Source organism: Pyrus communis, chromosome 13, assembly GCF_041283825.1.
Source record: "Pyrus communis isolate YQ-2024b chromosome 13, ASM4128382v1, whole genome shotgun sequence".
Classification (NCBI taxonomy): domain Eukaryota; kingdom Viridiplantae; phylum Streptophyta; class Magnoliopsida; order Rosales; family Rosaceae; genus Pyrus; species Pyrus communis.
In genome coordinates, this window is record NC_142577.1 from 15,071,538 (window position 1) to 15,215,716 (window position 144,179).

A 144,179-nucleotide genomic window follows, 5' to 3' on the forward strand; every position below is an offset into this window, starting at 1 on the left:
TGATGCCTTATCTCAAACGAATTACCTTCCTCATCTTCTGGATAAACAATGCAACTTGGTAGGTCATTAGCATGGGCTGCTAAAGACTCGTTCAATTTTCTCCCCTTGCTCCCAAACTCCTCTATTTTCTTTCTCTGTTTCTCAACTTTCTAGTTCTTTTCTCCTTCCCACCTTTCGAATTGACTGTGTCGACATTATAGCAGCCACCACATGTCATCACTCCTCACCATCTTCTCCTGACTCTCAAACGAAGATGCCTTGTTGCTGATTGGAGAAGACGGTGGGTGCAAGGCTCTAGATCGGATAAGACAGTGGGTTCAACGATTTATATGATTGTTTTTCTTTAAAAAAAAGGTTTTGGGATTTAGTAAGAGATACTGGAGGTTTTGGGATTTGAAAGCCATTTATATGATTTGGTTAATTTGTATGCATGTCAACCTTTCTTAGGCAAGGAGAAGCTGGAAATCCCAAAACATTTTTCAAAGCAAAACAATCATAATGTTATTGCTTTGTGAACCATGTGTCGTTCAAATCTTATTTCGATTTATCCTAATGCTACTGCTTCTGATTTGAGTATCAGGGTTGTCAAAGGAAGAAGATGAACGACGCGTTGACAAAATAAAAATGTAAAATTGGACCCATGGACCCAGCCCGAATCGGCCAATTTCAAAACGGGCCAGTTGAGGTCCGATTCCAAATTTAGAAATGGCATTGCTCAGCTCAGGCCACCCCATTACATTTTTAAATGGGTCCAGTCTAGTTCTTTCAAATTGAGGCTCGACCCGGCCCGTGCCCACCCCTTTACATATTCATGCTAAAGTTCGTGGCCTCACTGATAGGATTTTTACCACTTGCAAAAGTAGGGATAAAAAAAAAACACTTAAAAATACTTGCAAGATAACAAGGTAGTTGAAGTTAAGTTGCCCATGCAAGGTCGTTTCCCCATGGATAAAATGAATAATTTGTATTTAAACTAATTCTTAATTAACTATTTAAAACAAGATTTTAGAAAAAGATTGATTTTATGACCTCAAAAAATAAAACGAATTTAATAAAAACAATTAAATAAATTGGCAAAGTAAAGAAAAAAAAAACGGTTTAGAAAATCAATTTAAGAACTAAGGTTCCGCCGTCACCTTAACAATCCTATGTAATTTTAACAATTACATATTAAGTACACATGCAACTTTGAATGTTAGGTTTTCCTAATGCATATTCTTGCTGTGATATTCAAGTAAGAACGTATATCTAACATGCAACAAGTCTGTGATATTTAGATCAAATGTAAACATGCAAGACTCATTAAGTTTTGTGAAAACCCAACCATGCAACCCTTAAGAGTGTGATATTCACTTTAGGTGAAATTACAATTATTAACCATAAGAAGCAATACTCAATCCTCCGGTGATATTCCGACCGAATTGCATCCGATTACTTATCTAAACATTCTAATGGTAGCTAAGCATTAAGACATAGAGACAGTTTAAACACGGTGATTAATAATTTAAAGTATGCATACATAATACCATAAGCAATTGCATAAATACTACATATTCATGCTAAGGCTCGTGGTCTTGCCTAAAAGAAAATTGGTTACAAATGACCATAAAATAAAAGGAATTTTATTGAAATTAGAAAAAAAAAATAGAAAACACCTTGAAAATAAACTTGAATTGTCAAAAGCTCTCTAAATCGAGTTTCTCCAAAATAGTGCATCAAAACCCTAATAGCTTAGTAGCCTTATTTATACTACTGGAAAATAAAATTCTTCCTAGAAAATGTCTTCTAAAAACTAGGAAATATAATAGAATAAGATAACTAGGAATTACATTCCTATTCTAACTTTGGGAAATTTGCCCAACCATAAAGAATCCTATGTTTCTGGATATTCAAGGCTCCAAAACAAGCCCAAATGACTTGGATTAAAGATTGAGATGTTTTGAACATAATTGCAGAAGGCTTTGAACCCAAAAGACATCATCTTGGATGCTAAAAGGCCTAAATAAGCCCAAAACGTCACTTTGACAGCACTGCACGTTGCTCCTTTATTTCTTCGCCATAAATTAATTGCTCAGTAGAAAAATCTAATATTTTGATAGGAACAAGTTGCTAGACTTGGGAATTCTACAAGATCCATTCGTTCTTTTTTCTCTGACAGATGGTCAGAACTTCATCTAGGTTCGAATCCTACTGAGAGGCCTACTAGAGAACTTCATCTGGGTTCGAATCCTACTGAGAGGCCCACTAGAGATCAAAAATTGTTGAAGAAAGAATAAGATGTTTCTTTTGTCCCTTACAGGCGATTGCGTAAAGCCCGCAGTAGCAATAGAACTAGAGAAAGTATATAGAAAACACAGTTCTTTTTTATTATATTAGCATTTTCATTAGTATTAGTTAGTGATCTCGGCTCAGTGAGTCATAAACCAAAAATAAAAAAGGATAGGTGTAGAGACTCAATGAAAGCTATTCTAACAAATGAAGTTAGCTGCATTGTGTTAATAAAGGAATCCTTTCATCGAAACTTCAGAAATGATGAAGGATATGATGAAGGATAAACCTATATACATACATATAGTATTGAATACTATCTCAAAATGATTAATGACGACCCAAATCTGTATTTTTTTATATCACAAACATCCTCCAATTGGAATCACTTCAAAATTAATCCGCTTGGTCATTTTTTGCTCAAAAGGAAGTTGAATGTCCTACATTGAAAATATAATTCAAAGTATCAAAATTCTACTAAAATAACTAATAAATTATAACTAAGAATAGGGTAAAATATGCAGTATAATATCGACTCATCACTCACCATAGCAAAAGAAGGTTATGCATATTCATAATTAAAAACAAAGAAAATGTCATTAAGAAGAAAAAGAAGGACAACACCTCATAACAAAATATCAGTCTTTAGAAACCTAGCCGAGTTGTCTGTTCAAAATCTGTGGTGTGTAGAGAATCCCTAATGGCTGGCCAAAGCTATTTATATTACCACAAATCCTTCCTAGAAAAGATCTTCTAAAAACTACGAAACAGATTAAATTAAGATAGACTAGGAAACAATCTCCTATACTAATGTGTAGAATCTGCCACGTTCAAACCAACTCCAAAACTAACTCAAGAGGTCTTGTTTTTAAAACTTAAGTCGTTCTGAACATCTTTGTAGAAAGGCCTATTGTCAAAACATGTCATGTTGGACACCAAATAGTCCAACTAAGTTTGAAACATCACTTTGGCAACTTTGCGCGTTGGTCCTTTATTTATTCACCATAAATCAACGGCCTGTCATTAAAATATGAAACTTTGATATGAAAAAATTGAAAAACTTTCGAACGCTCTTCAATTGGAATCACTCCAAAATTAATTTGTTTGATCACTTTTTGCTTAGGAGAAAGTCACATGTACTACATTAGAAATATAAATCATAATATCAAGATCCTACAAAAATAAATACCAAAATATATTAAGAATAGGGTACAATACATAATATAAAATCAACTCATCATTAGCCTTAATTTCTGTTTGAGTATAAATTAAGTTTATTTTTTCGAAAAAAATAAGTCCTTTAATTCATTTACAATTGAAAAATTCATCTTACTATTAGATTCAAAGTTATTTTATTCAACTTTTTGTCAAATTAAGTAAAGTGACTTGCACGTGATACACTCTAGAGGGTGATACCATCCCTGTTGGAGAATTGAATCCCACATTAGGCATATGAGAAAAAAGATATACAATTAATATATGAGAGATTCCACCCTTCAATTCTTCTAGACCTTTTGTGATAAAAGCACAACACCTATTAATAAGTGGTTAAGTTAGAATGAAACCGATGATGTAGTTTGGACCATGATGGGCATGAAATTTTTTTATGGTATCAGAGCAAGTTATTCTCTTGACATGCCTTGGCCTGAGTCACAAGGCTCAAATCTACTTCCTTAAGTTGGGGTTTCAATAATGTGTACTAGCTCCAACTTAAGATATTGAATGATTGGGCCTTCAAAAAGATTTACGTTGGATTCAATGAGTAAATATTGATTGGGCACTCGAAAAGATTGGCTTTGGTTCTAATGATTAAATACTCATTGGGCATTCGAAAAGATTGGTGTTGACTCTAATGATTGAATACTGACTCGGTTTTCGAAAAGATTCTTAGCTCTAGTGTATTGACTTGACTTGTTCCCCATGTGAAAAATGGTTTCTTGTGGGACCGCATGTGAGGAGGCTTATTGGTGAATAGAATTCCACATTGAACATATGACAACAAAATATACAATTAATATATGGAAGGTTCTACCCCTAATAATGCTAAAGTTTTTTGTGATAAAACACAATACTATTATTAGGGATTAAATTGAAATAATACTAGTGATATTATGATGGATTATGCTAGGCCCTCACATAGTCCTATAATGTTGCATATAAGTTGTGACTCTAAATGGTAATCTACTCTCCAAAAATAACTGCATGCACTATCTTTTCAGAAAAATTAAGCTCTTAAACTCATAAAAAACTGTCCATCGTTTGTCGCTTGTATTAACTTAACTACATATATTTAATATAACCAGCATCTTGACAGTCAAATGATGATTACATTAAATATATATATTTATATAAATTTAGTCTAACTATCAAATGATAGTTACATTAAATACATGTAAGTAGTCAATTTGTCGATAATATGTCCCTTAGACACACAAAGATGTATGGTTTAGGACGTGTGGTATTATGGCACATTATTGAAGTCCTGTAACACAAAGATCACTTCAAGACTTCAAGTAGTCAAATAGAATGAAATAAAAAAAACAAAGCTCATAATTTACTTTGTATTTTTACAGATAAAAAAGAGAAAGAAAAAAAAAGAAGCAAAGTTGCTGTGCCGCTTCAGACAACGGTCACTAAAGGTGCATAGTGGGTTTGGACCCACACGCTCTAGAAACCAGGACTAACATAAAGAGTAGAAAGTTGGGCAATCAAATGGCTCAACCAACCTTGAGTCCTGACATCCCTTGTCTTTTCCAAACATCTTCAATCTTTTTTTCCATCTAAATTCAAAGGCCACCCATCTCGCTCTTCAATCTGTCTTCCATTTTTCATGACACTTTCATCTCAATACTCAACTCACCACATTCACACACATACAAAACATTTCTTAACTACCTATTTTGCATATATGTACAGAGGAAGATTCGAATTCAGATAAAGAGGAGCACTTGCTTGAACTAACTTGGCTAAGTTTAAATATGCTATAGTTAAAACACTTAAAAGCATTGGTTTAAAGAAAAATGTCCTTCAACTAGAGTGTTATTACACTAATTTAATTTATTAAGCGTCGAACATTATCAATTTTTAGAGGGTCTAAACTAATTAAGTATTATAGGTTACGATAACCTTCTTGTTTTACCTTGTCGACCAAAGATTCTCTCATGTCACGAATTCATTATGTGATATTAATTTATTGTAGTAGTACACTTTTAAATACGTAGCAAGCAGTTAATGAACAATAACACTACTGAAACTAATTCTTGGTTGCATGTAGGCTTGGCAAACGGGTCGTGTCTGTTGTGTTCGTGTCGTTTTCGTATAACACATGTTATCTTAACGGGTCGTGTCGTGTCACACTTGTTATCTGAACGGGTCCTTAACAGGTCGGGTCACTTTACCAAACGGGTAAAGTAAAGTGATCCGTCCTGTTAAGGACCCGTTAAGAAAAATGTATTTTTTTGCTTAAACTTGCACATACCACACATTGCCACATAAATATTACTTCAAAACATTAAAACACATTTATCGTTTAAGTACTGCATCTACACTTGAAAATAAGAGCCTAGTAAACAAACATTCATACAATTACAAAATATTAAATGTGCAAGGATATGCAAAATGAAAGAGTTTTTGTTTTCAAGGTTGTGAAGCTTTTCTCAAAAGTTTAAACCTTGCCAATGAAACTCAAAGCTTGAATGTAATTCCTTTTACAAAATCCTCAATTTTCATCGATCATCATGACATAAGATTTTGTGGTATCCACTTGTGTAAATATTTTAAATTGAAGATTGAATTCATTCATTGTATTCATATGGGGTCAAGGAGTGTATAAAAAATCAACAAAATCAAAGTTAAAATAACCGTTAAATCATGATTTTTCGTTGATAACCGTTGAAAAGTTTTGTCCCGTTACTTGATCTCTAAATGTTTGTTTTTGCGATTTCTGGAGTATGCGATCTTGAAGTATATACAAACAAGTTTGATGGTTGGATCATTGAAATTATTTTTATAGAATGCGTATCCCAACAAAACGATAAATTCACTAACACCTAGAGTTTATTTATACTTTCATCAAGTATAACATAAGATTTTGTGATATCTACTAGGGTAAATATTTTAAATTGAAGATCGAATTCATTCATTGTATTCAAATAAGGTTAAGGAGTGTAGCTGTAAAAAAATCATCCAAATTGGAGTTAAAATAACTGTTAAATCGTGATTTTTCGTTGATAACCATCGAAACGTTTTGTTCCATTACTTGATCTCTAAATGTTTGTTTTTTGCAATTTTTGGCGTATGCTATCTCGAAGTATATACAAACATATTTGATGGTTGGATCGTTGAAACTAGTTTCGTAGAATGTGTATTCCATCAAAACAATAGATTCACTAACACTTAAGAGTTTATTCATACCCACTAGTGTAAATATTTTAAATTGAAGATCGAATTCATTCATTGTATTCAAATAAGGTTAAGGAGTGTAATTGTAAAAAATTATCCAAATCGGAGTTAAAATAACCGTTAAATCGTGATTTTTCGTTGATAACCGTCGAAACGTTTTGTCCTGTTACTTGATATTTGAATGTTTTTTGGCACATACGATCTTGAAGTATATTCAAACAAGTTTGACGGTTGGATCGTTGAAACTAGTTTCGTAGAATGCGTATCCCATCAAAATAATAGATTCACTAACACTTAAGAGTTTATTCATACTTTCATTAAGTATAACATAAGATTTTGTGGTATCCCCTAGTGTAAATATTTTAAATTGAAGATCGAGTTCATTCATTGTATTCATATAGGGTCAAGGAGTGTAGCTATAAAAAATCATCAAAATCGGAGTTAAAATAACCGTTAAATCATGATTTTTCGTTGATAACCGTCGAAAAGTTTTGTCCCGTTACTTGATATCTAAATGTTTATTTTTTGCAATTTTTGGCATATATGATCTCGAAGTATATTCAAACAAGTTTGACGGTTGGATCGTTGAAACTAGTTTCGTAGAATGCATATCCCATCAAAATAATAGATTCACTAATACTTAAGAGTTTATTCATACTTTCATTAAGGATAACATAAGATTTTGTGGTATCCACTAGTGTAAATATTTTAAATTGAAGATCGAGTTCATTCATTATATTCATATAGGGTTAAGGAGTGTAGCTGTAAAAACTCATCAAGATCGGAGTTAAAATAACCGTTAAATCGTGATTTTTCGTTGATAGCTGTCGAAATGTTTTGTCCAGTTACTTGATCTCTGAATGTTTGTTTTTTGCGATTTTTTGTTGATGCGATCTCAATGCATATACAAACAAGTTTGACGGTTGAATCGTTCAAATTAGTTTCGTAGAATTTGTATCCCATCAAGTTCAATGATGTCTATATATATATATATATATATATTTATTTATTAAGTAGATTTAAATTTATTTATTTTGTATGTATAACACTTAAGAAATTGAATGGTATGCATATTTAAGCCGATCCAGTAGTCACCAATTTTTAATATTTAATTTAATATATATATATATATATATATATATATAGTTATTGTGGTTTTTAGGGGTATAAAATTGTTAAATTAATATATATAATTATTATAATATTTTTTTAGGGTTATAAAATTATAAAAGTAATATTTTGCTTATCGTGTATCGTGTTACCTACGTGTATATCCGAACTAACCCGTTATCTTAACAGGTGCTTATCAGGTTACCCGATAACGACTCGATTCGTTATCGTGTTAATCCGAACACCTGTTAATTTCGTGTCGTATTGTGTCGAGTTATAGAGATGTGTCAAGAATTGTCAGGCCTAGTTGCATGAGATTAGAGAATCTCTCATCATTGACACGTTTTTGAGGGTTGGGAGGATTGTTTATCAATATTTCGAATTGGGTTTTCATTTTCCTAGTTAAATATTGTTGCTTGAAAGGTGTAGGAGATGAGGTTGCAAATGATGTAGCTGTATAGGGTTCATCCCTGCTGTTAACTAATTTTGAATGCATGCTTCGTATCAATTGTCAAAAAGTGAGCGGACAAAAAGGCACAACAAAATTAAAAAATATATATATACCAAATGTGTCCTGAAATGCCAAAATTATATTATATGTTGAATTCTTTGCCGATTCATTCGTTCAAGGGTGTTTTTCTATAATGTTTGGAGAAGGCATCTTGACATCACATAAAAGGACATTGACAAAGGGTTTACGGCATTAGCAAATTAATATGATACAGCTGTCTGCTTCTAGGGACCCATTTTGAATTTCGATAAACCCTACTTTGGAAAAATCTTGGGTCTAATTGGTTGTACATTCTTTGTCTACTTCTCTCATTATATGATATATTAGATGACGGAGATAGAAAGCGCTTGTACAACCATGTACATGATAGAATCTCTTTATATGCAAACTTAGACAGTCGCATATCTAAATTGACTAAAGCAGTATACTTCCTTTCCCCGTAATCTAGGTTACAAAGTTGCAGTGTGCATAGTTGGCAACCTACTTAATTCTTAGTCTTCTTTCCTAGAAGTGATAAGTGAGCTTGACACTTCATTTGCATAATACTTATTAATCTTCATTCTTGTTCAAACTATATAAGTGAGCTCAAATAAAAAATAGTCAATTTGCTAAAGCAGTGTGTTACCCCTCCTACTCCTAGTTTAGATTTAACTTTAGAATATCGCTCGAATAAAAATAGAAAAATATCCAAATTACTTATGTGAATAGTACTTATTAGTCCTTTTTTTTTTTTTCTTCTCTATATAGGAGTTGTAAGTCAGCTTGACACTCCATTCTTGATGAGTTAACACTCAAAACCTCACACTGCACTCCAAATATATGGTAAAGTTCAGTTTCGTGCTCTCTACAAGTTAACTGCTTATGTTTTCACAGTTTTGTGCTCTCTACAAGTTAGCTGTTTATGTTTTCACAGTTTTGTGCTCTCCACAAGTTAACTGTTTATGTTTTCACATTATCCTTTGCTATCCGTTGTTTACCATGAAGGAATTGCTCCTATTTATTGCTTGGTTTTTTTCTCATTTCCACTTTTCAGTCCATTCTTGGGTACATAATTTGATTTCCTGATAAGGATATCACCTGAAAAGGTATCACATTATTTGATTTCAGTTCAATGTTTCAGTCATTGTTTGCGGATATTATTATCAATATGGGAGTTCTGTTTTCAGTTTGCTGGATATTTTGAATTATTTTGCGCTCATCTGTTATAAATGTTTAATTGGGAGTGGTTTGAGTTTTTCGGCTTCAGTTTCATCTGATTGTCGTGTGCATGAAACGGACTAAATTAGACGTGATACAATGTATATCCGATGATTTTAGTTTGATCTGTTGATCTTTGATTTACTGCAAATACAATTTGATGGATGAACTTTTCCCAAACCAAAAACAGTCTGCATTTATCTAAAACCTGCATTTTCGTTCTATTGTTGCACATTGATCGGTTTCTTATCGTTTTATTTTCAGCTACATTACCCTCTGTAAGCTGCATCTCTAGTCCAAGAACAATGTGAAAGGCAATTGAATATGAAGTGATATTTTTGTGCCCTTAACTGCAGAATGAATGTATCTGCTGAAGGAGTTGAAGCTGTGGCAGAGGTTGTTCCTTGGGAAGAAGTATCCGAGTCATTCGAGCAAAAGAGGATTGATTATTTAGCAGCAAAGAAAAAATCACTGCGAGCCCGTTATATATATGGCGTAATCTTCTTATTTACAAATCTTTGTGCTTGGTTTATTCGTGACTATGGGCAAAGGGTTCTGCCTCAGCTCCATTGTATGTAACAGTTCTCCCTTCTCATAATATTTGGTTTTACTTCTAACTTAAATTTGGTCCCCACCATTATAAAACGGTACGCAGATCAAAAGCTCATAGTCCTATGTTAATTTCGATTACTCACTTTATGAATTCTGAGCTATATTCATTGCGATCTTTATCTAATACAATATCCCAAAAACATGTTCTTTCTCACATAACCAACATTTAAAAACTGAAATTTCTAATCCTGCCATACATTAATGGAGGTGGTTTACACATAATTGGGAATAGAAAAGGTATATGTGGTGATGTTTTCTGTGTGTTTGCTTCTTAAATTTCTATTGCAGATTTTAAATCTTGTGGAATTCGCGGAAGTGATTGTTTCCGTACGCTGGGAGTTCTTCGCGTGAGTTTAGGAAGCTGTGTATCTTTCTTCTAGGCCTATGAGTGCTTTTCTGTTACAGAAGAACCTTATTACATATGTTGATTGTTGAGCCATAAGATTCTGATGGCAGGATTGATATCTGTTATCATATAATGGATAAGGAAATAGCTTATACCAATAAATTGTTACTGTGTATTTCATCTTTGTTTTCGGCTACGAATTTTCCTATCTATAATTCTCTGCCCTTAAAGATCAAGCATCCTTAACATCGAATTCAGATATTTTTCTTTCTAATGTTCCTCACTGCATCTAAAACAAGAAAACTAAGTGAAGCTCGCAATGTATGGCATTCTGGATGGTGGGGATTCAAGTTTTGCATATTGTTTGTGTCAATGGTGGTTCCACTCTTCATCCCTCCACACTTCATTCAATTATACGGTACATTTATTTGAGGCTCAATCAGAAACACTTCATGGCATATATTTTTTTTTCGCCTTTCTTGATCTTCGGTGTTTTATGCAACAGCTGAGAAACAACATGACTTACTTGACCCATCTGGTTTTAGAATATAGGAGAAGAATCTGTTTCAGTGGTTATTTTTTGCAATCACGCCAGATTTATGCAAGTAGATACTATGCTTAAGAAAGAAAAGTTAATAACATAATCTGTGCCGAATAACAGAATATACTTTATATGGGTTCTGTTACCAACAAATACTAATACTTTCCTTCAAATGAAACACCTATGACCTATCTCATCCTCCATTCTTGATACATCTTAAAAAATAATTTCTAAAAATTAACAAACTTTTCCTATTTTCTTACAGGTGAATTTGCTCGTGTCGGTGCAGGGTAACATTTCTGATTTTGATTCTACACATGCTTGAACTCCTTGCTGTTAAGCCATATTTAAAACTTTTCAAATCTATATTGGAGACGGAGAGTGGTTTTAGAAATCTGTAGTGCCGTGTAACTAAATGTGTAGAAAACCAAAAATCTAAAACTAATGAATAAATCTTATGCAGTGTTGCAATAGAAATAGTTCCTGTTAGATCTTAGAAAGACATTGTTTCAACCCCTTGTTAAGATGAAGGTGCAGCATGGATTGCAGAAAATTTTATGGCTAACATATGGTTTGTACTCTTCATGACAGGATATTTCTCGTTCTTCAACTTATAAGTGTGATCCAGTTTATTACATGGTGGAATAAGTACTGGATGCCTGATGAGCAAAAGAAGCACAGGTATGGCTTCTTATTAACAAGGACTCGATGATGCTTCCATTCCGTGTGATATACAAATTCATTATTGGTACTGTACTTCTCAGATGAACTTGGTCACAGTGTATTTCTAGCTCCCTTAGTCCAAGCTCACGTCCCTGCACAATTTTCTGTTACATACCCTTCAATATCCATGACATCTTTTACTGCAGCACAAAGTATCCACATATTGATGTATGTTAGTTAAATTGCCAATATTCTGGTTTATCGAGGGAAGGAAAGGATAGTTATATTCGGAATCACACAGTATTCTATTATCTAAGCATAACTTACGGAATTATGACTATTACTTTATCTTTTTATTTCTTCTGTTGGTCATAAGTTCACTTGATAGATCTTCTCTTATACTCTACAGCTGCTCCCTTGGGTTATTCATGTCTACACTGTTTTACATTGCTTCTATGGGTGGAATCGCATTCATGTACTCATCATACGGGATGAAATTATCGTGTCCTCTCAACATCTTTTTCATCACATGGACTGTGATTCTACTTGTCGTGATGATGGTGATATCACTACATTCGAAGGTATACATTTCTCTTCGCAACGCTTCTATCTGATGTATATCTTCATTTAAGTATTTTTCTTTTGTTCAAAGATCGCATCCTTACTCGAGTTAAGAAGAGATTCTCTGTGTTTGCTTAAAAATAGGTAAACAGAGGTCTTTTATCTTCCGGAATTATGGCTTCATATCTTGTTTTCCTATGTTGGTCTGCCATCAGAAGGTTAGGACTTCAATCCATGTTTCAAGTATTCAGATTCAGCTAAACTTTCTATGAGATGTTTTCTCACCGTTCTTAACTCCTCGTGCTTATTGTGTATCGGTTGTATTCTCCGGAAGTAAATTTATGCCATGAATTATTTAACTTTCGTCTAAATCAAGATATTTCATGTTTCATTCAACTTAAAAAATTAGTTATTGTGCTGATCTTAATACATGGATTTTCAGTGAACCTGCAAATGAGGAATGCAACAATAAAAAACAAGGGAATGAAGGTCACGATTGGACTACTGTACTAGTAAGAGTTGATTAGTTCTTTTTTTTTTTTCTTTTTGTTTTTTGGTTGCCTCTTTCAACTGGTTCCGAGTTCTCACTTTGTAGATCATTAAATCGGGCTTGGATATTCTAGTATTCCACCGATGAGTTTAACAATCACACACACCAAATTTACTCAGTATCAATCTCAACAGCAGTAATATGGTTGTGTTACGCTGTCCTTCGAGCAGGGCTTCCTGATCGCGATATGTTCTATTGTCATGGCGACTTTTTCAACTGGCATAGATTCACAGTCATTTCAGGTGAATACTTTCTCTTTGTGTGTTGCAAGCATAAATTATACTAACCTTATTGGTTGCTCAGACAATGGCAGAGAAAGTATTAAAGAGAGCAAAGTTTGAAATATTCAACATTGTTTCTTACTGCTAAAACTTAAAAGTTACCAAGATGTTCAATCCTGTTATTTAGCAGAAAACTAAAACCTACTTCTCGTGCTATCCAGTTTTACAAAGGTCAAGTTCGAGAGGACGACGACATCCCTTACAAGTACGGATTTTTCCACCTAACATTTTCCTTGGGGTGCATGTATTTTGCGATGTTGTTCATCAGTTGGAACCTCAGTAACTCTGCTAAGAAGTAAGGAATCATCTATCATTCACAGATGACTTTATTTGGGAGATCTCCATTTCGTATGATATCGATATGTTTAACTAACACTCTGGAAAAAAACATTCAGGTGGAGCATCGATGTCGGATGGACTAGTACATGGGTAAAAATCGTCAACGAATGGTTTGCAGCTTCAGTATTCTGTAAGTAACTCCGTATGTATGATTTCTTAGTTGGATTGCTTCTGTACACGTAAATCGGTTTATTTTTGTGCATACCATCATCTTTCTGGGTTTTTAAATTAAATTTTAATGCAGTATGGACGTTGATTTCGCCGGCGGTGAGGCAGTCGAAAGTCATGGATCGTGAAGAGGCTGTGCAGGAGATTGATAACTCAGACGTGCCATGATTGATTGATTATGTAATCTTCATTTGTTACATGGCCATTATTCTTTCTGTATCTGTTATTCTTCAAACAAGTCACCAAAGACACAGGGACGAATAAGCCATTAATATTCCTTTTTTTTTTTTGGAGAAAATTTCGAAGTCAATCCCACTTCAGTATTGCTATAACGACAGTCAATTCCAATAAAAAGAGATTTGTATTTCTTGAAGCAACTGTTGTATAACCCAAGTCCTTAGTATTTGAGTTGATTTTCACACTCTTTTTAACTTAGGACACCCCCCTATTTATCTATAACCATTTGACTGAATAAACTAAGGAAGGCCTGAGGCTGAGCCTAAAAAACGTCAAACAACTAAAAGATAATAGCCCTATCAAGAGCCCGACCTTGATGTCATCCTCGATAATTTTTTTATCACATTAGTAGCTAACATTTCAATCACGGAGTGTTTCGTCGTGTTACTCATATTATCACTACAATCAATATAAACATCATCAATAATATTGTTACAAAAATCGATCCTTTGGTGCCTTAAAAGGATAAGTTTTTTTTTGTACGAACAACATGCACAAAGAAATTTATGGTGCCTTAAAAGGGTATTGTCAAATGCCTATAAAATTAAAACAACATAACCAAGTCATTTATTTTATTTTATATAAAAGTCAAATTTTCTTTCATTATTCTATGATAATTTGTTTGGTTGTACCCAATGCACTGTGGACACATCGCCCACTGCTATTCTATCAACCACTAATTGCATAATTTGCATATGATTTTTAGCTTAGAGCAACTCTAGCGTTGCAAAAGCCCCTTAGGGCAAGTCACTATTGAATAGCCTTCAATGAATAGTAACTGCTTTTAATGAACTATAACTGTCTTTTGCATCTCCATCCCTACACTAAATAGCCATGACAATATGCAATAAAATATTAGTATTTTTTATTTTATAAAATATTACAAAATAATTTTATTTGTAATTTCGGATAAGATTTGTAATCGTTCTCGTTGCGTCACGTGTCATTATCCGAGAAGATAATTTTTTATGATAGATTTCAATAAGATATTTATCCAATGCCGTCGTGCCACGTGTCGTTATCTTTTCAAAATTATTGAGGATAGATTTTCGATAAGATTTTTAACCAATCACGTCGCGTCACATGTCACAATCTGTTTACAATCTTTGAGGATAGATTTCAATCAGATTTTTAACGAATGACGGTATACCACGTGACATTATTTGCAATCTAATCCTTTCTTTTTCCTCCATATAACTCACCATCCATCCTAAGAAATCACACACCAAAATCAAAATTTCTATCATTATTCATTCTTTTTACAATGTCTTTCTCAAGGATGTTGTGGGAAATCAATGAGCAAGAGAAATAATTGTTTAAGCAAGGGGAAGAAATGTTCAATCTCCAGGTGCGTGAAAATGTGATGGAAAAGGAAGAGGATGAGAAGCGTAGAAGGAAAGATGACGAAGTAAGAAGCCAAAGAGCCTTACAATCCCGTCGAGTCATCCAAGCTGTGGCTCAGATCTCCAGGACCAACTGTTTCGCAAACCTTGATAAAAGCAGGCAACGACGAGGTATAAATCTCTTGGACGATTATTTTTTCCGTAACAGTGCATTCCCTGATACGTACTTTATACGTCATTTTAGAATGGAACAACGTTTGTTCAACAAAATCATGATTGCTGTTTACAACCATGATTCTTACTTTGTGCAAAAGAATGATGCTTTTGGTGTTAGGGGTCTCATTCCTGAGCAAAAAATTACTGCTGCCTTGCGGATGCTTGCATATGGAGCACTTGTAGACCAAGTGGATGAGATAACGAGGATAGGGAAAGCAACCATTCTTGAGTCCCTGATGAGGTTTTGCTCCGCAATCGAATCTATCTACATCGTAAAGTACCTCTGGAGACCTACTGAGATGGACTTGCAAAGGCTTCTGAATAAGGCCAAGATGCGAGGTTTCCCTGGGATGATTGGAAGCATCGACTGCATTGCACTGGACCTGGAAAAACTATCCAAGTGCATGACAATGAGCTTATTGGGACAGAAAATGAGCAAAAAGTATCATTTTGGAGGCGGTGGCATCATTTGATACATGGATTTGGCACGCTTTTTTTGGTGTTCCGGGGGCTTAATATAACCTCAATGTCCTTACCCAATACCCAGTGTTCAACGATGTTCTGCAAGGAAAAACACCAAGAGTCACGTACTGGGTTATCGGACGTAAGTACCACGGGCCATACTACCTAGCAAACGACATTTACGCAAGATGGTCACCGTTTGTCAAAACAGTGCCATGTCTGGGAAGTGCAAAGGAAAAACACTTTGCAAGCTATCAAGAAGGGTGTAGGAAGGATGTGGAGCGTTATTTTGGTATCCTCCAAGCTCGTTAGGCGATTGTCAAGGGTGCTACCAGAATGTTTGATTTAGAGTCGCTTCGATCCATCATGATAACGTGCATCATTCTTCACAACATGATTGTGGAAGATGAGTACGATTATGATGCCGTTGATGAATATGAGCCAGACACGATGAACAATTCTAGAACATAAATATATTGTGCTCATGATGCCACCGAAAAACCAGTGCAACACAAGCCATTACAAATGGATGGACGTTACAATGAAAGGCTCATTCAACGATATACTGCACTTTAAGACCCATATATACACAATGCCTGGCAAATTGACTTGATAGAGCACCAATGGGAATTAAAACAAGCTGAAGAAACTTAAGTTCATTTAGTGTGTTTGTTTTTATTTGGTGTGTTTATTTAATTTTATTTGGTGTGTTTTTTAAGTTCATTTAGTGAGTTTTTTTTTAATTTTTTATTTGGTGTGTTTGTAATTTTATTTGGTATGTTTATGTAATTTTATTTGGTGTGTTTATGTCCTTTGAATAAAGATTCTCTTAGTTTAAATAAATTACCAAATTAAATAAATATACTTTTAGTTTAAATAAATTACCAAATTAAATAAATATACTCTTAGTTTAAATAAAGTACAAAATTCAATAAATTGGAACCAGCATAAAGTACTCTATTCAATAAATAAGAAATTACAACCCAAAGTGATTGGAAAATTATGGGCTCCGATTAAAAACAAATTCCCTAGTCTCTCTTGAATGGAAAATCATCACCTAACCAATTTGTGGGGTTAGGATCATCTCCTCTTGTGATGCTAGGACCATCTCCTCTTGCTCTCGCTTCCCTTGCACGCCTCATTCGCACCACGTTTGCTTTCTCTGAATTCCAAAAATATTTAGAATTCGGTGACTTCCCCTCTACAGGCTCTTTCAGAATGTCACGATCTTGTTGAGCCATTCTTTCTTCTTTAAGCTCTTCCCTTTCTTGCCTAAGTAGCTCTCTTTCTCTCTCATTAGCTTAAAATAATCTCTTAGCAACTGTAGCTTTTGCCTCCTCTCTAGCCTTATCAACCTTAAATTTAACCATTTCCCGTGCCAAAGTCAATTCACCTTGGCGAGCAAGTTCTTCCATATATTTTCCATAATCATTATTGGAAGTACTCCCTTTTCTCTTTGAAGCCTTCTTACCTAGAGGCCTAATGACTATAGGGGAGAGAGATCAAGAGGGATGACTGAGGAGAGTCTGGCAGAGTCTTTGAGAAAGTGACAGGGTCAGATTTTAGTGTGAGATTTGAGAGTGTGTGTGAGATTAGAGTGGCACAACATTGGGTTACTCCTGTTTATTGGATACGGTTCGGGCTGGGGGCCCGTGTTTTCAAAATACTGGGTTCACCCCGACCCGTTGTTTACTTGGACTCGACCCGCCCCATTTTGTATATAAAACAATATGGACCCGCCCCGTACTCGCTTCGAACCACTATTACCTGCCTCTACCCCGGGCCCTGGGCCCGTTTGCCCACCCCTAGTTTAAACGTGCATCATTTTGTTTTAGGACTTCTTGACAGCAATTATTTAAGAGTAACTCCACCAGGACAATTGGCTCGATGGACCGACGACTTCACCAACCCAATAGTCAGAGCTGCAAGCTCCAGCCCAGAAGGCGATTGGGCAGGTGGGGGGGCCGAGTAAGAGGGCCAACTCTAATTGGTGGCCTGAGAGCCCGAGGGCCAAGTGATGCAATGTTGACGTCAGGGTGGCGTCAGCCACTGTTTTATTATTTTTGCGTCAGGCGCGTGCACAGCACACGCACGTGGGGGTGCGCCCTGACAACATTCCAGAAGCCTGGGCCCGCGGTGAAAATGGTAGAATGTTACCATTGGTGGCCATATGGCTTTTTCTCGTCCGTTGGATTTCAACGGTTACTTGTTCTAGATCGTTGGATTTCCAACAGTAATTTTTTTTTTTAAAACCTTCCTAAATATTAGCCATTGGATTTGAGATCAATGGTCTACGTTATTCACCCTTATAAATTAAAAAAAAAAAAGAATTAACATTAAAAAAATCTGAAAAGGTACCATTATGCTATGTGGCACATTCTGGAGGGTTGGATTTTGATTTTTTTTTTTAAATCCAACGGCAGAAATTAATTAAGGTAATAAAAAATGTTAAAAATTAATTAAAAAATCTGAAAAAAAATTAAAAAATTAAAAAAAAAATTTGATTTTACTTTTCTATAAATACCTTCTCATTATCTTCTACCTTACATCACAATTTCATATTTTCTCAAATATTTTCAACCACTTCCCAATCTTTCTCTCAAAGTTTCAATCCAAATTTCATATTTTCTCAAAGTTTCAACCACAATTTCATATTTTCTCAAACACTTTCAACCATATTCCAATCTTTCTCTCAAAGTTTCAATCCATTTGGCTTCCAACAAAATGACTAATGATGCAGGTACGAACTGGACGCTTATTGAAGATGTTATATTGTGTTCTAACTGGGTTGAAATTACTCATGATCTGATTACGGGTAATGAGATGTAGTTGCGAGAGATGTGGAGTCCTATTAATACCAATTATCTTGAGAAAATTGGTGGGAAAAGAACCAAAGAATTGATGTCCAGTCGTTAGAGAATATTCAGCCAATCGTGGCGGGGTAGCCATTCCCAATACTAATGGAGCCAGTCCAACCGTCAACGGCGTTAATGGGATTCCAATTGGCACCCGCTTAGCTGGTACAACATTCTCTGGAAAACAAAGTGATCTGGCTCCTCATACTCCATTAAGTCCAGACGGTTTGAGCCTGGGATTTGGAACCATCACTGTCATCGATGATATTCTGACGACATCACCTGAGCTGGGCTCGCAAACGATCGGAAAGGCCCAGGGCGTCTACGTGGCCAGCTCGGCTGACGGGTCGACATAGATGATGGCGTTCACAGCCATGATTGAAGGAGGTGAGTATGGGGACACCTTGAACTTCTATGGGATATTCAAAATTGGGAGCCCCATGTCACATTTGTTTGTGACTAGAGGGACTGGGAAGTTCAAGAGTGCAAGTGGGTTTGCTGAAGTTAGGTTCCTCATACCTCCTGGCCAACATGTCACTGATGCGGCTGAGACTTTGCTCAGGATCATCGTTCATCTGAGTTACTGAGAATTTGATGGTGTGGAGATTTTAACTACAAAGTTTGATTTTATTTTATTTGATTTTACTGTTGGTTAATGCTCAAGTTTTTCAAAATTGAATTTGTATTTCAATTTTAGTTGTGTTATTCATATATACAAGTACAAAATTCCTGTCTTTCATTTGGTCAGTTTCTTCTAATTATCGAAAACTATTGCAGCTGTGTTTCTGTGTTTTGGATCTTTAAGTCCAAGCTCATCTGTGGAAAAAGAACTATGACAAAGGCCGTGTTATATAAGTGTATACAGAAATGAACAAACTAAAAATTACTGGAAAGTCGAGGTTTTTTCGATATTGGATTTACACCAAACTGTGCCTTCTTACAAATCAAGCTTGAACGAATTGCTCCATTTTCTTGCAATCCAAGAAACTCCTATAAAGAAAATAGAAAGACAATTGAAACGAATCCAAGTGCACGAACCAAACGGGACAATTGAGAAAATGAAGAGAACCCTGATAGGATCGATGGGAAGAGAGCCTTGGAAGCAAAAGCAGGCACTGAGATTTCAAAGAGAAGAGAGGTTGTTGAACTTAGGTAGGGGCCAAATGTACGAGGAGCAAGATTTAAGGAGCCCCCAACAGCCAGAGGTATTAAGAAACATATAGCACTTGAAAGTTTTTGCCTGAGAATGACAAACATCTTTCATCGCTTTTAACTCACAGAAAGGCGAAAGCTGACTTAACACGTTGGCTGACAATCCAATCCAAAGTGAGTAAAACCCATATATCTAGCAAAATTCGAAGCAAGCAGTGCTATTCCTAGTGTTGTGTTCTGTACAAGGATAAGAATATATGTGCCTTGGTGGAGAGTGAATGCTTTTTACTGAGCATATATGAGACTTGTTTCGTTCCTATAACATCAAGTTCATTTTACAAACCTATTTGAAAGATGACCATGGAAAACAAAATTAGGCTTGGACCTTGGACTTTGTTCGGGTGTGATAAGATGGGCCTCAGACTTTAATTAAATATTAAATTCAATAATTAATTTATTAAAATAATTTTGGATTTAGTTTAACCTTTTTTATTTTCAACATACTCATCCTTTTGGATGAAGTCTGAAAGTGTCTAAAAATGTATGAGGACGAAGCCATGCACTCCTTTTATTGAACAGTCGCCTCCCAAATTCATACATGTTGCAAACAGGTATATTTTTACTATATATACATACATTTGCATATCAATCAAACACACATAAATCATTCTTCCTACGAATTATACCAAATTCTATCTGTCTGAGAGAACCAAAATGACATTCGCTAGAAGTCAAGTTTTCTGGTGCTGAGATCTCGACTTAGATCGTTGAATCCTGGTGAAACTTATGTCAATCAAACTACAAGCACAAAGTAGGGACGAAATTTTGTTTCAAAGATATTACAGTACACAAACCTCGATCATTACTATATCTATTTAATATTAGTTCATTTATTTATACTTTGTCAATATACTTAGTTGCCATTTATTTGTTTATAAGCATATTCAATTTTATTTCTACATACTTATACATATATTTGTCATTAATTGTTGATATTGTCCAACACTACATTGGCTTAGTCTTAGCATTGGAATTAACTGGCGCTGGACGTAGTTGTCCAACTTGATTGTGTTTTGTTTGGAAAGCATGATTAATGCACGTGCTTATAAAGAACTGGACTATTCCTCATATTCTTAATGGTTTTACGGTTCAAACTACACTTCCTGTCATTCCGTGTGTGCTTAGAATATTACATTGTTGTGTCTGGGTTTAGGCCAAGTGGCGAAGGACGGTGGGTACTAGGTTAGGAATAGGATAGGTCAATTGCTTGCTTACTCTAATGTAACCGGAAAAAAAAAAATCACTGAATATTTTTATTTGTTTTCAAGATACATCTATGACGTCATATTCATTCGATATCTAAATCATTGGGTTAGCCCAAATAGCGAAAGATGGTGAGTAATATATTAGAATTAAAGATAGGTCAAATAATTGATTCCTTGAATGTAACAAAGAAAAAAAAAAACTCAATATTTCTTTTCTGCAAGCCAAAAAACCCCAAAATTTCAGCACACAAGTTTTGCCAAATATAGCCAAAAAGGTTGTTGTGAGCCAGGGTTAGAAACAATAGATTTTCTTTGAAACCAAAACGAGAAAAATATCCATTGTTACAGCTTACAAGTCTAAAAAGCAGTTCTAACGGACGAGAAAATTCATGGCACAAAAGATTGGAGATTACTGTCATCTGCAATGATGATCAGTTCATTTGAGTACAGATAAATGTTATGAGGAACCAATGATACAACAAACCCACTTCTCTTTGTGGTCGGTGACCACAACTAATTCACCTTTAAGAAAAATTCAAATTATTCGTACAAATAAAATAATCCAACAGCTTCACCTCCCGAGTTTGGAGCAGTCTTAACCACTTCATGGTGACATCCTCCTCTATATCAAGACCAACACTTGCTGCCAACCATCGTACTCCTGCACGAAAACTTCAGCATTCGATTCTAAATACAGCAGATACCAAAGTTTCAGAATGTTCAAGCAGACATTTTCGTCTATTTTCACTGTACTGCTGATTGCAAATATGCAGATAGCAATACTAGTTGTGGCTGCAGTTGAACCTGCAGCTGTGGGCAGCGAACCAGTTCTGGAAATATACATGCATGACATCCTTGGAGGGAGTAGCCCTACGGCTAGGCCAATCACTGGCTTGCTAGGCAATATATACAGCAGTGAAGTGCCCTTTGCAAAGCCGATAGGGTTCCTTCCTCCAGATGGTGCTGTGGCTATTCCTAATGCCAACGGTGCCATTCCAACTGTGAATGGAGCCAATGGTCTCCCACTAGGAACCGGCTTATCTGGTACATCCTTCACTGGAAATCCTAATGGTGAAAAGAATGGCAATACAGCTACCCAACTGGCGCCAGACGGGTTGGGACTAGGCTTTGGGACAGTCACTGTTATTGATGACATACTGACCTCTAGTCCCGAATTGGGTTCACAGACAATTGGGAAAGCTCAAGGAGTCTATGTGGCAAGCTCTGCGGATGGATCAAGTCAGCTGATGGCATTTACGGCTATGATGGAAGGAGGGGAGTACAATGATAACCTCAACTTTTTCGGAGTGTACAAGATTGGGAGTAGCAAGTCACAACTGTCAGTGACTGGCGGAACGGGCAAGTTCAAGAATGCCAATGGAATTGCAGAGTTGAAACCACTGATTCCTCCAGGTCAACGAGCAACAGATGGTGCAGAAACATTGCTAAGGATTACCGTTCACTTGAAGTACTGAGGATGTCTGGTCTGTTGTGCGGATTTGAATGTGATATATAGTGTCTGTGATTGTATTAGCTACAGTTGTATGTGGAGTATCTCTAAATTGTAATCTTGTCTTTAACTGTTGTTCTCAAGTATGGCAATGCAGCAATGCTAATGAAAGGAATCTATTTCAAGTGATCATCCTACCGCTGAAGACAAGGAACAAACTCAAACAGAGAAGGTCGTCGACACTTTGTAGATCATTAAGTCGGGCTTGCATATTCTAGTTCTACCGATGAGTTTAACAATGACAGGAACCAAATTTACTCAGTATCAATCTCAACAGCAGTAATATGTTGTGTTACGCTGTCCTTCATGCAGGGCTTCCTGATTGTGATATGTTCTATCATCATGGTGACTTTTTCAACTGGAATAGATTCAGAATCATGTCGGGTTAATACTTTCTCTCCGTGTGTTGCAAGCATAAAGTATACTAACCTTGTGTGGTTGCGAAGAAAATGGCAGAGAAAGTATTAAAGAGAGCAAATTTTGAAATATTCAACATTGTTTCTTACTGGCTGCTAAAACTTAAAAGTGACCAAGATTTTCAATCCTGTTATTTAGCAGAAAACTAAACCGACTTCTCATGCTGTCTAGTTTTGCAAAGATCAAGTTTGAGGGGATGACGACATCCCTTACAAGTATGGCTTTTTCCACCTAACATTTTCCTTGGGGTGCATGTATTTTGCAATGTTGTTCAGCAGATGGAACCTCAATTACTCAGCTAAGAAGTAAGGAATCATCTATCATTCACAGATGATTTTATTTGGGAAATCTCCTTTTTGTATGATTTCGATATGTTTAATTAACACTCTGGAAAAACATTCAGGTGGAGCATCGATGTCGGATGGACTAGTACAAGAGTAAAAATCATCAAAGAATGGTTTGCAGCTTCAGTATTCTGTAAGTAACTCCGCATATATGATTTCCTAGTTAGATTGCTTCTGTACACGTAAATCGGTTTATTTTTGCGCATACCATTATCTTTCTTGGTTTTTCTTTTAAATTTTATGCAGTATGGACGCTGATTTCGCCGGCGGTGAGGCAGTCGACAGTGATGGATCGTGAAGAGGCTGTGCAGGAGATTGATAACTCAGATGTGCCATGATTGATTGATTATGTAATCTCCATTTGTTACATGGCCATTGTTCTTTCTGTATCAATTATTCTTCAAACAAGTCACCAAATATACAGAGACGAATAAGCCATTAGTTTCCTTTATTTTTCGGGAAAACCCCAGAGTCAATAACACTCCAGCAATTCTCTAACGGCTGTCAATTCCAATAGAAAAAAATTGTACTCCTTGAAACTGCTGTTGTATAACGGAAGTCCTTTATGAATTAGTATTTATTTGCATCAATAGCCATTATAAATAGATTCAACCAAAAAATAGGCTCAGGTACATGATACTATCATTACCACTTGAGCAATTAGATATCCAACTCGCAACGACCCAATTGCAAAACCAGAGCTCTACCAACTGAGCTCTTTATAAATAGAGCAGTGATAGGTTGGAGACGGTTGTCCTGAATGCGGATGGCACCCGGTATGAGTATATGGAGCTGAGGAAGGATTAATGTCTGCCCAGAAGAAAGTGGAAATTCATTATTCATCTTTGTTGTATTTAGACTATAATGTGTTTGGCATATTGTGAAAAGCAAGTTACAAAATTATACATTTCTTATAAGATTATACAATTAATCAGTTATGCCAAATTTGTACTAACAAAAAACAATTGCATGTCACGTATTTGCAATTTTTCTATGGGCATGCCATCCATTTATTCAAGGATATACTGTTCATATGGTGTCGATAAATATTTTTGTTATTTACTGGTACAAAGGACGGCCGAGTCTAAAAGAACAGCAAACAAATAAAAGATAATAGCCCTATCAAGAGCCCGACTCTTCATGTCATTCTCGATAAGTTTTTTATGACATTAGCATAGCTAACATTTCATTATCAAAAAGTTTCATCATGTTACCCAATATTATCAACACAATCAATATCAACATTAATATTATTGTTCCAAAATCCATCCTTTGGGAGGTTTTTTTTTGCACGAGCAACATGCACATAGATTTTTTATGGTGCCTTAAAAGGGTACGTCAAATGGCCATAAAATTAATATAACATATCCAAGTCAAAAGAAATTTGTTATAAGAAGTCAAATTTTATTTCAATAGTCTATGACAATTGGTTTGGTTGTACCCAATGCACAGTGGACACATCTCCCACTGCTATCCTATCAACCACTAATTGCATAATTTGCGTATACTTTTTAGCTTAAATTAAAGACCTAATTTCTGTCTAAAAGTCCTACAACAAGATGCACATTTAAACGACTCCATCTCACTAATCCCATTTCTCCATTCTATATAAAAGCAGAAGCCATTTCCCAGACTCAACACTCACAAAAGCGCTTTCCCTTCTCCTTCAAAATCCTCCAAACCCCATCAAAATACAAGAAAAAAAACACTTCCAACTCTTCAACATGTTCAACCAGTCACTTCTTTCGATTTTGGTCACATTGCTAATTGCCTCAGTGGTCAAGGCAGCGGTTGACCCAGTCCAAGCTAGTGGCCATGAGCCAATCCTTGAGATGTACATGCATGACATCTTGGGAGGTAGCAGCCCCACAGCTAGGCCCATCACCGGTCTACTTGGCAACATCTACGGCGGCCAAGTGCCCTTTGCCAAGCCCATAGGCTTCCTACCGCCACAAGGCGGGGTAGCCATTCCCAATGCTAATGGAGCCATTCCAACCGTCAACGGCGTTAATGGGATTCCACTTGACACCGGTTTAGCTGGTACAACATTCTCTGGAAAACAAAGTGGTCAAGTTCCTCAGACTCCATTGAGTGCAGACGGTTTGAGCCTGGGATTTGGAACCATCACTGTCATCGATGATATTTTGACGACATCACCTGAGCTGGGCTCGCAGACGATTGGAAAGGCCCAGGGCGTCTATGTGGCCAGCTCAGCTGACGGGTCGACGCAGATGATGGCGTTCACAGCCATGATTGAAGGAGGTGAGTATGGGGACACCTTGAACTTTTATGGGATATTCAAAATTGGGATCTCCGTGTCACACTTGTCTGTGACTGGAGGGACTGGCAAGTTCAGGAGTGCAAGTGGGTTTGCTGAGGTCAGGTCCCTCATACCTCCTGGCCAACACGTCATTGATGGGGCTGAGACTTTGCTCAGGATCATCGTCCATCTGAGTTACTGAGAATTCGATGTTGTGGAGATTTACTTCAAAGTTTGATTTGATCTGATTTTACCGCTGGTTAATGCTGAAGTTTTTCAAATTTGAATTTGAATTTGTATTTCAATTCTAGTTTTGTTATTCATATATACAAGCACAAATTAGTCAGTTTCTTCGAATTATCGAAAACTATTGCAGTTGTGTTTTGGATCTTTAAGTCCAAGCTCATCAGTGGAACAAGAACAATGACAAAGGCCGTGTAAGTATAAATGTATTAAAAGCATCAGGTGTGGACTAGGCGTACGAGGGATAGCCCAGCCTAAGCGTGAAGCGAAGCCTCACGGGACCTAAATTTTTTAATATAACACTGAACGTACACATATATTATATTAAAAAAGAAGAAGATTATTAATCAATAATCACTCTGAGCAAGAGGTATGAGGCAGTTAAAACCCTACCCAAATTTTGGGTTTGAGAGTAAAAAAAAAAAAAAAAAAAAAAAAACCCTGAGGTGCGCCTAGGCGGCTTCAGCGGCGCCTTCCGCCCACTCCCTCAAAACAGAGATGGCAACCTTCACGCCCAGCCTCAGAGGACGCCGAGGCGAGCCTTTTAAAACATTGGTAAGTATACAAAAGTGAACAAACGAAAGATTACCAGAAAGTCGAGGTTTTTTCGATAATTGGATTTACAGTAAACCGTGCCTTCTTACAAATCGAGGTTGAACGAATTGCTCCATTTTCTAGCAATCCAAGAAACTCCTATGAAGGGGAAATAAATATGCAGTGCTATTCCTTTGTTTGAGGAAACAGATGGAATATGGAATATTTTATTTAGAATTGTTCTGCAACAGCACATACTGAAATAGTAGGTTAGAAGCGGCAAGAAAATTATACGCAAAAAGAGAGAAGAACGAACAAGGGAAACATGGTTGATTTCAATTTTCTTTCAGGATGTGGTCATCTGTTAGCCATAGGTATTGAATTTTAGGTTGAAAGCCCCCAGTACCTGCCCAAGTCCTATGACAATTGTCGGACAATAGCCACCAAGTGACCGAGACCTTAGCGGACATACCATATGTACGTAACACATAATTGCTACCGTGTACAGTTGAAATGCTTCTTCATAGCAGCCTAATGGCTAATGTGGCCTTCATCAAACCATCGTCTTGGACACTCTTTGTTGGTCCAACCATATGCTCTTCGCAGAATGCAAGTTATGCAACTAAACTTGCAGGTATGCAAGACAATGGTTTGATGAATGTGACGAGAATCATTGGTTAACTCAGAGACGTATGTTTTGGATTTTTATTATATAGTGTGGATTTGGAAGACACGTACAACCGTGTTTCAACGAGCCCAGCTGAGGGGACCAGAATACACTCGTAATGACTGATCCTCCATCTTCAATAACCGGAAGGAAGAGATACTAAAACCCCATGGAGACACTCACTCAGACAGTGCAAACTAACGAGAAATGCTCCAACAAAAACGCCCCTCACCTTATTTTTCAACTTTCTGTGGCTGCTGAAGTGCTTTCACTTCTATTGTATCTATAGTAGTCTATCAGTTGTACTGGGAATTTGTCAAGGGAACGGGGAGGCTTTTCGAATCAAAGTTCTGTGCCCCTTCAGAAAGAAAAAAAACCCGCCACCATGCCTTTCAAGGATTAAATGAATGAAAAAATGAATCTAAACGAATAAATGATTAAAATTACAAGACCGCATTCAACATGAACAATCATAAGTACCTACGGAAGAAAATAGAAAGACAATTGAAGCAAATCCAAGGGAACCAAAAGGGACAATTGAGAAAATGAAGAGAGCCTTGGAAGCGAAAGCAGGCACTGAGATTTCAAAGAGGAGAGATTGTTGAACTTAGGTGGGGACCAAATGTACGAGGAACCAGATTTAAGGAGCCCCCAACAGCCAGAGGCAGAGGCATTAAGAAACACATAGCACAGGAAAGTTTTTGCCAGAAAATGACAGACAACTTTCATCGCTTTTAACTCACCGAAAGGCGAAAGCTCACTTAACACGTTGTTTGACATTCCTATCCAAAGTGAGTAAAACCCATATCTAGCAAAATTTGAAACAAGCAGTGCAGTTCCAAGTGTTGTGTTGTGTTCTGTGTAAGGATAAGAATATTTGTGCCTTGGTGGAGAGTGATTGCTTTTTATCGAGCATGGATAAAACTTGTTTCCTTCCTTCATTGGCTTAGGCTTAGCATTGGAATTAGCTGGAGCTCGACGTAGTTGTCCAACTTGATTTGTGTTTTGTTTGGTAAAACTTGATTAACACATGCGCTTATAAAGAATTGGACTACTCGTATTCTTAATGGGTTTTATGGTTCAAACTACACTCCCTGTCATTCCGTGAGTGCTTAGAATATTACATTGTTGTTTCAGGGTTTAGCCCAAGTGGTGAAGAATGGTGGGTAATAGTTTAGGATTGGGATAGGTCAATTGTTCGTTTACTCTAATGTAACCGAAAAACAGAGGAGTCATTGAATATTTTTATTTGTTTTCAAGATACATCCATAACGTCATATTCGTTCGATATCAAAGTCATTGGATTAGCCCAAGTAGTGAAAGATGGTGGGTAATATTTTAGAATTAAAATAGGCCAAATAATTGATTTTCCCGAATGTAACAGAGAAAAAAATAACTCTATATTTATTTTTTTTTTCAAGCAAAAAAAAATCCAAAATTTCAGCACACAGGTTTTGCCAAATATAGTCAAAAACGTTGTTGTGAGCTAGATTTCGAAACGAGATTTTCTTTGAAACCAAACCGAAAACGAGAGATTATTCATTGTTAGAGCTTACTAGTACAAAAAGCAATTCAAACGAACGAGAAAAATCATGGCACAAAAGATTGGAGATTATGGTCATCGGCAAAGATGATCAATTCATATAATTGGACTACTCCTCGTATTTTTGATAGGTTTTATGGTTCAAATTACACTCCAGGTCATTCCATGAGTGCTTAGAATGTTACATTGTTGTGTTGGGGTTAAGTGGAAGTAGTGAAGGACGGTGGGGAAAAAGGTTAGGATTAGGATAGGTCAATTATTTGGTTTACCTAATATAACCGAAAAACAAAAAATCACTGGATATTTTTATTTGTTTTCAACATACTTCCATGAAGTCATATTCATTCGATATCAAAGTCATTGGATTCACGGCATTAGCCTAAGTAGCGAAAGATGGTGGATAAAATATTAGAATTAAGATAGGTAAAATAATTGATTTCCTCCAATATTTCTTTTACTTTCAAGCCAAAAAACTCAAAATTTCAACACAGGTTTTGCCAAATATAATTAGAAACGTTGTTGTGAGCCAAATTCCAAAACAAGAGATTTTCCTTGAAGCCGAAAATGAGAAAAATATCCACTGTTACAGCTTAAAAGTACAAAAAGCAGTTCATTTAAGATGATCAGTTCATTTAAGTACAGAGAAATGTTATGAGGAACCAATGAAACAACAAACCCACTTCTCTTTGTGATCTGTGACCACAACTAATTCACCTGTAACCGAAATTCATATTATTCGTACCAATAAGATAATCCAACAACTTCACCTCCTGCGTTTGGAGCAGACTCAACCACTCCATGTGACAACCTCCTCTATATCAAGACCAACACATGTTGCCAACCATCGTACTTCCGCACGAAAACTTCAGCGTTCGATCCTTAATCCAGCAGATACCAAAGTTTCCGGATGTTCAAGCAGACATTTTCGTCCCTTTTCACCGTACTGCTGATTGCAAACATGCAGACAGCAATACCACTTGTGGCTGCAGTTGAACCTGCAGCTGTTGGCAGCGAACCAGTTCTGGAAATATACATGCATGACATTCTTGGAGGGAGCAGCCCTACAGCTAGGCCAATCACTGGCTTGCTAGGCAATATATACAGCAGTGAAGTGCCCTTTGCAAAGCCGATAGGGTTCCTTCCTCCAGATGGTGCTGTGGCTATTCCTAATGCCAACGGTGCCATTCCTACCGTGAATGGCGCCAATGGTCTCCCACTAGGAACCGGCTTATCTGGTACATCCTTCGCCGGAAATCCTAATGGTGAAAAGAATGGCAATACAGCTACCCAACTGGCACCAGACGGGTTGGGACTAGGCTTTGGGACAGTCACCGTTATTGATGACATACTGACCTCTAGCCCCGAATTGGGTTCACAGACAATTGGGAAAGCTCAAGGAGTCTATGTGGCAAGCTCTGCCGATGGATCAAGTCAGCTGATGGCATTTACGGCTATGATGGAAGGAGGGGAGTACAATGATAACCTCAACTTATTCGGAGTGTACAAGATTGGGAGTAGCAAGTCGCAACTGTCAGTGACTGGAGGGACGGGCAAATTCAAGAATGCCAATGGAATTGCAGAGTTGAAACCACTGATTCCTCCAGGTCAACGAGCAACAGATGGTGCAGAAACATTGCTGAGGATTACCGTTCACTTGAAGTACTGAGGATGTCTGGTCCGTTGTGTGGATTTGAATGTGATATATAGTGTCTGTGATTGTATTAGCTACAGGTGTATGTTGAGTATCTCTAAATTGTAATCTTGTGTTTAACTGTTGTTGTAAAGTATGGCAATGAGGCAATGCCTAATGAAAGGGACCTATTTCCAGTGATCTTCCTACCACTGAAGGCAAGGAACAAAATCAAACAAAGAAGGACCCCAAAACTCTAATCTGTGATTCTGAAACAGGACACACATCATCATGAAAAAACTGAAGCACAAAAAACAAACTGCAGTCTACGGGAAAATATGATGCCACAATAGCCGGCAACTCCAACAGAAAGGAAGAATAAGGAAACCTGCTAAAATCTACAGAAACAGATGCCCAAAATGCTGACCAGAACATAACAAAATCCCAATGATCTTCTGCATTAACCCCTTTGTAATCCTCAAAATTCTCTTACTATGCTCCATCCAAATTACCAAAAAGATTGCTCACTCCAGACAACTCTTACTACATTCCCAAAGCCTCGAGCTGAATGCTCAACAACTCAAAACATCCCTTTGGAATCACCCAGCATGCATTGATTTCCTTAAATAGCTCCCAACACTAATGTAAGGATCAAGGACGGTGGAGATTCACTTGATCCTCAGATTCGTCTTACATATCATGCAAGATGTGTTACCATTGATCATGTTCACTAATAAAATGCATATTAAGTCTAACATATCAATTTAGACCTGTAATTTCTTTCCCTGATCATTAACTTGATTTACTTTTCCTATTCGGGTATTGTTCATGTCTTCACATGCATGAGTTGATTAATTCCTAGGTTAAAGGACAAGCTGCAGTCACAACTTACTCTAAACTAATATTTGGGCATGGAAACATAGTTACTGTCCTCAATGGTGAATCCAGAGAGATGATGACACAAGCATGAAGATACTCTATGATATAAACATCCGAAAAAAGTTACACTCTCCAGTTGATCTTACAAAACAAGAAAACTACTAGCCGGTTCTGTACATCCTACTGGACTGGACTGGACCAGGTTTGCTAGAGTAAACATAAAAAGAATAAATTCTCTGCTCACATATGAGATAGAATACAGAAAAAGTGAAGAAATTTTAGTGCTGATGGTCAGTAACTAACTAGTGAATAAACAAACTATGGCCCTTCAAGAAGGCCTCACTACCACAAACAGGCTTAGTCGTCTAATCCTCAAAGAGAATATCCCTGTAGAACCAAATCCTCTATGAAACCAATATAACGGGAGTTGGGAAAGGCATAGCAGCTTACAACTTGTATGGATCACCAATATTTTCTTTTTCTGTCTTTGAAGTTTGAAATTTCAAGCTGTTTCTTTATATCACAAGGAAAGGTTTAAAATACAACGAAAAAAGTTCAAAAGCAAAACAAAGCTCGGTTTCAAATACTTTACAAGGAAATGCTTCCAATTATTATAGTATTTTCCAGTAAATGATTCAGGAACTTTACCTTCAAAAACAAAGTATCATTTGTTATTCATCATTCATGTAATTGCTTAATATGTGTGAACTCTAAACAAAAATAGGTCTAATGGTAATCAACATACCACACATACAGCTCTATATCTTTCATGACAAGCTGCCGATTTTAACATGAGAAAGCACGCATACTTCATCGAGCCTGTAGAGTGAATCTATCAAGTGCATCCGCAACGAAGCTGGACCATTTGCCAGTTTCATTCCCACCTCGCTCGCAATCCCAAATATCGATAATGCACAAGCTGTAGCTTCCAAAACATGCGATTGATCAACAGCAACAAAGGCAGCAATCAGGGCAGTGACTGAACATCCAGTTGCCGTGATCCTTGTCAACATGGCAACCCCATTACGAGCACCAACAACTCTCTTCCCATCTGTAACAATGTCGACAGCTCCAGAAACCGCAACTAAGGCACCACTGGATTGAGCCAGTGATTTTGCTGATTCGATTGCATCTGTTGATTCATGGGAACTGTCCGCCCCCTAAAAACAACAAATTTGAAATATGGTATTCACAAAGGTTTAATATGCAATACAAAATGTCAAGATTATTTTAGTATGCAAAGGGAACACAACAACCTTATCCTTGGCAGCCCATAAAAGCCAAAATTTTGGCTTGACTTCAAATTAAATACCTAATTTTTCGCTAACATGAGCGTAGCCAAGTTCACTACAGTATTATGGACCCAAGTTCGAATATTTTTTGACGTAATTTAAATTAGATTAGAACGTTGGTCTAAACAAAAAAAAAAATCCTAATTCCCAAGCAAAAGTCAAAATAAGCTTTTAACTCCTTGTTTTTTTTTCTTTTTTTTTTTAACAAACAAATTAGCTATCAATAATATGATTCAAATTCGTTTTTTACAAGAATCAAAGCTAAAACCTCTCACTTACAAATGAAGAAGAATATTATTAAACCGCGTACTATTAAGTAGCTCAACTCATTGTTCTCAAACAGCAAAATTTGGTACCGAAAATGAATGTCTGAAATTAAAAATTAATCGAACATTTTGTGATCAAGCAGAGAACAATTACCTTGGTAGGTCCCACAGAAGCATTGGCGAGGGCGATAATCTCGGACGCATTTCCCCTAATAACAGTAGGCTTAAGCTCCACAAGCTCCAAACAAGCCTTCATCCGGAAACCTGAGGCGCCGGCGGCAACTGGGTCGAGAACCCAAGGCTTGCCGGAGTTGTGCGCCAGTTCAGCGGCGACCTTCATGGCCGGTAACCAGTCGGCGGAAAGCGTGCCCACGTTGACGCAGAGCGCGTGGACCTGAGGCGTGAAGTCGGGGAGTTCTTCTATGGAGTGGAGCATGGCGGGTGATGCACCCGCGGACAAGAGAGTGTTGGCCATCAGATCCATTGACACGAAGTTGGTGATGCACTGGATGAGCGGTGATTTGGCTCGAACTGAAGATAGTAGGGCCCACGCTTTCTGGGCCCACACGATTGCCTCTGGTTCTTCTTCTTCTCCCTTGAAGTTGGACTTGCTCTCCATGATTTCTCTTTTGCTTGGCCGCAAGCTGTTCCGGATGTTTGGGGGGTTTTTACCAGGAGAAAGTAATGAACTCTAATTTTTCTAATTGCATATTTGGCCCTCATGTTTGGTGTGATTTTAAAATATGCCAATAGTTTCAAAATGTTTCAAATTGCACCTTATTTTTTTTAAATCTTATCAAATAAGAAAATACCAAGTACCAAAACTAATAAAATTATGCGAGTTTCTGGTCAAATAGAACCGAACCACACTAATTACGGTTTGATTCAGTTTATTAGTCCAACTGTTCAAGATTACACTTTTAGTGTTAACCACTTAGGTCTCATTTGGCACGTTGTATTAAACACCGGATAAGATTAATAGTACGATAGTAGTTGTTTGGTGCTCTCTCGTACTAAATAAGCACCCGCTTAATTATACCATCTATCAAATTTAGTATTGCTGACACCGGACAATTAATACAACCCAAAAGCTTGATATTAGTAGTCTGGGATGCTAACCAAAAACACGGTCGCTTCCCTTCTTCGGTTTCACGGATCTGCTCCTTGGCGAATTTGCTCCATCTTCACGAGTTCTCCACCTCGACCGCCACTCCTCTACAATCGGTCGCTGAGCAATTTCCCATTTCGTCCGTCGCTTCCTATTCTGTCACGTTTCAATCGTCGATGTCGAAGCACGACGACATAGATGAAGAGGTAGTTGAGATCAAGAAGCCCGATTGATCATCAACATCAATAGACTTAGCAGCTCAATCATCTTTTGCCGCTGACGGCGTAAGATCCAGCTCCAACGACTCTAGTTAACTTGGACCATGCCACAAATTGATTTCTTTTCTTCATCAATTTGGATCTTCAATTTAATTAGTAGTTGTTTTAGTTGGTGAATCGATGTGGATTTTGGGTGATTGAAGAAATGAGGAAGTGGATTCGTATGGGAGGGTGGAATTTGAAGCGTGGGCAAGATGGAGAAGAAGGGAAGATAGGTTGGGAAAGAGACCTGGATTTTTCACCTTCCTTTTCTTTAATTTTTTTTTTAATTTTGTCTTAACAATAGTTTAGTTACTTCTTCTTTTTCTTTCTTTTGATTTTCTCCTCTTTTTTTTCATTTTAACAACAATTATTATGTGATTGTTGCAGTCCTATTAGATTAGGAATGCGATTGTGCAAATCCTATCATATCTGGAATATCCTTGTAGGATTCTACCATATCTCTTAGACTAGATATTATCCTATTAGAGTTGTAATCCTATTAAGGTAAGGATTTAACCTATCCTCCTACTATAAATAAAGGCACAATAGGGTGAGATAACATACACCTCACAATTACACATCTCTCTTCTCTCTCTATGCCACACCCCTCTCTCTTTCTGGCCTCCATAATTGTTCAGTAAATTATGCCTACAACACGTTATCAGTATGTTATTGACGCTGCGCTAAAGAGAGTTTATTCTTCAATCAAGGGAGTATTACGTTTTAATAATTCTTTTATGGTTAATTTATTATTTCATTGAATTGATCTACATCCTATTGATTCAATTTAATTTTTTTTGTTTTTGTCGAACGTGATACAACACATTGGAGATGCAAATTCGGCTTTTAGAGTAGGATCTTCTATATATTCAAAGGCTCAGTTGTTTTCTGCCAATTAGGTTCTTTTAAAATAAATTAAGATATTTGAAACGACCATGAAGCAAGAAAACATTCTCCATGATGCATAAACCCCCTATATTTATATTTTCCTTTCGATATATATTTTTTATATGTTCATATACTTGTCAATATATATATACGTTCATGCATTACGTAATTATGAATTTACTATGTGGAATTTGTGAGTCAAATAATTGAAAGAAATTAGAAGCAATTAGGGTTTTTCAAACCTTAGGAATTTCGAAAAGAAAAAAAAAGGGAAATTTAAATTTGGGAAATTTGCGGCTGAGCCGCGACCTGGAGCTGTACTGCCACGTCAACCTGACACCAAGCCGAGCCTACAGCTTGAGGCTTAGGTGCTGGAATGACGTTTTATTGACGTCCCCGTGAAGTAGCAGCCCTTTAGGCTTTGCTGCGTTCATAAACAAAGCCCTCGGCTTGGGTTTTGAAATTTAATGGCTCGCAGCCCTCTAACACACATACTAGCATGTGATGGGTTTGTCCAACGCCTTCAGCCCACCAACCAACAAGCATAGCTTGCTAGGTTTATCTCGCGCACCAACCCATCAGCCAATCACTAAATGGGCTTCCTTCTACAATTGGCCCACGTTCCAACTGCAAGGCTTCAACTTGCTTTGCACGCTGGGTTTCTGCTTCCTGGCCCAACCTTGAAACCAGCACTGCTGGGTTTCCTCCACACCTGGGCCCGTCTCTTCCCTTCAGCCCAAACCTGCATCAAGCCTGCAGTTTGCCCTGCAGTGGACTGGGCTGTCTTGCAATCGTGTTGTGACTACCTGTCCCAAATGTTACGATTTTATTAGTTTTAGAAGAGTGAATTGACGAATATGCCCTAGAGGTGAGATGGTTAACTTTGTTGACCGTCATTTTATGATGTGTACACGCTGCTATTTTAGTGTATTCTCGAAATACTCGATAGTACAAACGGGTAGGCGCAATTAGAATAGAAATCGGAGTTACGGTTAAAATTTTATGGAACTACAAATTCGAAAGTTATTTTTGAAGAAATTACTATTTTAATTATCTTATACTATTTTATATTTCTAAATTATTATTTTATTATTTTAGGATTGGATTTTTTATTACATTATATTAATTTATATTTAGCCGTGGGACCCATAATCACACCAAGTTTCATCTCCCCTCTCTTCCACGTGGCACTCTCATTACTCTCTCTGGAATCCTCCCGCACTCATCTTTCTCAGCTCTCTCTCAATTCGCTCCTTGTTAACTTTCTTGTTTCCCATTTCCTTTGCAAACAACAACGAGGCACCACCTTGCCTCACCAACTCCAGCATTCGTTCCCACATTTCCCATGAGCCAGTGCCACCATCGCCTCTTTCTTCCTTGTCTCGATCCCAAAATAAAAGCCTAGAACCTTGACAATGACAGAGGTTACTAACCTGTGTTCCTCTGACGAACCTACAACAGATTCTCGACGATTCCAACTAAAGTAAGCTTTGAAATGGATGGCAACCATCTTAGATCATTGTTTTTTACATGATCCTTGTTTTATTTGAGAGAAATATCGAAGTTTTGGAGCATATCAGTTTGGGAGAAACTCTCCCCAGTTTTTCGGTGACCCGAAGCCTTGCAGGCGCTTTCCCAGCGACTTTCCAACCACGGCTATGAGCTAAAATGGTATAAATCGAATCTCCTTCCTCCTAGCTTTATTTTGGCACTTAAATGGTGAAGTTTGGTTGAGAATAGAGCTCGGCTGGAGCTCTGGAAAACAAGCCCAATTCCGATAGGTGCAACCCGAGGGTCCAATAGGCTTGACCTGTTTAAAAAAAAAGAAAAAAAAGAAAGAAAGAAAGAAAGAATGGGGCTTCAGCCCAAACTCGGTCCAAACCATAAACCCAACCCTTTGGGCCTTTGTCCCAGGGCAACCCACTTCTGAATGGGCTTAGAATATTCTGAGAATATTCTTGGAATATTCTTTAGGTTGACTTTTCTGAAATTTTTTTAGGAACCTTCCTAGGCTAATTTTGACGCCTCGAGCCCGTTTTTGATATCCATTTAGTGGAATTCTAAATTTTTAATGTAGTTGACCACCGAGGTGATTACTATCGGAGACTCCGGCTATCCTAGTTCGAACGGCTACGACTTCGCAAGTAATGTGAGTGGGTATTTTCTTTATATATATACCAAATGGGGCGGAACTAATGGTAGGAGGCATAGCCTTCCATATAATTCAGAGTGCGGAAGTAAAGCATATAAAAACAAAGAAACATATCAATATATTGAATTAAAAAGAACAGCAGGAGGCATAGCCTTCCATATAATTCAGAGTGCGGAAGTAAAGCATATAAAGAAAATAATGAATTAAATGTAATGATGCAAATATATTTTTGAAAATAAGTTTTATTGAAAACTTACTGCAATGCAGATTACATACAGGTATTGCCTAATGGCAGATGAAACAAGTAAACAAGGTGGAGCTCGCAGGCATACTAAATAATATATGTATTACAAGTGTTTGGAAAATATTCTCTGTCATTTGTGGATAAGCAGAGAGATGATACTGAGCTGTTGAGTTAAAAAACTCGTTTTTTTTCTCTTCTGAAGATGAATTCCTCTTTTATAGAGGGAGGAGAACGAATGAGGAATGCAGTCTTGATCTGGGAATCCCGCTGGCATGAGGAGAAAGCTGGCAAAGCTGGCTGATTGAAGAATCCTTACTGTGGAGTCACGTTGTTTTCTTCCAAAAGTTGAGTGAATAGTAAAGATGCTTTGATTCTTTTACAAAAGTTAAATGAATAGTGAAGATGCTTTGATTCTTTTACAAAAGCTGGATGAACAGTGACCTTTTTGTTTTTCACTATTGGAGAATAATGCCTTGTCTTTTACGGAAGAGATGAAAGCAGCTACTGCTGATGATGTTGTTGGGCTAACACAATCATATGGGCAAAAAAGCAGTTTCAAAAATCAAACGGATCTTGTGCGTCTTGAAGGTCTACTTGATCAGCCCAATTGGCGGGAGGTTGAGATCCTGCATCAGAAGCGTCAGAGTCCGAATCGGAACCTTTCTTTTTCTGGAGCATTGCTGCTTCGGCCATCAGCAGTTGGGCCATATCCAGAAGCTGGGTAGTCTTTGCAGATTTTTCTTTCTTCGAGCTCGAGGATTTGGCTGACTTGGACTTTCCTTTGAGGGAGGAGGATGGACTAATGTCTGATAGAGATTGAACTGGTTCTTGAGCTTTCGGGAGTTCAGGGAATTGCTGAGTGTCTGGCAAGGCCTGTGAAGAAGATGCAGCAATTGCTGGGGACGAATTCTGGGGAAATTCTGCATGAACTAGATCAATAATCTTTTGGTAGTTGAATTTGTCCCACCATTTTACCCACCGGGTCCTGAAAATTCCTCCGTTGTCTAACTGGAAATTCCATTTTAAGATCCATGGAACTTTGTACTTGGCCATGAATAAAGAGAATAAGGAAACCCTGCTGTCAAAACGGCTGCGGTCAAAACCAGTCTTGAAACTATTGTTTAGTGCTTGACGAAGATCATCAGGGACAAGAGAAATATTTGGGCCATGGGTAGCCCACCAGTCTGGAAACCATGCTGGGAATCTTAATCTGAAACTTTTATCAAAGGTCACGAACCATGAATGACTAAAATATTCCGTCTGATGAAGAAAAATATTAGTCCACGCTTGAATGTAATCATAATAATTATAATTGTTGTTCGGTATGAGAACATGCTGGGTGTGAAGGGGTTTGGTATGATAAAAGGGGAGACCCCAATCTTGTTCAATGAGAAATTTTCCAATATGAAGTGAATGGTATAAAATTTTATTTTGGTTAGTGGTGCTGTAGATTGGCTTAATAGCGATGCTTTTGGTCTCAGAGAGAATGGCCTGGTAGTATTTGAGGCTTTTGTATGGTGCTGCTGGGAGATAGTGAGAATTTGGGGGCAAAAGCAGTTTAGCAATGCGTTCTGGAGGTTGATTTTTATCAATGTCAAGAGGTATGCAAAAAAGTTTTTCAGTAGTGGAGTTTTGGATATATGGCGAGGTTTTAGCATAGCTAGGTGTTTTGGGTTGTGAAGGTGTTGGAGAGCGTACTGAAGAGTAAGGATCAAAAGGAGTAGCTAAAGCTGTTTGGTAATTTGGTCGGATATTTCCTAGTGTGGATCCTAATGGAGTGAATCTGTTTGTAATGGCGAGGGCCGATGAAGAGTCGGGAATAGACTCTTGTTTTACTGGTGCTGGGGTTTGGGTGAGAGTGGCTGGAAGCCTTTTTTGATTAGGATTGGAACCCATTCTTCCCCTGCAAAAATTCTCTGGTCAGAAAATCTGGTATGCAATTCTGGCTGCCTTTAATGTATTCAATTTCAAAATCAAAAATACTTAATATGGCTTGCCAGCGTGCAAAAATTTGTTTTGATGCAATATTTTGAACATCCTTTTGTAAAACATGTTTTGCAGATTTGCAATCAACACGAACTAAAAATTTTTGATTTAATAAATCATCTTGGAATTTGCTAATGTATAATACAATTGATAAAATCTCTTTTTTAATAGTACTATAGTTACTTTGAGCCGGATTCCAAATTCCTGAATGGAAACGAACAATTTGTTCAGGAGATTCGGAAGAAGTTTTTTGTTTGAGGATACCTCCATAACCGATATCAGAAGCATCGGTCTCGACTATTTTGAGAGAGCCGGGAGTTGGAATGCCAATGCAAGGTAAAGTCTTGACATGATTCTTTATCTGTTTGACAATGGAAGTATGATTTTGAGTCCATGATGGAGGATTCTCCTTGAGACGATCAAACAAAGGTTTACATTGTTGACGAAGATGAGGATAAAATTCTGAAACATAATTTAGAGAACCAAGGAATCTCTGAAGCTGGGTTTTATCAATAATTTGATCTGGAAATTTATCAGCAAACTGGATGACTCGATCAATTGGCTGAATGGTAGACCTGTAAATATGGTATCCTAAAAATCTAACTTTGGTTTGAAATAACTTAATCTTAGATGCCGAGACTACTAACCCATTAGACTTAATGATCCTAGCAAATGCATGCAAATGCTTCCAATGCTCATCTATTGATTTTGAGAAAATTAATACATCATCAATATAAACAATCGAAAAATGGCTGTATTGATTAAAAATCTCATTCATGATATTTTGAAATTCACTTGGTGCGTTTTTCAAGCCGAAAGGCATTACATTCCATTCATAGTGTCCGAAAGGAGTCACAAAAGCAGTTTTGTACTTATCAGATTCATGAATTTGAATTTGCCAAAAGCTTGATTTCATGTCAAATTTGGAAAAAACAGTTGCTTGAGAAAGTCTTTTTATCGAATCTCTTTTGTTGGGGATTGGATATCGGATCCATTCTAAAACATCATTCAAAGGTTTGTAGTTAATAACTAATCGTGGAACGCCGCGTTCTAATTCTGCATTTTTCTGGACATAAAAAGTAGGGCAAGACCATGGAGATTTGCTTTTACGGATAATTCCTTTTTCTAAAAGTTGATTAATTTTGGTTTTACAAAACTCTAAAACTTCTTGGTTCATTTGAATCGGTCGTGCCTTGGTGGGGATTTTTGATTCAACAAAATCTTTAATATAAGGGAGTTTGACAATATGCTGTTTTCTATGCCAAAAAGCATTTGGAAGATCTGAACAAATTTCTTTGGTAAGTTTATCAGAAAAGTGGCGAATAGAATCTAATAAAGATTTGTTTGTTAACTGTTCTTCAATTCTTTTGTGAAGAATTTCTTCCTGTAAAAAAGCAATTTGTTGGGATTTTGCAGTAATCTGGTTGAGAGTTTTTGAAACACTATCTTTTTGTAGTTGTTTTAACTTTTTAAGATCTGTTTCTATGCAAAATTCAAAAGTAATTTTTTGGCCAAAAACCTTTGTTGAAATACAGTTGTGATGAACTTTAAAAGGATAAATTAATGCAATGAAAGGGAGTCCCAAAATAACTGGATCAGAAATATTTTTAATTAAAACGAATGGAGTTTTAAAACAAACATTTTGTTGACAAACATGGGCTTTGGGGATCTCATATTTTAAATTCATTGGGGATTGATTAGCAGCGCTAAGTACCTCAGTTGATTTGTGATAATACTTTGTAGGTATTAACCCTTCTTGAATGCAATTTAAATCTGCGCCTGAATCGATTAAAGCGATGGTTTCTAAGGAAAAATCGTCAATCATTATTTTGATTTTAGAATACCATTTTCTAATTCTAATTTTGTCTAAGAGACTTAAAACAAGGTCCTTTGAAGAAGAAGATTTTTTGAGTGAGCGTCGGAATCGGAGTTTGAGGAAGAATTACCTTGTTCTTCTACAAGCGCTTGTGTACGTGTTCTACTGAGTTGTGAACGAAATTCGGTATTTTCTGATTTTAAAAACTTAATTTCTGATTTAATTTGATTAATTTCTTTTTGTAAATCCTTGATGGTTAAATCCTTTTTTGGTTTATTAAACCGTTCCAAAGTGGTGCTGAGAGAAATTTTTTGAGAAGAAGTTTGACTAGTGCCAGATTCATGAGAAGAAATCAAATTTTTGAGTTTTTTCAAATAAAAAGATTTTAAATCAGGGTCAGCGACTTTACAAATTAATTCCATTAAAAACTCTTCTTGTTCTTCTTGCTTATTAAGCACTGAAATTTTATTACAACAAGTATCCGTGCACCTAAACTTAATGTTTGGCGAGGAGACGTCGCTAGAACTGCTAGAGTCAGAGACGGAAAAATCGGGATTTTTATCAGATTGACTAGAGTCGGTATTTCTAATTTCTAAAGCCTGAATAAGTTGAACCTTCTCCTCTTCAGAGATTTTTAGTTGGTTAATAACCTTTTTAGCTCTACATTCATTTGCATAATGACCAAATTTGCCACATTTGTAGCATTTTCCCTTTTTATTTTGAAAATCCTTTTTAGGCTTTCGAAAAGGTTTTTTGTTTGGAGATGGTTTTTCATAAAATTTATTTGTTTGAAAAGGTTTGTTGGAAGATTTTTTGTTTTTATAAAATCTGGATTGATATTTAGAAAATCTGCTGGTTTGTTGGGCTCTTTTCTTTTTATTCGAAGGAGCAATCGGAGGTAAACCATATTGTTCACAAAATGTTCCAAGTTCGTATTTAGCAATAGATTTATCCTTATTAACTTGTTTTGAAATCTTCATGTCAATACACATTTTCAATCCTTCCTTTTGTATAACATTAACTATGTTACCATAAGTAAGGGTATGATAAGGTATGACACCTTCTTCGTTTACTAAAACATTTCGGATTTTGTGAGCAAAAAGATTTGGTAAACCATTGATACATTTTTCTTTCCAAAAGGGTTGATTACTATCTTCTCTAAGCATAACTCTGGATATGAAAACATCTTTATACCATCTGAAATCACTTAAGGTTGGACACCTTAAATTACTCAGTTGGTCGTGAATACGAGTAGTGACGTTGCTGGGTGTTCCTATAAAGTGTTCTATAATCGTATAAAGTAAAGTATTTACTCCGTCGGGTATTCCTTGTCCTATCGTTTCATCAAAGATGGGAAGTCCTTCCTCATCTTTTTTGACCGCAAAACGTATTTCATCTCTGGACTGAGAAGTTAAGTGCTTCTCCCACCAAGAATGAAGCATTTTAGTGAAACCAGTGACGAGAAGATCAACGATTTGTGTTTGTGTAAAATTGTGATTTGAAATGTAGCTATTAGCAACCATGGACATATGTTGAAGTTTGTTCAAAAGTTCTTGTTCTGACAATCCATCTATATTCCATTCATAGAGTTTGTCAGCAGAGACTGAAAATTGATTTTGGATATTTCTTTCTTCAAACTGAAGATCAGGGGAAGTTGGCCTGGGATACCAGTTTTTTGTAAGAGAAGTAGGGTTGACAGGATGAGTATGAATGCGTTTTAAATCAAAAGTTGGCTGAAGATCAATGTTTTGAAAAACATTTTCAATATTTTGAATAGCAAAACTAGTTTCCGTGTCCTGAGAAGAATCTGGATCAGATGTGTTGTCTTCTTCAATGGAAACATCATTGTTTTGCAAAACATTAACAACTTTCTCTTTTTTGAGCTCAGTGAGCATATGATCAATTTTTTGTAAAGTAGTCATAGATTTTAAAGCAGTGGAACGTGAAGCAGTATCAGTAAAATTTACTAAAGGTTTTTCTTTTTGAGAAGATTTTGGTTGAGACAATTTGTCAATTTTTGTTTCAATTTTATCTAACTGTTTTTCAATAGTGTGAAGACTTTGGTTTGTAAAATTATTCTGCTCGATGACAGGTTTAAAACCAGAATCCTCTTTTGGAATTTTGAAAGGGGTTGCGGGAATGTTGGTATTACCAGTAGAAATTAAAATAGTTTCTTTGGGAGGATGACTAGAGGAAACCAAAGTTTTGTCTTCCTTAACCCAATTTTCTTTGGTAACAACCGTAACTTTATTTTTGGTTTCATAATGTTTTTCAATAAAATCAAAGAAAGATATTTCAAATTGGTATTGTTCCACAAAAGCTTTCCATTCGGCATATATGGCTAGCTTTTCTTCATCACAATACTTTTTTCTAAAAATATTTCTTCTGGGAATATTTTCCTCAGAAGCGATGTCAGCTTTAAGCTTCCTCCATCGGATTTTATGTGGTTTATTTAAAACAAGTAATTGGTGATTCACCGATGTTGTTTCAAAATCAGAAGCAGTTGGAGAAGTGGGTTCTTCTTGGTTTGGAGGATGATAAACAGGATGTGCAACTTGTGAAGAAGTGTCGACAGACTTTAATTTGAGCAAATCATTGATTAAATCTTGTTGTGCAGTTTCCTGCTCTTTTAACTTTTTGTTCACTAAAGATTTGATTAAATCTTGATCTCGACCCAGTCTATCGGTTGACGTGGATCCAGAAAAAGACTGTCTGCTTTGAGTAAAAGATTTATGTGAATGTACTGATTCACAAGATTTTCTTGCTGGTCTATCAAAATTGATTTTACAGTGCCGTCAAAATATTGTTCAATGTTGTCAAGATTAACAAGACTGTTTTGGACGGAAACCGGCTTACTTTCATTAATTAAACACCAATCTGAAGGGAGACTGATGTCTGACCACCTAATGGTTCTTGGTACTCTTATGTTTGCGCCTTCTTGGGTTGTTTGGATCAAAAGAGTGTGGTCGCGAGGACTTTTGTTCAAAGCTTGAAAATTCTTGTTTGTGCCAGTGACTTTGTAATAAATTCTAAAAATAAGTGCCAAAGGTTGTGTTCCTTCCAGGACTTGGTACCCGGAGGTTTTGATATTAAGAGTAAGAGCTTTTAAAACATGTGGATCTGAAAGACTTATTGTGAGATCGGGAAAACAATCAAAATGGATAGGTCCGTTGTAAAGACTAGATTCGATCATTCCGAGTATACTATCGTTGAAATTAGTAAATCTAGCGTCGCGTAAACATAAAAGGATAGAAGTGTTAAGACCTTTTCGAGTTAATGGTTTAACTGCGATTTGAACTAAACCAATATGAAGATAATTATGACCATTTTTGCGATGCGCTTTGATTTGTTCCGGAGAAAATAATTGACAAGTCTCATGTTCTTTGCTAAGAGCATAAGCCTTCTCAACTGTTTTGACGTGATGTTCTGATTTAAAAGAGGTCAAAGACCATTTTTTCTTGTAAATATTTTGGGTTGAAATCTTTGGAATGTTCCACTCAGAAAAATCAATACTTTCGTCTGTTTGAAAATCCAATTTTTGTTCTTCATTGACAATGTCAGGTATAGTTCCTAAGTTGGATCTAGAGCTAGTGCTGGCTATTGAATTAGATCTAAATAATCTACTCATGATGCACACAAAAACAAATATGCTATATGCAAGACTTAAAAGATTCACCTTCCTCGTATGTCTAGACTCTTCCCCCGCTCATGCGCTCCGCTCATGCCTCTCCTGGGACTTATTGTTTGGACCACGTCTTTATATATATATATATATATTGGTTAGTTCCATATATACATTTATTAAGAAGTTCTCTACGTGATTGCCATGATTAAATTAATGTTTATAAGGAATGCTTTATTGTTGGGAAATGATGAAATAATCCTACGAGATGCACATGTAAGCTTACTATAAGGGGATGCCTTAATCATAATTATGGTCATGAATAGTATGTTATTGATTTGAATTGTGGAATTGTGGTGGGATGATTATATTTAAGTTATTGCTCATCATTACTGCACCGATGTTAGTACTCGCCCGGGCCAGGGCCAAGCTTCACTTGTATGTTCACATCGTATCGCACGCTCACCTTGGATCCATTGTAGGTGTCAGTCCTATTGTACAGGTTGCAATAGGCAAGGGATTACAATGTTTTCAGAAAGGTTTTTATATAACTTTATTTTAGGCCCATCACCTTTGTTTTTCGCCCCTCCAGGTTTAGTAGTTGAGCTTTCGTAACGATGAGGATTCTTGGCAAATCTCGGTATAGGTAGCTACCTTTGAGGGTATAATCCTTATCCTATCTTACTTACTTTACTTATACTCTGACATCACGAGTGATATGGGTTCATTCTTGCTCACCAGCGCATTCTTATACTTAGGCACTTTTAGGTTTAAATTTATTCACATTTTCCACATCACTACACCTTATGGCTTCATCACCTTCCATGTGTCAGTCAGCACAGCTCGATTCAGAGTCCTAGTGGACATTCTGGGTCAGGGTGTGTCACATGTCTTTAAGCCCAAAGGCCTGCAACTTTTATTTTTTGCAGGTCCGTGTAATGCAACCAGCCTACATGTGCTAGGCAGCATCTTTTTTTCGATCTGATGCCATATTTTGACATCCCCCGCTTCTTAATCATACCTATTTAATTTTTGGGATATTTGGTTAACACTAATCAAGCTATAATTTTATTGTCGCTTAGCCCAAAGCTAAATTCAAGGTAATACGACCTGAATGTCATTCTTTTGCTCCTACGATCAAACCTGGATGGTTATGTTGTATTGAATTAATTAAAGTGACCAGTAGTGCATTAATCTGACAAGACATCCAAAATTATTAGCCTGAAGCCCTTTTTTGGACATTAACGATTCTTCTTTTCTTTGAATCGCTGACTCCCTTTCGTAGTCCCGAAGCACTCACACTTGAGTTCCTGAAGCTACCTAAATCTACTACACTTAGTTGTATATTTTATTTTGTGTTCTTACAGGTACCTCCTTTTTATGAACCATAAGTTCATAACTAAACTCGAACCTGTAGTTTCAAATTTAGTGCCTTTGAAACCCGAAGTTTTCATAAAACAATACACCCATGAAAATCCGACATTTTTCATGTAAACCATGTCTTAGAACTAGAATGTTCTCACTTTGATGCTTATGGATATCTTATTTCCATAGCACCAATCACAATCTTGTTCCCTCCATTTAGTGGATTATCGAACCGTAACAAGTTCGATTTCATTGATTTGGATGTTTCTTGACCGAAACCACTTTATGTGTGTATAAGACGTGAATGTCAACTTGACTATAAAGAAGCTAAGTAAGCATTGAAGCCAACAATGGCATGGAAGAGCTAAATAAGCATCTGCCATGATCTTCACTCGAAGACTTGTGCCTGAAGCATTACAAACGGAAATAACTCCCGAACAAGGATTCTATGGCTCTTTGGCTTACTCTACGAACCGTTTAATCATGAAAGACATTGCCTGAAGCACACCATAATTACATCCATGAATGAGTATAATTCTGAAGTTTATAAATCCGATTGAATTTTGACTAGAGAATATTTTTCTAGTCCTTCCATGTTTCTAACTTGCTCCTGAAGTAGTAGTGTAAAGAACGGACGTTTACCAAAATTCTCATATTTGATTACTATCATAAATGTGAGAAAACGGTATAGACTCAACTTCGACTGGAGTCTACTGAATGGTTGTGCCCTGCTTCAGCAGGGATGCACCGAAGGTCATGCTCTGATTCGGTAGAGGTGCACCAAACGGTATTGCTCTGCTTTAGCAGAGGCCTACCAAACAAACCCCTTCAGCTTTGGCAGGAGCTTATCGAACCCAAGTTTGGGTCTATCTTTCTCACAATCCAATTTTGAGGTTCTTTGTACAACATATGGTAGAATCAGGGCCTGGCAAGGTGTGGCATCACGTACGAAGCTTGATCCTTGGCACCTAAGACCTAAAACTTCAAGAATAAGGGATAATATTCCCGAACCTCAACCCTGTAGAATCTACTTCCCGTCTCTATGGAATAGATCGTTGGTTATGCACCTATTCGTGCCCCTACCAATGTTGTTGAGGAGTACCATTCTCGTAATTGGTATGTGAAACTAATTTTGCTCCATCGAACATTGTTGGAAGAGCAGAATTTTGACATGGATGGCCATGTTGGCCAAATCCCCTTAGTAACTTTGGTTTGCTTTGTGAACATTTTTTGTGTGTTCTTGGGCTCAAGTTTGGTGTTTGTTTTAGTTATGGATAATCTTATCAATAATGTCCTCAAATATAAGTTAATTGAATCATGTTTCTTGTATACATGTGACCGAATTCAATTAAACACGTGATTAGGTACAAATGTGGGAAAGTTAGTTGTTTGGATGAATGCGATACTATGCACACTAACTTTATACCTAAATCACCTCTCTAGCAACGACTTCAGGTCTATCCAACCTGATTAAGAGCATTAGCACACTCCTCGTTGTATGAATGGTACTAAATTACCCTTTAAAAGACCTTATATTCTCCCTGTTCCAGAAGAACATCGTTGAGTCTTAAGGATATTCGAGATGACAATAATCATGAATGAAACAACTAAAGAAAACAAAGTTAAATATCATTGCACCACCTCCAAATATGAGCCTGAAGCTTTATTTTAGGGCCAATAAGCTATTTCCCAACTGGGAACACGCCACATGTGGCCGGTCTGGAGCCTGGTGATTGAGCAGTTTACTTGCCTTGGCACGACCTTTTGGGACACTTAGGTCGAACAATGATGCGATGCCGCATCTCCTTACTCGAATTAAGGATCATGTGCTTATAAGCACACTTTGCCAAGCCTGCTTGTTAGGGAAATTTATTTTTTAAATCATCCCTAGTAAAGATATGAAACGACCCTTTTTTCACAGTGGATCCAGGGGAATCTATATGGACTAATCCTACCAAAATGTGGACCATATAAATACCTATGGTTTTGGTTAATGAATCGACAAACTGGTCATATGTTTGTCCGCACACATTGCTGCTAAACCTCCTGGCCGATTTTAAGGGTTCACCACTCTACTTATCCCATAAAGTCTGGAAGACTGGATAATGCCGGAGAGTTTATATTGAAGGTTTTCAATAAGTATTGCACGTCTTTTGGGTTTATAATTGAACATCGAATTCCCATGTTCACTCCAAAACAATCTTGCAAAGTGATCATAAGGCGCAATTTAAATGATCGGCCAGACCTTGATGAACGCACCAAGCTTTCAGTTTCTACCTAGGCCTATGCAATCTTGTATGCAGCTATGTTGGTTCACCTTGAGACCTATTGCCACCCAACTTATTCGACGTTACAATTGGTTCTTGGGTACGAACTTGATGTTACGTACTTACGCATTTGGGTGTGCATTCCATGTGCCAAGTTGCGTCGCCATAACGTACCAATATGGGTCATCAAAAAAGGATGTGAATCTTTGTCGATTATGATTTTTCTTCGTACTAGTTCTCTTAAAGCCCTTGCATTTGTGGATTATCACTTCAATGAGACAATCTTCTCGCCGTTAGGGGGAGATAAGAATATCAACGTTCCTGTAGAACACAGCAAATTTGCGTGAACGTTACCCACCATGTCTCATCTCAATCCCCGTACTGCACAAGTGTGATAAGCAAGTACGATGAATTCTAGCTTTCAAAATGTTGCTCTAGATGCATTTCTCTGATTTAGCTAAAGCGACAAGATCATATACCAGCTGTAAACATGCCTGCAAGGATAGAGGTACTTAACGAACGTCGAGTCAACATCCCTAAAGGATGTGCCGCCCATAGTGGATGGTTTGGCTGCCCTTGTTAGACGATCTGGTACACCGACAGATAACTAATCAATCTATCTCGGTCTGAAGCATGACAAATCACTCGGTTTATAGAATTCACTTCCCTAAAAGAGAAAGGTTACGGCACACAATGAATCCATACTCGATCGCTGTCTCAAATCATTTTCATCTCATGAGATTAATCCGATTACTCCCAAGACTTAAAGTTCTTAGTCCAATATACTAGTTTGGATGAGATAATGGAATTGGAATGAGATTATCATTGATGATGTTTTCACTTATATGGTAGCTACTGACATAAATGAAAAGTGACAATATCGAACCGTGTTTCGTTGATTAGTGACAACGTAGAACTGATTAGACAACCAAAATTACAATCCAGGTTTTAATTCCTTACCAAAGTGTGTTTGGACCTATCATTCCTACACTGTCCAAGGTAACCCTGTTGTGTTACAAGTGGGAAAGGAAACGTAATGAGATTAATGAAATAGTACGACATGATGCACGTCTTACGGCTCAAGGTTTCTCTCAAACACCCTGTGATTGATTGCAACGATATGAAATATGGTTAGTGTTTCTCCATGGGGATATTGATACGGAGATTTACATGTAACTTCCCGAAGAATTACATGGACTGGTTCAAATAGTTCCAAAATCATGAAACATCCTCCCAACTCGTTTTGAGGCGTTCACTTATAGATTGAAGCAATCCAGCGAATGTGGTATAGTCAGTCAGGGATATGAATGAATGCCCTTGCATGTTAAATTATGAAGTCTTATTCTAAATTGCTAGAGTTATAGTTTATGTTCATGACATGAACACTAAGACTCTAAAAGTGCTTAAGAAAACTGGCTCACACCTAACAACAGAATTTGAGATGTAGGATCTTAGGAAAACTTGTTTATGCCTTGACCTAAAGTTGAAGCATTGTTCTGATAGTACTTTGGTCTACCAGTCAAACTACACCCCAAAGGTGTTACCTTTGAGTATACCTATGATTTTCTAACGCTATATGCAAATGAGACCCTTAAAGAGGTTATGGAATCTGAAGTTCCATATGTAAGTTCAACTTTGCATTTTGTTGTATTTAGCTCATTGCATTAGATAGGACATCTCATTCATTGTTGATCTATTGGTAAAGATGCAATATCGCGCCTACACACATCCACTGAATTAGTATTAAAGATGTTTTTCTGCTACCCTGAAAAAGTACTACGAATTTGGGCTAATCCCAACGCATCCTGAACAGATATGATCCCTCTTGATCCTCTGAATGATGTTTGCCTTGTTTGTTAGGCTGACACTGGTTACTTATCAAACCCACATAAGGCACATGTATCAACCTGATCAAGACATGATACATCAACGAAGTCAACACCAAGAAATATTGTGTCTACATCACATCAACAAAGCATCAGGAGATCGAAGTCATGCAAGCCGATCCTAGACAACCTTGCTGACCTCTACACGATGTCACTGTTGAAGTCAACCTTCTAGAAGCTTGTCCAAGGAATTGGTATGCTTAACTATTCATATGCAATGCTTGTAGTTCTCATTTAGAAGTTTTGTCAAACTCAAGGGGAGTATCTAGAAGTATACTTACTTGACCTTAAAGTACTCTTTTTCCCTACACTTAGGAGCATTTTCCCCATTGGGTTTTTGCTACCTGACTAGGTTTTGACGAGGCACCCATCCTGAGTTGGTCATACCCTTGTGAGCTTTTTTACTTACGTCCAGAAGACGCATAATTTTGACTTAAAGCAACTTCTCACTTTTCTCCTTAGTTTATGGGTTTTTATTGCACCTTGGGTTTTACCATAACAAGGTTTTGTGAGTTTTACATTTTTTGCATTCTTCCATTGGTTTGAGACTCACATTCGTTCATTGTGCCGACGACTTCATCAACTGTACTTACTTCATCGCTGAAGACATGATGCACCATTTGTTTAAGTATTTGCACACTCAAGAGGGAATGTTGCAGTCCTATTAGATTAGGAATGTGATTGTGTAAATCCTATTATAGCTGGGATATCCATGTGGGATTCTACCATATCTCTTAGACTAGATATTATCCTATTAGAGTTGTAATCTTATTAGGGTAAGGATTTAACCTATCCTACTACTATAAATAAAGGCACAATGGGGTGAGATAACATACACCTCACAATTGCACATCTCTCTCTATTATGCCGCACCCACTCTCTCTTTCTAGCCTTAATAATTGTTCAGTAAATTATGCCCACAACAGTGATTTAAAAAAAAAAATTATTATAGTCCGACATATTATTTGATGGACAAATTAATCTAACACAACACCAAACGCCCAACTAATTTAGTCAATACTATCCTACTTAAAATATATTAATAAAAAGGTAACAATAGAGAGACTAGAATCTTAAACCCAATTTGTAAATCAAATGATGTGTTATCAATAGGAACTAAGCACGTTAATTAATGCTAAAGTAATAATCCAATCATCAGCAACCACATCATTTGGTTTAAAACATTTAGTCTCTCTAGCATCATCCTTAATAAAAATGAGGTTTATTAGGAGAGGGAGCTAGGCGAAGGCAATTCGATAAAGAGCGGACTGGACAGGGGGATGTGTGTGGGCATTAGGGTAACTAGACGGGAAGGTGTAAGGGGCAATAAGTATTAGATGATCGATTGAAGGAGAACAATTTGTAATAATATGGGCTTATCGTCATGGTGATGTTTCGTGCCAATAACACAAGAATATGTAAAAAACAACTAACACATATCCTTATATATACTCTTGCCATGCAAGTCTTTCTCCAAGACAAAAATATGAGGAGACCCTTTTGGTGAAAAAAAAGGGATTTGCACTCTTTTCAGCTTCTCACGCACAACTCTTTATTTTGTAGTCATTAAATTGAGTAAATATAACAAAAACAGCAAACATAACAAAATAACAAAAAAGTGAAGCAATCTTCATGAATAAATATATTAAAATGAGTAAGTCGTGTGTAGCGCGCCGTGATTAAGAAAAGGTGTTTCGCATGTGCAGAAACGCATGTAGGAAGACTAATTCCTAGTAATAGCTCACAAAATTAGATTTATATTGAATTTACCATTTGGCTTCAAACAATTTGAAAATCTTAGGGAGGTAGGTTAGAAAACTAAAACCTCTTAACCAATATAAAAATCACTTTAAACTTTAAAAGTGTTAAATTTAGTTAGCCCAAAATTAAAATTGCGAGCAAACAGTGTTTAAAATATCCATGAAATTCGATATTTCCATCGAAATATTCAAAAAATCAAGGATCGATATGGAAAGCAGAGGTGAAATGCAAACTTCACCCTATATCGACGAGATATCGAAAAACTAATATATATCGACGATATTTACCGATTAACTACAGAAGTTTTGCCACAACTCATTGTAATTTTCAAACTTTTTATTTCTTTTGAGAAATTTTTCTCTAATTTTCGACTAAATCCGAATGAGTTGATTGTAAAACGTGAGTCAATGTTTAGGGAGAAAAAGGAATGTAAATAGGGTAAATACTAGGAATCCTTTATTAGGTAGGATATTGTCTATACCCTTTAAGGATTGTATATGTATATATTTCAAAGAAGTAGTACAAGAAAGTTAACCCCGTAAAATTCTATTTGGCACCAGAGCCTTGTTGCTGTAACCCTAGAAACTATAAACCCTATTTGTTCTTCCGCTGCTGTGCTTGTCTGACGTGGTCCTGCGCTACCTTGGGCAAAAACTAGTTGGACTGTGACTGTTGGAAGTATTGCAGCACCTTTTTTTTTTTTTTGTTGCTGTGCCTATTGAAATTGCAGCAGTTTTTGTCTTGTTACTGCTGCCGTAAGTTGTGCTCATCAACATCATGGGAGTAGTAAGTTTCTTTCCTGTTTGTAAGTTGAGATGGCGAATCAAGGAGACGACTCTACTTTAAAGTTGGAAGGTGGTTCCCGCAAACTAACCAACAATACGGTATTGAGTCCCGTAATCATTCAGAATGATGCATCTGTTGTACCGAACACTGTGCAGTTGAATGGATCAAATTACCCTCTTTGGTCCAAGGTATTGGAGATGCATATTGCTGGATGTGGTAGAAAGGGCTTCGTGATAGGGAGTACCAAAGAACCTGCTGAGGATAGTGCTGAGTATGAGCCGTGGGAGACAGGGAATGCAATAGTAAAAGCGTGGTTGATCAATTCCATGGAACCTGCTATCATGGTATTTTTTATTCACATGTGTACTGCTAAAGAAGTTTAGGAGGAGGTGGCTCGGACCTATTATGATGGTTCAGATATCTCTTAAATTTATGAATTGAAGGCTAAGTCGTTCAGGCTTCGTCAAGAGGGCCGACTTGTTGGTGTGTATTACGCTAACCTCAAGTCCGTTTGGCAAAAGCTAGATCAATGGAGACCAATTAAGATGGAATGTGCTGCCGATCTCAAGACACTTCGAGAAGAAATTCAAATTGATCATGTGTATGCCTTTTTGGCGAGTTTGGATGACATTTTTAATAAAGTACGTAGTGATATTCTCCGTACTCAACCATTACCATATGTCGAGGAAGTGTTTTTTGTTGTTAGGCGTGAAGCACAACAACATGCCACTATGATGAGTGAGAGTAACAACCAAGGGGGGCTGCAGTCCATGGTCATGGTCTCTCGGCCACCAGCAACTTCACGTCTCAACAATTCTTCTAGTTAATCTTTCAATTCTTGTCCCTTTACTCGAGAAAACAAAGATGATTTGAAGTGTACTTTCTGCGGTCAAACTTGCCATACTGAAGATACATGTTTTACCAAGTACGGGGTACCTGATTGGTTTCCAAAATTTAAGGAAAAATTGCGTGCCAAGGAACATGGAGCAGCCGGGTCTAGTGGAGGCCGTGCCTCCCTTATCGTAGCTACACCAACAACCCAGGAGGCCGGGGCTAGCTCAAGTGATCGTAGTCAAACTTTGTTGACTCGTACTACTCCTGGTGATTCGTCCTCTAATACAGGTACTATGGGGCGTGTTTTCTTAGCCTCTGAAAGTGAGCAACATACAGGTTGGATTCTTGATTCTAGTGCAACCGATCATATGACATATGATAAAAATATGTTTCAATATACAATGTATCACAGGAAAAGCATAGCAACTGCCAATGAGACTCTTGTACCCATGTGTGGCGCGGGCAGTGTGCAACTCTGCTCATCTCTCCCATTACATCGTTGCTTATTTGTTCCGTCTTTGTCCCATCATTTATTATCAATACCACAAGTTACTGAACAATTGGATTGTGTTGTTCTAATGTATCCGTCCTTTTGTCTACTTCTGGATATTCAGACCAAGAAGATAATTGGGCGTGGCACTAAGAGAGAGGACTTGTACTATGTGGATGATGTCGTTCCTGGCAGGGCTAATGCAGTTCGAGCATCATATGATAGTAATTTGCAAAAAGTATGGTTATTGCATCGTCGGTTAGGGCATGCATCTTTTGGCTATTTACGTCATATATTGCCTAGTCTATTTAGTAGAATAAATGAATCAGACTTACATTTTGAAGTATGTATTCTTGCTAAAAGCCATCATGCTTCGTTTCCTCCTAGTTTGAATAAAAGGTCCTTGCTGTTTGAACTTGTGCACTCTGATGTTTGGAGGCATTCTCTAGTTATTGTCCCTTCTGGTATTAAATGGTTTGTTACGTTTGTTGATGATTATACTCGTATAACTTGGCTATATGTGTTGAAAAATAAAAGTGATGTTGGTATGGTTTTTCGCTCTTTCTCTCAGATGATTCAGACACAATATTCATCTGTGATTAAAGTACTTCGTTCTGACAATGGTGGTGAGTACATTAATTTTGAGTTGTCAGAGTTTCTTAGTGATCGAGGCATCCTCCATGAAACGACTTGTCCTAATACCCTGCAACAAAATGGGGTTGCTGAATGAAAAAACCGCCACATCCTAGAAACAGCTCGTGCTTTTCTGATTGGAGCCTCTATTCCTAAGGTTTTTTGGCCTGAAGCAGTCACTTATGCTGTATATATGATTAAATGTATGCCATCTCGGTATCTGGATTTTCAAACACCTCTTTAAGTCCACACTCAACATGCTCCTGTGGTGTCGACTCATACTCTCATTCCTCAAGTATTTGGGTGTGTGGCTTATGTGCATATTCAGAAACTTCATCGCATAAAGTTGAATCCGTGTGCCCTCCGGTGTGTGTTTGTGGGTTTCTCATCTCACCAAAAAGGCTATAAATGTTATCACCCTGAGACTCGGCGTATGTATGTAACCATGGATGTGACCTTTTCTAAATTAGAGTTTTTTTATCATTCTGTGCATTTATCTTCAGATCACCAGGGGAGAACCTTATTGGTGATCTGGAGTGGTTGGATCTAGAGGGAGACACCATTTCAAATAATACTAGCACCGAACCTGCCACTGAATCGGTTTCTACCGAGAATACTAATGTTGAAGTTCATGCTAAGCATCAGGAGGTTCCTGCCGAGGAACTTAATACCCAAGAAACTGTTGAATTGGCTTCTGAATAGCCAAGACAGAGCTCTGCCGAGCCCAATACACAATTGCAGCAGTCACATGCAAAATCTACTCATGTGCCCCTTTCTCTCTAGCTCCAAAATGCCGCCCAATGCATCTTCTTTGAATATACCTGAGGTAAGTACCATGGATGATTATGTAATTAATCCAAGTGATAATGTAAATGCATATAGGTTGCCACCAAGACAAAATCGAGGTATGCCACCTGATAGGTTTTCTTCGGAAGGGAAGGTAAAGTATCTAATAGCCAACTATGTCTTATGTAGTGGTTTTGCACCGAAACGCCAAACCTTGGTGAACAATATGGAGTCAGTTCAAGTACCAACTCGAGTGGAGGAAGCTCTAAATGGTCCAAAGTGGGCAAAAGCAATGGAAGAGGAAATGTTGGCGTTGCAAAAAAATAATACCTGGGAGGTGTCGTGTTTACCCAAAAGAAAAAAGACAGTTGGATGCTGGTGGGTGTTTACAATTAAATACAAAGCCGATGGATCGATAGACAGGTACAAAGCAAGGTTGGTAGCTAAAGGATACACTCAAACATATGGTGTAGATTACCAAGAAACTTTCTCTCCAGTTGCCAAGATAAATACGATACGTGTTCTGATTTCTTTAGCTGTAAATATGGACTGGCCATTAAAACAGTTTGATGTGAAAAATGCTTTTCTCCATGGAAATTTGGAGGAATAAGTATATATGGATTTTCCTTCTGGGTATAGTGCTTATGGGAATACCAGAGTATGTCAGTTGCATAAGTCACTTTATGGACTTAAGCAATCACCTCGTGCGTGGTTTGACAGGTTTACCCAAGTTATGAAAAAGAATAGGTATCGTCAGAGTCATTTTAATCACACATTGTTTGTTAAACGAAGACAAGGTAAAGTGACAGCCCTAATCATCTATGTAGATGACATGATTATCACTGGAGATGATCATGATGAGATTTTGAAGTTACAAAATAATCTGGCAGTCAAGTTCAAAATGAAAAACCTAGGAGACTTAAAGTATTTTCAAAGTATTTTCTTGGGGTTGAAGTTGCTCACTCTTCAAAAGGTATTTTATTGTCTCAACGTAAGTATGTTCTGGATTTATTAAAAGAAACTGGTATGCTGGGTGTAAGCCGGTAGACACTCATATTGTTGAAAAGTATCATTTGTGTTTGGATCCAAATCAGAAGTCAGTTGATAAAAGGAGATATCAAAGACTTGTAGGAAGACTAATTTATTTGGCTCATACACGTCTAGATATTGCCTATGGTGTAAGTGTGGTAAGTCAGTTTATGCATTCACTGAGTGTGGATCATATGACTGCTGTTATGCATATCCTAGAATATTTGAAGTCTGTGCCAGGAAAAAGAGTTATGTATGGGAAGCACAGGCATTTGACGATTGAGGGGTTCACATATGCTGATTGGGCAGGAAATGTCAGTGATAAAAGATTTACTTCTGGGTATTTTACTTTATCACGGTCTTCAGCTGAGGCTGGGTATAGGGGCATGACCCACGACATTTGTGAAATTCTTTGGCTTCGAAAGCTTCTTTGGGGTCTTGGGTTCAAGCCAAAGGAGACCATGAAACTATATTGTGATAACAAGTCAGCAAGAGATATAGCTGATAATTCGGTGCAGCATGATAGGAGAAAACATGTGTAGGTTGATCGACATTTCATTAAAGAGAAGCTCGAGAAGAAGATTGTGTCTATACCGTTTGTGAAATCGGAGGAGCAACTTGCAGATGTTCTTACTCATGCGGTGTGTAGCCGAAAGTTTGTTGACTCACTTGTCAAGTTGGGCATGTGTGACATCTATGCACCAACATGAGGGGGAGTGTAAAACGTGAGTCAATGTTTAGGGAGAAAAAGGAATGTAAATAGGGTAAATACTAGGAATCCTTTATTAGGTAGGATATTGTCTATACCTTTTATTATTTGTTTCCTGTAAAATTTTATTTTGATATACCCACCCCTTATAAATTTTTATAATTTTCATCAAAGACAAACAATATCAATATATCTATAACTTTGCGTATCGATATTTTCACATGTATGCATATTTCAAATTAAAAAAAAAGAGGAAAAAAATAGGGAGTCTTAGTAAAAAGGGTCTAACACTATTCATTCTTAATCAGAAGGACATTTTGTGTATGAAAGGTCTTTAACAGGTCAAGTTCTTTTTTTTATTTACTCTTCTGCCATTATTTCTTTATTATAGCAGGGTCCACAATGATGTTGACATTTTTGTCTAATCAAAATACATATTTTGCATGATATTATTCAACTTATGCTAATTTGCTGCCAGTTCTTCATGCTTCCATCATGTTGTCGATGTTATGCAGCTCTTCTTCTGTCAAATTGTTCTAGTACTGTTCATCGACTTCTGCTAGCTCTGCATCTCTTTCTCTATCTTCTTTTATCTTGTAATACATATCTTCTGTTTCTCCTTTGAATTTTTGAGGCTTCCAGTATGGCTGATGACGGGCTTTTGACTTGCTGTAAATATACATTTCTTCTTCTTCTACTACTAATATCATAGCATACCTAAAATCTTCAAACTCGTCTAAGGCTAACATTTGAATCCCTCGAAATCTTAAAATATTTTTGTATGAAGGAGCCCACCTGTGTGGGGAGATAGGGGATAGTTTAAATGATTCTTCATTAATCATGGCTATATGCCTAGCTTTCTCCTTATGCATATGTACATACCAATATGGAAAACTACTAATAAAAACTTATGCAAATTTCTTTCCACTTTTCTAGATAATCTTCTGCTAGTTTTATAAACTTTTCAGGAAATAATTCTAATTGGGAAATATAGTTGATGAATATTTTATCAAGATAGCCAAACTCTAATAGTAAGGCTGGGGTAACTTCTACTACATTATGCTTTTTCTTATGCTCATAACTAAAATATCATGGTCTAAAATCTCTCATGTTAATTCTAGCCACAACTATGCTAACTTCTGGTTTACACATACAACTCTCTGTACTATCACTAAGACATTATGGATACATTTTTGTAATAATATCCATCCTTGGTTTTGGATCAAAGATGGACTGATACAAAGCACATTTTAATTGTAATTGTAACTCTTTCATGGACTGTGATGCACTGCTCAAGATCTTATTTTGCATATTGGTGGCATTATTCTTAATTTTGCTTCTGAAATTTTTTCTAATAGGATGACATCTATAATTAAGTCTAAAGCTATATTCCTAAGAAAGCTTTCATATCTTTCTTGTTTTTCTTTGTCACTCAGATGTTGATGTTGCTCATTATTTTGATGCTGCTCCATTTTAATGTCTTATTCTAAGAGCTCAATCTTAATCTCTTCTATGGCTCATTAGCCTCTTGTTCTATGGGTTCAATAACTTTTTTTTCTTTATTCTTATGTTGATCAATTTTCAAACCTATTTTCTATTGGAAGTATACCCACAGAGTTACTCATTTGATGTAATAGCTTTTGGAATACTTATTGTGTTAAACTATTATATGTTTAATGAAGGGCAAATCTTATTGTTAATCACTATTTATTGTATTATGTGTTTAAACAATAAGGGAATCCAAGGAATGTATTTAATTTAAGAGAGAAGTGATCTAAGTAAGTTAGATTAACGAGATCTTTCTCTTATGTTCATTCCTAAAACATTCCTAACCATAGGATTGCCAATTGGGCATTGACAATCTGCTAAGGTTAGTATGTGTTATGTTAACTCAAGTATAAGTATGACTAGTCTCAAATCATTTAATGTTGGACACTGAGAGAAACATATAGGTGCTCAAAAGGTAATCAAGTACACTAAACTACGATCAAAAGAAAGTTTGAACATACATGTCATGTAAGAACTCGTAAGTTGCAATATGCAAAGTAGTCATTTGACCTGAGGCATCATAGATGTCTAATGGTTGGGTCCTTGATCTTTGATCATGTCAAAGGCATTCCATCGAGAGTGTCCACTATATTATTGGGGTCAAGTTATCTAGTCATGTAGGCATATGAATGCACAACAAGGGATCTCTAACCTTCCATGGTAGAAGGAGAATACTCTGAGATATGATTCGGGAGTCTTTGGCCAAAGCATACGAATATGACTTAGGAAGTTTGTTCCAAATCATATTCAATTGAATTATATAGAGAAGTATCACATTGGACAGTAGACATGAAACAAACTATTACTCAAACAATGTGATTAAGAGTATTGTATTAGAGAATGATCGTATTGCATTGTAATTGTAACTGGTTAGGTTCTCCAACCACCTATACTTAGCTTGGGTAGCCATGACATACTGCTAGGTGTCACTCATGGTTTGTGGAAGCCCTGAAGATTAGCAAACACTAATCTTCATCAAAGGGAGAATTGAAATGTAGTTTCAATTCACAATCGATAGTTAAGAGTAACAATTGCTCATTGCCTCGCTAATTGGAACCTAATGGATCGTACACCGAGTAAGGATGAAAATGAAAAAATATAAATGAGATGGATAAGCAATTAAATAGTCTAATTGAGAATGGTCAAAATTAATTAATTAGTTAATTAATTCTACGAAAGGTTCGTATGGGCTTTTAAGTTAGTTTTGAGTTTCGGGGCCCAAAAGGGCTAGGCCCATTGAGTTTAGGTTGTGTGACAACTAAAACTAAATTTCCAAGCCATGACATACTGCTAGGTGTCACTCATGGTTTGTGGAAGCCCTGAAGATTAGCAAACACTAATCTTCATCAAAGGGAGAATTGAAATGTAGTTTCAATTCACAATCGATAGTTAAGAGTAACAATTGCTCATTGCCTCGCTAATTGGAACCTAATGGATCGTACACCGAGTAAGGATGAAAATGAAAAAATATAAATGAGATGGATAAGCAATTAAATAGTCTAATTGAGAATGGTCAAAATTAATTAATTAGTTAATTAATTCTACGAAAGGTTCGTATGGGCTTTTAAGTTAGTTTTGAGTTTTGGGGCCCAAAAGGGCTAGGCCCATTGAGTTTAGGTTGTGTGACAACTAAAACTAAATGGAAATTAACTCAAAAACAAAGTCAAAACTGGCCAAGGGTGAGTGGTAGCAAACTTGGGTTAATTACAAGTTTGCCACTCACATGTGAGGTGGTATAAAGGCAATTTTGTAGCCATTCTCTCACTAGGGTTTTCTTGAGTCAAAGAAAAAAAACTTTTTCTCTCTTTTTCTCTACAGAGGCCGGCCACTTAGGGAAGGGATAGCTAGCAATCTTTCTTCCTCTAAGTCATCCATTTTCATCTTCACAGCTCATCCTTGGTGTGAAGACTTAGAGACACCAAACCTTTTGTGTTCTTGGAGATCCTTTCCTCACATCCTCAAGGAGCAAAGGAGTATTAAAAGGAAGAAAATCACAAGGAAGATCTAAGGAGCTATGAGGTGACTTGAAGGCCCTCCACTTGGGTGAATCCCTTGTGTAAACAAGGATGAGCTTCAAGGGTAATGAATCTCAAAATCCTTCCTTCTCTTTAATGTTGTTAAAGAGTCTTGTGGTTTACCATTTACTAGGCTTTGAAAGTCATGGGTTTTAGAATTGTTTTTTAATGCATGCCTACTTTAAAGTGTTATTAGTTTGCTTATGTGTTCAAATGTTCTCACATGTTCTTAGCTAGGACCAAAAATTTCCTTCATTTTCAACTCTTTTTTCAAGGTGTCACTTGCCTTTTCCTGCATTCTAATATATTGGAGTTCTTGGTTCATTTTGGTAAACTCACTAAGTAATGACTCATGGTCTCTAGAAATGACTTGAAGGTTATGCTCAAGGGAATAAATATGACGCTAGCTTTGATGGAAATTAAAATTAAAATGTTAAAAGTAGGTACTGGTGGTGATACTAGTCTGCTTATACTATTTTGGAGTCCATTGAATGATGGAGGTCCATGGTGCATCATTATGTTATTGAAATGTGCTTTTCTACCTTGTGGTCTTATGCCATTTGAGGATGATGGTCTACGATATTCCATTCATGTTCAACGAATTAATCTTGATAAGATATCAGCTAATGTATTGTCACTACCTTTTATAAGTTCAAAAATTGGTTTAAAAGCATTTCCTATAATTGAATCAATAAAATTAACTCATCTTCGGGCTGCTTATTTATTAGCATGTATCTTGTTATAATGACAAACTATATTTTGACAATCTGTTCTAATCGTAAATACTACATTATGAAAAAATAAAGAGAATGCTTCAAGTGAGTTAATTATTCCTAAAATTTCTAAATCTGTTAATGGTAATCTTGATTATACATCACTAAATTTTCTTGATGAATATCTACAAACTTGTTCCTCAGACTTTGGTGAATCATTATACTTTTTCTGTTATAGTATACATGCCCATCCTAATGATGAAGCGTCTGTTTCAACTATTTTATAACTATCATCTAATGGTAATGTTAATGGCTTAAGTTGAGTAATTTCTTCTTTTATATTTTTGAACTAATTTAATAACTTCACTATTAAAATATTTTTTATCCTTTTTTATTAGTTTTACTATGTAATACTACTAATTTTATTCCTAAATCAGGGATAAAATTTCTTATATAATTTAACAATCCTAAAAATGCTTGTAACTATTTTTTATCTTCTAACTTATATGAAAATTCTAAGACTTTTTTAGCTATATGACCTAGTAATTGTATTGTACCTAACTTGATATACATTCCTAAAAACTCTATATCTTGCTTTTCTAATTCTATTTTATTTTTGCTAATCACAATTCCATTATTAATAAATTCTTGTAAAACTATCTCTAATTGCTTCCTATGTTCATTTCTATTTTTACTATGTACTAAAATATCATCTATATAAACATTACAAAAATTATCATATTTCTTAAAAATTTGATCTGTCTTTCTTTGAAAGATTGATGGAGCATTTTTAAATCCAAATGACATAACAAGCCACTCAAAATGTCATTCTGGACAAGTAAAAGATGGCCACTCAATTGATTCTTCTACTAATCGTATTTGCCAAAATCCTGATTTACAATTAAATTTACTAAAATATTTACTCTCTTGAATTTTATTTATAAACTCATCCTTATTTGGCAACTTATAACTATCTTCATATGTATTATCATTTAATCTCTTGTAATTATAAACTATTATAGCCTTACCTCTCTTTAGCTCTGAATATTTTCTCACAACAAATGTTATTGATCTATGTCTAGACTTGGAGGGTCAAATTATTTTAAATTTAACAACTCTTTTATTTGCAGCTCAAATTCTTGTTTATCTAATAAACTACAAGACATATCAGTTGTCTTAATGGTTAAATCTGGATTAATTATATCTAATTTTGCTAATATTTTATTTTTACTCCAATGTAACTGTGGATCTTCTCCTATAATTCTAGTTTGTTCTGCTAATTGTAATAATTCTTCTAAACTCTTTAGTCTATCTAATTGTAATATTTTTTTAGGGGTTCCTTCTTCTAAAATCGGATATTCATGTTCAAATAATTCTTCATCAAACTCTTCTATATTATTATGATCATCATTTTCTTTTGAATTTTCTAAATAATGACTATCTTGACCACTAGACTCTTTTATACTTATACTTTTGTATACTTCTACAGTATTACTTTGATCAGTTATTGTAATGCCTCTTTTGAAAAATGTTATATTGGGATTCATAAATAAAAAACCTAGCACACTTTTCAAAAAAATTAAACCTAAAATGAATGGGTATGATCCTACTAGTGAAACAAATGTTAATGGTAAATTAAATTGTTGTTTTTCTACTTTAATAGACTCATTATTAATACAGTGTTAAATAAACTGGTCTCTCATCAAACTGTGTTATTCTCACTGGTTTTGCTAATTTTTGTCTATATTGTTCTGGTACTAACTCTTCTCTTATGACACTCTTTGTGCTTCCTGTATCTATCATAGTTGTTGTTTGTATTTTGTGTTCTTTTGCTATTTTTATTTCACAATTTATGGTAATTAAAGAACTATTTTTTTGTTTTTCTATACTATAAACAATATTTCCTAATATTTCAGTACTTTCTTGTGATTCTGCTGAATTAATTTCTAATAGGGAAGTGTTATTGGCACTCCAAAAATCTCATTCTATGCTCCTCACAAGTGCATTTTTCTTTCCTAATATAGAAAGTTTGGAGTGTAGAATGAGATTTTTAGAGTGCTAATAACAATTCCCTTTCTAATAACCTATTACTATAACATTTTTCACACAATATTGAATATGTATTATAATATTTATTTGCGACTAACTTGCTACACTTATGACATTTTTCTGGCCAACCTAAATTTATATATTTATACTCTTCTTCATGTTGTTCTTCTATGAATGCACACATATATTCTTCTAAATCACTATTTGAACAACTTGAATCTTCCGAGTTTGAATCTATCATATTTATACTTTCTATACTATAAATACTCTCATTATCACTTAAATTATCTAAACTATATATTGACTGCATATCCTCATCATCTTCTAATTTAAATAACTCCATCAAATGTACTTTATCTCTCGGTTGTTTTCCTAATTTTGGACATTTAGTTCTAATATGCCCAACTTTTTCACATAAATAACATTTACAACTACTCTTATCTTTTGGTGCTTTATATTTTATAATCCAAGGTCTGCCACTTTGTTTCCTAAATTGTTTTGGAATATATTTTCTCTTCTTATATGTTCTTGAATGTCTTATACTAAAATTGTTATGTTGTATGTATGGTTTATATGACTTATATTTCTTTTTGTATATCTTCTTATGCTTATTTTTTTATGACAATCATACTGTTATGGTAAATCTATATTTTTATAGCTCATTAAAATTGTTTCCTAATTTGTCTCTTAACTTTTATTTGATTACACTTTTGTCTAAGTATATCATATACATGTTGAATTCTAGATCCTAGTGCAATATCATTTTTCTTTGGGTGCTTTTGTCATTCATTCCAAATATTTTCAACTATTGGTCCTTTTATTTTTGTCATAAAGGTGTCTAATAAATTAATATCACTAATTCTACATGTTCTTCCTAAATATTTAAAAAATCTGTAGTATACTCAGCTATATACTATAAATCACAAATTTGTAATTGTTCTAAATTTGTAATTGCTCTTATTTGTTCTTGTTCTGTCACATCCCGGCCTAGGCCCTCACCACATCCCAGGCTCAACTTCATCGTAGCACAATATTGTCCGCTTTGGGCCCTTATCACACCCTCACGGTTTTGTTTCTAAGAACTCACACAAGAACTTCCCAGTGGATCACCCATCCTAGGAATGCTCTCACCCGAACTTGCTTAATTTTGAAGTTCTGATGAACTTCGAAGCTAGTGAGCTCACAAAAGGCCTCGTTCTAGGTAGAGATGGGAATATCCATATAAGGCTTACATGATCCACTCTCTTGGACGATGTGAGATGTTACAATCCACCCCCTTAGGGGCCCGACGTCCCTGTAGGCATACTTCCGACCAAGGATACCAAATTGTCACATCCCAACCTGGGCCCCCATCACATCTCGGGCTCGACTCCACCATTGCACAATATTGTCCGCTTTGGACCCCTACCACACCCTCATGGTTTTGTTTATGGGAACTCATACGAGAACTTCCTAGTGGATCACCCATCCTGGGAATGCTCTCACCCGAACTCGCTTAATTTCAAAGTTCCGACGAACTCCGAAGCCAGTGAGCTCCCAAAAGGCCTCGTTTTAGGTAGAGATGAGAATATACATATAAGGCTGACAGGATCCACTCCCTTGGACGATGTGGGATATTACATGTTCGCTTCTGTCATCTAACCTATTATGATCTAAAAATTCTTGTTTAATCAAAGTAACAAAACCATCAATATTAAAATGCGTTTTAGCTACCTGATGTTGTTCTGGATTTTGAACTTTCCATGAATGGAAATAATAAAAAACCAAACCATCTAAAGTATGCTCAAAATAATCTAACATATTTTGTGAATTACTAAAATCTAACATTAATGTTGTATGTACGCAACATTTTTCTCATCTCTCAATTGTTCTCTCTTGTGGATCTACACTATCTAAGTTTAATATATTACCTGCTATATTAATTTGTTCTAATCCTCTTAAATATGGAATTCTATTTTTTTTTAGGTGGTTTCATTATACTTTCTTCTATGTAATCTACTCTTGTTTGTTCATTATATTGCTCATTTGTTGGTCTAAAAAATTGTTGATTAGTTCTGCCTATGTATCCTGGATTTTCTACTCCTGATGTACTACTTTCTTCTGCTGGATTACATTCTACTTTCCAATTCTAATAAATTATTATATTCTTTTGATCCTAAAATATGTTCTACTCCTATTTCTAAAATTAATTTTTTCATCTCTTCATATGAAATTATATGTAGTCCTAAATCGTATGTCTTATATTTTTCTAAGTATTGTTCTTCATCTAAATGATCAATATCTTCTATAAGCTTATCTACAATATGATCAAAAAAAAATTTCAACTAAATTAATATCTAAATTATCAAAAGTCATATGAATACTCTCATTTTCGATCTCACTCTCATCCTCTTCTATATTTTCTAGTTGCTTGTAATTACTAAACCTAATTGTTGCTTTACCTGTACTAGTTTCATATATTTGTATTCTATCTAGTTATCTATCTTTTGTTACTTGTAAATTAGGTAATATCCACTGAGTTCCTTCTAAAAAGTTATTATCTATGGTTTTTGCTTCTATCATATTTATATGCTTACTACCAAATATTTAAACTAAATTTTGAAATTCTAAATTAAACTTATGATTATATTTATCAGACACTTTTCCAATATGCATTAAATTAATACACAAATTTTTATACTCTCCTTTAATATTATAATTTTTTGTTCTTATGCTCACTTTAATATATTTACTAAATTCGTTTATTGTCATAACATAATTTGGAATACATCCTATGACTGCTAAGTTTGATCTTAAGTCTACTTTAGTTGTTGCTATTGCTACTTGTTGGTGATTATTCCATCTATTATCATATATGTATACTAAAGCTTTTGTGCCTACTTGTGCTCTGATTAATCCTGTTATTCCAATTAATATTGTTCATATGTAATATGACTGAAATGTGATTTTTTTAAATGGATAACTGCTTCTTTACTAAGTAAATTAAGTGTAACTTCTTTATCAATACAACTAACTTCATGTTGACTGATGCTACTTACAATTCTACTTCTATTTTCAAATAATTGGTACAAATTATATTTATTTTTCTATGTTTTCTCAAATCCTCTTCTAATAAATTCTTGTGCTTCCTCATTATTTGGGTAGATATCTTCGGCTTTAACTATTTCTTTTCCTTTTCTCTTAAAAAGTTCCATTTTCTGTTATCAAAATGATTTATTTTAGGTTTTCTAACATGATTATTGGTACTTAAAGCTAAATTTTCTAATTTTTCTAACAAAGATGGTGGAAGTGATGAAGATGTGTTATGTAAAACTTGGTTTATTTCTACTATTTGTTCTTCAACTTGATCTAATTTTTAGCCAAACTTAAAACTAATTGAATAATTAAATTATTTTGCCTAATGAGAATATTAATACTAGCTACTTGTGTTGAAAAATCTGTTAAATGTACTGGTTCTTTATTTAACTTACTAATTTCTTTCAAAGCTTGGATATATTTTCTACTGGTTCTAGAATCGGTCATTAACCTAATAATCTATCTATTTTGTTATGCAACTTATCTACTTGTTCACTCAACTCTTTTTGCATTAATTGAATTTTTTGAACTTCCAATTTTAACTGCTCAACTATTTCTAATGATTTGAGTTCTACTTGCTTAGGCTTACTATCTATGAGGTCAATAAGCTCTTTTATCTCTCTTTTGCTAGGAAACCTTTGAATATTTTTATTATTATCTTCTAACTGAGATGTAATATAATCTAAATTTCGTCTAATTGTTTTTATGAAATTTTTCTAAAAATGCTCTAACAACTAGTTCAACAAATGATTATGCTTACTATTTTCTAATTTTATACTTTTTGCTTGACTAATAATAAGATCTACAATATTATTGGCTTGTGGATTTTCTTTACTATGCAAAATATGATTATGCTTTCTCAATGGAAAATAACAAACTAAACTATTCTGGTCTAAGGTTATTTTTCTTTTTTTGAGGTTCACTAATTTCTAAATTAAGGTAATCTATCATAAGCTACAATCTACCTTTCTCTAAAGTTACCGCTAACTAGTTTCTTAGAAACTCTCTTTCTTCTCTCAGGGTCTCTAAAACTTGATATGTTGCTCTTTTTGCTTCTAAAACTCTATGCTGCACTTCTGTGTTATTATATTTACAAATAAATGAAGGATGTTCAAGATAACCAAGATAAAACTTTTGCTTCTTCAAAGTCCTACTAGTTCTTTTGGATATATATGCTAGTTATAGTCAGGTGTCTAGGACAATAGATACCTAGTGGTTGTGGTTGACAAGGTCTACAAAGATAATAATATTTGTTATTCATGCAAAATAAAAGAGTGTGATATCAGTTGTGTTAATGATTTCCATCCTCAAGGTACTTTACTATTATATTTATACTATTAAAATACTAAACTTGGCTCTGATACCAAATTCGATAAGCAAGCCCAATTAAATAGTCGGATGACCATTATAACAACTAAACATAAAACCTTGCACAAGGAACTCGAAATGTTTCAACATGATGACCACTCACAATGCAGGTATAAAGTCATAACAGCTGAAATCAGAGGTATGAAGAACTTAGATGTGCACTGATTAATGTCTAGTTATTTATATGGCAAACATTCAACTATAACAAAGTGCTCGAACAAAGTAGGATTGTCAGTTTAGTAGGTTAATAATATAACTACAATAATGTTTCTCTGTTTTGGACTAAAAGTTTAATTAAAGAAACACACTAAAGAAAGAAAGAAAACTTACTTAAAACTTAGAGATTGCTTGAATCTGTGCACTTGAACTTTTATTGATATATAGAATGTTTACAAAGATAAGTGTTTACAAAGAAGTGTTTACAAAAATTCTAGGAAGGTTTTGGATGCTTGAGTGTATAAGGATTGAAGTATGGTGTGCGTATGGTGTGAGTACGGTGTCTTTACAATGAATGGAACTCCTCTTATATAAAGTGGGTGAGGATACTACGGAAAAAAATAAAAATAAAAAATAAAAAATAAAAAAATTCTTTAAAAATGAATAATGTGGACATTTTTTTGGTATTTGTCATTTTGCTTCTACTGTTGATGAAATTGTCAACATTGTTTTTTAAATGTGATCTGACTTATTTGTCTTCTTTTGCATATGAACTTGCTTATCTTTTTTTGCTTTATCTTGATAAATGCGTAAACTCTGCTAAATGTTGGAAGTTGGAACACCTTTGCCTTTTTCCTGTCTGAAGGCTTTCAAAGACAACCTTAGCATTTTGAAAATTATTTGTCCTTGTGATTAAATGAAAGTTTTCTAAAGTGTTTTGGCTAGTTTTTCCAAAAAAAAAAAAAAAATAGCAAAGAAGGGGATGAGAAAGTAAAATCAGAAGGAAAAGGAAAACAGAGTAGGTGGGCGGTGAGAATCAAATCAAGTGAACTTGAGAACCACGTAACACCCAAGGATCGTCCTCAATGTCATCAGATCCTCCTCCATCCACCACACTGTCACAGTACCTAGCAATGCAAAACTCCACCCCATCGCCACCAACACAAACACCGTCTCCATTTCTCTCCTCCACACCCACCACCGCCTCCTCCGCTGCTATACCCATCCTCTCAATCAAAGACCCCAAAGCCCTCCTCTCAATCATCATCGTCTTTTCCATTTTCGCCCTCCTCATCCTCCTCTTCTCCTCCTCATCCTCCTCCTCCTCCTCCTCCTCCTCGTCATTCTCCTCCTCCGCTGCCTCCCGCCATTATCGACCCGACCCATTTCTCTTCCCCAACCAGCAAGCCCACCGCATCATCTACCACGACAACAACTCCTCAGATCCCACGCCTCCCTCCATCGCCTACCTCGTGTCCGGGTCAAAAGGGGACTTGGGTCGGATCCTGAGACTTCTCCACGCCGCCTACCACCCCAGAAACCAGTATCTCCTCCACCTCGACCGCTCTGCCTCCGATTCCGAGAGGGAAAAGTTGGCTCTCAGAGTCCAATCACTGCCCATTTTCAGAGCTGCCCAGAATGTCCATGTCATTGGTAAGGCCGATTTTGTGTACCCAACTGGCTCTTCTGCTATCTCCTTTACGCTCCATGGCGCCTCGATACTGCTGCGTCTGTCGCCCAATTGGGATTGGTTTATCAGCCTCAGTGTTCGTGATTACCCACTAATCACACAAGATGGTTCGGATGCTTTCAATTCCTGGCATTTAATTGGATTTCAATTCACAGTTCTGGTGTTTTGTTCGTAAATTTTGATTTTTTTGTATGGTTTTCTATATTGGTTTTTCTGGCTTCTGCAGATCTTCTTCACATTATGTCATTCCTGCCGAAAGATCTAAACTTTGTGAACCATTCAAGTTATATCGGCTGGAGAGAGTGCGAACATTTTCCTTGGTTTATTGATTTCGAGTTTTATGTTATTGTTACTCGAGTTTTGTGGTGGATGTTGTGAATGAGTGTGAGGTTTGTATTTATTTGGTGCTACAGGTCTAGGAGATTGAGACCGATAATTGTTGACCCGGGGCTTTATCTTTCGGAGAAAACTGACATGTTCTATGCTACACAGAAAAGGGTGTTGCCTAATGCTTACCGGTTGTTCACAGGTACATTTCTTTTATTCTTTTTGTTGACTAATTTTTGCCTAATTTCAGTCCTGCATTTCACTTATTAGAGCGGAAAGTGTAATGTGGAAAGAGCGATTGCCTGTAAGTTAGTTTGAGCTACAATTGCATACAATGTGTTGTTTAGGAACTGAATGAATATCAATAATCTATCTAGGTTAGCCTTGCAAAAGTTAACTGAGATTTATCCATCTACTGTACTCCCATCAGTTAGTGTTATAATTTTAAAGTGGTGGGAGCTTGTAGAATTGTATAATTAGGCTATATCAGCAGTCCCACTACTGGATTCTCAGGTATCCTTATGGTAGTTAAACATGGCTGGTCATGTCAATTAACGTTGGTTGACTTAAGTAATTAATAGTTTTAGCACAATGTCGTTTTTTGGAGGATGGGGCTCTTCAAGCATTTATTAGATTAAAGCAAACATTCCCTTGAGCCTAAATGGTTTGTCGGTTCCGCTTGCATTGCTTGAGATGGGAACAAATCCTAAAGGAAACATCCTTCCAGTTTGCTTACCCACTGTCATCTGTGTAAAGAATGTTGAGGAGATATGTTGTAGACCCATGTTTTGGTGGTTTAGGATAAAACTAATGTTGGCAATGAAAGAACCAATTCTTGAACAGCAATCTAGTGGTTTTTCCTTTGGTGGTGGAGAACCTTGAGATGAACAGAGAGGACCTAGTTTAAGCCCTGCAATTTCCACTCCTACAAAGTGAGTTTGAGTTCCCAACTTAAGTAAACAACTTGGTGCTTTATCTTTGAGTTCAGAACTAAAATTTGATTACTGGTTACGGACAAACATAGAGTTGGTTTCAAATCAATAGCGTCAACTGCCAAAATATATTAGGAAGAACTCGGTTTCCCCCTTGTTATCAACAAACATAGAGCTAGCGATTATCTTTTTTCATCCTCATCAAATGCTATACACTATTCCTTTCCAATTAGACACCAGGTCTCTCTCTTTCACATACACATACGAACACAAACATCTCTACATTTATTTTCGCATTAAAAAAAATCATGAGTAACTGTATCTTTCACACCCCTATTAGCTTAGTTGGTTAGAGCAGCCCTTCCGGGTTTGGACACGTCCTCACTCGTTCTTTTTTCAAGATCTTTAAGCCTCTTCCTCACTAAAGTTTTGCATCTTGTCCCGCAGCTCATAGGCTAACCTTGTACCCTCCTTACCATTATCCTTTTTGTAGTGACGAATCTTGTATGTGTTCCTAAGAAAAGGAAGTTGTCCATTTTTCGGGGTCTCAAAGGGGTGTGGAAACACTTAAGAACTCTTGAATGGAAATGCAAAAGAGATGTAACTCCAGTTTCTTCGGAAATGGCAAGATCTTTGGCACGAGCAGGAGTTGACCCGTATCATTCTAGTATGCAACATAGAAGGAGCTACTTAAAAAATCTTGATGGTGTAAATATGCAAGATCCTTAAAGTTAACTGTTGAGTTGTCACAAAGAGACAGTGTATAGAGGTTAATATCATGTTTATACCTGGGTTGAACTTGTGGATAGATTCAAGAGTAATTGCCTATATGGCAATGACCTATACGGCAATGACTACTGTTTTCCATTTATTAACTTGTAACTTGTAAAGGCTTTTGGAGGACTGAGACCATGGAAAAAGTGATACGTGCCAGTTATTGCTCCCACGATGCCCGTAAGCTATCCTGAAAACACTATTACTTTGGAGATTTAAACTGTTATGATAATTCACTCGTAATTGTTTTCTTACCGCTGTTATGTAAAAGCTACCTTTCTCTCTTTTCTGTATGCGCTAGGGATCGTTTGGAAACCAAGAAGTAGCACTTTATTCTAGTACAAATGAAAAATTTGTCAAACTAACTGCTATGATCATTTTTTTTCTGCAGGTTCTTCTTTTACGATTCTAAGTCGTAATTTCATTGAATTTTGTGTTGTTGGTATTGAAAACCTGCCAAGGACTTTGTTGATGTACTTCTCAAACACACCTTCTGCTCTTTCGAATTACTTCCCCACCATTCTTTGCAACTCCCAGCAGTTCAATAAGACTATCATAAACCACAACTTAGTATATGCTAATTCCGACACACCCCCTAGAGAGAAGCCCCAGCCAATCAGTTCCACTGGTTATGATGCTATGATTCAGCATGGAGCGGCCTTTGCCACTGGACTTCAGTTAGACGATCCAATCCTTGACCGAGTGGATAGAGAAATTTTAAAACGCAGACGAGGAAAAATTGTTCCCGGAGGCTGGTGTTTAGGTGGGTTTGCAAATGACACATGTTCAGTGTGGGGGGATGCTGATATTTTGAGGCCTAGTCCACGAGCAAGAATACTTGAGAGACTTTTAGTCAGATTGCTCTCAAATGGCACATTCCGGTCTCATCAATGCATATACGAGTGACTTGGATCCTCAATCCCACGGGACACAGAGAAACAGATAATGCAAGCTACCCACCCCTTCAACATTTGGAAATTTTGGAAGAGTACTGCTACGGGCTGATTTTTTTAGCGACACTAGGCTCGTTTATACTGTGTTGTAAAATGCATTACAAGTCATTGTGCTAAGAGTTGACCAAGTTGTCCTGTTGTACAAGTGATGTTTTGCCTCCACCCTCTACAAGGAAAGTAGTTTGTGTTTCTTTTTATCTCTCTGGATTACATTCTTTGTTGGAAGTCAATTGCTTCTGAAAAAGAACTTGGAAGTGCTTCTTGAAGAAGCATATGTTGGGCACTTTCTCCAGAAACCACTAAAAAGTGTTCTTAGTACCCTTACCTCGCTGTCACTAAACATAAGCACACTTAACTCACCGTAAAACACTACTACGAAACATTAACAGCATCTGTAACATAGCTAGCACTGGGACAACAGCTGCGATTAAAAAGTGATTAAGACCGTTAATTTTGTTGTTCAATTTCTAACAAAGGCGTTCACTGGAATTGGAGGACCGTTATATTACATAGTACAAAGCATCCAGAGAAGCCACTGAGCAGATGAAAGAACATCTGCCACTGCCCCCTGTCCCCTGCCAAACTTCTAAACATTTCACTACAAACCTTTCAGATTCGAGTAAAGTTCCCCTACAAGGCTACCAGCAATGCATGTACTCCACTAGCACATCCTCAGCTCTTGTATAAGTCTTCCGATTACTACTCCTCGGCCGCCACATGTGCAGCGATGTTTTCTCAATGCACTGATATCTCTCTCTCTCTCTCTCTCTCTCTCCTAAGCTAGCAAGAATTTTCAGAAAACTCCGAAAAATGTGGCTACTGCAAAAACTAGAAACAACCCACCTCCCACGTAGCCAACCTGATTGAAAATACGGTTAGTTTGCACTATTGTGACACGGCATCAAACCGCAAGTTTGCAAATTTATTAATATCATGGGAAAGTTGTGATTCTTACCAGTTTTTCGGAAATGTAATTGGCGAGAAATGCACCTCCTAGAACAGCGATAGATGTCGCAAGTACGTGTCCAGCAGTGGCTCCACTTGCCACACCCCATGGAGACTGTATTCAAGAAGTGTTAGAGGAAACTATCATCAAGATCCAGTAGAACATGGAAGAAAGATTTATGCTTTTATGAAACTAAACAAGGTTGAACCTGTGCAGCACCGAGAGCAATTGTGGCGAGCATTGAGCGATCTCCCCATTCCTAGAAGCAAAAACAATATAGTCAGGTTTGAAATCTGTTGTTATGAAACAGCTGGAAATAATTACAGTTTCCTTTTAGTATAAAAACTGGGACTGCCACAATTGTTCGTTCAGCAGACATAAGTTTCCTTTTAGTACAAGGGAACTTCTGCCATTTTATTGCATATGAAGGCGCTGTCATTCGCATTGATATGCGGTTAAAGGTTAAAGATCACAAAAATGTTGGAGAACAAAGATTTCCATGTCTGACATGTCTGGCAAACTTGATAGCTAGGTAGACATTTGATATGCACGTTAACATGTTGCTGCAGATAAGGGAAATATGCTTACGGCAACAAATACAAGGGTGAATGATTTCCAGACAATTTCAAGTGGATTAGTGAGCCGCTTTGACACCTGAGAAAGTACAAAACAATAAGAATGAATAAGAACAGAATAGTCTAAAATGGACTTGGGAAAAATATACGACCGCACAAAGCCTGAGGCATGTAAACTTGTGAATAACTAGACTACCTTCTCTTTCACAAGCTCCTCAGCTTCGGTGTATTCATTAAGCTCAGGGCTGCTTTTATCACCACTTTTAACATCACTGGATGGCAGGTCCCATGCATCTTTTATTGATTTGAGACCAAAGAATAGCAGAAGAGTTACAGCAGCATATTCTCCAATTGGCAAGGCTGTTGGCATGACCACGAAATAATAAAACGATGAGGAGACTGAATGTAAAATAGAGTTTAGATTTGTATAATATTAAAACATCAAGTACAAGTATAGTTTAACTTGTTGACACACTGGAAATACCCAACAACGGAAGGAGTTTGGAATGGAAATGCATGACTAATCATCCATCTCTTACCATCCAAGCACATACAAATTCATAATAATTCATTCATCAAAAGAGGAGAAAGCTTTATCTAAAAATTCAAGTTCTGTACAGAAAATCTATAGGCACCTTTGATGATTTAACACTGGCTTTAATGCAGCAGCGGCATGTATGGGTAATTTGGAACTTTGTTTCTCTGAAGTGGTGGGTTTCAGGTAGAATTATGGGTGAGAACTAGGATTTATTGACATCAAAGTCGATGCAGATGATGTCCATTTGGTCTTTTTACAAAATTACACCCTTTTTTTTCATGAAATTTAGCACTCTGACATCATTTTCTGTTCAAACTTCATTTATATTGAGTTTGTGATTTTACCCAAGAGAGAGCCTTAAGTATATGTGTAGGGTATTACATCTCCTATGAGCACCTGAACACATGTAATCCTCCTGTTTACGTATACCAAGTACCAACAAATACTAGAAGGAACCCCAATACCACTAGGAGAGTCCCCAAAAGGTCGGTGTGGTTGAACTCAAGATCATTTCTGAGTAGGTCAAAATTGAGTCACGAGAATAATGTTTCTTTGTTTAAGAACTTTTTAGGCTATCTGGTAGACATTATCAACTAAGACAAGCGAGTAGAGAACAAGACACGTTGCACGCAATGCAACATAGACAACAAACCAGCTAGCATTGTATTTGAAAACAATGATAAAGTTGGTAAACGCCATTAACGATGTTGATTAGGGACCTTAGGATGGGGGAGGGAAGTCATTTAGACTAAACCTTTATCTTTATAAAAATGTTGACTGGGAAGCTGATTAGCAGTGAATATCTAACTGATCTGCTGATAGCAGTACATTAACATCCTTTCACTGGATACGTATCAAAGATAAATGTCCTACATAACTAACATTCGGAAACTTACTTGTCAAGAAAATATGTTCTGGATGAAAAATGCCAAGAATTACAACTTACTTGTCTGGAATTGAGCAGGGACCGAGTTAAATATTCGCCCAATAATGACAGACAGGACTGTCATAAGTGTAAGAGCACCGGTTGAACCCAACAGAACCTGTTCAATTTAAGCAAGAAACCGAGTATTCTTCAATTAAAACTGAAGAGCAAACTAGCATTTGCAATCTAACCAACATCATTTAACTAAGTTGTTCCCATAATGATACCTCGATTGTTTTGTATTAAGGGCAGTGAAGATCATAAACAGAGATCCAATTCAACAATGGAACTCGAAACTCATGTTCAAGTTATCAACAGGTGATTACAGATCACAAAATGAACAAAAGGATATTGTGATAAGTTTTCAAGAATTTTTCATCTCCTAACAGAGTAGCATTCTAGAGTGAATAGGGAGGGTAACATAATGCTTGAACCAATTTAGATATCAACTTAATAGGTTGTTGAAATTAATTTGATCTTGCTAGTTTTATCAAATTACAAGTTGTCTCTTTCTCTAATATACGTATTGGAGTTAATATACTTGAATTACTTCAGAATATTCCTAGATTTATTTTATCGCAACTGTGTTTAAGCTCGATAGATGGTGAAAATACCATTAGCTCGACTAGAGCAAACTAATGAGCGAAACATTGTTTCTGGTTTCATTCGAAAATAAGGGCAGCACCAGGTTGAAAACAACTTAGATGTACATAGATGATTTTGAAGCACAATGTCCTTCTCCGTAACATATTAGGGGAAGAAAAGCAGAAAATAAAAGATCTTTTGTTGCGAGGAGAAACACGGCATTTTGTTTCCATAGCAGAAATCAAGGGTTTGTCCATATTTTAGAATATATTCATATGTCACTAGGCATACAAACTCATTCAACAAATACTACATGTACGTATGCGCATCTGTAAAGATTGGCAGAATAACCGAAGAAAGAGCGCAATCAATCTTAATGGATACGTGGTGAAACTTCAGATGAGTTAGAAAGAATCATACCAGTGCTTTGTCATATTGCATGGCCAGGAGTGCAGCAATAAAGAATGTCTGGTCAATGGACAGAAAGTATAACTTTAGGTCCACTTTCAATTCTTGTAGCACACACAATGGGAAAAAATTACAGAGAGTTCGTGTATTGGAAACTAGAATTATGACATAGGTTTTAGGTTCAATAGTTTGACTTGTTGGACCTGTCATGATGGTATATCCAATCTCAGCCAACACAATAATCAAAATAGACTTCCTTAAAATAACAAAATAGAAACTATTGAACCTAAAGAGGATAAGGGATTTAATATAACAAAATGGAAACTATTGAACCTAAAGAGGATAAGGGATTTGATATATCAAAATAGGTTCTGGTTAAATTTAAAGAGACTTCCTCAAAATAACAAAATAGAGAAGCCGAGGCGAAAAATTAGTTACCTTGTCACCAATTTCAGAAACAAATATTAGAGAAAATGCAGCTGTAAAGCCTGATTTTGCGATTGCCGCTAAAAGTATTGAAGGTCCTCCTTTCACAAATGCAATCAGAGCAAAAACTAAAGCACACCCAAGCAGCACAAGACCCACGGAGAGAGGATAAGGGATTTGAACTGGAGGCTTCTCACTGCCAAATCATGAAATATAAAGTATGGCTCAGGTGATGTTAGCAGTTTAACATCCAATGATTCGAAGGAATCTAATCCATGGACTATATCTCACATTTCAGATGAACCATTACTGGGTGCATCACTGGGAAAGATTTTCTTGTTCTTGTTTTCCTCACTGTCTTCATAGCCTCCAGATCCGATACTAACATTAGATGCTTGGACTTGTACTTTTCTGCTGGCGGACCTCGATATCTGTCTACACCTCACTATAAATAAATCAGCCAGTGTATTACTCAGAACAAGCTATAAGCACACAAAAGAATGGACTTCATGGATCACATAAGAAAGGTAAACAGTGTAGCCTCCAGAGTTGGTGCAAAAATCACCACCTCAGAAACCAGACAGAGTGAAGCAAAAGAACAATGTAGTACTTCAACCATTTCGAACCAGTCACATAATTTGTTACTAAGTATGCTGTATGCACCCGGATCCACTTTAGTAATGAAAAAGCAGCAACTTGCAAATAACCTTTGGGAGAGTTGCATATTTCATTTCATCTTAACAGAAGCAATTCATGTTCTACCACCACTAACTGACGAAACTGGCACCCTGAACCGACTTCAACGCACACTCTAATTCTACGCAAAACTGTGAGAATTACCATGATTCTCTCAACCCGGATTGCAAACCTTTCACAAGGGTCAATCTACAAGTACAAGGCCAACCCAGATAGGCAATGAATCTTGTAATTGACTTTAAATTATCAGAAGCATGATAACCCAACTTCCAACCAACAAAACTAGCAATTAACCAAATTGTATACAAAAACAAATATAATCCCAAAGCCAATTAAGCAATATGCAACAAGTTCATCTTTGAATTACAGTTAGAGAGTAATGGTTAAAACTTGAAAATTGAAGTAGCGATTTTAAGGGAGCAAAAAATAAAAAATAAAAAAACGATAAGAACTTACATGAGGGTTTTGTGGAAGGGACGGGACAGCTTGGAAGAGTTGTCAGCTTCTTGCTTGGATTGAATGCCAATGGCGTATGAAGAATCCCCAATCCCTGCATTCTTTCTTTCTTTCTTTCCTTCTGGGAGTGTTTTTTTCTACAGTTTTTCCATCTTCTTTTTTCTGTTCAAGGCTGCAAGTGCTCAGATCAAACCAAAAGAATGAGCAATATTTCCTGAGTTGGGTTTTGGGATTTGGCAAAGTACAAGGTAGGATTGATTGAGCTGAGAAAGCAAGTTCTCGACCAATTTCAGTTCTGAGGGTGGGGCTTTTATAGCCTGCCACGTGTGTCTTATGGAGAGATAAAATGGAAGCTTTCTAACGTGAACTCCACAAGACCATAGATTGGCTATAGTTGGTATTCGTAGGAGAAATTTTTCAGTGTAACCGTCATGCACATATCATTATGTAAATGGTAGAATATATGTGTTAAAAAGTTAATAACATAAAAAATAAAATTTCCCACCATTTACATACAAACACGTGGTGTACCACCTGTATTTCCGTCACAACTAAAAATTTCTCCAGCCCCAGGCCTTACTAGACCGAGCAAAATTTACTTAGAGTTAAAATTATGGGTAGTGTTATACTTAGGTTTTAAAAAACATTAGGCGCTAGTCGGTTGACGGGTTGGCGCCTAGCGCCTAGGCAGCTAGGTGGGGGTCTAGGCGGCTTAGGCAGATTTAGGTAAATTTTTTGTATATCTTGTAAATAAGTGCATATTGGCACTTACAAAAAAAATTATACTTGTATGACAAAATGCAAAAAGAGTATCCAACAAGTCCAAAATTTAAAAACACATTAAGCATATATGCCATATAACCATAGTGAGGAGTATTGTAGGATAACACATGTACAACAAGTTCACAATTTAAAACAACATAAAATGGAAAATAGGAGGAAAATAAGGAATTGAAGAATTCGAGAAATGGGTAGAGAGGCGAAGTGACGACGGCTTGGTTTTGTATTTGTTTGTGAAATTAGAGTAAGAGAGAGTTGTAGGGCACGGGCTATAACTTAGACTTTAAACAAATTGAAAAAAAAAAAAAAAAAAAAAAAAACCCACCTAGCCGCCTAGAGCCATCCCGATTTTTCCAGCCATTATGCACAAAATCGCCTCGGTTCCAACCTGCCGAGCCCCTAAGCCGTTTTTTAGAACATTGGTTATACTTATCATTTATTTGTACAATTATTTATATTATCTTTTTAATAGAAATAAGGTCCATCAAATTATTTGATCTCATCTTTTTAGAGAGAATAACATTACAAATAAGTAGTAAGAGTAGCATTTTTGTAAAATTATTTACTCTTAGGTTCTAGGGTTTTGAGTCCAAAACCTACTTCTAACTCCCGATAGGTGGGTATAGACCTGACAAATAGGTCGTGTTTGTTATGTTCATGTCGTTTTCGTATTATACACGTTATTTTAATAGGTCGTGTTGTGTCAAACCCGTTAAGATAACATGTTCTAAACAGATGACTCAATAACAACTCGATTCGTTAATGGGTAGTGTCGCTTTGTGCCGGGAAGGGTCATACAAGAAATTGTCACGCCTAAAGTCTAGATCTAATAACGATGTCTTATTGGGTTTTTAACGGATAACCCGATAACAACCAACACATTAATAGGTTCTTAATGGGTTACTCGATAACAACTCAACTCGTTAAGAGGTTGACACAAACTCATTATTTTTGTATTATTTCGTGTCAAGTTAACGAGTCGTATAAGAAATTGTCAGGCTTCGGTGGTTAGCAAATTACAATTTTTATTATTATCAAGTTTAATTAGCGAAACAAACCTTACATTTATTTCCATTTTTCATTGACAGTCATGCTTGACGAGGCTTCCTAAATATTTGGAAATCAAATCAAAATTTTCTGCTCGTAACTGGATTTTGGCTCCTTATGTGCAGTTTTCAGTGTTTTTGTTTGCCCTGTTGTTGGGTTTGTTTTTCTTGTTTTCATCATGGTTTATTGTTCGGTATGATTTCTTTGTACTACACATTCGTTCTCTCAATCTTTTTTCCTGCAATTACTCATTGATTGAAGGTCGGTGAACAATATCAATTAATGAAACATTCATATTGACAATCTTACCCCCCCCCCCAAAACAAAACAATTTTTTTTTTTTTGTGCTAAAAGCACTTATAGCACTATAACTTACCAAACACTTACCTGCTTTTTTCACAGTTATTTATTTTCACAGCTATTTATTCTCACAGCATAATAAAAGTAATTTTGAAAAAAAAAAGAAAACATTGTAATCCCAAATTAGCCCTTACGCAATTTTGAAAATAAAAATGTATGTATATTTGACTTGTACTAGTAATTAGGGAATCAAATATAAAAGCATTTTGGTTTATGTAAATAAAATTCGTATATCCTGTAAGGTAAAGGCAATATCAAATTAAAAAAAAAAAAAACCAAGAGATTATGATGACGATGAAGTACTAAAAAAATTTAAATAAAAAAGGACTCTCTCACTTGGCTTAATAAGAAGACTTGTTTTAATTATTTTGTTTTAAATGGCTTGGTTCAAATCGACGTTTTGGCCAAGTCTTTTAGAAAAACAGAATAGTCTTTTTCTTCTTCATTAATCATTTGTAGAATTTGCACTAGCCAGTCCACCGATGCACTCTTCTCCTCCACCATACACCCAAACTTGAGTGGTCCTCGAAGGTTTTCACAGCCCACTTATTCGGGTTTCCAGGTGGATGCATCCACCACTGGTTAGGAGAGCTAGTCGGATCCATGTAATGGGACTCACTTAGGAAGATGGTTAGGGTTAGCTGTGTTTCTTTTGATAAATTGACCAAAGCTAGGAGAATTTTGGGATTAGTGTGTTTGGTTATGCTATAGACTAGAAAAAAACACGATAGTGTTAGGTTTTTGTCAAATTTTGATTCATGAAATGAGTGTTTTGGTGAATTTCCTTTTTCTTTACTATTGTTTTTTATAGTTTTGATCTTTTGAGAGAAGCTTGTAATAATGCATTTTGTTTTTCCTTAGATAAAATTTAGCCCTATGGATAGTGGTGGATAGTTAGAAGGTGATTCTCAGGTCTCATATTGTTATGGAAAATTTCTTTTGGTTTGCGATTCATGAAATTGGTTTTTGTTGTCAATTTTTGGAAGGTTTGTCAAATACCGGTGAAGTGTGGTTTTCTCTTCACAGTTTTATGTAATATCATGTGTCTACTTAAATGCTTTGTGTTGTTAAGAGGGAAGTGATTCTTACTACTATTTTCTTGTCATGCACTCCTCTATTTCGTTAGCCTTGGAATTAAGTAAATCAAAGCAAAATCAATGGATAGAAACAAGCCGTGGTGCAAGGGCATTTGTTAGTTGGCGTGATTCATCTATTTTAAAAGAGGTTGAACCTCAATAGTGAGAAAATTATTAAAATATTTAGTATTCAAGTAGGTACTTTATGTGTCAAAAAATAATTAGAGATACATAAAAAAATATATTGTTTCATCTACTTGTATTAGAACATGTGAAGTACCGCTTGATGTTGGCATCTCTGATCGACCGAACCTATTTGCATTTGTGTTTGTTTGGTTTATTTTTTGTTGTAATTTTGGGCCATGTCTTGGGTCATTTGGTTTGTTGTTGTTGGGCTGGTTTAGACGCGTTAGTTTGGGCTTTACCAAAAACAAGACTTGTTAGTTTGGGATATAGACTTTAGATGTAACGCCAATTCTCCTGTACGTTCCAACCTTCACGGACCAACGGTGCGGATCATGACACAAATTTGGTATAAAGTATTGTTTATTAAACTTTAAACTCAAATGCTAACCATACATTAGTGGGTATGTATAGTTTTAAAAATCCAAACGACGATGCATCTATCGTCGAAACACATAGAATACAATGAGTAGCGTTTGCATTGTTTTTCACACTTTTAAATTAATCATTAATAATTTTTAATATGCTTTTGGTATTTTGTAGGAAAATAAAATTATATGTGAACTTATCCTGGATTTCCAGGTGCCCAAATCTGATGTAAAAAGGGAGGGCGGAAAGGAAAATTTTGAAAAGGAAATTTTCCTCCAAAATTTTGGCTGTGGCTGAGCAGGAAGACACAGCTTTTCATAAACCCACATAAATCCTATAGACATCTAATGCGACCAAATTTTAGTAATAGAAACCTTAATAACCACTGTTAGTCTTAAACTACATCCTAATCCATGAAGCAGTCAACTCTTAGGTGGAAGAATTAAAAGATGAAAATAGAATCCCTTAATAACTTACGAAGTTAGTAAGAATAACAAGCGTAAATCCTTGGAGAATAAAATTCTGGTGTTCACCAGTTTGATACAAATTCCAAAGGATAATTTGATTAATTGATTGAAAGATGAAAGATGCTCACAAATGAGAAGCCAAATGGCTTAAATAAACAGATTATAACCCCCTGAGACATCTCAAAAGACATAATTAAGACAAAAACTAAGACAAATAAAAAAGCACTTGAAACCCCTAAAGACAAACAATAAAGAGCTGAATTTATTAGTAGACTGCTGTTTTGACGGATTTCTACAAAAGATGGCTCAAATGGCTCAAGCCACTTTTGTGTGAGATTGAACACCTCTTCTACAAACGCATCAGAAATGAAAGTAGCGTTTATCCAAACAACCTGAAAAGTTCAAAACATCTACTTTCAAGATATGGTCATAGCAAATAATCTATTAACATGTAAATTATCAATTTTCCAATCACTTTTCTTTATTGCTCGCTGTTTCCTTCTTTTAATTTTATTGCATGTGAAATAATCGAATTTTTGAACTATATCAGCCCTTCAAGTAGCCCAACTTTCTCGTAAATTTCATTTGAACAGGTACCGGAAGCTGTCAGATATACAGAGGAAAAAACAAGAGAGAAAGATCGGCGCTAAAGCCCGTGGATAAATGGTAGGCTAATGGTGAGTAAGGCTAGGCAAATTTCGGAACTAGGGTGTTTGGTCATGCTCAATTAATAATTGGGTTATTACACAAATGGTCCCTAAGATTTGCATGATCAATAGAAATGGTCCATAAGATTGAAAATCAATAGAAATGGTCCCTGTGATTGTCCACTATCCATGATTTTGGTCATTCCGTTAAAAACAATTTTAGGTAATTTTCAAAGCTTTGTAACTCAATCGTTTCTTAACCAAATTCGACCCATAATATATCAAAATAAAGATAGGGAAGTGTAGAATAAAATTATACCTATTTGGAAGCCCAATGGTTGTTGGAAATGGCCGAAAAATAGCCTGAAATGTGACTGGTCTAAGGGAAAACTGGGAAACTCTCCGGAAACTGGGTAAACTTTAAACGTTCAGAACTTCTTCAATACTCAACCAAATCAAGTGATTCAAAACGAAAATAATACTTCTTGACGAGACGAAGAGAATGGTACCTTTTTCAAAAGCTAACTCGCCGTTGTTTGGTCGAACAACGGCTCGAAAGCGGCTACCCATTTTCGAGTTAGTCATTTTTGAGAAAATTTTCGGCCAAACTACGGCAAGTTAGCAGTAAAGAAAAATACCATTCTCTTCGTCTGGTCGAGAAGTATGATTTTTGTTTTTGAATCACTCGATTTCGTTGAGTATTGAAGAAGTTATGAACATTTAAAGTTTACCCAGTTTCCGGCGAGTTTTCCAGTTTTCCCGCGGACCAGTCACTTTTCAAGCTATTTTCCGGCCATCTTCGAAAATCATTGGCTTCCAAATGGTACAATCTTGTTCTATACTTTCTTATCTTCATTTTGATATATTATGGGTCGAATTTGGTTAATAATCGATTGAGTTACGAACCTTTGAAAATTGCCTAAAGAGTTTTTAATGGAATGACCAAATCATGGATGGTGGACAATCTCAGAGACCATTTCTATTGATTTTCAATCTCATGGACCATTTCTATTTATCATGCAAATCTCATGGACCATTTTGTATAATAACCCTTAATAATTATAGACTAGAAAACGTGTTAGTTTTCGGTTTGCTTGATTATGTATATATGTGACTGAATTTAGGAGCAGAGGAGTTGGAAACATGAACCAAATCAAACGGCAAAATGGTCACCCGAGACTTAATCACATTTCACAAACTACTGTTCGTGCTGAAGATTTATGTATGTGATCACTTTGCTAAATGGTATTGTTCTTGTGTCGACGAGGCTGACTTTTGTAAAATGTTCAGAAAAACCTACAGATTTCCTGAATTAACAATTTACTGCCTAGACTTTGCTTAATGTGCGACTAATACCCGAATCTAAAATTTTAAATGCATGTACGAAGTTGATGCAATTGAATAAACTGCCTAGCTAGGTGCATATGTATGCAATTTGAGCTGCTGCTGTTGAGTGCTGAGTGCTGATTACTATACAAAGCTAGTTCCCACCATGAAAAGCCATTTTAGTGTCTCAAATTTGAGACTTGTAGCCATGTTATCTGGTTAACATTGTATTAGAGGGAATCTAATTGGACTTTTAGAAGGAAATTGTAAATTGTGATTGTTGCAAGGCATATTCAATGGTAGGCTTTGCAATAGGTGGCTATATTTATTTTCAACTTTGTGAGGTGACTAGTGTTTCTCTCCATATTAACCTAGATGAATGAAAAGTTGGGCCCTCCTCCTTCGGAGCTACAAGAACTTACCTACGGCTGCACTTGGAATGTCAAAGTGCCAGTATTCACAACCAACCACGTATTGTTATATGAAAAAAATTAAAATACATAAAAGTATGTGATTTAAAATAATATTACCGTAGCATTCCTTCATCAGTGTTGAATAGTAAAAAACATAAGAAGCAACCTGTGGGAATATTGTCATGTCAAATTTGCGTTGTATTGTGTTTCCCTAGCTTCCTTGTGGCTCTAGCAATCCTATGGACACCACAAAAAATGTTTTGACGACTACTTTGGCATGCTAACTTGCACAAATTTAATTTTTTTTTAATCAATACGAAGCAGACATTGGCTAAAGCATAGTAGTGCGCACTCTCTCTCTCTCTCTCTCTCTCTCTCTCTCTCTCAATAAATCCCTCCACATAATTTTATATAAAAACAAAATTAAAAAAATAAAAATAAAAGAACAATGTTTGGCTACTTTTGAATGAATAGAGATTTCTACTCAAAATACTTGATGTCATCGAAATCGATCATATTTTAGATCACTTTGTAAGACTACTTTTGCAAAAAAAATATCAATTAAAACAAAAAGAATTTAATCAATCAGCTATAATAAATATATATACACGGTTTGTAATAATATTTTGCTGACTTCACCATGATTGGATATATTATCGATTTATTTTTCTACGCATAAAATCGTGCATTCTATCCGATCGGAGATTCGGAGGGTCCAGCCCCACCGCCCAATTAATCTCAAATTACAGTCACTGACAATGACTGTTTAATTTGTTCATATGCAAATTTGTCTAAGCATACATTACACGCAACACGCAGGGACAAGTTGCTAGGACATTTCTAAAGTATTACTCCCTCCAATATTTATTAAAGCCCAATATTTGTTGCTTTTTTAACTAAAAAAAGACCAGTAGTATTCACTAGTTAATGATAACGGAAGTGCATAACTTTGCTGGCTTTAAAACAGTTTCTTATTAGGAAGAAAGCTAAAACGACCTCTGTACGTATCAGTATGATCTTTAAGGTAAAAAGGCAATGCAAAGACATTAACACAAGTACGCATACTTTCAAATAACACTTAAAAAAAATGTCTTTGTTAGAAAGTTCTCTCAAATATGTTGCATCTAGCTAGTCATTTTTAATTTCTTTTGTCTAGTTTTTGCAGTACATTTCTAACTAATTTGACCTAAGTTCCATGAAAAACTTTTTGTAGTCCCTCATCCAACTATAAATGAATCAGACCGCTGAATCCAAACCAACAACCCCAGCGAAAAAGAAATGATACCCCATCAGTAGCTGCTTTGCTCAAAATCTCATTTAGGAACTGAAGACAATCTGTATTGGGAATATCTGTATGAGTAGGTAGCCCCTTTTGTTATGGAGATTAGGACTTAACCTAGGTCAATCTTGATACACGTCTCGAAACTAATGCTCGCATGTAAAGCTTTAACCTAGGTCAAGAATTTACATCAACCCTTACGGTATGTTTTCGAAGGTTAATTTCAAACTGCAATAATGCATATGACTACTCCTTTTTTCTAAAGTGACGATGAAACAAACTACTTCTCCACAACTTGCATCGGACTCCTCACGTTTTTCTAATCACAAACCCCAGCTGATAGAGATGCTTCCACATTTTTTCCAGATATATCACAGTTTTCACGGAGAAAAAAAGATTTGAAAATGATGGCATCCTCCCTAAAGATATCCAGAGCTGCCAGATCTTGACGATGACATGCGAAGAGATTCTCTCTGTGACATAAATTATACGTAGGATTTGTACAAAAAAACCACTCTCCATAAATTTTAGGTGCAATTACAATCTCACATTTTAATTAACTAAGGTAGAGTTTTTAATTTTTTCTTAAATCTATTATTATTAAAGAAGAAGAGGATAATCCAAAACTATTACACTAAATTAAAAGAAAAGAGAAATTATCACAAAGAATTTGAAATTAACAAATACTCCGCTTATGAGATTTGAACTGAAGATTGAATACCATTAAACCAAATCTTAATCATAAACAAAAATATTAGAACTTAGAACCGTGAGCCCTTAAACTAGCTCCTAGCTACCATTCCAAAAGCGCCCTTAAGCTAGCAAGTTAAAATAAGCAAGCACTACATGATTTAACTAGTTACTGGTGCCAGAAACATCATACATGACATAATCTTAGCTGCTGTAAATTATTTTCTTAATCATGCCCTATATAATACAACTTTTCGCCCATCAATTCTTTTCCCCAACCTTGATAAAAGATTAAAATATAAAATAAAAATCTCCACGAGGGTGACGAAAGGCAATGCAGTACGTTATTTGCACGCATCAGGCAATGCATTTGGCCGACACAAATTCAAAGGAAAATAACAAAGAAATTACAAAAATGATTAAAGGGTTTTAGACGGTGGAGTCAAGCCTCCTAACTTAAGGGTCAATGCTAATTAAACAACTAATTAAAATATATAAAAAAAAGAAGGTTTTCTTTTCTTGCTAATCAAATTTAGAGATGGCACTGACACCAACAAAAGCACTGCTTCCAATCAAATCAAAAACCCGATCACGTTGGCTTATGTTCAAATTAAATGGTTCTTTTTTCCTAATCATGTTGATCGCAGCATGTTCAGTGGTGGGCAAGTTTTTCAATTGGGGAATTGAAGAATATTTTCAAAAGGAAGATATCATTGATATATATAGGAGTCATCACTGACATATTAAATTACGATATAGCTAAGGCATGTGGCCATTTGAAAAGAAAAACTGATAAAAAGGGACCGAGACTAAATAAAAAAAGTTTCTGGGACCTGAACGTTTGGGAAAATTATTGATTTCTTACATCTATATTTCATTTAAAATTTATTAATTTCTTGCATGGATCATAAAATACGTGCAGTACCATGAAAAATCGAGGTTCATGTGTTCATTTCAACATGCTAGGGTTCTCCTCAATAAATCGCATTCATATTTAAAGTGACTTGGTTTATACGAATTTATTTGTATTTTATTTCTAGAAACTGAATGTTTACAAAAGAAAAAAATCGTTTGACTTTAAGCTATAATGTTAGCTAGCCCCCCGTTGAAAATTTCTGTACGAAGGTATTTGAAGTGAGGACTAACATGTGGATATATTTTGAACATATGTATTACGTTGATTATCATTGAACGAAAAAGAACATTAATACGAGCATCCTAGAGTATGCAAATCCTTATTAACTTATGTTGGTGTCATAAATTTTCTGCGTTTGCGATTAATTCTGTGTCAGTTTTAGGGGGCCTTTGAGGGACCTTGAATAGGCTTTCATGCTCTCTTAAACGAGTTTGTGATGTTTAGGCGTGCCATTGTTGGCTGTACCAACAAACTGATTAATTGATTGGTTTGTTTCAAGCTGCTTGCTTGTGCCACAACTGATTCAACTTCATTATCAAATGGATTGTGCCATACAAGAGTTAAATCTATGTTATGTTCATTTTTATGTCTTGGTGACAAGAACTTTATATTTCTTTGTTTTGCTACCCAGGGAGAACCAAAAACTGATCGAACTGTGCTCGAATTGGTTCACAATTCTCGTAAAGACAGTAAACAAGACAAATTGACTTGAAAGATAAAGTATTTAAAGCGATGAAACATAAGGGCAGGTTAAATGTATAAACAACAGAGCAATAACTTGCAGGAAAAGTAAATAACTTGAGGACAAGCAATCAATACAAGCAATTGGGCAATTTAAACATATTCAGACAAGACTGCTCGCCTCTCGGACAAGTTCTTGTAAGTACAAAGTGTGTTTTGAGAAGAGATTCTAATATAGGAAATCGATACTACAAAGGAAGTAGTAGAGCTATAAATGTAAAGAATGTTTGAACTACATTGAATTTATAAAATGTAGGCTTTGCAGAGCTTTAAAGTCTTTTTATATGTTGAGTTGAGTGTTTTTTCTTCTTCCTTTTATAGAACCACCTCTTTCTTTCAAAGTAAGCCTTTCTCTTTTAGTTTGTTCCCTCTGATCCAAGTGGCTGAAGTGATTGCTATTAGAGTATGAGTTTTCACCTGGATACTTGAGATTTTATCCCCTTAAAACTATGAACTTGCCACTAGAAAGTGTTTTTCCTCTAAATTTGGACGGAATACTCCTTCTATGTGAAAGAGGCTTTTTATCGCCTACAATTGCTACGTAATAAAGTACTTTTAAAGTTTGAGCCATGCTCTGTCCATTTGCGCATAAATCAAATACCGATTAAGCTTTCAGACAAATTTCAGCATGATAGGCCTTGGACAAACCAACAGTCTATTTTTAGTCCAAACATATCAAAATTTAACCTAGAAACTTTTATTTTAAGAAAATTATTGATCTAAATACAAGAATGACTACAAGAATTTACTGCAAATGTTATCAAATATTTGTTTACAATAGATAGAACATGTCAAGGAGCTAAAATATCTTGCTTAATGACATATATCAAAATCTTTGAATCACCTTCAGTGGCAATGAGATTTCCTCTATTGAAAAACAATAAGGAAGCGATAAGTATGGTTTAAACAGGTGCATGTAAATAAAACAATACTTGAGAAAAAGAATGAAGTAATACAAAATCCAGAATGTTACTTGGTGAAGTGACATTTTGAACATAGACCTTTGAAAATATTTGGAAAAAAACCTAAAATAACAAAGGAGCTTTTATAGACTCAGTCATTGGGATGAAATATGGAGAAAAAAAAACCACGTATTTACCCTAGAGGATAGTATTCAAATAAGCAAATTATAGCCCAATGCTTTTCCCTGGAAATTACGAGAATTGCCATTATTTGCGTGATAGTTATAAATTATGTTTTTTTTTATTTTTTATTTTAACCAAACGATATTACCTACATTATAGAGAGGGGTGAGCTTAGTCGTTCAAATTTGTCTTTGGTGAGAATTGAACCTAAGACCTCTTACTTACAAGTAAAGAGGAATACCACTAGATCGTAGTATTAAGTAGCTACACTTGTTTGTTTTTGAATTGAAATAAGCAAGGCACAACCTAATCACTTGAATTCCTTTGACTCTATGTCAGGTAGACTTTTTCTTTAAAAACGCTTTTATTGGTTTTGAAAGCATTTCCAAACAAACTTGAAATCAAGTAATGAATTCTAAAAATGGTAACTGAAGAGGAAATTTGTCTAACCCTTCAAAATAAATGGTAAGTGAAATAATCAACTTAAATAGCATTAATTACATGAAATTATTAATGAGTTGCAACGTGGGAGGGTAGAATGGGCATGCCAAAAAATTTAAAAATGGTGCCCTAGCTCAAATTTGGAAATTTGATGACGTGAAGATATTAACTACATTAAGGAGTGGGAGAGTGAGTTAAGCTTCACAATAGGCTAGTAGTAATGTGATTCAAATTCGTCTTTGATGAGAATCGAACATAAGACCTTATACTTGTATTCATCTTCACTTGTGTTAGGTTCAATTCTTGTCAAAGACGAATTTGATCCACATTAGTGCTAACCGATTATGAAGTTTAGCCCACTTTCCCACCCTCTTAATGTAGATAATATGGTTTGTTAAAAAAAATAATTGAGTTTTACTTAACAAACCCTTGGATTGATAACCACTTTTCTAAAATAACAACAAAAATAATTAAACTTGTTAGGATTACAAATTTACGAAGATAATATTTTAAAACAAATACAAACACACACACACACACACACACACATATATATATGTATGATACACACACACACACACACACACACACTGAGAATATTAGAGATATGAGTAAGGACAACAATGAACCAATTATAGACGATGATTTAATCTAAGACCGTACACGTATAATTGAAAAATAACATCACTAAACTGTAATGTTATTGTAATAAAATGTTTTTGAATAAGTCAATTTTGTTCTAACGAAATAGATGGGGTTTCGTAGTTGAGTGGAGATGAGCCAACCCACAACAATTGTCCAAGTCAGAGAGATAATATGGGCAACGCATAGCAAGAACCTTACCCCTTTGCCTTGTGCGGGACCTCGAATTCACCTTTCAACATGTCTATGATTAGTCGTCAGACTTATATATAACCCACAACTATGGACTCTGGCAGCTCATGATATGGACGTAAAGCTATTGCCTACCTCCTACCCTAGTGGTTGGGCAACCTATTTCTAGTTTCATTTTCTATGGTCCATATCTCCTCTACCGTTTCGTCAAGATAAAAGTCCGTATCCCTGAGATTTCTGGACTGTTACTATGATATACTCGTAATTTGCCTATGCATATTTTGGATTATGGTGCTGATTAAGCAAAAAAAAAGAGAAAATGATTTTCGAATATTCATGTTCTGCTTATATATACATCGCTTGATTAGTTTTGTTCTTGGATTATGTTTGTTTTATTCAAATTGTATGTCTGAAATAAACGGCAACATGCAAATGGTGAAAATGAGTATGCGAACACCAATTTCTTAAGTGAAAGTAACACGACTCAACTCGTCTATCCCTTTGTCGTATCTTCTATGTACATAAGGAACAAGATTCATAGTTTCCTATCATGAATTACGATGCTAAGTTTTCGTTTCATACGTAGAATGCTACACTGTATTCAATGTAAAATGAACGACTCAAATTTAAAGAAACATAATATCCTCCTCATCTTTATATTAGATGCCTCATTTTAGACTTTTGTAGACTAGACATTTATGTTTTTTGAGTTTTTGATTAAGCTTTTGAAACATTTGATTAAGATTCTCATACTTGAATTATTTCAGATTAATTGAAATTAATTTACATTTAAATATTTGCTATATATTTTAAATAATTTCAACTATATTTAAATCTAAAAAATTTAAACTTTTGTAATCTAAATGTACACCCACGCCAAATGGAAACGTACCAACGTCAAAAGAAAATATACCAACCCCGAATTAAAACGTACCCAATTAAAACTATATTAAAATGAATATTCACCTTTTTGGAATGTTTAAAAATATGTTTGATTCATACACAATGCTCTAGATGGTCTTGTTTTTTGTTAGATAAGTCTATGGAACAACTTTTAGTTGATCATAGATAAATCCTTATTATTGTAGATAATGCTAAATAATAACAATAAATCATATAATTTTGAATTAACAAAAATGCTATTGTCCGTTAATTAATGACTCTTTCTATAAAAAATAATATGACACACCCCGACCGAGATCAGGGCGTGCTGGCCGTCACGTGGAAGTGACGTAGCCATGTGCACAGTGCGGAAGCTAATAAAGTAATAATATAAAAGTATGAATAAATAAAAACTAGCATACAAACGGTAAAAGTAATGAGTGCTAGCGTAAGTGAGACGCTAAGTTCAGAACAATAAGTCTACAGTAGTCCAAATTAAAATGATACGACAACAGTGCACCCGAAGGTGACCCTACATTGGTTAGTGTCTGTCAGAAATGCCTGGAAGCCCTCCGGGGAAACCACCGAACCTGCTAAGCAACTAGAACCTGGAGGGGCGCAAAACAAAAGCGTGAGTGGGCAAAAACAAAACTCTTTGAAAACCATTTAGTAAAATACATTCTAACCCCTTGCCGTAAAACCTGTATACTTCCCAGAAAGTAACATATGTACGTATACAATAAATATGCCAATCATGCTCAAGGATATGCCATACCAAATCTCGTGGTGAAATGCAAGTGCTCAGGTATAAACCGTATCAATAACATATCACTGCCAGCCGGAGTCACCTAAAGAGACCTGTGCGGCTGAATCTAGAGCTCAAATCTCAATCTCAATAACTAAACCTGCCCACGAGTTGGAACCACCTATAGTGGTCTGTACGACAGGCCTGGGTGTAATGCATATAAACGCTCTAGTGCTACGATCACGTGAAGGCTGTGCGAAAAATCGCGGGTCACCTACGAGTCGGAACCACCTATAGTGGTCTGTACGACAAGACTGTGCACCTAACTTGGATCCAAGCTGAGCGTGTGGTGCGGGAGGTGAACGACACGTGAAGGACTGTGCCCTACTCAGGGCGGGAGCACTAACACTGGGGGTGCAGGTTATGAGCTCTCTAAGCACCTCTAACCACTATTTATTGCGAATATTAAATAACGCTTATCTGGCACTTACTTGTGCCTCCACAGCACCAATATATATATAAATGTATAAATGAATATATATAATAACCATATATGCAACTAACCATGCATAATAACCAATAATAATAAAGGAATGGCATAAACTAATAAACATATACATAAATTTCTGGGAATTATAAGTATATAGGTATATACGGAAAACAAAAGCCCACTCACTGGTATGTGGAAGGGTCGTAGCCCCCCTGCCTCGAGTGACCACGCTCGTCCTCGGGATACGTTTCACCTATATGCGAAAATACTATAAAAACGTTAATTTTAAAGCACATAACCTTCCTTCTCGTAATAACTTCTCATACATTGCTCAAAATGGACAAATGAATATACCAACGTGCTCTACACAACCTCAGGAACACACCAGAATTTTTAGAAAAATTTTTCACCACCGCACGTGCCCCCACGCGCCGGCCAAGGCACGGCTACACGCGCCGGCCACGCGCAGGCACGTGCGGTGCACACGGACGGCGTCAACTGACGCCGTTAGGAATATTCCGTCAGTTTTGACAGATTCCGTTAACGGCGTCAGGAATATTCCGTCAGAATTGACGGAATATTCCGTCACCTTCTCCGGCGACGTCGCCGGCGCCAGAAACTGGAAAAACCTGCAAAACATGTTTTCTCACTCATTTTTCAACCGTTTTCCACGATTCTTGCACCAAATTGAAGCTTAGGACCAGTAGAACACGACCAAACAATTTTTAAGAGTTAAAACCCACGAAATCTCACCTGTCACCAACCTCCAAAACCGGCCAAGTTCGAACAGGGCGATCCCGACGTCCAAATTCGTTCAACGAAGCACTCCGAGGCTCCTTGGGACCTCACTAAGACACCTACAAGCTTCAAAATCCCAAAAATGTGCTAGATTAATTTTGCATGAATAGTACTCAAAACTGCCATCGTCGAATCGACGTGAAAACGGCGATACACTTACCTGAAAACGGTACCACTGGACTTCTCTCAGCCTCACGAGCACGAGGGTGGTCTTGGTTCCCTCGATCTGCAAGTGGTTGAATGTGTTTGTGTGTGTCCGTACACTTTCAGAAGGAAGAGGAAGGAAATGGGGCTCGGGAGAGAGAGAGAGTGACAGAAGGTGGTGCAGGTATGGGGGTGTGTGTGTGGCCCAAAGACATGCCAGCACAACACCAAAAACAACCAATAAATGTAAAAGAACGAACTAGCGGCAAAATAGTAATTTCACACGAGAGTTTTCGAGATTTTGGGACGGGATGTCACATAATAATTAATTAAAGTAATTCAAACTTTTATATTGTTATCGAATCTTTCTATAAAAAAATAATTAATTAAAGTAATTCCTCATTATTAGGGCAAAAAGTAATAAAACTTATGTTTTGAAAACAAAGGTACCAAAGATTCAAATGTACCAAAAATTCAAATGTACCAGGAAGCTAAATGGACCAAAAATTCAAATGTACTATTATAATCAAATGTACCGATATAACCAAACGTACCTAACAACGAATTTTGTTACATTATATTTAATTTACTAAAATAAATATTTTAATAAAAATTAAAAAAAATCTTAAATTATCATAATAAAAGATGCATAAAAATAGGAGGAAAAAATGGAATACTAATGTGAATAGACTTTTAATGAAATAAAATTAAAGTACCAAAATTGTAGGGAAAATGTTTAATCAAATTTACAAAAAGAATAAATATTTAGTCTATGATATTTAAAAACAAGGCATCTATATCAAAACGTCTCTTCTGATTAATCTCGTGATACACTTACAACCACATAATATTGTAACTAAACTCCTCTTTTGAAGTAACTGTGGCCAATATTTTATCTTTATCTAGTCTTTAGTGTCTTCGAATGCATCTTCTAGGTTCCATAAGTGAGAATCATAAACGTAAAAAAGTTAATTAACTTCGACAGAAAAAAAAAGTTAATTAACAAAAGATTCTTCAATAAATCGTATCTTAATACAGAATTACAGATAAATACGAATCATACAATACAAAAGAATATTATTTGTATTAGACTTTTATTACTTACGTACCAACTCAGTCGATAAAATCCCAAGGCTTTTTCTCAAAAGATTAAAATTAAAAAAAAAAAAAATTCAAACTTTTTGGGTTGCCCAAAAAGTTCACAGTTCCCCTCCACCCTTTCCAAGCACTAAAAAAGAGGAAAACCGAGTCCCCACATTCATCCATCTTCTTCTTCGTCTCTATCTAGAGAGAGAGAGAGAGAGAGTTAAGAGAGACTCAGCAGCTCAGCACAGATAGCACACGCAGCGAAAGAGATAGAACAGATGTGAAAAATGATGAAAGCATGCTTTGTCGGCCATTAAAGCTTCAACCCAAGAGCTCTGGTCCCTTCTCCTCTCACACCCATCATTCCATTCACGACAGTCAGTACCCCCATAAGCTCCAACTTAACTCCAGCACTTGCCTTTCCCCTTCTCTCTCTCTCTCTCTTTTCTGGAATAAAATATTCCAAGAAAGATCTTTCTTTGAATCTACTGAGTTTCTTGCTGCAAAAAGGCGCAATAAAGGTGTGGGCTTTGAAATATTTCTGCGCAAATCTTGGCCTCTAGACCGGAGATCCCCACCATTTGTCGGAAAAGGCGAACTGGGTTTGTCTCACTTTTTCTTCTGGTTCATAATTCCCATGGTTTTCAGTTTGTCAATTGAGGAAGTAACTGCCCCCCACTGCTGCTGGACTTGCTGCTTACATTGCCACTTCTTTTTTCTATGAGCGTTCTTAGACATTGAGAGGTATGTTCTCAGCTCTAATATGGTTAATTTTGGTTAATTTACTTTTCAGTTTTGGTGCCTTTTTTTATGACTGATTTGTTAATCTTTACTCTTGTCTGGTTAATTTTGATCATTCAGTTTGAGTTAGTAATTTGCTAAATTAATTTTTTTATGTTATTGGGTTGCTTCAAATGACTGTGTTATTCCTGCCCTTTTAGCATTTAGGTGTCTACTTCACTTTTAGTCTCCCTCTGTCATGTATTTATAATGTTGAGTTATCGAAATATCGAAGTTTGCTCTTTCAAATGGATGGTTTGATTCCCTAATGACTTGGTATACTTGGATTTTGTGCTGTGAAACACTCAAACTGGTCTGTTTAAACCAGGTTCCGAATTATCAAATTCTTTTATTATTAGAAATCTGGTTGTATTTTACTTGGTGTTGAGGATTAGTTTATGTGTATTACTTTGCATCTGATGAGCTTGGATGAGCAGGTGTTTAATTATCTGATTATGTTGTGATTGTGCTCATTTCAGTGTTACTAAAATGATGAAAGCATTTGAGGTGAGGAGGGCTTTGGAACTGCAGTTTGCGAGAATTTTACTTGCCTTAGCTCTACTTGCTTCTATTTCAGAGGGGTTGAATAATGAAGGGCTCTGCCTTTTAGAGCTGAAGAAAAGTATGCAGGATGGATTTGATTTTTTGGGAAATTGGAACTCCTCTGATCAAACACCTTGCGGATGGATGGGTGTAAATTGCTCTTCTGGTTACGATCCAGTGGTTAAAGGTCTTGATTTGAGTTCCCTGAATCTTTCGGGAGTCCTCAGTCCTAGCATTGGTGGTTTGGTCCACCTAACTTCTCTTGATCTTTCAGACAATGGTTTCGTGGGAGGTATTCCTAAGGAGATAGGAAACTGTTGGAGTTTGGAAAGAATTTATCTGAACAATAACAAGTTCACTGGCCAAATACCTTTGGAAGTGGGTAAGCTGTTAAATTTAACAGTTTTGAATCTTTGTAATAACAGAATCAGTGGTCCGATTCCAGATGAGATTGGGAACTTGTCTTCACTGGCTGAGTTCGTGGTATACACCAACAATATTACTGGTTCAATACCTCATTCCCTTGGGAATCTCAAGAATCTGGTAACGTTTAGAGCTGGGCAGAATGGTATTTCTGGTAGCCTACCGGCCGAAATAGGTGGATGTGAGAGCTTGCAACTGCTTGGTCTCGCCCAAAATTCTATAGGAGGGGAATTGCCTAAGGAGTTTGGGATGCTTCAGAGCTTGACAGATGTGGTTCTGTGGGGTAACCAGGTATCAGGATTTATACCCAAGGAGCTTGGAAATTGCTCTAGCCTTGAGACTATTGCTTTGTATCAGAACAATCTTGTGGGGCCTTTACCTCCAGAAATTGGGAACCTCAAGTCATTGAGGAAATTGTACATTTACAGGAATGGCTTGAATGGAACCATTCCAAGGGAATTTGGAAATCTTTCTTTGGCATCTGAGATTGATTTCTCGGAGAACTATTTGACAGGTGAGATCCCATCAGAGATAAGTAAGATAAAAGGTCTAACCTTACTGTACCTGTTCCAGAACCAGCTTACGGGTGTGATTCCAAATGAACTGAGTGGCTTGGGGAACCTGACTAAGCTTGACCTTTCCATTAATAATCTCAGAGGTCCTGTCCCCGATGGGTTTCAATATTTGACTCAAATGTACCAGTTACAACTGTTCGACAATTCTCTAAGCGGTAGCATACCACGGGGGCTTGGACTTCACAGCCGACTGTGGGTAGTTGATTTATCCGATAACTTACTGACAGGAAGAATACCTCCATATATTTGTCGATATTCCAATCTAATTTTGTTGAACCTGGAGTCTAATGATCTGATCGGAAATATTCCGGCTGGAGTCTTGAACTGCAAGTCCTTGGTGCAACTTCGTCTTGTTGGAAACATGCTTACTGGGAGCTTTCCTTCGCAACTATGCAGTTTGCCAAACCTTTCTGCAATTGAGTTGGATCAGAACAAATTCACTGGTCCAATTCCTCCAGAGATTAGGAACTGCCAAAAGTTGCAAAGGCTTCATATTTCAGACAACTACTTTACGTCTGAGTTGCCAAAGGAAATAGGATATCTGTCTCAACTGGTGACTTTCAACACGTCATCCAATTTGTTCACTGGGCGGATTCCACCAGAAATCGTTAACTGCAAGATGCTTCAACGACTTGATCTCAGTCGAAATAGGTTCATGGGTGCTTTGCCAAATGAGCTGGGAACACTTCTGCAACTAGAGCTTCTCAGGCTTTCAGAAAATAATTTCACGGGAAACATACCAGCAGAATTAGGAAACCTCTCCCATTTGACTGAGTTGCAGATGGGTGCCAACTTGTTTTCTGGTGAAATACCACCAGAATTGGGTTCTATTTCAAGCTTGCAGATTGCAATGAATCTGAGCTTTAATAATTTCAGTGGGAGAATACCGTCAGCTCTTGGAAATCTTAATATGCTTGAATTCCTCTTGCTCAATAACAACCATTTAACTGGTGAAATTCCTAGCACATTTGAGAGTCTGTCAAGCTTACTAGGGTGCAACTTCTCATACAATGACCTTACTGGACCTTTACCTTCCATCCCATTGTTTCAGAACATGGAGATTAGCAGCTTCATCGGTAACAAAGGGCTCTGTGGCAGACCGCTTGGTGGTTGCAATGTTAATTCATCTCCTCAATCTGTTCCATCTCTGGCAAGTGGGGGTACTCAACGCAGTAAAATTGTTACAGTAATTGCTGCTGCTGTGGGTGGCGTTTCTCTTATTCTAATTGCTGTTATCTTATATTTCATGAGACATCCAGGCCAGAGAGTTCCTTCCTTGCAAGATAAGGATGCTCTATCTCCTGATACGGATATGTACTTACCTCCAAAGGAGGGATTTATGTTCCAAGATCTAGTTGAGGCGACAAATAACTTTCATGAAAGCTATGTTATTGGAAGGGGAGCTTGTGGAATTGTGTATAAGGCAGTAATGCGAACTGGACAGACTATTGCTGTTAAGAAATTGTCATCTAACCGAGAGAGCAATAACATTGAAAACAGTTTTCAGGCCGAGATTAAGACCTTAGGAAATATAAGGCATCGGAATATTGTGAAGCTATATGGATTCTGCTATCACCAGGGTTCCAATCTACTTCTTTATGAGTACATGGCAAAGGGTAGCTTGGGTGAATTGCTTCATGGTGACTCTTGTAGCTTGGACTGGCCAATGCGTTTTATGATTGCTTTGGGAGCTGCTGAAGGTCTTGCTTATTTACATCATGACTGCAAACCGAAGATTGTCCACCGTGATATAAAGTCCAACAATATTTTGCTAGATGAGAACTTTGAAGCCCATGTTGGTGATTTTGGTTTGGCCAAAGTGATTGATATGCCTTATTCAAAATCAATGTCAGCAGTTGCAGGGTCGTATGGATATATTGCTCCTGGTAAGCTTTCCTTTTGGTCATCTTTATTTACTTGAATAGTTATTGAATTGCCTTGTTCTCTGAGAGTACTGCCGAAGAAAAAATATTCTTTAAGGATGAAACAACTAATTTCTAGTATTTCTCATTTTTCTTTTAAGTGATTCTATACATGTTCTACAGAAGGAAATCGTTTCCTCCATATTGATAAATAATGTAACAATCACACCTTGGTTTTGAAGAGATATGTAACAAGAGGGAAAAGAAAAACTCAAGCATTAAATCTTAAATTCTTCACGTTTTGGAAACCACCTTCTTAACCCCTCATTTTGCCATCGGAAACCTTGAATAAGAATGTTGCTGATGTAGTTAATTTTGAGAAAGACGACTGAATAATGTATATTTTGAAAGGGAACCAACACCCAAGCACAAAATTTGTGTATTCATAAATAAATGCATATATGTTAACCTATCTAGGAAGTGCTTGCCCTGATGGCTGGCTGATTTTTTGTTTGATGTGAACATGTTGAATTTTTGTTTGTTTACTTACCTCTTTCTCGCTCTGAAGCTGCTCAGTTCGTTCTTGCTTCTCATTTCTGTACTCAATTGTTTATTGAATGGTTGATAATGTACTCTTCTGCATGGCAGAGTACGCATACACCATGAAGGTTACAGAAAAATGCGACATCTATAGCTATGGGGTTGTTCTGTTGGAGTTGCTAACTGGAAGAACTCCTGTCCAATCACTAGATCAAGGAGGCGACTTGGTCACCTTGGTGAGACACTATGTTCAAGACCATTCATTGACATCTGGGATACTTGATAGTCGGTTAAATCTTCTAGATGGACTTCTTGTTGATCACATGCTTAATGTCTTAAAAATTGCTTTGATATGCACAAGTATGTCCCCTTTTGACCGTCCATCGATTCGAGAAGTTGTCTTGATGCTTATTGAGTCGAATGAGCAAGATGGGGACTTTTCTCCGTCTCCAACTTTCAATCTTCCTTTGAAAGATGCAACGGATCCTCCTTTGAAAGATGATAGTCGGTGAAAGCATACAACACATCCGTAGATTATAGTAACTCCGATGATTTTTTCGGGCTCTGATTCATCCTCATATTATTTGCAACAAGAAAATGGTAATATCTTGTACATCTTCTTTTTCACTAGAAAGATGATTACTGGAATTTACTTGTTTTTGAAACTCTTATGAGGGTAAGCCGAAGTTCCAACTTCCGCAGTCTATACATTATAGTGAAAATCAGTGTACAGTTAGCAGTATGATAGTATGTGCTTCTGAATCACAATCCATTGAATAATTGTGTCATTTATGGATTCTTTTGTTTTCTACTTTCCCGGAGTTTTGATGAATAATTAAATGTGAAATAAGAATGCCATGTTAGTTTCTTGGTCTCAATCCTATGAAAAGGATTTTTTGATAACCCCCCAAAAAAAGTTTTTTTTTATTTTTTTTTTAAGTCAAAATGGTCCTGAAATTGACATAATTCTTTACTTTTTAAAATTGATAGAACTAGTCCCTAAGTTTGTTCACCATTAATTAATTTGGTTATTTCATGAAAATCTTTGTTAAATAAGGATTAAAATGACAAAAATACCCAATTTTTGTCATATCATTTTGAACCATTGTTTATTAAATTGAGGATATTTTTGTTATTTTGGTTCTTACTAAACACAGATTTTTCACAGAAGGACAAATAATTGATGGTGAACAAACTCAGGGACAACTTCTATCGATTTTAAATTTCAGGGATCAAAGTGAGGAGTTATACAAATCTCAGTGATCATTTTGGATAAAAACCAAAAACAAAAAAAAAAAAAAAAATTCCTATGAGAAGGATTTGAACAAGTTGTGGCCCTTGTGGGGATGGTTTGTGTCTTGTGATTGGGGTTATTACTATATTATTATTATTTGTAAACATGAATTTTCCTGCGATGAATGAAATAAGAACACGTGTAAAAAATAATATTTTGTATTAATTTTGGGGTTGCAATCTCTTTTACAATTTGATCTTCTGATTCTATTTTCGTAAGGTGTAGATTTGTGGATGAGCTGTTGATCCAAAAGACCGTCGGGGCTTGGTCTAGGGATGAAGCGTGGTGCAAATTTGTTGATGTTGTTGATCCAAATGGTCGTCGGGGCTTGATCTTAGGATGAACGGGTCTTCAAGGGCCTTTGGGGCTTGATCTTGATGAACGGATCTTCAAGGGCCTTCAGAGTTTGATCTTGATGAACAGTTGTGTGGATTTCTTCAAGGGCTGTTGGACTTGATCTTGATGAATGAGGATGAACAGATCTTCAAGGGCCTTTGGGGCTTGATCTTGATGAACAGTTGTGTGGATTTCTTCAAGGGGGCTTTGGGTTTGATCTTGATGAATGAGGATGAACGGTTCTTCAAATTCTTCAAGGATTTGACGAAGAACAAAGAGAGTTTTCTTGATCCTTCGGGATTCTTGGGAATTTGGAAGGTTGGATGCTTGAAAGCTTTAGAGTTCTATAACTTCAAGGATTTGGAGATTTCTCTTCCAATTTGGGAGTAGAGAAATGCATATGTGAATTGGTCCCCTTAAATGGATGAAATGGCCTTATATTTATAGAATTGTTTCAAGGCCTAATTTTGAATATAATATTCAGATGAAATAAATCATTTCTATCAGGTGTTGACATGTGTCTTATTTGATGACTTTTCCCATTTTTCCGATTTTTCATTGAGTCACACGCTACGTGTAAAATTTATGTGACACGTGAACGTTGAAATTTTAATGCATTGGTCAACATTTATTTCACCAAAATTTCGATGTCTACAAATGCCCTCACTTCAAGGCGCGTCGTATATATGTGCTTGTCACGTGTATAAGATGTGTTTTGAAGTCCCTTAATGTAGATGTCGATCCAAGGACCGTCGAGGCTTGATCTTGAATTGGGCTAGAAATTTCTTTGAGGGCTGTCGGGGCTTGATCTTGAATTTGGCTGGAAGATTATCTGGTTTTCTTCAATTGTTGATTTTCCACAGGCTTAATCTTGAAAAGGGTTGGAACGTTTTTTGGATTCCTCCAAAGGTTAATTTTCCACAGGCTTAATCTTAAACCGAGCTGGAGGGCTTTTTTTTTTTTTTTTGCCAGACTTCCTCCAAAGGTTTGAATTTACTTTTTTATCTGGAGCTGAATTTGATTCAAGGCTGGTGGACATTTGATCATGATTCGGACTAGTGATTCCCCCAAGGGCCGTTGAGGCTTAATCTTGAATTTAAATGGGACCACGAGTGGTTTCACATGGCAAGTGAGATTCGACTTTGTTGGGATGAATCAGCACGTGCAGTTGTTGCGTTTGTTGATTATCCACAAGCTTGATGTTTCATTGTCATTTGTCTTATCTGTTCTCCAGGCAGATGTGGCATTTTCTCTGGAAGTACATCAGTAGTTAAAGGTGAGTACTTGAGAGCGATGCTAGGTAAGCAATCAGGGAAAGGGTTCCAGGCAGTCGGTTCTTGACTAAAAGGTTGATTCTAAGTGCCGACTGATTGCTCTCCTTCTCATTGTCTTGCAAGTAAAAATAATGACAAAGAAAAGGACGGGGAGAAAGCATGACATGAGATACTTTTGCTTTTGAAGAAGCAGTGGTGATTTGACGGCATTGCACGGCAAGGCTTTGCTCTTTGGTGATGGTACCAGTGAAAGGCTATTGAAGCTTCTCGAGCTCTTTGATTAAAGCACTGACAATGGCCTAGGATTTGACATAGACTCATCCGTCTAGATTATGCGGTTCTGCAGGGAAGTGAGTCGTGCTATGGTGATTTGTTCCAACTTATCTTGCCGCATTCTTCTCTGCTTGTTTCTTTTGCATAGCAGAAGTGGTGCGTAACCTTTTGCATTTTAATGGTCCTTCAGAGCATCACTTCTTAGCAACTCATCCATGCATGACAGCTTTAGTGTAAAGAGCCGATATCATATCAATTTTTTTGATGTATTTGCTGAGGAAATTCGAGACCTAACAACAGTTGAAGACGGGCACTCGAGAGCAATGTTAGGTAAGCAACCAGGCAAAGGTTTCGGGTAATTAGTTCCAGACCGGAAGTTTGATTTCAGGTTCCAACTGATTGCTTTCTTTCTCCTTGTCTTGTAGGTAAGAGCAAGGGCAAAGGAAAAGATAGGGAAAAAGCATGATATGAAATACATTTGCTTTCGAACCTAATGATATGAGATAATTTTTCTTTTGAAGAAGTAGCAGATGAATCAGCATATGTATTTGTTGCGCTTGTCTCCACATGCTTCAGTGTATCATTTTCACTTGCCTCATTTTTCAAGTGTCTGTCCGGATTTGCTCATGTTGGCCACGTCTTTACGAAGGGCATCGTCGGTAGTGTCAACGCGCTGGAATCTGCACAGCTGCTCTGCTATGAGTCTTTGTAGTTCCTCATGGATTTGCGCCTGGTGAGGCAGTCGAGCCTCCAGCTGCCTTAGGTGTGATTTACTAGTCTATGTTGCTCTTAGGCATATCCTGCTCGTCTGTGTTGCGGTTACTGTGCATGTAGTTTATGTTATGCTGCTCGTTGTCGCTCTTAGCGGAGGTTGCCAATGGAACTTGAGTTGAACTGCTCACGTCCTTTTCTCTGGGCGTCAGGTGGTTGCCTACTCCGTTGCCATGTAGGAGGATCTCTTTATGGGCCTAGCCTCATGTGGACGCTTCGCCTGGAATGTCCTGAGTGCTCATCGGAGTATGGACCCAACATCGAATGTACACTGACTCATGAACCGAGTCAGGAATGAACGCTTCTTTGCGTATCTAGGCAAGAAAAGACGTTTCCCCGAGGGCCCAAACGAGAGTGTACACTACCCGAACACACGATTCGTGGCAGGTTGAGTGGCTTTTTGCTGGGATGTCACTGGAATGAGTCACGTTCTTCCGCCCTTGTCTTGCTTTAGGACACCTTGTCTGGGGCGCACTGCATCTTGATACCCTTGAGGAGTTGGTTCACCAAGGTGGTCTGCTACGGGAGGGCGTTCGTTGAATTGGCGATTTGCTAGAGCAGGTGGTGCTTGCCATTTGGATTGGAAGAGCTTGGATTACAGGTACAAAGCTTGAGCCCAAAGTGAGCATTCTTGTAGAAAAATGGGGTGTAAGTAACCTTGAATTGATCGTGGGACCTGTGGTCAAAATCTGGACTGCTGGAGGTGACCTCGGAATGGATTGGGCCACGGGCGAGGTCATCGAAACGGGTCGCACGACGCATTGGACTGGCGCCTGCTCACCTTGGGCTTGCATGGCCATGAGCCCTTTTGGCTGTTGGGCTGCCACATCATGGCCTGTTGGCTGAATGGCTTCGGCCTGGGCCCGTTGAGTTGCCTGGCTGGCAGCAATTGTCGCATTCTGGGCTCGGGTTTGGGCTTGTTGTGGAACAAGGCCTGCTACTGCAGTGGGCTAGGCCTCTTGCCCAGGGCTTGTTATGGTAGCTGCCAAGTTTTGGGCCTCCTGCCTATGGGCTTGGAAGTGGACCTGGGTCTCTTGCCTAGGGTTTGGTAACCTAAGGTTTCGTAGAGTGCGGCACTGTAAAGGTGGAAATGGTGTCGTGGCCTGGTGGGTCACGATGATGGTGGTAGCGGTGTGGCTTCGCGACGGTGGGGCTCTTCCTGCTGTTACGTTGAACCTTGAGGACCTCTGACGTGGGGCTATGTCCTCGTCTCCATTTTTCGGTTGAACGTACGAGGTTCTGTTTGTTGTAGTTTTTGAGTTTCCTACCATTGTATCCTTTCTCCAGGGATTGATCAAGAAACATTTGTTGGAAAAATTAATTGATATGACGTGTGAGAAATTCAATGTAACAAAAAATTTAAGAAACAAATGCGAAAGGCTTCTTTGAATGTTTTGAATCCGCTCTCAATGAAAGCACAAATTTGTCAATGCAAATTTCCGCCGTCTTCAGTCTTGACGAAAATGCACCTACAAAACAATCAACACCTTTGATCAAAGACCTAAACCTCACGCACCCATAAGGTGGGGGGGGGGGGGTTAGGTCAACGGATCTCCGATGCCTAAGTTAGTTTTTCTGAGAGAGTAAAGTGTTTAGTGTTTTTTAAAGGTTGCAAAAGCTCTCAAAATTTGGTAGAATATGGGGTATTTATAGGGCTAGGGCCGGCCATATAGTGTTTAATGGAGAGACATTCTCTAAATATACCCAAGATGTTAAATAGGAAATAATATTTTGAGATAATGGTGTAATTATCCCTAATTGATTTAAATTGGGATTACTTACTTGATTGGAGTCAATCTTCAATAAGGAATGTCTTAAAGATAGGATTTGGGTAATTAATCCTTATCCTTAATTCTTTGTCAAGGGCAGGTGAGCTATGGGCAGTCGTATTCAGCTGCTGAGACCTCCAAGGGTGTAAGCTGTGCGTGGGAGCATCTGAGAAGCCTGCCCATTTATTGAGGACAATCTTATCTTTCTTAAATAAAAGTTCACGTGTCGCCTCTAGAATATTTGGGATTATTTTAGGCTCCACACCAGCCTCTTTAACTAACCAAAAACACCTCTCTGTTCCATAGCAGCTTATGTGTTTTTTCATCGAACCCCCATTGAGAACGTCAGAGTGTTGCTGCTGTGAATCCCATACAAAGTCGCAGGAGCAGCGAATGCTCTTCCAATGCCGATTCCGAAATCCCAATTGTACTCTCGATCCTTCCAAAGGGTATGCACGCCAAGATAGCCATCTTTGGACAGACAATGTATGATCAATGGCTTATCGCTGTCGGTGAAGCCATTGATGACGTGAATCTCGTAATGGCGATTAGTAACTTTTTTCTGCTAGAGTAGGGGATGATGTAGCAGCAAGTGTACTTATTGTCAAGATTGCCAGAACAAAGGTGACAAAAGAGAGACTGGTGTAGGACATGGTGTTAATTATAAGGCTTACCGCCATAAGTTTATTATCTTCTATATGTGAAAGGAAGGCTTAGAGAAACTTTTCTTTTTGGTGAATAAAGCAATGGAAGTTTTCGTTTTCTTTTCTTTATTTTGGGTAAATAGTAGTGAAAAATAATGATAGTTGATAGCTCATAAATGCGGAGTTTGTTGGCATCCAGTGGAACTATTGTTTTGGCCATTTCGGCATTGAGTCCAGATCTTGTTAAATGCATTATTCCTGGATTTTATGTAAATGACATTTTCTATTTCCTTGGAATGAAAGTTGAAGTTATGGAGATTGGCTGCCAGACTCGATATTCCTCAATTAAATTGGGAAGGGGTGAGGGAAGGCTGTGGTTTCACAAGGGCTGCAAAGAATTCGCCAAGTTGTTCTCCCTCAACTGCGGATAATTCTCAACCTTCATCTCTCAAGGCGGATATTCGCATTTCCGTTTTGTACGGGAACTTTTGTTATGTCAGTATTACTGTGCTAATATGCATTTAGAACCACTGTGATTGTTTTACCTTTTGGAATTTATCATCAAGTTGGATCGTCGGAATTAAACAGGAAGTGGCGGAAGCATATCTGTTGCATAGAGAACAAAGTCCGTCAGGATTTGAAGGCTAGAGCCTTTTGTAGAGCTAAAATGTTCACATCTGACGAGCGGTTTCTCGTGTGATCAGCTTGGTAAACTTTTTTCGACAACCCTAGTTCACGTAACAAGTAATCAGATTGGATTTGTTTATATAAGTTCTTTTCTTGTGTTTGCAGAGAATTCGTGAATCCTCTGCCAAGAAACACACCTGCCTAGGAGGCTCTTGTCTGATTGAATTTTTCTTCCTCCCGTCCCGCGACTTCGCGGGCTCGGTTTCTCCTTTGCATTACTCATTCATGGGATCCAATCCACTATCGGAGTTTTCCCGGCTCCACTCATTTTTGGTAACAAGTAACTCTTAACCCTTTCTGAAGCAAAATTAATCCTCATAAAATTCGTTCAATACAGTCAGATAAAATATCACGCGTTATAGGCATTAGGCATCGTCGAATAGCACAGTGAACGAAGTTCTAACTCTTAATCTTAGGTAATGAAGAAGAGAATGATAATAAGGGGGACAAAATAAGATAATTGCTGTTGTTGTATTTGCAAACAAGAACAGGTTTTCCGCTGCATTTTTATTTCACAAGAACAAGGCAATGGCATCGCACCAAAGCAAACATGCAATAAGAGAGAACAAAACAACTAGAGCCGATCAAGCAAGCAACTGGAGTAGAAAAAAGTATCACCAAACTTCGGGGCGGAGCTCGCCCGTTGCTGGGGGCATCCATTTTCCAGAATTGTAGACACTCTCGCCAACTTTCCAATTAGGCACATCCTTCATTACTTCAGCCTCGTACTCAAGATACTTTTTCCACTCTTTGACATATCTGAAGAAACAGAACAGACAGATAAGTGGATTTGTTGACTTGGAATTCTGGGAGATGAAGATTACGAACATGAGACATGACCGTAAGGAGACAACCAACAAAATAATCAGTTTACCTTTCATCTTCTTCAGCTTGAAGCACTGGCAGTATTGCTCTGCGAGCAGCATACTTTTCTTCCTTGAGCGCCCTATATAAAGATAAGTTTTAAGCTTGTAATATACATTATATTCAGGAACTGATCAATGAGAACAAATAGTTGGTTCCGCTTACCCAAATAATTAATTACTTGTTACTACGACACGAAAAGAAAATCAAGTGTTCTCCTAATGTTGTAAAATTAAAATTGAAGCAAATCACACTAATATTTCCATCTTCCACCCCAATCTCATTCCCAAGGAAAAATAAAAGTCAAGGGTATGTAAGAAAATACGTGCAAAAAACAGATAAAGCAGTAGCTACCGCTGTCCAAATAGCCACCCCAATCTCGTATTTCAAAATTATCTATTAAAAATCAACATATACACATCTTCGGCTTTTCTATCACCATAAAGTCAATGAAATGTTTCTATTAACCATGAAGACTTAAAAGCTCATTCTAACATTTTCATCCCAAGGAACCAAGATCACCATTTCATAAGCATCATAATAAATCATAAGAGGACACCTATCATCTGCTTATTTTCTTACTATTACCTCATGGCAGGATCCAATTTGACAAGTGATTGAAGACGTAATTTAATTTATACTAGCCTTGCACATCAGTTGGGGATAGAGCTTTAGGTGTCACATAAAAATGGATCACACACGATAACCTAGAGGACTAACCTAGCTGAAGGTTTGATTTCAAGAAAGGCTTCAAATAAGCAAGGCTATAAATGCTGAGGAAAGCAGATGGATGAACTAACCAAGAACACCTGCCGATTGTCTCCAAAGCTCAAAACTGACACCTCAAATTAAAAGGTACCATGGAACAAGTAAGAAACTGCATGAAATGAAGGCACAAGAATATCCACTATCTGGGTTAGTTAAAGCATCAGCACCCCGCATTTCAGGGATATGCAATTGATGCATTCAGGGTCGAACTCTGCCCAAGTTTGGTTCATTTTTGGAGCATAAAACCAAAACATCCTTATTCTGGTATAGAAAACATAGACTGAACTGCATAGTCCATATCGCCCAAACAACATGACCTTGAAACCTAAGTAAAAAATAAAGGGTTTAAACTCTCCATTGCATTCCTCGTCATTCTTTAGCACTAAGCAAGAGGAGCAAAAACCATCACCTTTCAATCTTTTATTCTTTGTTTTATATGAGCAAGCACACGCATAAAGAAACAAAGGAAAAATATCAACTCTGATTCTTCGTCTTTATTCGAACACTTGTCTAGCAGACATTTACGACATGCCTCCAAAGTTGATTCCTTTTGGGTGGTTATGACACACCAGATCAATCCGTATTCTGATTGTGCAAGCCGAATTAGGACGGTTACTAGAGGTGGGATGGTTGGTTATGCTGCCAATCTGGTGAGTGGTGTGTGGAAGGAGATATGTGGGAGGCAGAGGAGGGGGAGCAGAGGTCACAAACATCTGTGAAAGATGAGGGTGAGGCTTAAGTGGCTGATGGAACGAGATGATAATCCGGAAATAGGGAGCAGAGGGTCTGAGGAGGCTGTTCTGATAAGTTAATACTCTGCAGGCATTACTCATGCACACCTACATACTATACTCGGTGGGATCTGGATAAAACAGGCAATGCTAAGAAAAACCAGTCCAAATATGGAATTCAAACTAATTGATACAATTCAGAGTTGTTACCAATGTAATGCAGGCTGCAAAATGAGCCCCTTAGCACATTATGAATGTATTCACGTCTATTTTCGCAAGTATTAAATGGACTACCCTAATAGTTGAGCACAAGACTATTACTATCGGAGAATGTGCTTACCATACGGCTACACCTGAATTCTTCCCCTTTACCCGTTCATCCAAAATGCTCTTTTTACTTAATCCTCAGCTCAGCCCAAATTAACCGTAATCAATATGACCGTCCTGCATATCATCTAACTACTCACATGCCCCTAAAAATAAAGAATTTAACAGTTTGCAAATTATGCCTCCAAAAATTGATGAATACGAATTAAAACCCCTGAAATTGTAAGCTAAACATCGGGAATTACAGTAATTTATCAAAGAAAAATACTACGGTTACAACAATTGCAAAAGAATTCAATGAAACAAAAAAAAACCCAGAAAGATCATCCGCATTTCTGTGGCTCAATTCCACAAAATAAAAAGGGAATTCAAAAAATTAAAACGAAACCCATATAACAAAATTTAAAAAGCAATACGAAAAAGATGAAAAATCTCAGACCTTCGGATCTTGTTGCCCTTTCCGACTTGGTACATGCCCCAAGAGAAGGTACCAAAGGCAGCAAGGAATATGGCAACTGAGCTGGGACCTTTGTTGGGGATCCGGCGAGCGTATCGAACCGGAGCAAACCCCCCCGGCGGTGGACCGTCCTGGAGAACCGGCATGTCCTTCACGCTCGCCATCCCCGGCTTTTTTCTTATGACTGCCTCTGTCATTTTCGGAGCTTTCTTAGCGTTTCCCTTCACCGGTTCACAATCACAGCTGAGAATTTGTTGCTTGTGCTGTTTGGGGAGTATTCAAGGAAGCGGGTGGAAATAGGGGTGGGCATAAAAACCGCCAAACCGCAAAACCGCATCGAACCGTAAGAAAAAAAACCGAAAAAAACCGTGTTGACCGGAAAAGTCAACTTTGAGTGAAAAACCGAACCGAACCGTTCAAACCGGTTCCGGTTCCGGTTTCGAATAATCAAGAACCGATCGAACCGAACCGAACCGTTTTATTAATAATAAATAAATAAATTATATATACACACACACATGTCGTGCTATAATAAGTTGAAAAAATTGGTTTCACTAAATTGCAAAGCAGAGGATCCTATCCCAATTAGGGTTCATTTTCACTTAAAGCCTCTACAAGATAATATTGCCAGGTTTCTCATTGAGAGGCATACACATAGTACCCAATACTGGACAAAATAACCAAAAGATTAAAGTTACAAGCAAAGAGAGATAAAGTGATAAGTTTTCATTAGATTGTTAAATATAAAATCTTAACTCCATTCAAGAAGTTTTCAAGACCAAATGCACATTATTCTATCACCAACCAGATAAGAATGTAAACCGTAACCCAACCCCTTTCTCCTTTTGAAACCAAATCAAATATGTTCAGCTGGAATCAAGCAGACATCTTTATCATATTACATCAAATTTGCAGCAAACCTAGAAACCAAAACATTAAACTACACTAGTAAATACCTTCAAATAATTTATTATTAGGAACCGTAAACCGGCGAGAACCGAATCGGAACCGGTGTAGACCGAACCGTAAGGTTCTAGTAATAAATTTAAGTGGAACCGCACCGAATCGAACCGTTAATATATTGCGGTTCCGGTTCCAATTTAGGGGTGGAACCGCACCGAACCGCACCGTGCCCACCCCTAGGTGGAAACCAAGTCAGGCTAAAGTGGTGGGGGTAAATGTGGAAATATGGGCTTTTTGTGATCAATGAGGACGCGACACATGGTGCTTGTGGATGTGAACTATTTTATGATACAAATTGCAATAGGCGAGATCGTAAGTCCGGGAACTCAAGCAGGGGTGGAGAATTAATGACAGCAGTCACAAATACGGAATAATCAGCACCAATACCTTTGAGAATAGAACTCACCAAATCAGTATTAGAGACGGGTTGATTAATAGCAGCATGATAGTCAATGACAAATTTAGCTTGTTCAAGATAGTCCGAGATGAAATGAGAACCCTTCTGAAGATTTCACAAGTTGCAACCAAAGGTTGGTAGCATTAGAAAGAGAAGCCTGAGAAAAGTGCACATGAAGATGCTCCTAAATCGCATGACGGGAGGTTTTGCCAATAGTGAGGGACAAAATAGGTTCATAAAGAGTGGAAGTCAAATAGCTGACAACCAACTTATCAGTTTGGAACTGCGTAGTGAATTCTGGCGAGCTGGCTCCTTGTCAGTAGTAGGAAGAGTAACGGGAGGAGCTTGAATTGTGCCATGCACGTAACCAAAACAATTGTGACCCATATGAAGCAGCATCATCTGACTAAGCCAAAGGAGATAATTGGAGTCGGTGAGTTTTAGAAAGTGAGCAACGTTAGGACCAAAGAGAGAAGGTCCAATGGGTGTAGAGGAGGAAGATGTTTGAGTAGTCATGATGGACGGGACAGGGGAGGGGTCACTGTACAAGGAAAAAGTATATGGGAAAAATAGCCTAAGGAGACAACAAGAATTGGGAAAAGAGGGAGAAAGTTAGGGGTTTACCATGAAACGGGAAACCTAAACGAGTGATACCATGTCGAATTATAATTGTATTAATTTCATTGACCTTACAAGGATACATATACATATATATGCCAAGTGACTTGGTGTACAAGTAAACCTAATTCTACAGAGTTTTATAAGACCTAGCCCATATTAGATTCTCCTACACTAACATTTTGGTTGCTTTAGGTATTGTGGGAATATTTTTGTTAATCACCCTAAAGTGGTACTAATGCTCATCATCTTATTTATCACTGTTGCATGAGTTTAAGTTTTGAAATTTATGTTTATCCAGTACCAAATTTCAAAATTTAAATTTATCTAACAGTAATAAATAGGGTGGTGAGCATCACCATCACTTGGGGTGGGGAGTAGAAATGTTCCCACTCGTAGGTGATCTAAAGCAATGAAAATCAACTTAGAAGCACCACATGTCGAATCCTTATTGATTGCAAAAAGTCTATATTTTCACATTTAACCACCTCTTCCCTAATTTGAGCAGTTTTAACTGTTTCGTATAGGAGTGGGCATCAATCTGACTGAACCGGCCAAGTTGGCCCATCCAAACTGTATTAGTTTTAACAAAAAATAAAATGAAATTAGAAGGCCTAATCATCAAACTGTAATCAATTGGTTTAGTTATGGTTCTGAGTTTTCGTAAACTTACCTAGAGCATCTCCAATGGAGTCCCATTTAGGGACCACTACCACCTTTAAGGCCCATTTGTTTGGCTTCACTAAGCGTCATTGGACTAGACTGGACTAACTCCTAGTGTAGTCCAGTGTTTGTTAGTATGCAGGACTAACATTAGTAACATTAGTTAGGATTGGCAGTGTCGCTAGAAGTTCTTAGCTAGAGTCCCCGAAAACCATGGGACTAGCTAAGACGGACCTGCTTCATTCCTCTACTACACTACTTCGTTCCTCTGCTATTCTTGTCTATTTCCTTCCATTTGCCGCTTGCCGCACATCTATTGAAAAAGCTTGGATTTTCACACCCTTTGCCGTTACATTGCCAACCCAACACGCCAACTCCCCTAACGGGTCTCAAATCACCGGATCTACCAAAACCCAGATGATACAATCCATATGACAAAAAAGCAAAACATAAAGTCACAAAATTGCTCATGACTTTGGGTCCTGCTAGGAAGCTTATGTGCAGGAGAATCAAAGCAAGCTTTTTTTTCCTTTTCTATGAATTGAGATTAAGAAGGAAAATAATATTTATATTAATGTAAATTAGGGTACAATTTCTTTAAAACTTGAATCCTCTAATTCGATCTTCGAAATGTGTAGATGAGTGTTGTTAATCTGAGGGTCACGATGACTTGATCTTGGATGAACGGATGCTGCAAGGTTTTGACTCTTGGCAATGGAGGAACCAACACTTGTAGGGGGTGCTTGGTGGTTCTTCATGGGTTTGACGAAGAACGATGAGGGTTTTTCGAGTCTTCTTGAGTGTTTGAGTGTTTTTTTTTGGGGGGGGGGGGGGGCTTGAATGCTTGAGAGCTTCAAAGTTTCAAAGCTTCAGCATTTGGAAGTGAATGATTTTCTGACTCCCTTTTCTTTATCTTAGAGGTTCCTATTTTTAGACTCTCCAAGCTTTGCTTATGGATGGTATTAGCCTTGGTTGTGGGCTTGATTAATTGACAAAAGAATCACAACTCAATTTGTGGGCCGGTTTGTGATTTGACTCCATCAGTTAGTATTTGATTTAATTAAATTACAATCAAACAATTCCTTTCTACCAACCAAGTATTGACACTTGTCTTTCTTGATGACTCGTACAATTTTAATGAGTTACATCCAAGTGTATGATTTGTGAGACAGATGACGTATGCCACGTATGCTCTGACATGTTGAAACTTTAATGTGTCAGTGAATATTTACTTCACCGAAATTTTGATGTCTACACACATATTCAAATTCAAAGTCTAACAATTAAAACTTAATAAAAGGATTTGTTGTGGTTTATTTTAATCTGACAAGGGAGAGAGGGGGCACAGTAGAGAGAGAGAGAGAGAGAGATGTGTTTGTAAGGTTGTGTAGAGGATGTGTTATTTTCCCTACGCAGTGCCTTTATTTATAGTAATAAGGAAGGGAAAAATCATTCTCCTCCAAGGAATACAAGTCTTAATAGGAAAGAATAACTAGTATCAAATCTAATCTAGGATTTACACAATCATACTTAAATACAAAGTTTATAACACTTCCCCTTGAGTGTGTAAATACTCAAGTAGATTCGGCATCATGTAGAGTTGAGGAAGTCGACTCGTCGGCACTGATTTTGGGAACAAGCTAGTCTCAAAGTAAAGTAGGAACTTGCATATGGAACTAAGTCTCACAAAAACCCAAAGGCTATGGTAAAATCCAAATACGGACAAAATCCATAGTCTAAGGAAAAATGCATGAGAAATGCAAAGTCAAATGAAACGTCTACAGGACATCATCAAGGATATGATCAACCTAAGATGGGTGCCTCGTCAAAACCTTGTTAGGTACCAAAAACCCAATGGGAAAAATGCTCCTAATCGTAGGGGAAAAGAGTACATTAAGATCAAGCAAGTATACTTCAGGATACTTCCCTTGAGTTTGACACAATTCCAAAGAGAAATAACAATGTTACAACTCAGAAAGTCTAGGCATACCTATTCTTTGAACAAGCTTCTGAAACGTCGCCTTCGGTAGTGATTTGGTGAAGAGGTCAGCCAAATTGTCTTGTGAATGGATTTGCGTTACTTTAATCTTCTAATGCTTTTACTGTTGATGTGAAAAGAAGAACTTTGGCACAATGTGCTTGGTGTTGTCTTATTTGATGTAATTGTTCTTGAGTTGTTTGATGCGTGCTATATTATCTTCATAAATCATCGTCAAGACGTCACCAATAGGGTAAAGATCATAGGAGCTTCAAATATGGCCCACAACTGCTCTCAACCAGAAGCATTCTCAAGTTGCTTCATGTAGGGAGAGAATTTCAGAATGGTTAGATGAAGTGGCAACTAAGTTCTGTTTAGTTGACCTCCAAGAGATTGGGGTGCCTCTAATGGTAAAGACATAACCCATTTAAGAGTGCGCCTTGTACAGATCAGATAAGTATTATGCGTCGGCATAACCAACAAGACGAGAACTGACTCATGATAAGGGGGTGCGACATCACTTGAGGATTCGTAAGGATATAATAGGCCTAGATCCATAGTACCCTTAAGGTAATGGAAGATGTCTTTAACATCAGTCCAGTGTTTATGTGTCGGTGCATTACTGTATCTTGCCAAAAGATTAACAATGAAGGATATGTCGGGTTTAGTGTATTGAGCTAAATACAATAAAGCGCTATCGCACTTAGATAAGGACCTTCAGGCTTTAAAATCTCTTCATCATCCTCCTTCGGACGGAAGAGATCTCGTTTTGCATCTAGCGATCATACCACCATAGGAGTACTGGAAGGCTTTACTTTATCCTTGTTAAAGCGGCGCAACACTTTCTGGGTGTAGTTCAATTGATGTACTAAGATTCCATTTGAACGGTGCTGTATCTCGGGATCGAGACAATATCGAGTCTTTCCTAGATCTTTCATCTCAAATTTCAACTTAAGGTGTGTGGCAATTATCTCAAGCTCTTTAGGAGTTCCAATGAGTTTCATGTTGTCAACATAAACTGCAATAATTATAAAACCAGAATGTGACTTCTTAATGAACATGCAAATGCATAGTTCGTTGTTCACATATCCCTGACTAGTCAAATACTCACTCAAACGGTTATATCACATTCTTCTGGAATGTTTCAAATCGTAAAGCAAATGCCTTAGCCGAATTAAGAATGTGTTTCGGGGTTTGAAAATTTTGATCTAGTCAATGTAAGTCCTTTGGGAACTTTCATATAAATTTCCATATCAAGATCCTCATAGAGATATGCAGTTATTACATCCATCAGGTGCATACTCAAGTTTTCGAAAACTACCAAACTGATAAGGTAGCGAAAAGTAATCACATCAATAACTGGTGAATAAATTTCGTCATTGTCAATCCCGGGATGTTGTGAGAAGCCTTGCACAACAAGACGAGCTTTGTAACGCATAATTTCATTCTTCTCATTACGCTTCCGAACGAAAACCCACTTATAGCTAATAGGCTTCACATGTGGAGGAGTATGAGCTACAGGTCCAAATACCTTATGTTTTGCAAGCAAATTAAGTTCGACTTAGATTGCTTGTTTCTAGTTTGACCAATTAATTCTAGATCGACATTCATCAATGGAATAGGGTTCAATGTCATTGCTCAACAAGATCTCAGTAGCTACTGCATATGCTAATGCATCATTAATGATTATCTTATTTTTACACCAAATATCATCCAAGCTAGCATAATGGACCAAAATCTCTCGATTCTCAGGAAGTGGATTCGTTTCTTTAAGAACGCTTCCATAATCTAGAATTTCCTCATGAGTTGGATAGAATGAGTAGGAGATAGTTGGATTCACGGTAGGCTCAACAAGAGCTTGTGCCATGGATTTCCCCTTCTAGGGATGTGAATCCTTTGAACCAAGTGGTCTGCCACGCTTTAATATAGGGGCAGAGGATTGGCTAGTCGCTAATGTACATGGATCGACCAAGGTGGCGACCCGGGCCTTTAGAAGGGAAGTCTGTAATACATTTGGCACATACGTAGATGAAATATGTGATCATGTCACTGACACTAGATCCGTGAAAGCATCTGGCATGCTCTGAGCTATGCCCTGAAGATTTAATATGCACTGCACTTTAGTTTCAGACTGAGCATTATGGGGATCTAAATGAGACAAAGTGAGAGTTGTCCATGATAATTCGCGTCATTTTTCAGGAGCATGACATTCTTATCTCCCCATCCCCTAAGGACAAGAAGACTGTCTCTTAAAAGTGACAATCTGCAAAACGAGTGGTAAACAGACCGCCTGTCAAAGGTTCTAAGTAACGAATAATTGAAAGGAAATCATATTCATAATAGATTCCTATCCTTCGCTGAGGCCTTATTTTTGTACGTAAGGGCAGCGAAATCGGCACATAGACTACACAACCAAAAATGCGCAGATGCGATACGTCGTATCCAGTAACCAACTGAATGGCGCTATATGGTTGGGTTGCAACAAGCTTTAGACGGATCAACATGGCTGCGTGCAATATTGCATGGCCTTAAGTAGCGATTGGAAGCTTGGTAAGTATGACTAACGATCGAGCTATCATTTGTAAGCGCTTAATGAATGCCTTTGCTAGACCGTTCTGGATGTGAACATGGGGTACTGGATGTTCAACTTCAACCCCAACCGACATGCAATAGTCATCAAAATTTTTAGATGTGAATTCTATAACATTATCTAATCGAATATATTTGATCAAATAAGCAGGCTGGTGAGCCCTGAGCTTGATAACTTGAGCCAACAGTTTGGACATTGCAGTGTTCCTTGTGGACAACAAGCACACGTGTGACCAACGTGTAGAAGCATCAACCAAAACCATAAAATATCTAAATGGTTTGCAGAGAGGGTGAATCGGTCCATAAATGTCCCCTTGAATCCTTTGTAGAAAAATAGGAGGATTCAAACGAATCTTGTTATAAGAAAGATTAATAATAAGCTTTCCCATGAAGCAGGTTTGACATGCGATTCCTTAAATCGAACTTAAACTTCGGGTTAGTGGATGCTTACGTGATAATTTGAGGATATGGTGCATTATTGTTCGTCCAGGGTGTCCCAAATGATCATGCCAAAGTGTAATTTCGTGCGCAGTCCTAGAGGTAGGGTTGGCCACTTACTCTATACGATGTATGGTTGTAGTATGCAGACCACTCGGGATACGCTCCATCTTATCTAGAATACTCTTCTAGTCATATCCGTAGGAAATGATGCACATAAATTCAACTCCATTTTATACATAAGTTTTAGCATGGTAATTATTATCTTTAACGTCCTTGAAACTTAACAACGTTCTTCTGGAACGTGGAGAATAAAGTGCCTCATCAATGGTCAAGATTGTACCATTGGACAACATTATACGTGCCTTACCGTATCATACAATCAGGTTGGATGAGCCTAAGAGGGTTGTCAGAGGTGCATTCTTAGGTATGAAGTTACTGAAATAGATGCGTTCACGCAAAACGGTGTGCATGGTTGCACTATCTGCCATACAACTAACTTTCCCACCAGTCATACTCAGAAATAAAAATTAATTTGAATCCGTCACATGCATAAAAGTTCTAAAACAAATATCCATTCAAAATAATTTAAGTATTCAAGGATGGTAATTTAAAAAACCTAAGGTAAATTACACAAAACTACCTTAATTATTTGGTCAATCACAATTTCATACCCATCTTTAAAAAATTTCAATGTCATACCTCAACTTATAAATTCATTACAATGTCATACCTCTGTTAAGTTTTCTAGACTAAAAATTTATTTAATTAATAATAAATTATTAATTTTTCATTTAACAATTAAAATTAATTAAAAAAATATGACTCTCCCTCATTTCTCCCTATAAGTCCTATTCGTTTCCCTTCATCCTCACCCTACTCCCTCCTCCGTCCCCCTTCTTGCTCGTTCTCCTTAAACACAACCAACTTTCTCCTCTGCCCACCCACTGATAAACTAATACCATCTATCCTCCTTCTTGGTTGTCTCTCTCCTCTTCGCCACCGTTTCCACTGCCATCACAATCTCATTTCTCTTCGTAGCCAACCTAAACACCACCTGGTATTCCCAATCAACACCGTCTCCCTTGGCTTCAACCTCTTCGAACCCTTCCCTTACAAGCCAAAATCAGTTTTCTCTATTCAAATCACACACAAATTGCCCAATATAATAGATTTAACAAAACCCACAACGAATCCAACCTCTCATTTTTCACGAATTTACACTTATTTCAGTAAACTATAACAAATTTGAATGGTGAAAAACCAGAATTGAAACGAAAAACCAAGATCCAATTGAAACACATCCTCCCATTTTTCACAACTTTTCCAATTCATTTTTCTAGGGAAACAAACAGAAAGTCGAAGATAAAAAAAATGAAAAAATCGACCAATTCACCTTTAAAATGTATGAAATTGAAGAGAAAACTTATAATGGAGAAAACCCAAGTGCTTAAAATCTGAAAAAATCAAAGAGATTAAAAAGAAAACTGGAAAAATTGACTTTCTGGTTGAAAACACGGGTGCTTAAAATCTGGAGAAATCGAAGGGAAAACCGAAGTGCTTAAAATCTAGATAAATTGAAGAGAAAACTTAAAATCTGTTAAATTGAAACAAAAAACACAGAGGTTTGAAAGCTTCAAGAATACGTAAGGGTTTGGTTAAGGACCTCATTTCCGATGGAGGGGATGACCTTTTCATGTTACTCGAGCCCTAGGGTTTTGAAGATCTAGGAAGGCGAGCGACCTCGGGGTGCGAAAGGACCCGAAGGGTGAGATTCACCATTTGGAGATCCTTGGTGTTGGAGATGGAAGATAAGGTGTGAGGCCGGGTGCGAATGTTGAAGATGTAGAGCTTTTGGAGCCATGGGGACTAGGAAGTAGGTTCTCTTGCCGACAGTGTTATCGATGACTCCGTAGAAATGGTCAAAGAGGAAGGCGCGTTGGCCGCTGTCGACGGTGTAGAGCATGAAGTTGACGACGGTGGCACCAACGTCGAGGTCGACGGTGGCGTGCGTGACGTGGTGAGGAAGGACATATCAACTTGGTTGTTTCCCATATGCGGTTCCTAGTATGGAGGAAGATAGGGCGGCGATAGGGTGGTGAAGAAAGGTTGGGGGGACACTGGTGGATGGGGAAGAACTGAAGAGGGGTTGTACGGCTGGGTCCCCCATTTAAAAAAATTATTAAATAATTTTATTTTTTTAGTTTTTAATATTTAATTAATTTTTTAATTGAGAGTGGGTTTCGTATCAAGCCATATCGGCATTTAACGGAGGAATTGACAGACAAACTGACGAAAGGTATGACATTGCAACAAATTCTAAGATAAGGTATGACATTGAAATTTTTTAAAGATGGGGGTATGATACTGTGATTGACCTAATAGTTGACGTAGTTTGTGTAATTTACCCAAAAACTTAATATCCAATAACAAATCACCAACAAATAATCCAAACATAAAGGAAAATTGTTCAAACTAAAAAAAATAAAAAAAATAAAATAAACAAGGGGAGGTTCGGCCACTATGTGGAATTTGGCCCCATTATTCTAAAATGCAACTGAAAATAGTTCATGTCTAAGATTTTAATCTTCCATAAGGGTAATAGCCTCCTGAAAGTCAGAAACCTTCATTTTGGTACTTTCCGGTTCATCCACTTGCATAAAGTTTGATTCAAACTTCTTACGACGAGAATGATATTCAACTACAACTTTATGGGGAGCACGACACACGGGACCAATGGTCCTTTGAACCATAGCCATAGCACAAGTCTGCATCTATGGTTGCGAGTGTTTTGCCCTTATTCTTGAAGTTGGGGGCTTTGTGAGCGAGGTTGGGGCTCTTCTGGGCTCGGTTTCCTCCCTTAGATGGGCCTTGGCTTTGTTGACCTTGACGGGGTGGCTTCTGGCTATCCCTACCATACCTATGTTGACATTTTTGGCATTGGTTTGTGCTACAGTGTGCTTTAGGCACATCAATCACCCTAGTAGGTCAAGCTTGATGATTTTTCATCAATAGTTGATTCTGCTTTTCAACTAGAAGTAAAACATAGATCAAATCCGAAAACTTAGTAAACTTCTGAGCCCTCTATTGTTGCTGCAAGACAATAGTAGTGGCAGAGAATGTCGAATAGGTCTTCTCCAGGAAATCCCCTTCTATCAAGGTCTCGTTATAGAACTTGAGAAGTGATCGGATTCGCCAAACTTCAGAATTATATTCATTCACAGACTTAAAGTCTTGGAAGCACAGATGTTGCCAGTCATGTCTTTGCTTCAGGTAATAAGATGTCATTTTGGTGATCAAAACGATCATCCAAAGCGACCCAAAGTGCTCGTGGATATTCCTCAGCAAAGTACTCAGTTTGCAGTGCATCATGAATGTGTCTTCGGAAGATCATGGCAGTGGCTTTCTGCTTCACCAACCGGGTTGTCCATCTCATCTTCAACGGTGGGATGCAAATTCTTTGCGGTGAGGTGGAGCTTCACATCTTGGACTAACTTGAGTTAGTTTATTCCAGAGATCTCTAAAGTAGTGAAGTCGAGTTTGTTCAAATTAGACATGTCCTTACCATAAAATAAATGGACAAGGATGTGGTTAGTGTAATGGATAAAAAATCAATCCATTCACATAGGAGTAGAACATTCAAGTTCTAATGGACATGTATTGGTTTAATTTTACATGAAAAACTTTGGGTTTTCATGAGTGATGTTTTTAAGGAAAACCTCAGGTTTTCAAACAAGGCATGTTTCTAGAAACTTTAGGTTTCGAAAGAGTTATGAACTTCAAGTTCATATGTTCCTGCAGACAAACGCAAATATATATAAAAATATGCAAAAAGAAAATATGCAAATAGATCTTAAGGTTTAGAATTATAATTGAATTAATTATTTGGACTTTTGGGCAAAAATTAAAGTGCGGGTGAAAAATTATAAAACCCAAATTATCTAAAACAAATTAACAATTAAGCTCGGGGCCCAAAATAATAGGCCGAAGCCCATGGGTGGGCTAAGCAGATTGAGACCGTGTGACCCAGACCCAAAAAATTTGGCTGAGCCAATAGAAAAGGTTGTAGGCTTTTTCTGGGCTGTAGAAGCATACCTAACATTTTGGGCAAGGTCCAAGAAAACCCATTAAGGGTATGGATTCGCTGCTTCGCAGCGTAAATGATCTCAGCAACGCAATCCAGGGCATTACGGTATAAGTGCACCGAGTCACCAGCTGATGGTTGGGATCGGGTGCGATGCGATGCTATGCAGGGAACACCGAGAACCCTACAGGGGTTGTGTTATATTGCGGTGTGGGACAGAGCAACACGGGGTGAGAGAAGAGGGTCGGGTTGGGCTTGTAATAGCGAGCCCAAAGAAGAAAAAAAAACTTGCTTTTATTTTTCCAGCCCGAGTCGAGGCCAGGCCTAATAAACTAAGGTCAGGCTTGAACCAAGAAATCCTAGCAAAGTTAGGTGTTCTCATAGGAGAAGATGACCGACGCCGCCACTGTAGGTGGCTAAATCTTGGATGGGAATACTTGGGGTACCTTCGTGGGGTGTTATTGACCATGATTACGAATGAAGATAGGAAAATCTCAACATTTCAACCAAAAACCTAGAAATTGAAATTAGGATTTCAAAAATCAGATGAAATTCTAAGGAATCTCGGTCAAAATTCATCAGGAAACAACCTTTAGGTCGTTGGGACGAAGACCCACGGGCTAGGTTGGGTTGCAGTCCCACCTGTAATTGTGTGGAAACCATGGAAGGCGTGAGGTTTCTGGGTTTCAAATCTAGAGCCCATGGCTCTGGTTTGGTCTCTAGGTTTGGTAGAGCAGCTTCGAGCCGCAGCTAGCGAGTTGGGGTTTTCTGAAACCCTAGAATTTTTTTTTCTTAATTTCAGATTATAATTCAACGCATATTTAACATATAATTCAATGCACGGACATATATTTGATGCAATTCATGGCAATATCAAATTCACATAATTCAACAATTATGGATATAATGCATACACAATTTATGTAGAATCTAAAATTTGAAAAACGTAAAGTTGGGTTATGCATTATGGTGAATGTTCATGCTATCCGGGCTTAAAAAATATCGAGATAAAAAATTGTTATTTTGGAAGAATCTGATTGCATGATGATATTGGTGAACTGGTTTGATGTAAAAAGTTTCCATATCAGATTCCTAAGCGCAGTAGTAGGAGGGTGCTGATAACGTGTTATGGCTTATTTTAATTAGACAAGGGAGAGAGGAGGCTCAACAGAGAGAAAGTAGGGAGAGAGATGTGTTTGTAGGGTTGTGTAGTGGATGTATTATTCCCCATACGCAGTGCCTTTATTTATAGTAATAAGGGAGGGAAGAATCCTTCACCTCCAAGGAATACAAATCCTAAAGTATTTCTCAAACTCATCATTTTTGGATGCTCGGGTAAATTCTGATGCCTCGTATTGTTGGAAGAGTATCTGCTTAGCTCGCCGCATCCTTTCCCTTGGCTTATGATGGCATGTTGGAAAAGGTTTTAACATTCAATTTGGGATGACCCATGGTTACCTCAGCGGACCTTATTCAAGCCTTAAACTCCTAAGCCTCCAAATTGTTATCTATCATTGGTCTGCGACCTCATCAATGTCAATACCAAATCATGGTAAGTTGATCTTATCAATTATATCTTCTTACATGAGGAAGCAAGGCTGATCTGCTCTATCCCCCTAAGCATCCGGTCTCCCTCAACGCCCTCATGTGGCATTTTGAGAAATCGGGAAAATTCTCGGTCAAAAGTGCGTACCGCCTTGCTCGAAGTTATATGCATCCACCCACGGAGGGGCATCGTCCTCAACCTCTATAGTCTCTGTGAAGTTTTGGAACTATCTCTAGGGTTCTAGGGTCATGTTGAAGTTAACGTTTGCATGTGGTGACTCTGCCATGATTTCATCCCAACTAGAGCCAATTTGGTTAGGAGGCACATTGCTGCTGACTCCTTCTGTGTTCTCTACAATGGACCTCTTGAATTCATGATCCACTTTATGCTTTCTGCCCTTTCGTGAAAGCAACTTGGTTTTCGTCCTTCATGCGGATGCCCCTTCGAGACTTTACTCCTCTATCGTTCTTGGACTGGATCACTAAGTTCGCCATGATCTCCCTTGCTAACCACTTTGAGCTAATTTGATGATCTGTTAGGCCTTAGGAAGGCACGAAATTCGAAATTTTGGAAGGGTGTGTGTGAGCCCCCGAATGCTATTGTTGCCTGGGCTCTGTCTTGGTTGCAGGATCTCATCAATTATGCGAGATCTTGAACCCTATGCCCCCTCACTCACCTAAAGTCCCCTTCCAATGGGCTCTTTAAAGGTCACCATCGATGAGGCCTAGGACTTTTCTAGCTCATGGGCCAGTTTTGGGATTTTTGCTAGGGATGCTGATGGTCTTTTTGTGGCTACCTTGGCTGGCTCGATAAATGATGTTCCCTTTCCCATCTATGCAAAGGCCCTCGCAATCTGCTTGGCTTTGACTTGGGCGACAACTAGGGGTTCTTATAACTACTGTTTTGAACCCGATTCGCTTTAGATCGTCAACTCGCTTTGTGACCTCTCCGTCAATCTTTCCTCTATTGGTCAAATCATTGAGGACGTTAAAGCGTTGCTGTTGACGATCACTGAAGTCTCTCTTATCCATATTCGCCGTTTCTACTAACGGAGTTGCTCACCGACTCACTCATTATGGTTTTTCGATTTCCCATGACTGTAATTGGGTTGATTCCCCACCAGTATTCATTCTTGATTTATTGGTTGAGGAGACTCCCCAGCCATAATTTGGCTCTCTTGTAACTCGCAACTTCTTGAAATACAATACTACTATCATTTCCTTAAAAAAAAAAAAAAAAAAAATGAATACAAGTCCTAACATGGAAGAATAGCTACTATCAAATCTAATCAAGGATTTACACAATCACACTTAAATACAAAGTTTATAACAAAGTAGCATATTATTAAAATTGCAAAGAGATTACAAAATGCAAGTGTTATTGCCCTAAAAAATTGTCGAAATTTCGACTTTCTAATAATTTCTTATATCATATTCCCCCAAGACTTTTCTTCCACCTGTAGCAAGTACCATACATGCAAGGCCCGTCTTGAAATATATCCCAATAGCAATATTTGCAGTCCCTAAAGGAGCTGTAAACCTCGAACCAGTGAAATTCATTCGACCATTCGAAGCTGCAAAAGAATAATGTGGTTCCCCCAAAGTTGGTTTTAAAACTAAACTCAAAGTTTTCCGTTGGAGGAACTTTTTGCTCGCCTAGGTCATCGTCACCGGATTTACAGTGAACCGTCAAGTCCACTTTGCTTTCCAAAGAGTTGGTGATTCTGACGTGTTTACGCTTAGGAATCCGAAGACCACCCTCAGTTCTTGTCATTAAAACAATCACTAGCAGCAACATAACAACGTTTCTCAAATGAGGACTCATTTTCTTCATGCAGGAACAAGTATTTTTTGCTTCCCTGGTTTTATTTAAGGCAGGACAATGTTCAAGAGGGGAATATGGTTATTTATATTTCACAGTTTACCATCAGATAAGGATTATTGAAGCATGGATGGAAATTTCATTTTCCTAATTCTTAGAGGAAATCTGAAAATGCCATCTACAATCTGGTTTTTCTCATGCTTTTAATGCCGAGAAAACCTCGCAGGTTTTATTCCTAAAGCTAAACAGTGTTACCATCTTCCTATATGAAACTAAGGAGCAAATAGATTTTCATTATTTATTAGCTTGGTTTTCGGTTGACTTTAACCTTCAATTTTTGTACGCATTAGGAACTTTCCAAGAGTACGAGGAGGAAAATGGGAATGAATTATGTGCTTTTTGTGGTGAAATATATGACAGGTGTTTACCTTTGGAAGTGTTCTTTTTGTAAAACACAAGGAAATCACTAGGCCTTTAGAGAAAAGTTTTAAAATACCAAAAACTTTCATAAGTAAAATTCTTATCTATAGCAGCACAAGTTGAATTGAAAATTCTGATTTTTCCACGAAAAATTTCATTCTAAATATGAAAATATTGAAATGCAATATTTCCAAAAATATTGGAAGGAAATAAACTGTATCTAAAGATTCCTAATTTTGATTCAATTTTTCCCTGAATTTTCAAACTTAATCCGATCCTTAAATTCAGATATATTCCAAAATCTTAGTTATTTTCTACTTGTATGTGTCTTGTGATCCATTTTATATTTCTATCATGTTCATTATTTGTTTAGAGATACATATATATATATATATATATGTATGTTTGATTTCTTTTAGTTTTAATTTATTAATTGCGTGTGTGACAATTGACTTTTTAATTCTATTATTTCTTTTTTTTTTTAATTTAAAAATTAGAAAAAACAATATATTACTATATTAAAAATAGTGAACTTACTAACCACCCTCTAACACGGCCCGATCCTGATATTCCTCAATTACCAAGATGGGCACATGTTGGCTGACATCCTAGGGTGACGAAACCATTTTAACGTGCATGCAAGTTATAAAGAAAGAACGAAAGTAAATAAAATATGTAAATTTGAATATAATGAAGTATGCAATTGCAGGAACGTGTTCATAGCATACAACTAATCAAGAAGAGTACTAAAGGAATATTATAAAATAATGAGATTACAAAGAAAGTGGATCCTACACCGAAAGGGGAGCTCGAAGCTACTGATGTGGGTGTGCCTTAGCGCCGACATCGTATGCCTCGACTTTAAGTCCTAAAGGGGGCGCAAAACAAAAGGGTGAGTGGACCAAAGGTTATAATAATAATACTAAGTAAAACCATTTTTCTTTTGAATATACTAACCCCCTGTTTTGAAAAACATATATATAATACCACATACTAGATTTTTCTGAGAACCCTAACGTGCCATGAAGTCATCTAAAACGCATATGTATAAACCAATGCTCAGTAATGATAACATAATTGCTCGAAGGCAAATCCATAAAACATTCGTAAACCTAAAATAATAAACTACTCAACTAGGGGTATCATAACCCACAAGATAAGCATAGAAAACATAAATTATAATCTTTCCAAATCATCAGAGCTCAAAAGCTCAAAGCATCAATTCATAAACCATAATAAATCATATTCCGAAATCTGTAATATTTCATATGCGTAAATCCAATAATTCATAACATTTCGTAAAACATAATTCGATAAATCATAAATAATGCATAAAATGTAAAATCATGAAATCATGCTTTCATGAATACAATCCTAGAATTTAATAAAAGTCATGCAATTTAGGAAGGGGTCTACTCATAGATACTCCATCGCCGAAAAGTTGTTTGAACTAGGGAAGACGAAATCATCACTAATAAACACACCTAAGCACATAAAGAGACCAATTAGTAAAACCTCACTAATTTGATTGAATTTGGGAAAACGGAGTGCAAATTTGGAATCAGGGTGTAGAAATTACCCTGAAAGGGGTTTCGGGAAAATTTCGTACAAAGTCAACAGTCAACCCAAAAAGTCAACTGAGACGTTGAGCCGGTCAACTTCGTTAAAACTTTAGAGTTTCACTAAATGGATGCTAAAAATGGATTCAAGGTGTAGAAATTAGTTTAGGGGGATTTCCTGGAAAATTCATAAAAGTCAACTTAGAGAATATTCTATCCGGGTCAGGTCAAGTTGTTGGGTTGGGTCGGGTTGCTAGGTTGGACTGCGTTGCTGCGTTTTGGATCCGGTTAAGGGTTACGGGTCGGGTTGATCCGGTCTCAAGCCGTGGGTTGGTCGGTTTCTGCAAAATGGCTGAGAAACCAAAACAGAGTCCGATTAGCTCCGTTTCTTAACCATAACCAACATGCTATATATGGATTTGAAGCTATGGAGGAGATGAATAGAAATATACCACTGGGTTCTTGGCCGTGGCTGGAGTTGACCGGAAAATCTCCTACAAAAAGGGTGTCCTTGCCGAAAAACTAGGAGAAAACCCATCTTGATCGGTTTTTGCACTAATCACCCCTCAAACACATTTTTAAGGCTGAAATAGTACTATGAGTTCGAAATAAGAAGGTTTTGAGTAGTTCCGAGGCTCACCATGGTCGAGATCATCGAGGGTTCGTTAGAGAAAGAAAATGAATAGTGGCAGTAGCTACAGTGTAATGAGGTACAAGGAGATTGAGGGTGTTCTTCCTTCATTTCTGGTTTCGTGGAACTCGCACAAAGGGAATGGTGATGGTGGCGTCGTCAGAGATGCGGTGGTGTCCTGGGTTTTACATAGGAGGGAAAGAATGATGAGAGGGAGAGAGAGTTTGAGGGAAATAGAGATGGGGGAGAGTGTTCGAGAGAATGCCCGAGAGTTTAGGGAAGAAAATGACAAGGGGAAGAAGGGGAAGTGAGGTGTGGGCCCCATGGGCCACAAAAACCCACCAGAAAATTATTAAAATAAAATAAATATCCAACCATAATATCTAGAATAGTGAATTGATTACTTTGTCCCTCGACTTCGTAATTCCGTACAACATTCATCGTAAATCCGAATTCGATTTTGCTTGCGTCCACACATTCGTAACGACAAATGTTACATGAATAAATTAAATGAAAAGTTCCTACATGTCATTGAATGAGAGTAAACGGAAGTCAACGCTTTCCTCGTTAGGGCTATTTTAGTAAATTCACATTTTAAAATTATAAACGTTGTAATATTTGGGGACGGGTCGATACAATCTACCCCCGTTAAGAAAATTTCATCCCCGAAATTTGCAATAACTTGCTATACGTTAAAAAAAAATACTAGAAAATAGGAAGAAAACATATATAAAGAAGAAATCAAGTTAGAGTTGTTGCATAAAAGAGAATGCCATTCCGTCGAGATAATATTGCAATGATTCCTCTTTCATGCCTCCAAGCTTATACCGTCTTTCTCCTTCAATATAATAGTATAATATAATGCTTATATAAAAACTATAATGTCAAAAATATATCTAATTATATAATAACATAAGTTCAAAAATATGTACGTATAATAAAATGACGTCAAAAGTAGATATATAATAACATAGGAGTCAAATACTTGTAGTGAGTTTAAAATCGAAAGTGGAAATGACTCACCCAAAATTTGTAATTGCAAAAATACATATATATATATATATTAATATAGTAATGTAATTTAAAATATTTGCAATGAAAATCAAAACCAAAAATGAAAATTTGTCTTGTTCAAGCATTTGTAACTTCACGTACTCCAATAATGGGTGTGTATGTCCTAGGTCGAGTCCAAACCATAACTAATTAGTAACTACTACCGTAGATGGGCCAACTTGCCCACTTACTTAGTGGACCCAACAAATAAGCCATCGATATGACAATCTGCAGCTCGTAATGCTGATAACTTTTTGTTATCTCAGTAAGCAAGTGCGAAGTTCATGAGGATGCCAAAATACCATTTTGCCCTTCATGGTGAAAATGTGTTTAGATTGCCCGATTTACGCCTCGATCGAGCTCACACATTACCCCCAAGCGCACCAATCAAAGCTGTAGAAGTGCCTCGACATCCACGTACACACGAACCATTAAGTCTTGGAGTGAAATAGTTGAAAGATGTGTAAAGACGAATACATGTCGTGAAACATTCATTCGTGACTAATCATTAAGGTCGCTCTCCTAATCGAAAGGTACAAGATTTGAAACCTATATTAGAAGAACTGTCACTCTAACCACTTCCTTCAAATTACAGTTGTCGCTTCAAACAATTCACAGAAATTGGCCCCATAATCACCAAGCTCGGAACCTACAGTTTTACTTTCACTAATTCCTTACTAAAAGACTGCTTAATCCTCAAGGCCACTTGAAACTCTTCCTAGTAAGTCTGGTAAGCTTATGAAAAAGGTTATGCTCCTACTATTCCTGTTAACACCAATATGACATCGGGCCCACATTTTAGCCGAGTCGATCCATCGTGAATTCTTCACGGGTTTATCGAGAAACCATGCCAAGAAAGCTAAAAGAACAATTAAGAATTTGAAAGTCAAACAAGTCCATTAGATCTAGAGTACAAAATATCTAGATTGAGTATATAATTTTGATGCTTGAATACGTGTAAGTGCTTAACTTGATTGGGTAATAACAATTTGAAATGGTCGAACTTGAAGATTGGCTAACTTGGTTTCCTGATGCTCAAAAGTAACATCACAACAATATTCAAGAGTTCTACATAAGGTGGAAATAGAACTAATTGAAGAGCATTCAGGTACCTATGTGTTTTTCTACTAAAATGGTTAGCAACTATGTTTGTACAATCGGGGTGGTACTTGATGGTGCGATCGTGGTCATCGATATATTCTATCCATTATTGCTTACTAGGATTTAGCTCTATTCGAGTGAAGATAATTTAGAAGTTTGTGAGGTTGACAAAAATTTGACGCATTACTCCACGGGGATGGTGTCATTAGTTTTTCAAGCCAGAATGGTAGCAGATGACTCAAGGTCATAGATAGGATGGTTCACTTCATGCAGTTCCAATGTAGAAAGGCATAAGTGTTACACGATTATGCTGCATCAACGTCTAGCTACACGTTCGGTAAAACATCACCGTAGGATTTGAAATTGATAGACGTCAATGAAAGGTGTAAGAAAAATGGTCGGGTAAGACAACACTTCAATTGTTAGAAATTCTGTTCACATTCATCATCTCAAACAAAATTGGTTTACTTTCTTGCCAAAAATGGGAATAAGATTATGGTCAAATAATCATTGACAACTGTCGATAGAAATCGACAAAACTGATGGTATTTCGTTATTCACAACATTCGAGAGGATTTTTTATTTTCAATCGTCACAACCTTGGATTTGGTAAAACTAACTTTTGTTACGCTCACGTTTCCCAAGAAAGGTATGTAACCTAACCAAGGTTGACATTTAAGGAATTTGGTATAAAGCTAGCTGTTGATGTTTAATAAGTTTAACCTTATTGTTGAAGTATACAAGAATGTTATCATTAGGACAATCTTGAATCCATCGAAAAATATGTGGAATACTTTATCCGTTAGATTCATAAACGTCTTCAGAACATTTGTCCGTTAGATTCATAAACGTCTTCAGAACATTTGTCAACTTATTAAAAAGCAATGCAATCACTGAAAATTCTTATAAGGGTCCATATGAATTCCTTCAATGAATACAATAAGCTCGAGAAAACTGATTTGGTCTACCTAAACTTACACTTGCTAAACTTTCCTTACAACTAGTGCTTCCTAGATTCTCCAACACAAACTTCGAATGTTTCGAGCAATCTCCAAATAAGTATGACTTTGCTTGCCATTCCTAGGGAACGCATGATGCAGAGTATCGATCCGTTGTTGAATCTATTACATCACCGATGAGGCACAATCCCAACACGAATTTTGGTACATCAGATAAGAATGTGACAATTCAGACAGAATAAGGATTACACAACTGTGCTAAAAGACATCAATAAATGGAAGCCGTAACATCTAAATGATATCAAGGCCATTAGACTAGTAGAGTAGAAGAAGATCCTAAGTATGATTTGAACGAAACCATGCTCTGATACTGTCACATCTTGGCCCGGGGCGAACCACTTCCTGGGTCTGCTCCACCACCATAGCATAATATTGTCCGTTTTGGGCCCCAACCACGCCCTCACGGTTTTGTTTCTGGGCACTTCCACGAGAACTTCCCGATGGGTCACCCATCCTGGAATGCTCTCGCGCACTACTCACTTAACTTCGGAGTTCCTATGGAACCCGAAGCCAGTAAGCTCCCAAAAGGCCTCGTGCTAGGTAGGGATGGGAATGTGCATATAAGGATCACTCCCCTGGGCAATGTGGGATCTTACAATCCACCCCCCTTGGGGGCCCAACGTCCTCGTCGACACACCACTGCCAGGGTTAGGCTTTGATACCAAATTGTCACATCCTGGCCCGGGACGGACCACTTCCCGGGCCCGCTCCACCACCGTAGTACGATATTGTCCGCTTTAGGCCCCGACCACGCCCTCACGATTTTGTTTCTGGGAACTCACACGAGAACTTCTCGATGGGTCACCCATCCTAGGAATGCTCTCACGCGCTACTCGCTTAACTTCGGAGTTCCCATGGAACCCGAAGCCAGTGAACTCCCAAAAGGCCTCGTGCTAAGTAGGGATGGAAATATACATATAAGGATCACTCCCCTGGGCAATGTGGGATCTTACAGATACCAAACTGACACACCCGATCCCGATATCCCTCAATTACCGGGATGGGCACGTGCTGGCCAACACTCGAGGGTGACAAAGCCATTTTAACATGTATGCAAGTTATAAAGAAGGAACAAACGTAAATAAAATATGTAAATTTGAATATAATGAAGTATGCAATTGCAAAAATGTGTTTAGAGCATACAACTAATCAAGAAGAGTACGAAGGGAATATTATAAAATAATGAGATTACAAAGAAAGTGGATCCTACACTGAGAGGGGAGCTCGAAGCTACTGATGTAGGCATGCCTCAACGCCAGGATCGTACGCCTCGATTCTAAGTCCTAAAGGGGGCACAAAACAAAAGAGTGGACCAAAGTTTATAATAATAATACTAAGTAAAACCATTTTTCTTTTAAACATACTAACCCCCTGTTTTGAAAACACATGCATATAATACTACATACTAGGTTTTTCTGAGAACCCTAAAGTGCCATGAAAACATCTAAAATGTGTATGTAAAAGCCAATGTTCAATAATGATAACATAATCACTCGAAGGAAAATCCATAAAACCTTCGTAAGCCTAAAATAATAAAGTACTCAACTAGGGGTATCATAGTCACCCGAAGGCATATCCATCACCCAAGGGTGAAGCTATATGACACTGGGTTACACTAGTGAAGAAACATGGTAAGGTCCATCACCTAAAGGTGAAGCTGTACAACTCAAGGTTAAGCAAAAAAAGAAATATATCTATATAACACACCGACACTAGCCATGGCTAGTGAAGCTGTCCGACACTGGTTTCGCCAGTGAAGCTAGAAGTATGTCATAAATATCCTCAACTGCGTCCTATGGCCAAAGATGTATACATACTCAAGTTGTGTGTATGTGTTGTATGATAACCCACTAGAAAAGCATAGAAAACATAAATTATAATCTTTCCAAATCATCGGAGCTCAAAAGCTCAAAGCATCAATTCATAAATCATAATAAATCATATTCATAAATCCGTAATATTTCATACGCGTAAATCTAATAATTCATAATGTTTCGTAAGACATAACTCAATAAATCATAAATAATGCATAAAACATAAAATTATCAAATCATGCTTTTCATGAATGCAATCCTAGAATTTAATAAAAATCATGCAATTTAGGAAGGGGTCCACTCACAGATACTTCGTCGTTGAAGAGTTGTTCGAACTAGAGAGGACGAAACTGTCACTAACAAACGCACCTAAGCACATAGAGAGACCAATTAGTAAAACCCCACTAAAACAATTGAATTAGGAACGGAACACGGATTGGGAATCAGGGCGTTGAATTACCCGAAGAGGGGTCTTGCGAAAATTTCGTAAAAAGCAATGAAAAAATCAAGGTCAACCCAAAAAGTCAAGCGAGATGCCTGGTCGGTCAACTACATTAAAACATCAGAATTTCACTAAACGGATGCTAAAAACGGAGGATTCCCAAAAAAAATCGCAAAAGTCAACTCAAAGAATATTCAATTTATATTGGGTTAACGGGTTAGGTTAAGTTATTGGGGCTGGGTTGTTGGGTTGGGCCGAGTTGCTGGTTGGGTCGGGTTGCAAGGTTTTGGATCTGCTATTGGGTTGTGGGTCAGATTAACCCCGTTTCAGGCTGTGGGTCGGTCGATTTCTACAAAAATGGCCAGGAAACCAAAACGAAGTCCAATCAGCTTCGTTTCTCAACTATAACCAGCATGCTATATATGGATTTAAAGCTATGGAGGAGAGGAATATAAATATACCATTGGGGTTCTAGGCTGTGGCCCGAGTTGACTAGAAAATCGCCTGCAAAAAGTGTGTCCTCACCAAAAAACTAGGAGAAAACCCATCCCAATCGGTTTCTACACTAATCACACCCCTAAACACATTTTAAGGTTTGAAACAGTATTAGAAGTTCAAAATAAGAAGGATTAGAGTAGTTCTGAGGCTCAGCATGGTTGAGATTATCTAAGGTTCGTCGAAGAAGGAATATGAATAGTGGCAGTAATAACGGTGCAGTGAGGTACGAGGAGATTGAGGGTGTTCTTCCTTCATTTCTAGTTTCGTGGATCTCACAGAGAGGGAATGATGATAGTGGCATCACCAAAGATGCGATGGTGAGTGGTGGTGTCCTAGTTTTATAGAGGAAGGAGAAAGTGATGAAAGGGAAAGAGAGTTTGATGGAAAGAGAGATGAAGGAGAATGTTCGAGAGAGTCCCCGAGAGTTTAGGAAAGAAATGGCACATTTTAAGGTTTGAAATAGTATTACAAGTTCAAAATAAGAAGGATTTGATAGTTCCGAGGTTCAACATGGTTGAGATTGTTGAGGGTTCGTCGAAGAAAGAATATGAATAGTGGCAGTAACAACGGTGTAGTGAGTTACGAGGAGATTGAGTGTGTTCTTCCTTCATTTCTAGTTTCATGGCACTCACAGAGAGGGAATTGTGATAGTGGCATCACCAGAGATACGATGGTGAGTGGTGGTGCCCTAGTTTTACAGAGAAGGGAGAAAGTGATAAGAACGAAAGAGAATTTGATGGAAAGAGGATGAAGGAGAGTGTTCGAGAGAGCCCCTGAGAGTTTAGGGAAGAAAATGGCAAGGGTAATGACGGGAAGTAGGTGTGGGCCCCATGGGCCATAAATACACACTAGACAATTATTAAAATAAAACTAATATCCAACCCTAATATCTAGAATAGTGAATTGACTACTTTGCCCCTTGACTTCGTAATTCTGTAAAATGTTCATCGTAACTCTAAATTTGATTCCACTTACGCCCACAAGTTCGTTGGTACAAGTGCTACCCAAATAAATTAAAATAAAAGTTGCTACATGTCATGGAACAAGAGTCAACGGAAGTCAACGCTTTCCTCATTAGGGTTATTTTCGTAAATCCATGTTTTAAAATTATAAAAACCGTAATATTTGAGGACGGGTCGTTACACCATATATGGTTTTTTTTTTTTCTTGTGATTTTGTTTTTGAAATTTTAATAGAAAAAGGCAATTTGAATATTATGAAAACTTCACCCATTTGCCTTTTCCATGTATATATACATACTTTGGATGTAGTCTCTAGTCCTTAATACTCTTTGACTAAAACCTTAATGGTGTTCAAAATTTGATCAAAGTCCTTTGACTTTGTACATCTCATTATATTACTATTAATATTTATATTTCTATAGTTTTGACATTAATTGTATGATATTTTAGGAGATTTATTGTAAGATCTCACATCGCCCAGGGGAGTGATCCTTATATGTATATTCCCATCTCTACCTAGCACGAGGCCTTTTAGGAGCTCACTGGCTTTGGGTTCTGTTGGAACTCTAAAGTTAAGTGAGTAGCACGCGAGAGCACTCCCAGGATGGGTGACCCATTGGGAAGTTCTCGTGTAAGTTCCCAGAAACAAAACTGTGAGGGCGTGGTCGGGGCCCAAAGCGGACAATATTGTGCTACGGTGGTGGAGCGGGCCCAGGAAGTGGTCGGCCTCGAGCCGGGATGTGATAATTTGGTATCAGAGCCTAAACCTGGCCGTGGTGCATCGACGAGGACGTTGGTCCCCTAAGGGGGGGTGGATTGTAAGATCCCACAACACCCAAGGGAGTGATCCTTATATGTATATTCCCATCTCTACCTGGCACGAGGCCTTTTGGGAGTTCATTGGCTTCGGGTTCCGTTGGAACTCCGAAGTTAAGCGAGTAGCTCGCGAGAGCACTCCCAGGATGGGTGACCCATTGGAAAGTTCTCGTGTGAGTTCCCAGAAACAAAACCGTGAGGGCATGGTCGGGGCCCAAAACGGACATTATTGTGCTACGGTGGTGGAGCGGGTCCGGGAAGTGGTCACCTCCGGGCAGGGTTGTGATATTTATAATCCTATAAATTTAAAATCCCTCATTATAATACTATTAGAAATGGCTACAATAAAAAAATTCAAACATTTTGATTGAATAAATGGTTAAAAACTATGTAACAATATGAAATAATAAATGGCAAAAGAATGTATCCGTAGTGTTAAAAAACTTGGTACATTTTACATATAAAATTTGACCCCAAAAAAAAAAAAAATATATATATATATATATATATATATTTTTGGTACATTTTACATATAACAAAGTGGTACATTAATAAAGAAGAATGGGTACATTATAAATAAATTATGGTACAAGTAAAAGATTAAACAAATGAAATTTTAAAAAATATGGGAACAAAAAGAAATTAATACATGGGTACAAACTAAAACTAAAAAGAAAATAGTACAAACTTTTTTTTTTTAAAAAAGAGTTGCAAATTAAAAGTGGGTATAAACTGAAAATATAAATATATGATATAAGGTTAAGCCATATATACCATATGTAATTTTTCTAACACTAAATGAATATTTTAGAAATTTAATGTAATTATTTTGTGTACTGAAATAATGACATTCATTAAAACCTAAGGACCTTAATAAAAAATTACAAAGAAATAAGGTTTCAATCAATGGAATAAAAAAAAAAGGGATGAAAATATTGCTTGTGTTGTTTTTTGGTTTTCTGTTTCTTTTTTTTTTCTTTTTTTTTTTTTTTCTTTTTTTAACCGAATATTGCTTGTGTTGTTAGAACTCAAGATGGTTGTGTAAGGACCTTTGGTTGACGTTGTTCTTTCATTGTTTGTTGTGCCCCCTTGTAACAAGAAAACAAAAAGAAGAAGAAATGAAAGATGACTATAATATTATATGGAAAACTATAGTTTTTGTGTGTGTAGATTGTAAACATATATACATTATATAATAAACTAACAAAATTTAGAAAACTTCTAAAATGTAAGGATTTCAAATTATGTTTTTGTTGACCCTAAAAATTACAAAGCTTACGTGGCGCGTAGGTTGAGTAACTAATGAGATTACGTCCTTCGGTTGATGCGGGGCGTGCCAACTCATTGACCGAGCTTGGCCGAGAAGTAAAATTTGTTGATAGCGATTCTGACTTCTTAATCTTGCAACTTCGATTGAGGAAGGAACACGTCTTGGCCTTTGGGTTCTCAAGCCTAAAGACAAGGCTGCTAGTTCTATGAAGTTCACTATCAAATTCGGCTTTCAACATGTCGAATGTAGTAACTTGTAACACCTTACTTCGCCAAAATGGCTAATGAGATGACCTCTGCCAATAAGGATTAAAAAATCCTTCTCGACCGAGACTTGGATAGATAATCAGTTGGCCTTGACGCAGTGCTGTTTATCCAAACAGAAGGTGCTCCTTGGTCGGCTAATTCTATGGAAACAGTGCTGTTTATCCAAACCGAAGATGTGTTGGCGAAAAAAGAAAATAAAAAATCTCAAGATATTTGAGAGGTTTGCGCAGGGCAGTTGTGTGTTGAATTGGAGGTCCCCTTTACGTTGCACAGGGCCTTGTATTCATATGGTTGATATTTGCTTGACACGGCTAGATAATTATGGAGTCCGACTGCAACTCTAACTTGCATAATGAAATATGATCCGTGTGGCTGACTTTTCAAATAAACACCCATCTAGGTTTATCCCATCATGACCAAAGACCTAGCCTACCTAGGCTTCTTATCATAACTCCATCACCATTAAATCCTAGGCTTATCACATCACCACATCATCACCAAAAACCTAGCTTTCCTAGGCTCTCATCATCTTTTACCAAAACTACCATATGCATCCTGAGGATTTGGATCTTGAACTTCAAATTCAATTTTTATTATCACCATATTTTAAATGGATAATATCCCATCCTGCATTATCTGATGTCATTCATATCTATCAACCAAAACTAATCCAAACCACACATCCACATGCCAAATATCCACATCAAATTGAATTGTGCCGCCTGTTTCCAGCTTGGAGATATATTATTTTCTTAAGAAAATGTGAAGATAAATCATCATTAAAAAATTAATTATAATAAAAATCATAATGTTATCTTTTAATAAAATTATCTTCACTTTTTTATTGACGGTGTGAAAGTACGCTTACTCAACGGCCTCGATTACTCCGGCCGATGGTGTAATTTTGGGTCCAAATAGTTTTAAAAACTTTCCGATAACCACAACAACAAAGCTTTATTTCACCAAATGGAGTAGGCTATATGGAACCTAGGATGCCATTGTGCTTAGATGTATTCGTTATTAATCATGTCCTTTCTCATGTCTCGCACATTAACGAAGATGCTTGACTGCTTAACACTCTGTCCAATAAATCATTGATGGCCTAATTGACATCCCATAAAATTTTCCTTGAGCTTCAGAGGTAAACGTTGGTCTCACAACACACTCGATGCATTCTCTCACTTCATCCATTCAGGTTGTATTCTACAGTTGGGATCTCCATCCAATTATTTGTTTTTTTGCAAGATAGATCCAAGATAATGAAAATGCTCACTCTTTGGTACTTCTTGATCTCCAATTCTCACCCCTATCTCATTTGGACTGCTATTCCCACTGAACTTGCACTCTATATATTCTTTCTTTGACCTACTTAGGTGAAGCTCTTTACATTCCAATACTTTTCGCCAAAGTTTAAGCTTCATATTTATTCCCTCGTGCATTTCACTTGGCAACACTATATCATCTGCGAAAAGCATCTTTGGTACTTCTTGATCTCCAATCCTCACCCCTATCTCATTTGGACCTCCATTCCCATTGAACTTGCACTCTATATGTTTTGTCTTTGACCTACTTAGGTGAAGATCTTTACATTCCAATACTTTCCGCCAAAGGTTAAGTTTCATATTTATTCTCTCGTGTGTTTCATCTATTAAAACTATGTCATCTGCGAAAAGCATAACGATGGGATTAAAAATATCAATTTTAAAAATATTGAATTCTGAAGCATCTGAAATTAAAAATAAATTAGTTATGAAATATTTATATTAAAATTTAAGAATCTGTTTTTGATTCAATTTGTTCAAGAAGGACCCTACTCATTATCGTTTATTGCTACGGAGGAAATTTGCTTTGCAGGTGAAGATAATGGACGCTTAGAGGCCATTGTTTTTGTCATGCCTCTTATTTTATTTAAATTAAGCCCAATAACATTTGTATGGGCCGGCTATTGCAATTGATCCCAAATAGTGTAAAATTATGTGGCTATGTTTGAGCGAAGAATTTATAAGTTATGACCTTGAAAAGCAAATATAATTATATAAAATATGGGAAAAGAGGAATTAAAATATGCATTGTATAAGCATTACAAAGGTATTTGGAATAATATTTTAGTGAGTTTAACAAATAGTGAATATTTTTTCCAGTTCTCCTCTCCATAGGGAAATTGGCTAAAACACATATTATTTGTTAATTTCAATAAAAAAAACTACTCACTTCATGCAATTCTCTATTCCACTTTTGTAATGTTGAAAATGTGCCCTAAAGTCAATTATGAGTTGATACTTTACGAACATTTTACATATTAAATTAATTTAATTTAGTCTAAAGTCATTGTTTATAGCCGTCTCATTAAATGTTATCCACTTAAACATAAGCCCTATGTGTAACTAAGAGGAGGTGTAACTAAGAGAATGTAATCTAAAGAAGTTAGATTTATGAGACATTTCTCTTTCATACACACATCCTAAAGGTTCCTGATTATAGGGTTGCCAATTGGGGATTGATAATCCAGGTAGATCAATAAATACTATGTCTTCCCCTGGAGAGTGACTGTTCTCAAGTCATTGGTGTGAATGAAAATTAGACAAGTATGTAGTTACTCAAAAAAGAATGAGTCCACTAAACACGATCAATCAGGAGTTCTCATACACATATTATATGAGAACTCACTAGTTGGGATAATGCAAAGTAGTCATTTGACCTTAGACGTCATAGTTGTCTTATGGTTAGGTACTTAGTCTTTGGCTATGTTAAACGCATTTCATTTGAGGGTATTCACGACATAGTTAGGGTGAAGCTACTTAATTTTTGTGTGCATCTGAATGTACAATAAGACATCTCTAACCTTCAAACCGTTGAGGAAGAATACTTTATAATATGATTAAGAATCTCTGGCCCGAGTATGAATAAGATTTAGGAAGTTGTTCCAAATCACATTCACAGTAATTATATAGACAAGAGAATCACATTGGATATTAGATGTGAATAGACTATTAATCAAACAATGTGATAAAGAGTATTGAGAGAAGAACCATATTGCTTGTAATCCTAAACTGAATAGGTTCTCCAACCTCTTCTGCTTAGCTTGGGTAGCCATGACATACTGCTAGGTGTCAGCATGGTTTGTGGAAGTTGTCATTATTAATAATTACTAAGGGGGATTGAAAGTAAGTTTCAATCAACAAATGATTAGTTAAATTTCAAATCGTCCACTGCCTTGCTAAAAGGAACATAATGGATCACACACTATGTAAGACAATGATTAAGAATATAACGGAGTTGAGTAAAGATAATTAAATAGTTTAAATTTTTATGACTAGGATTAATTAATATGTTACTTAATCAAATAAATAAGTTCATTTTAGGCATCGGATTAGTTTTGGGCCTCAAGGAAAATCAGCATTAAATGGTCAAGCCCATAAGCAACGCTCTTGTGGAATCCTGACCATACATGTCACGAAAAATAAAGTTTATTCTTCTATAGGAGTGGATTCCTGCTAAAAATTTGAAATATCTATGGTGGTGGTTGTATCTTCGGGATTTTTTACTTGTGCAAAGTTAGTTTCCACTTTCACACAACATGAATGATACTTGGCAATTGCCTCAGGGGAAGCTCAGCAGACGCATGACCAATGTTCTCTTGATCCACAACTATGCACATGTCCAATTCAGTGGAATACATATTAATGGTAGCTTTGCCATTGTTCTTGTAGTTAGAAGCCTTAGGGGTGAAGGAATTGGGCCTGGGGGTCCAATTTCCTCCCTTGGTTGGGATTTTGCTATGTTGAGCTTGGGCCCATGGTTGGGATGTCAGATAGGCAAGAGAATGACTACATTAACTGAACGTAGAACTGAGGTAATGATTTAACAAGACATCATCGTTCAGTCCAATTACTCTATTTAGAGTGACTAAAAGTCGAGAAGTGGTCGCTTGTTATTCAGGCATAGCGTTCGAGCCAGTAGGTCAAGTTTGATGATTTTTCATCACCAACTGGTTTTGCTTTTCAACGAGAAGTAAAACAGAGATCAAATTCGAAATTTTGGTAAACTTTTGTGCTCAATATTGTTATAGCAGGACAATATTGGTGGCATGGAAGGTCAAAAAGGTATTTTCCACAAGATCATGCTTAGTCAAGTCCTCATTACAGAACTTGAGTAGTGATTAGATTTGACAAACTTCAGAATTGTAATTATTCACAAACATAAAGTCTTCGAACCGTAAGTGCTGCCAGTCGTGTATTGCTTCAAGCAAGAATATATCTTTCTAGTGATCAAAGCGCTTTGCCAGAGTGAGCCAGAGAGTGCGTAAATCCTCTTCAGCAAGCTATTCTATTTGCAGTGCATCATGCATATGTCTTCGGATGAAAATCATGGCGGTGGCTTTGTCAGCTTCACCTCTTCAATGGTGGCTCTAAGACTTTGGGTGGTGACATGGAGCTTCACGGCTTACACCCACTTCAAGTAGTTTCTTTAGGATACTTTCAAAGCGGTAAAGTTTGACATATCACTATAATGGAGGAACGAGATCATGGTTAGTCTTATAGAAATTTAAAGATCTATAGACATACAGTTAGAACATTCGAGTTCTACAGACATGTATTAGTTAACTTTAACATGAAATGTTCAGGTTTCATGGTGCATGTTTTGATTGAAAACTTTCAGTTTCAAAGGCGCTAAATTTGAAACTACAAGTTTGAGTTTAGTATGAACTTCAGGTTCATAAAAGGGGGTACTTGAAAGAACACATAATACAATATACAATTCAAGTGTAATGAATTTGGGGTTGCTTTAGGAACCCATGTTTGAGTAGCTTTGAGACTATGAAAGGATGTTAATGCTTCAAAGGAAAAAAAAAAAATATTGAATCGTTAATTCCACAAAGTGGACTGCAGGCCAATAATTTTAGATTTTTGTCGAATTAATGGAATGTTGATCACTTAATTTAATCCAATAGATCATATGAGGTTAATTATGGAAGCAAAAATAATAATGATGTTTGGGTCATATAAGTTTTGGTTGGCTTCGGGCTAAGAAATTAAGAAAATATAGCCCACTAGGGCTTTAGCCGAGGACACCCGAAAGGTACGAAGTAACGGGTAAGGCTGGAAATTCTTCCTAAAATCCCAAACCAAACCAAAAAAATCCCAACCCATACAGAAAATTTTCCAAACCGATAATACCGAATTTTTCGGGATCCATACCGAATCGATCCCTGAATCTTTCGGTATGGGAATTGGGATTACATATTTAATGGTTGGGAATTACAAAGCGAACCGAAAATTATATTTATTTTGGTTGCATGTATGTTGAATGTTGAATTTAAGTAGTTTTATTGTAAACTATATTAGAAATAGAAGTATGAAATTTAGTTTGGAACTTTGGAACTGTGAACACGAAAAATTCCTGAAAACAAGAAACAAGAATACGTGTACAAAATAATATTTTTGTTGTTTAATGATTTTGGGGTTACGATCTCTCAAATTTGGTCCTCTGATTCGATCTTCGTAAGATGTAGATTTGTTGATCCAAGGGCCGTCGAGGCTTGATCTTGGATGAACAGTTGTAAGTTTCTTCAAGGGCCTTCGTGGCTTTGATCTTGAAGGTTGATGGAAGTTTCTTCAAGGGCTTTTGGGCTTGATCTTGAATGTTGATGGATGAGCGGATCTTCAAGGGCTTTTGGGCTTGATCTTGAAGAACGGTTGGTTTTCTTCAAGGGCCGTCGAGGCTTGATCTTGAATGAATAGTTGGTTTTCTTCAAGGGCTTTTGGGCTTGATCTTGAAGAATAGATGGTTTTCTTCAAGGGCTTTTGGGCTTGATCTTAAAGAATAGATGTGTGGATTTGTTTGTGCTGTTGATCCAAAGGGCCGTTGGGGCTTGATCTTAGGATGAACGATGAACACTTTCTTCAAGGGCCGTCGTGGCTTTGATCTTGAAGGTTGATGGAAGTTTCTTCAAGGGCTTTTGGGTTTGATCTTGAATGTTGATGGATGAGCGGATCTTCAAGGGCTTTTGGGCTTGATCTTGAAGAACGGTTGGTTTTCTTCAAGGGCCGTCGAGGCTTGATCTTGAATGAACAATTGGTTTTCTTCAAGGGGGTTTGGGCTTGATCTTGAAGAATAGATGTGTGGATTTGTTTGTTGATCCAAGGGGCCGTCGGGGCTTGATCTAAGGATGAACAGTTGATGAATGGATCTTCAAGGGGCATTGGGCTTGATCTTGAAGAATGGGTGTATGGGTTTGTTGAGGTTGTTGATCCAAAGGGCCGTTGGGGCTTGATCTTAGGATGAACAGATGATGAATGATGAACACTTTCTTCAAGGGCCGTCGGGGCTTGATCTTGAAGGAGGATTTGACGAAGAATGAAGAGTGCTTTCTCCATTCTTCGGGATTCTTGGGAATTTGGGGGTTGGATGCTTGAGAGCTTTAGAGTTTCAAAGCTTCAAGGATTTTGGATGTGTGGGGAGTATTCTCTTCCATTTTGGGAGTAGAGAAATGTATTTGTGAATTGGTCTCTTGGTGTTGGTGTGTATTCCTCTTGATGGAGAAGCCTATTTATAGGCTTTGAGAGTGAATCACCACCATTCATTTTTTTGGTGAAGTGAGTGGAGGTTGTAGGTGAAGTGAGTGGAGGTTGTAGGTGAAGTAAGTGGATGATGTAGGTGAAATGAGTGGAGGTTGTAGGTAAGGTAAATGGATGATGTAGGTGAAATGAGTGGAGGTTGTTGGTGAAGTGAGGGAATGATATAGGTGAAATAAGTGTTGTATTGGTTAACATTTATTTCACTGAAATTTCGATGTCTACAGGAACATCAATTTGAGTTGATATGAATGAACTGGTATTTCAATTGGTATAAAATTTCAAATTTTTATGGGGGTAAAAAACCTAAATTTCAATTGATATGAAATTAGACAACAAAATTTTAGGCCAAAAGCCCAAATTTTAGCGTACATCCAAAATAATCTCAAATTTCAATTCAAAGACCCAAAAGCACAAAACCCAAAATCCAATTCCAATATATCCCGAAATACCGAAAACATTTTGGAAATCCTAAAAATGGGGAATAACAAAATTTCGGTTCAGAATTGGTCTTCAAATTCTTGTCCCAAAAATTTTTAGTTTGGGATTCGGAATCCCAGGTTTAGGCTTCCATATCGACCACCCCTCGTAACGGGGGCCTAAGACGTGTGATTGGGTCGAAGAAAGGTTGCAGCTTAGCACGATTGTGTTGGCTGTTTTGCAAACTAAGCCCTGCAGCTTGGAATTGGGCTCGAGAAAAGGCATGCTGCAGGCAGCC

The 144,179-nt window shown here is 37.1% G+C and overlaps 7 protein-coding genes and 3 pseudogenes across 16 annotated transcripts; 7 read left to right on the top strand and 3 right to left on the bottom strand.

The window, feature by feature from the left end:
• Positions 1-8,920: 8,920 nt before the first annotated feature.
• LOC137736485 (Serinc-domain containing serine and sphingolipid biosynthesis protein) lies at positions 8,921-13,831 on the top strand. Of its 6 annotated transcripts, none has more exons than XM_088683146.1 (14): positions 8,921-9,112; positions 9,752-9,765; positions 9,844-10,058; positions 10,388-10,464; positions 10,704-10,863; positions 11,252-11,276; positions 11,578-11,667; positions 12,059-12,230; positions 12,355-12,428; positions 12,653-12,722; positions 12,931-13,002; positions 13,203-13,336; positions 13,437-13,510; positions 13,625-13,831. In XM_088683146.1, exons 1-14 carry the CDS (start codon positions 9,110-9,112, stop codon positions 13,714-13,716), a joined length of 1,272 nt encoding a protein of 423 aa, XP_088539272.1. In that variant the 5' UTR covers positions 8,921-9,109; the 3' UTR covers positions 13,717-13,831. The 6 variants fall into 6 exon arrangements, with proteins under 6 accessions (XP_088539272.1, XP_088539274.1, XP_088539277.1 ...); XM_088683150.1 differs by lacking the exon at positions 8,921-9,112 and adding an exon at positions 9,181-9,375; XM_088683148.1 differs by lacking the exon at positions 9,752-9,765.
• Positions 13,832-15,118: 1,287 nt separating this feature from the next.
• LOC137736579 (dirigent protein 18 pseudogene) lies at positions 15,119-19,248 on the top strand (annotated as a pseudogene).
• Positions 19,249-21,750: 2,502 nt separating this feature from the next.
• Positions 21,751-22,681, top strand: LOC137736554 (dirigent protein 18 pseudogene; annotated as a pseudogene).
• Positions 22,682-24,966: 2,285 nt separating this feature from the next.
• On the top strand, positions 24,967-25,948 carry LOC137736552 (dirigent protein 18-like). The gene has a single exon (XM_068475807.2). It carries the CDS (start codon positions 25,074-25,076, stop codon positions 25,809-25,811), a length of 738 nt encoding a protein of 245 aa, XP_068331908.2. The 5' UTR covers positions 24,967-25,073; the 3' UTR covers positions 25,812-25,948.
• Positions 25,949-29,257: 3,309 nt separating this feature from the next.
• On the top strand, positions 29,258-30,404 carry LOC137736513 (dirigent protein 18 pseudogene; annotated as a pseudogene).
• A 1,154-nt stretch (positions 30,405-31,558) lies between these two features.
• LOC137738003 (hydroxyethylthiazole kinase family protein) lies at positions 31,559-33,326 on the bottom strand. Of its 2 annotated transcripts, XM_068477599.2 has the most exons (3): positions 32,818-33,326; positions 31,851-32,265; positions 31,559-31,753 (listed from the first exon to the last, which is right to left on the bottom strand). In XM_068477599.2, the coding sequence occupies exons 1-2, from the start codon at positions 33,280-33,282 to the stop codon at positions 31,873-31,875; spliced, it is 858 nt and encodes a 285-aa protein (XP_068333700.2). In that variant the 5' UTR covers positions 33,283-33,326; the 3' UTR covers positions 31,559-31,753; positions 31,851-31,872. The 2 variants fall into 2 exon arrangements, with proteins under 2 accessions (XP_068333700.2, XP_068333699.2); XM_068477598.2 differs by having other exon boundaries at positions 31,660-32,265.
• A 35,434-nt stretch (positions 33,327-68,760) lies between these two features.
• Positions 68,761-72,863, top strand: LOC137737009 (Core-2/I-branching beta-1,6-N-acetylglucosaminyltransferase family protein). Of its 2 annotated transcripts, XR_015954841.1 has the most exons (5): positions 68,943-69,787; positions 69,907-69,982; positions 70,094-70,209; positions 71,433-71,893; positions 72,105-72,863. XR_015954841.1 is itself a non-coding variant. In XM_068476350.2 (4 exons), exons 1-4 carry the CDS (start codon positions 69,076-69,078, stop codon positions 72,617-72,619), a joined length of 1,419 nt encoding a protein of 472 aa, XP_068332451.2. In that variant the 5' UTR covers positions 68,761-69,075; the 3' UTR covers positions 72,620-72,863. The 2 variants fall into 2 exon arrangements, 1 of the variants encoding a protein (XP_068332451.2); XM_068476350.2 differs by lacking the exon at positions 71,433-71,893 and having other exon boundaries at positions 68,761-69,787.
• Positions 72,864-73,088: 225 nt separating this feature from the next.
• Positions 73,089-78,549, bottom strand: LOC137737010 (protein PAM71-homolog, chloroplastic). The gene is made up of 10 exons (XM_068476352.2): positions 78,222-78,549; positions 77,361-77,514; positions 77,082-77,265; positions 76,656-76,703; positions 75,672-75,768; positions 74,384-74,547; positions 74,201-74,266; positions 73,821-73,871; positions 73,622-73,726; positions 73,089-73,525 (listed from the first exon to the last, which is right to left on the bottom strand). Exons 1-10 carry the CDS (start codon positions 78,319-78,321, stop codon positions 73,460-73,462), a joined length of 1,035 nt encoding a protein of 344 aa, XP_068332453.2. The 5' UTR covers positions 78,322-78,549; the 3' UTR covers positions 73,089-73,459.
• A 16,641-nt stretch (positions 78,550-95,190) lies between these two features.
• On the top strand, positions 95,191-101,879 carry LOC137737773 (Leucine-rich repeat receptor-like protein kinase family protein). Of its 3 annotated transcripts, none has more exons than XR_015954883.1 (4): positions 95,191-95,764; positions 96,280-99,227; positions 99,852-100,343; positions 101,257-101,879. XR_015954883.1 is itself a non-coding variant. In XM_068477325.2 (3 exons), the coding sequence occupies exons 2-3, from the start codon at positions 96,290-96,292 to the stop codon at positions 100,253-100,255; spliced, it is 3,342 nt and encodes a 1,113-aa protein (XP_068333426.2). In that variant the 5' UTR covers positions 95,191-95,764; positions 96,280-96,289; the 3' UTR covers positions 100,256-100,621. The 3 variants fall into 3 exon arrangements, 1 of the variants encoding a protein (XP_068333426.2); XR_015954882.1 differs by having other exon boundaries at positions 101,263-101,879; XM_068477325.2 differs by lacking the exon at positions 101,257-101,879 and having other exon boundaries at positions 99,852-100,621.
• Positions 101,880-107,243: 5,364 nt separating this feature from the next.
• LOC137737174 (NADH dehydrogenase [ubiquinone] 1 alpha subcomplex subunit 13-B) lies at positions 107,244-110,228 on the bottom strand. Its single transcript, XM_068476573.2, has 3 exons — positions 109,921-110,228; positions 107,666-107,737; positions 107,244-107,550 (listed from the first exon to the last, which is right to left on the bottom strand). The coding sequence occupies exons 1-3, from the start codon at positions 110,133-110,135 to the stop codon at positions 107,406-107,408; spliced, it is 432 nt and encodes a 143-aa protein (XP_068332674.1). The 5' UTR covers positions 110,136-110,228; the 3' UTR covers positions 107,244-107,405.
• Positions 110,229-144,179: the final 33,951 nt, after the last annotated feature.

Coding starts and splice junctions, on each gene's coding strand:
- LOC137736485 (XM_088683146.1), top strand. Junction 10,465..10,703: donor GCGTGAGTTTAGGAAGCTGT/GTATCTTTCTTC, acceptor CATCGAATTCAG/ATATTTTTCTTTCTAATGTT. Junction 11,277..11,577: donor TTTGCTCGTGTCGGTGCAGG/GTAACATTTCTG, acceptor TCTTCATGACAG/GATATTTCTCGTTCTTCAAC.
- LOC137736552 (XM_068475807.2), top strand. CDS start 25,074: ATGTTCAACCAGTCACTTCTTTCGATTTTGGTCACATTGCTAATTGCC.
- LOC137738003 (XM_068477599.2), bottom strand. CDS start 33,282: ATGGAGAGCAAGTCCAACTTCAAGGGAGAAGAAGAAGAACCAGAGGCA. Junction 32,266..32,817: donor CTTCTGTGGGACCTACCAAG/GTAATTGTTCTC, acceptor TGTTGTTTTTAG/GGGGCGGACAGTTCCCATGA.
- LOC137737009 (XM_068476350.2), top strand. CDS start 69,076: ATGTCATCAGATCCTCCTCCATCCACCACACTGTCACAGTACCTAGCA. Junction 69,788..69,906: donor CCCACTAATCACACAAGATG/GTTCGGATGCTT, acceptor TGGCTTCTGCAG/ATCTTCTTCACATTATGTCA. Junction 70,210..72,104: donor TGCTTACCGGTTGTTCACAG/GTACATTTCTTT, acceptor TTTTTTCTGCAG/GTTCTTCTTTTACGATTCTA.
- LOC137737010 (XM_068476352.2), bottom strand. CDS start 78,321: ATGCAGGGATTGGGGATTCTTCATACGCCATTGGCATTCAATCCAAGC. Junction 77,266..77,360: donor AGTAATGGTTCATCTGAAAT/GTGAGATATAGT, acceptor ATGATTTGGCAG/TGAGAAGCCTCCAGTTCAAA. Junction 74,548..75,671: donor CCCTGCTCAATTCCAGACAA/GTAAGTTGTAAT, acceptor TCATGCCAACAG/CCTTGCCAATTGGAGAATAT.
- LOC137737773 (XM_068477325.2), top strand. CDS start 96,290: ATGATGAAAGCATTTGAGGTGAGGAGGGCTTTGGAACTGCAGTTTGCG. Junction 99,228..99,851: donor GTATGGATATATTGCTCCTG/GTAAGCTTTCCT, acceptor TCTGCATGGCAG/AGTACGCATACACCATGAAG.
- LOC137737174 (XM_068476573.2), bottom strand. CDS start 110,135: ATGACAGAGGCAGTCATAAGAAAAAAGCCGGGGATGGCGAGCGTGAAG. Junction 107,738..109,920: donor AAGGGCAACAAGATCCGAAG/GTCTGAGATTTT, acceptor ATCTTTATATAG/GGCGCTCAAGGAAGAAAAGT. Junction 107,551..107,665: donor CAAGCTGAAGAAGATGAAAG/GTAAACTGATTA, acceptor CTGTTTCTTCAG/ATATGTCAAAGAGTGGAAAA.